Raw genomic sequence first — 136205 nt, forward strand, 5'->3', positions numbered from 1 at the left:
AATGGGACCTATTTCTATCCTCTGTCTTTGTCCCTTATCGTGTACTTCTTTTTGGAACTTCTCCGTATCGCCCTCCTTGGTTTGGGACCCTTGCCGCCTCGTCCCCCTCCCCTACGCCATGGAACACCGACTTGATAAAGATGCTCCTTAAGGGGCTGGTTTAGCTCAGTGGGCTAGACAGCTGGTTTGTGATGCAGAACAAGGCCAGCACTGCAGGTTCAATTCCTGTACCAGCTGAGAATTCTGAATTCTCCCTGTGTACCTGAACAGGCGCCAGAATGTGGCAACTAGGGGCTTTTCACAGTAACTTCATTGCGGTGTTAATGTAAGCCAACTTGTGACAATAAAGATTATTATTATATCAGCTCTGCCCATTTAGGCAGTTCTTCTTTTGTCCCTGTGTACAGGCAAGCAGGGCTATTCAATGTCCTGAAGAATGTAAAAAGGTAGTCCTGTGCACGTGTGGGATGTTTCCAGCCAGTGCATCCTGATCTCTGAACTTCAGATTAAGGTATATTCAGGTTTCATCATAAGGAGGTGGCAAGACCGTTTGAGATGGCACGGTCAAAGCAGTTGGTCCTGAATAACAGTTGGGAAGCCTGAGATTAAGGTGGAACAGTAGATTCAGAGGAGGGGAGAGTACGATGAACTGAGATGATGACTGAGACTTAAACCATATGACAAATCTTTTTCAAAGAGGCACGTCCAAAGAGGAAATTAAAATCCATCTAACACCAGAAAAATCTTATATAAAATCAAAATAGTTAATTTGCTTCCTCTCTGGATGTGATTTGTTCAACAAGACAGCACAGACTTTACTGATAAAGCAATAATGACAGGTGGAAAAATGTTTCTTACCTCGAGTGGTTAGGCTCTGGAAATGCACTGCCTCAGGTGGTCATAGTCAACGGGCTGGATTCTTCCGTCCCGCCCGCCGTAAAATCACCACGGATGGGACGCAGACCATGTAACGGTCCATTGACCTAAGACTATGCCTATCTGAGTTTTTACAGCACAGAAATCATAGAATCAGTACAGTGCAAAAATGTCTATTCAGCCCACCGGGTCTGACCCCCGTCAAAGAACACCCTACCCAGGCCCACAGCCCACCCTAGCCCCGCAGCCCAATTACCCCACCTAATCTTTCCAATACTAAGGGGTAATTTATCATGGCCAGTCCATCTAACCTGCACATCTCTGGAGGAGGAAACGGGAGGACCCGGAGGAAAACCATGCAGACACGGGGAGAAGAGACAAGCTCCACAGTGACCCAAGGCAAGAATTGAACCCGGGTCCCTGGTGCTGTGAGGAAGCAGTGCTAACCACTGTGCCACCGTTCCACCAAGAGTGGAACGTGGGTTTCCTCCGGGTGCTCCGGTTTCCTCCCACAGTCCAAAGATGTGCAGGTTAGGTGGATTGGCCATGATAAATGCCCTTGGTGTCCAAAATTGCCCTTAAGAGTTGGGTGGGGTTACTGGGTTATGGGGACAGGGTGGAGGTGTTGACCTTGGGTAGGGTGCTCTTTCCAAGAGCCGGTGCAGACTCGATGGGCCGAATGGCCTCCTTCTGCACTGTAAATTCTAGGATAAGATTTGACTTATCGTGTCCACACCGGCCATCAAGTACCTATGTTGATGGAGGCAGACTCAATCGTGGGCTGTCAAAAGGGAATTGGATAATTATCTGAAGAGAAAAACACTTGCAGGGCTGCTAGGAAAGTGGGGGTGGCTGAATGGTTTTTGCAGAGGGAGCTAGCCGGGATTAGGACGGGCTAAATGTGACCATCCACTGATATCCCGTCCTCTTTGACGTTGCTGAGTGCGCGCGCTTGAGACAGACGGGTTGTTTGGCCCCGTCCGGCGGGAGGAAGGGGGCGGGGCTTCGCTACGCACGCGTACATCGGTAGCCCGGCCCAGACTCTTCCCTTCCCCGGCTGGGGGTGGTGTTGGCGCTGGCGCGCATGCGTGGCTGAGGAGAGGGCGAGAGAGAGCGCCTGGGTGCTCGAGCGACCCCTGCGGGGCGGGGGGAATGCGCACGTCGATTCGAACGCGGTGACGTAAGGGGACGCCGCGCCGGGCACGTCGAGCCGGCTGGCGCTGGCTGCGGCGGGTTTGTTGTTTTTGTCCGTCTGTCGCCATGTTGGGACCGGGCGCTTTGTTATAAAGACGGAGCGGGGACAAGGGGGTGGGTGGGGTGGGAGGGGGGGGTTTAAAACTGAATAAAGGGGGTGGGGTGGGAAAGAAAGGGGGGGGGGTAGTTGAGACGTGAAGAAATTTGAATCGGAGGAGGGTGGGTTGAGGAAAACCCGATCAATACGCCACCGGGCGGGGGGGGAACATTTCCGTGAGAGCGCCTGATAATACAGCTCGGGGCGCAAGGATGAGAGTGAACTTCGGCGACCGTTAGGAAAGGGGGAGTGGAACGGAGCCGAGCCATGCCATAGTGAGTATCGTGTGCAGCGCCAGGGGGAAGAGGGAGGAAGCCCCAGAGGCCAGGGCATTGCGATAACCCAGCCCGCCGGCAGGCCCGCCGCCGCATTCAGGCCTCTTTAAAACAAAAAACCCAACCCCAAGTGGACTCGGTTTTAATTCCAATTTAATCTCGAGTTGGAGCGGGCTGCGCCACCAGAAATGGACTTGAGATTGTAATTTCTCCTTTACTTCTCCTCTACCGGCCTGTTTGGGGCGGGGGGGGGGATGAGATTACAATATTTTAAAATTAATTTGTTCGATGCCTAACGTGGTTTTCACCCCCCCCCCCCCCCCTTTCCAACAGGTTGTATTTTAATGACTTGACTTGGGTCACACTACTTTGTGACCGGTTGTTGGGTGGAATCTCCTCCAGGCACGGTTGCCGGTCTTAACCGGCCTGCTTTAAATGACCGCCTTCCAACTGCAATTCACAAAGCCAAATTGTCAAAATTGTGCCTGTTGAGATGCTATTTTCTCTCTCTCCCCGCCCGCCCGCCGTTCATTCTCATCGCACCCGCTTTTGCCTTGTGTTAAATTTGATAATTGGTGTTGGAGTGATCAAAATGGGGATCTCCACCTTCGGACATGTTAAAAGGATGACCTTGGTAAGCAACTTTTAATTCCGTACGGCAAGCAGTGCTATTTTGTGCCCTCCGGTTTTGCTCGGAAAACGCCCATTAGTAATCATTTTCAAAAGTGAGCTTGCTTCATTTGGGGAACATGGCGAAACTTGGCTTTTGGCAGGGGAACTTTGCCCACCTTCTAATACCAGTTACTATTTTGATTTCTTAACAGAAACTATATTCCAATATTTACTTTGTTTAGAAGGGAGTAAAGGACTGTATATGTGTGAGAGGGAGAGATGGCAGCTACATACACTTTTATGCTCTGTGAACGCTCTCTGGAAAGTCAATCTATAGTGATAATTTACCGACATATAGGAACAGGAGTAGGCCATTCATCTCTTCGAGCCTGTCCTGCCATTCAGTGAAATCATGGCTGATCTGTGGCCTAACCCCATATACCTTTGGCCTATACCCCTTAATATCTTTGCTTAACAAAAATCTGTTTGGCTCCGATTTAAAGATGTTATAGGGTGATTAGCCTACTGAAAGTAGCGTGAAGAACTTGAACAAATCTCTTTGATTAATTACATATTTAAAAAGAAACAAATGTACATTTTAAAACTTGCAAATGCTAGAACTGAAATGAAGAATAATACTGGGAATGCATGGCAGGTCAGTCAGTATCAGCAAAGGAAAAAGACGGGTTAACATTTTTGGTGCAAATATCTTGCTTCTAACAGAAATGAGGTGAAGTAGAAGGGGAAAGGCGGTAAGAAGGTAACAGATACCGATAATAGCTGCCTTGGCCAAATTGAAGGGACGGTGGCAGTATAGTTACAGAAGGAATTATACAGTGATGTTCTTCAAGGCTCGGTATTAAGGCCTTTTCTATATTAAATTATCTGGACTTGGGTATGCAAGGCTCAGTATTAAGGCCCTTTCTATATTAAATTATCTGGACTTGGGTATGCAGGGCATTTTTTCAACGTTTTTCAGATGCAGAAATGTAGTAAATGACAGGAGGCTCGTAACAGACTTCAGAAATGCATAGGCAGATGTGTGAAATGGACACTTGACAGATGAAATGTAACTCAGATTTGCTTTGGTAGGAAGAATGAGGATAGATGATGATGCAGTTTTAAAGGGTGTGCAGAAATAGTGACCTGCGTGTGAATATATTCAAATCTTTGCAGATGGAAATACAAGGCTATTAAACTAGCATTTGAGAGTCTTTCTTTTATTCATATAGGCACAAGAGTATAAAACCGTGGTTAGGCCTCAGCTGGAACACTGTGTCCAATTTTGGGCACTGCACTTTTTATGCTGCTTTAAAGTGGATGTAGAAGAGCTTTTACTGGAATGAAACCAAGGATGAAGCACTTCAGTTATATGGAGAGCCTGGACAGGTTATGCTTAGAGCAATAAAGGTTAGGAGATTTGATAGAGGTGTTCAAAATCATGAATGATTTTGCTGAGTAAATATAGAGGACAATATAGATTTAAGGTAATGGACAAGCAAATCAGAGGTGGAACAAGGACATTTTTTAAACATTGATTTGTGTAATCTGGAATTCATTGCCTCAAAGAATGATAAGAGGCAGAAGAAAATAAATTACAGGACAATGTGGAAAGAGTCCAGGAGTGGGGAGTAGTTAGATAGCTTTACCAAAATGACAGCAAATGGCCTGTTCTGTATGATTCTATTATCTTGTATTTTGTGTTTGAAAAATATTTTTATTGGTGTTTTGCGTTATACTGGAAAAAAAAGGAAGAGGAATCTGAGTTGTGCATGTAACAGGCGATGCAACAACAGTAATAATGAACAAGATTTGAGCCCCTCACTGTCACCGTGACTGGGGCTCCAATGTATTATCTTGTATAACAGGAACAGCCTTAATGAATGTGACTACTTTAAAATGCAGGATGTTTTGCACAGAATTTGTAAAAGAAAGCGGTGCTTTGATGAAACGTGGGGAGAGTATAATAAGCCAGAGTTGGAAGAACAAAACTCTTGGGAGTTTTGGATGGTTATTAAAGGTCACAGATAGGGTGGGGTGAGGTCATGAAGTAGAACATTTTTAAATTGGAGAGTCAGAAAATTTACAGTGCAGAAAGAGGCCAGATATGATGTCTGATGGGTGGGAATTGTAAGTTAGGATACAGACAGCAGATTTATTTTTAGATGGACTGAAGCTTATGGGAGTTGGAGATTTGTGTTGGGAATATAGAGTCCTCCATTTCGGCTTAAGTAAAATTCCTAGATTGTAAACAGTGAAGGGCGGCACGGTAGCACAGTGGTTAGCACTGTTGCTTCATAGCTCCAAGGGCCCGGGATTGATTCCCAGCTTGGGTCGCTGTCTGTGGAGTCTGCACGGTCCAAGAGATGTTCAAGAGACAAAGGAAATGGTTTATAGCAAGAAAGGATGCGGAGTTTATTCTTCCACTCAAGGATGATACTGAAGTTTGTGGAGTACTGGGTATTAAGGCCCAATAGTACTTGTGGTCCAGCCAGGTTGGCTAAGCTGATTCTGCGCCAGTTAGTGTCTTATCCCTTGGACTCTGAGCACAGATGAACCATACCAAGAGGCGCATGTATGATCAGTCTATTTTCTTGTAAAACAATTTTTCAAAATGTGAAACAACTCGTAGACACAAACCACTGATATATGCTGAAATAATGAATACAGACCTGGAGATCCACTGGATATAAATAAAAATAATAATTCAGAACTTTAATGAGGGTTAGAAAAATTTGGTGGACTGTCTTTAAATAAATGCAGCCAGAAAATGCAATTGAAGACTTGATAAATTTACCAAATACTGAAAACAGTCGAAAAATTAATATGTATAGATGTTTTTATTTGTTTTTTGGAATGAAAATATACCCCATTCACTGGTGTTTCCTAATTTTGTTTAATCTATTAATTTTTTTCTCAACATATTTCATAAGTGCATGGTATGGATTTGTGAAACCGAAAGTGAGATGTCCTATTGAGTAGTGTGTAGGGAAGGCAACTGTTTCAGAGGAAGCCAGGAGCACTCCATTGTTATTGCATGTGATTGTGTGCACTGATTATCTCCTGCATTATTGTTATACAAATAAGACTTGTAGTCATGTGTGAACATGATTCTGTGAATAATATTACCTATGTGAGCTCATTGTTTTCAAGTTTCAATCCAATTCGTACAGATTTAAGTGAATTTTGAACAGAACAAACAGCGAAGAAGGAAGCAAGTTTTTAAAAAAAATCTATTTATGGTTTTACATTAAGTTCTAATATTTGGAAACTCTTGAGAACTTTTGTCCATTAACATTAGCAATGGATGTCCTTCAAGAAGAGTACGGTTCAGCAAAAATGCTACTTATTCACTTAAAGCTTTACTTACTGAATTCTGCATGCACAGATTAGAAGCCTCAGTGGGAGGGTATAACGCTATTGAAAATACAATGAAAACTCCTTTGGTTTGGGTGATCCAACTCCTTAAGCAAATCAGCCATGATCTTATTGAATGGCAGAACAGGCTTGATGGGCCTAGTTCCCTACTCCTGTTCCTAATTTGTATGTTCGTATGGATTAAGGAGATGCCAGATTTGATTTCTGATCAAGGCTGAATGTTTATTTTCCCTAGGCTGGGGCTCAAAAGTTACAAGTAATCTCATCATGTCTAGCGTAGGTAAGGCAAAATCGCCCTGGATTTCTGTTCTTCAAGGCTATCCATTAGCCCCATTGGAGGTGAACTTGTTGATGGGATTAAACTTGGTTCTAATTTAGAAAGCCTCTATTATTGGATGCGGTTGGGTAAGAATTAGTTTTCAAGTTACACAATAATGAGCACTTAAGGCATGGAATGGTACAGACCAGAATCTCTGTGCAAGATATTCGTATCTTCCAAGAGCTGAGAAAATTGCAAGTGAAAAGCAGCAGTTTTTGTTGAAAACTTGACTCTTTATTGACATGAGTTTTTGCATGAAACCATGAAAGTTTAAAAATAAAAAATGCATCCTTCACAATTAATGAGGTTTATAAAATTATATATTTTTGACTTTAGCTTTAAAAGAACTGGATCATGTGGCCTGTTTTGAAGGCTGACTGACAGTAGCCTTGGTGCTTTGATTATTAGAGATCAAGATAACGAGACTTCCGGTTGCGGCTATGCCTAGGTAGGTCGCACGTTCGGCAGCTCCTGCCGGGAACGGACTTTTGGGCTCTGCAGAGGGGCCCCAACGGCAATTGTTCGACGGCTTCCAGTGTGGGAAGGTGACAGCAAGGTCCCCCCGACATTATATGGATTGGACCAGGAGTGGAGTGGTTAAAAAAGTGATCCTGGTGCAGTGAAAAGTGCGAGGGAGGAAAAGCAAGATGGCGGCGGATGGAGACCAAGCAGCGTGGTCGCAGGAGCAGCAGGAGTTTCTTAAACGCTGCTTTGAGGAGCTGAGGACAGAAATGCCAATGAAGGCGGCGATTGAGAAGCTTGTGGAGACCCAGAAGGCCCAAGGGGCGGCGATCCGGGAGGTGCGGCAAAAAGCTTTGGAGGACGAGGACGAGGTCTTGGGCCTGAAGGTGGAGGCGCACGAGGCGCTGCTCAAGAGGTGGGCGGAAAAATTCGAGGACCTGGAGAATCGGTTGAGGAGGAAGAATCTTCGGATTCTGGGCCTCCCTGAAGGAGTGGAGGGGCCCGATGCTGGGGCATGTATGAGCTGATGGGCGCGGGAGCTTTCCCGAGGCCCCTGGAGCTGGATGTGGCTCATCGGGTCCTGGCAAGGAGACCCAAAGCCAACGAGCCGCCAAGGGCTGTAGTGGTGAGGTTCCACCGCTTTATGGACAGAGAGTGTGTCCTGAGATGGGCCAAAAAAGAGCGGAGCAGCAGGTGGGAGAACACTGAGATCCGAATTTATCAGGACTGGAGTGCGCAGGTGGCTAAGAAGATGGCTGGTTTCAACCGGGCTACGGCGGTGCTCCATCAGAAGGGGGTGAAGTTCGGGATGCTGCAGCCAGTGCGATTGTGGGTCACGTTCCAAGGTCGGCACCACTGTTTTGAAACGCCTGATGAGGCATGGAACTTTATACAGACTGAAAAGTTGGACTCAAATTGAGGGTTTGTCGTGGGGAGATCTTTACTGTGTTTACCACGTTTGGGGAATGTTCTTTTTGTTTGAGTGCTGGGTTGGGATGGGTGAATGGATTTGATGTGGGGGCTGTGGGAGAGTGTGGGTGTCAGTGTTGGAGGGGCAGGGCCCCACGGAGGAAGGGGGGGGGGGGAGTTGGGGTAAGGCTGCAAAAGGGAGCTGCGCCAGAGGGTGCGGGGCCAGCTCAGGAAAGTGCGGGCATTTTCCCGCTTTAGGGAAGGGGGTGGGGGAGGAGAAAGGACGGTGCTGGACAGGAGTGCACACTGACTGCCAAGGGGGGGGGGGGGGGGGGGGGATTTTCACACTGGGGGTCGATGAAATGGCGGGAGAGGCCGGGGTCAGCAGGAGTCAGCTGACTTACGGGAGTGTCATGGGGGAGCAAAATGGCTAGATGAGGATCTGGTGGTGGGGGGGGGGGGGGGGCGGGGGGAAGAGAGGACTGGGTTGCTGCTGCATTGGCCAAAAGGGAGCTGGAAGTAGGAGAGGTAGTCTGGGCGGGGGTCCGCCGTCTGGGGGACTGGAAGGTGCGGGAGGCGCGGGCACGTGGCTGGCCTAGAAAAGGAGATGGCTAGTCGGCGGGGCGTGGGCGCGAGTAGCCCCCTGATCCGGCTGATAACTTGGAATGTGAGGGGCCTGAACGGGCCGGTCAAGAGGGCCCGGGTGTTCGCGCACTTAAAGGGACTGAAGGCAGACGTGGTTATGCTCCAGGAGACTCATCTGAAGGTGGCAGATCAGGTTAGGTTGAGAAAGAGATGGGTAGGGCAGGTCTTTCATTCAGGGCTGGATGCGAAGAACAGAGGGGTTGCAATACTGGTGGGGAAGCGGGTGCCGTTTGAGGCACTGAATATTGTAGTGGATAATGGAGGTTGATATGTGATGGTGAGCGATAGGTTGCAGGGGGTGCGGGTGGTACTGGTGAACTTATATGCCCCGGATTTATGAAACGCATGCTGGGTCGGGTTCCGGATCTGGAGGTAGGACGCTTGATAATGGGGGGGACTTCAAATCAGTGCTGGACCCAGCACTGGACCGTTCTAGGTCCAGGACGGGTAAGAGGCCAGCTGCGGGCAAGGTGCTCAGGGGGTTTATGGACCAGATGGGGGGAGTGAATCCATGGAGGTTTGCCAGGCCGCAGGCCGGGGAACTTTCCTCCTTTTCCCACGTCCATAGAGCCTACTCCCGGATAGATTTTTTTCATTTTGAGTAGGGCGCTAATCCCGAAAGTGGAGGGAACGGAATATTCGGCCATAGCCATCTCGGACCACGCCCCACATTGGGTGGAGTTGGGGGAGGAGAGGGACCAGGGCCCGCTGTGGCGCCTCAATGTGGGACTGTTGGCGGATGAGGGGGTGTGCCGGCGGGTGCAGGGGTCTATTGAAAGATATTTGGAGGCCAACGACAACAGGGAGGTGCAGGTGGGGGTAGTCTGGGAGGCGTTGAAGGCGGTGGTCAGCGAAGAGCTAATCTCCATTAGGGCCCACAGGGAGAAGGGAGAGGTTGGTGGGGGAGATTTTGAGGGTAGACAGGAGGCATGCAGAGACCACCGAGGAGGGGCTACTTGGGGAGCGACGGAACCTCCAGACGGAATTCGACCTGTTGACCACGGGGAAAGCAGAGGCACATGGAGGAAAGCGCAGGGGGCGACGTACGAGTATGGGGAGAAGGCGAGTCGGATGCTGGCACATCAGCTTCGTAAGAGGGAGGCAGCGAGGGAGATTGGAGGAGTTAGGGATAGAGGGGGGAGTGCGGTGAGAATATACAGTACAGTTCTGAGCCCCCAGCGGGGAGGAGGGGATGCGACGATTCCTAGATCAGCTGATTCCCGAGGAGGTGGATGGTTTGGGGGCACCGATTGGGCTGGAGGAGCTGGTTAAAGGATTGGGGAGCATGCAGGCGGGGAAGGCCCTGGGGCCAGATGGGTTCCCGGTTGAATTCTACAGGAAATACGTGGACCTGCTGGGCCCATTGCTAGTGAGGACTTTAAATAAGGCGAGGGAATCCGACAATGTCCAGGGTGCTGATTTCCTTGATCTTGAAGCGGGACAAGGATCCGTTGCAATGTGGGTCGTATAGACCGATCTCGCTCCTCAATGTTGACGCAAAGGTGCTGGCTACGAGAATTGAGGACTGTGTCCCGGGGGCGAGTCATGAGGACCAGACGGGATTTGTGAAGGGTAGGCAGCTAAACACAAATGTGTGGAGGCTCCTCAATGTGATTATGATACCCTCGGTGGACGGGGAAGCGGAGGTAGTGGCAGCTATGGACGCGGAGAAGGCCTTTGATCGGGTGGAGTGGGAGTATCTTTGGGAAGTGTTGCGGAGGTTCGGGGAGGGGTTCATCAGTTGGGTCGGACTTCTGTATAGAGCCCCAGTGGCGAGTGTGGCTACGAACCAGCGGAGGTCAGTACTTCCGGCTGTATCGGGGGAACGAGGCAGGGAATCCAGGAAATGGAGGAGACTGGTCCGGGGGTGGGGGGAGAGGAACACCGGGTGTCGTTGTATGCCGCCGACTTGTTGTATGTGGCGGATCCAGTGGAGGGGATGGCGGAGGTCATGAGGATCCTTAGGGAGTTTGGGGACTTTTCGGGGTATAAACTCAACGTAGGGAAGAGTGAGCTCTTTGTGGTGCATTCAGGGGACCAGGGAAGGGGGATAGACTAGCTACCGCTGAAGAAGGCGGAAAGGAGCTTTCGGTACCTGGGGATCCAAGTAGCTAGGAGTTGGGGGGCCCTGCACAAGCTTAATTTGACGCGGTTGGTGGAGCAGATGGAGGAGGATTTTAAAAGATGGGATATGCTGCCACTCTCACTAGTGGGTAGGGTGCAGTCGGTCAAAATGACAGTGCCTTACCATTATGATCCCCAAGACCTTTTTCAAACGGGTAAGCAGGAGCATCATGGGATTTGTGTGGGCGAATAAGACTCCGAGGGTGAAGAGTGTTTCTGGAGCATAGCAGTGACCGGGGGTGGGGGGGGGGGGGGGGTGCCGAATGTGTGTGGTTATCATTGGGCAGCCAATGTGGTGATGATCCATAAGTGGGTAATGGAGGGAGAGGGGGGTGGCGTGGAAGAGGCTAGAGATGGCGTCCTGTGTGGGCACGAGCCTGAGGGCAGCGGTGCCGTCACCAGCGCCGACAAGGTACACCACGAGTCCGATGGTGGCAGCGACGCTGAAGATCTGGGGGCAGTGGAGGGGACACGGGCGAGGTGGGAGCCTTGGTTTGGTCCCCGATTCGGGAGAATCATCGGTTAGTCCCAGGAAGGATGGATGGGGGGTTTTGGAGCTGGCATCGGGCAGGGATTAGAAGAATGGGGGACCTGTTCATCGATGGGGCGTTTGCGTGCCTGGGGGAGCTGGAGGAGAAGTATGGGCTACCCCCGGGAAACGCTTTCAGGTACATGCAAGTGAGGGCGTTTGTGAGGCGGCAGGTGAGGGAATTCCTGCTGCTTCCGGCACGTGGGATTCAGGATAGGATGATTTTGGGTGCATGGGTTGGAGAAGGCAAGGTTTTGGCGATTTTACCAGGAGCTGAAGGAAGAGGAGGAGGCCTCGGTGGAGGTGTGAAAAGGGCAAGTGAGAGGAGGAGCTTTGGGAGGAGATAGATGAGGGTCTGTGGGCTGATGCCCTGAGTAGGGTTAATTCTTCCTCCTCTTGTGCCAGGCTGAGCCTAATACAGTTCGAAGTAACTCACAGAGCGCATATGACAGGGGCGAAGTTGAGTAGGTTCTTTGGGGTGGAGGACAAATGTGGGAGGTGCTCGGAGCCCGGCAAATCACGTCCATATGTTCTGGTCGTGCCCGGCGCTGGATGGGTTTTGGAGGGGTTTTGCGAGGACTATGTCCAAGGTGGTGAACGCCCAGGTCAAGCCGAGCTGGGGATTGGCATTATTTGGGGTATCGCACTAGCCGGGAGTGCAGGAGGTGAAAGAGGCCGGTATTCTGGCCGTTGCGTCCCTGGTAGCCCGGCGGAGGATTTTGCTACTATGGAAAGATGCGAAGCCCCCTAGTGTGGAAGCTTCGCTCAATGACATGGCAGGGTTCATCAAGCTGGAGAGGATAAAGTTTGCCTTGCGAGGGTCTGTGCAAGGGTTCCTCAGGCAGTGGCAACCGTTCCTAGACTATCTCGCGGAGCGTTAGGAGGAGGTCAGCAGCAGCAGCCCAAGGGGGGGGGGTTCTGTTTGGGTGAAGGTGGTGGGGGGGGGGGGGGTTTCCCTATTTGTGTTTTTAAATGTTATATGGGGGAAATCCAATGTATAATTTCTGATTGTTCTTGTTTCATTTTGTTGGGGGGGGGGGGGGGGGGGGGGGCGGTTTGTTGAAAAATTCGAATAAATATATTTTTTAAAAAGATCAAAATAACGCTTCAGTCGACTTTACTGAGAGGAAGGTGTAAGGTATTTACGCTTGGAGACAATGGCACTAGTCTCTTGCTTACTCTTCAGTCTCCCAAAGTCCCAAAAGGGTGATGTAGGTATTGGGTTGTAAACAGTTGCACTGTTAAACTGTTCATTCTCTTTTAAGATGAACGAGTTGGTAGGAAGGATAGATAATTAGCATTTTCATCTGGCTGAAAGGTTAGTGTGTTTCATGTTACCATGGGGAAGAAGGAAGAGGAAGCCACTTTTGAGTTTACAGTCTTGCCTACAAATCGGTGAACAGAGACCGCAGTTTTGTATGGTCAGCAGAGAGGAAAATCTGAAAATAGAAAATGCTGGATAAACTCAATCGGTCTGGCAGTGTCCGTGGAACAAGAAACACGACTCTATATGACCCTTCTACAGAATTGAGACAAAAGGTTGCTTGACTTTGCTAGCTACCACATTCAGAAGCAGGAGTGAGATGGTCTCTAGTCGAAGAAACACTTCCTACAGCCGTCTACCGATTCTGGGAGATTTGTTTTGGCAAGGCCACTGTGAAAAAATCATTGGAACAGGCTTTACTGCTGGCGGTGGATTTAAGAAACTCTAAACTGGGGTACTGTTTGAGGCAAAGACCATAGTGGCGGATAGTGGGGGTAGATATGTGATGGTGAGTGGCAGATTGCAAGGGGAGGCGGTGGTTCTAGTGAACGTATATGCCCCGAACTGGGATGATGCCAATTCTATGAGGCGTATGTTGGGACGTATCCCGGACCTAGAGGCGGGAAAGTTGGTAATGGGGGGAGACTTCAATACGGGGCTGGACAGATAGAGGTCCAGGACCGGGAGGAGGCTGGCTGCAGCTAGGGTGCTCAAGGACTTTATGGAGCAGATGGGAGGAGTAGACCCCTGGAGATTTAGCAGGCCTAGGAGTAAGGAGTTCTCGTTTTTCTCCTATGTCCATAAAGTCTACTCGCGAATAGACTTTTTTGTTTTGGGAAGGGCGCTGATCCCGAAGGTGACAGGGACGGAGTACACAGCTATAGCTATCTCTGACCACGCTCCACATTGGGTCGACCTGGAGATAGGGGAGGTAAAAGAACCGCACCCGGCCTGGAGAATGGACATGGGATTATTGGCAGATATGGGGGGATTATTGGCAGATGAGGGGGTGTGTCTAAGGGTGAGGGGGTGTATTGAAAGGTACTTGGAGCTTAATGACAATGGGGAGGTTCAGGTGGAAGTGGTCTGGGAGGCGTTGAAGGCAGTGGTTAGAGGGGAGCTGATATCTATCAGGGCACATAAAGGAAAGCAGGAGGGTAGGGAAAGGGAGCGGTTGCTGCAAGAACTTCTGAGGGTGGACAGACAATATGCGGAGGCACCGGAGGAGGGACTGTACAGGGAAAGGCAAAGGCTACATGTAGAATTTGACTTGTTGACTACGGGTAATGCAGAGGCACAATGGAGGAAGGCACAAGGTGTACAGTATGAATATGGGGAGAAGGCGAGCCGGTTGCTGGCCCACCAACTGAGGAAGAGGGGAGCAGCGAGGGAGATGGGGGGGTGAGAGATGAGGAGGGAAAGATGGAGCGGGGAGCGGAGAGAGTGAATGGGGTGTTCAAGGCATTCTACGAAAGATTATTATAAAGCTCAGCCCCCGGAAGGGAAGGAATGTGCTTTCTGGATCAGCTGGAATTCCCTAAGGTGGAGGAGCAGGAGAGGGCGGGACTGGGAGCACAGATTGAGATGGAGGAGGTAGTGAAAGGGATTGGGAGCATGCAGGCGGGGAAGGCCCCGGGACCAGACTGATTCCCAGTGGAATTTTATAGGAAGTATATGGACTTGCTGGCCCCGCTTCTGACGAGAACCTTTAATGAGGCAAGGGAAAGGGGGCAGTTGCCCCCGACTATGTCAGAGGTAACGATATCGCTCCTAAAGAAGGAAAAAGACCCGCTGCAATGCGGGTCCTATAGGCCCATTTCTCTTTTAAATGTGGATGCTAAGATTCTGGCCAAGGTAATGACGATGAGGATAGAGGACTGTGTCCCGGGGGTGGTTCATGAGGACCAAACTGGGTTTGTGAAGGGGAGACAGCTGAACACGAACATACGGAGGTTGCTAGGGGTAATGATGATGCCCCCGCCAGAGGGGGAAGCGGAGATAGTGGTGGCGATGGATGCCGAGAAAGCATTTGATAGAGTGGAGTGGGATTATCTGTGGGAGGTGCTGAGGAGATTTGGCTTTGGAGATGGGTATATCGGATGGGTACAGTCGTTGTATAGGGCACCGATGGCGAGTGTGGTTACGAATGGATGGGGGTCTGATTATTTCCGGCTTTACAGAGGGACGAGGCAGGGGTGTCCCCTGTCTCCGTTATTGTTTGCACTGGCGATTGAGCCCCTGGCCATAGCATTGAGGGGTTCCAGGAAGTGGAGGGGAGTGTTTAGGGGAGGAGAAGAACACCGGGTATCTTTGTATGCGGATGATTTGTTGTTGTATGTGGCGGACCCGGGGAAGGGGATGCCAGAGACAATGCGGATACTTGGGGATTTTTCGGGGTATAAATTGAACATGGGGAAAAGTGCATCTGGGGGAGCAGAGCAGTGAAATAGAGGATTTACCGCTGAGGAAGGTAACAAGAGACTTCTGGTACTTGGGGATTCAAATAGCCAAGAATTGGGGAACCTTACACCGGCTTAATTTAACACGATTGGTGGAACAGATGGAGGAGGACTTCAAGAGATGGGACATGGTGTCCCTGTCGCTGGCAGGTCGGGTGCAGGCGGTTAAAATGGTGGTTCTCCCGAGATTCCTCTTTATGTTTCAGTGCCTCCCGGTGATGGTCACGAAGGCTTTTTTTAAGAGAATCGAGAAAAGCATTGAGTTTTGTGTGGGCCGGGAAGACCCCGAGAGTGAGGGGGTTCTTGCAGCGTAGTAGGGATAGGGGGGGGCTGGCACTACCGAGCCTAAATGATTATTACTGGGCCGCCAATATTTCAATGGTGTGTAAGTGGATGGGAGAAGGGGAGGGAGCGGCGTGGAAGAGTTTGGAGAGGGCGTCCTGCAAGGGGACCAGCTTACAAGCAATGGTGACGGCACCGTTGCCGTTCTCACCGAAGAAATACACTACAAGCCCGGTGGTGGTGGCAACATTAAAAATTTGGGGGCAGTGGAGACGGCATGGGGGAAGGACGGCAGCCTCGGTGCGGTCCCCGATAAGAAATAACCATAGGTTTGTTCCGGGGAGAATGGATGGGGGATTTGGAGCATGACAAAGAGCTGGGGTAGTACAATTGAGAGATCTGTTTGTAGATGGGACGTTTGCGAGTCTGGGAGTGCTGACGGAAAAATATGGGTTGCCCCAAGGGAATGCATTTCGGTATATGCAACTGAGGGCTTTTGCGAGGCAGCAGGTGAGGGAATTCCCGCAGCTCCCGATGCAGGAGGTGCAGGATAGAGTGATCTCGGAGACATGGGTGGGGGATGGTAGGGTGTCGGACATATACAGGGAAATGAGGGACGAGGGGGAGATCATGGTAGATGAGCTGAAAGGAAAATGGGAAGAAGAGCTGGGGGAGGAGATTGAGGAGGGGCTGTGGGCTGATGCCCTACGTAGGGTAAACTCGTCGTCCTCGTGTGCCAGGCTAAGCCTGATACAATTCAAGGTTCTACACGGCGCATATGACTGGAGCACGGCTCAGTAAATTTTTTGGGGTAGAGGATAGGTGTGGGAGATGCTCGAGAAGCCCAGCAAACCACACCCACATGTTTTGATCATGCCCGGCACTGCAGGGGTTCTGGGTGGGGGTGGCGAATGTGCTTTTGAAGGTGGTGGGGGTCCGGGTCGAGCCAAGCTGGGGGTTGGCTATATTTGGGGTTGCAGAAGAGCTGGGAGTGCAGGAGGCGAGAGAGGCTGATGTTTTGGCCTTTGCGTCCCTAGTAGCCCGGCGCAGGATATTGTTAATGTGGAAGGAAGCCAAACCCCCGGGCGTGGAGACCTGGATAAACGACATGGCAGGGTTTATAAAGTTAGAACGGATCAAGTTCGTATTAAGGGGTTCGGCTCAAGGGTTCACCAGGCGGTGGCAACCGTTCGTCGACTACCTCACAGAACGATAGAGGGAATGACAAAGAAAGACAACAGCAGCAACCCAGGGGGGAGGAGGGGGAGGATCCGGGCGGGCTCTTAGCGATGTCATTGTATATGTATAGACATTTGTTATAGGTAATGTATATTGGACTGTTGGATTGTATCTTTGGAGAGTAACTATTTTTGACAAGGCAGTTGCCATTTAGTTTTGTTTTTGTTTCTGTTTATATATTATTTATTTACTTGTTTAAAACTGGCCACTGTTATTTATATTGCTTTATTGTTGTTTAAAAGAAAAACTATGTACTGTTATGTTTGGCCAAAAAATCTTGAATAAAATATATTTTTTTAAAAAAGAAACTCTAAACTGAGGAAAGTGCTTGGAGACGGTCACTTGAAGTTACTACTTGGCAAAACAGTTGGAAGCTGGGAGTAACTGTGGACATTTTGCAAAAATGACTTGTGATTCCTTGAACAATAAGAACATAAGACCAGAACTGGCCCCTGCTCCGCCATTCCGTCAGGTCATGGCTGATCTTTTTGTGGACTCCGCTCACCGTAATCTTTTATTCCTTTGCTGTTCAAAAATCTATCTACCTTTGCCGTCAAAACATTTTAACAAGGTAGCCTCAACTGCTTCACACGGCAAGGAGTTCCACAGATTCACAACCTTTTGGGTGAAGTTCTTCCTCAACTCCGTCCTAAATCGAGACTTCCGGGTACGGCGATGACCAGCTAAGTCGCACGTTTCGGCAGCTCCCAGTGGAACGGACTTTTGTGCTCTTAATAAGAGCCCCAACGGCAATTTTAACGGCTAGAAGCACTGTGCGGTAAACCAGAAGGGAATCCCCCCTGGAAACGGATGGAAAAAGGAGAGGGAAGTGGCCAGATTGCAGTGGACCCTTTGGAGCAGCGGCAAGGAAGGCAAGCAAGAACCAAGATGGCGACGGAAGGTGGCAGTTTAACATGGGGCCCTGAACAACAAGAGTTCTTGAAATGCTGTGTGGAAGAGCTCAAAAAGGAAATGAAGAAAGAGCTGTTGGCCCCGATATTACAGGCGATCGAAGGGCTAAAGGATGAGCAAAAGACCCAGGAGCGGGAGCTTCGGGTCGTGAAGGCAAAGGCAGTCGAGAATGAGGACGATTTACAGGGCCTGGTGGTGAAGACGGAGATGCACGAGGCACACCATAAACGATGTGTGGAAAGACTGGAGGTGCTGGAGAATAACGCGAGGAGGAATAATTTAAGGATTCTTGGTCTTCCTGAAGGTGCGGAGGGAGCGGACGTCGGGGCATATGTGAGCACGATGCTGCACTCATTAATGGGAGCGGAGGCCCCGGCGGGTCCGTTGGAGGTGGAGGGAGCATACCGAGTGATGGCGCGAGGACCGACAGGAGAAATTCCTAGAGTCATAGTGGTGAGATTCCTCCGTTTTAAGGACAAAGAGAAGGTCCTTAGATGGGCAAAGAAAACTCGGAGCAGTAGGTGGGAGAACGCGGTGATCTGCGTATATCAAGACTGGAGTGCGGAGGTGGCGAGAAGGAGGGCGTGCTTTAATCGGGCCAAGGCGGTGCTTCACAAAAAGAAGATAAAATTTGTAATGCTGCAACCGCAAGACTGTGGGTCACATATCAAGGGAGGCACCACTACTTTGAGACGGCGGATGAGGCGTGGACTTTTATTGTGGAAGAAAAACAGGAATAAGCGGGTTATTAAAAAAGAATGTTTGAAACAAAGTGGTGGGGCGAGTATGGAGGGCGAAGAGGGAGGAAAAAGGGGGGGAAAGATGAGTTTTATGTTATTAATCCTGCGATGCGGTAATTTTTCTCTCTTCCACAGGTGGTGGTGGAGGGAGGAAGGGAGGTGGAGGAGATGGGGCGTTAGCCATGGGGGGCGGGGCCAAATGGGAAGCGCGGGCTTTGTTCCCGCGCTATGATAATCATGGCGGGAATAGGGAAGCAGGAAGGAGGGGGCGTCGCACGGTGCGAACCGAGGTCACGGGGGGGAAGCCGAGGTCGGCCAGAGTTTGCTGACTTCTGGGAGCAACATGGGGGGTGTAACTACGCTAGTGGGGGATCTAGCGGGGGGGTGGGAGGGGGGAGTTACTGGGTTGCTGCTGCTGGGGAGAGGGGGGAGCCGGGGTGGGGTGGGGTGGGCGGGGGGGCACCGCCTGGGGGGGACACAGCTGCGTGGGAACCGGGTGAGGAGCTGGAAAAAGGGGATGGCTAATGGACAAGGGGGGGGGGGGGGCGGGTAAAAAGCCCCCCAACCCGGTTGATCACGTGGAATGTGAGAGGGCTGAACGGGCCGATAAAGAGGGCACGAGTACTCGCACACCTTAACCACGTCTGCCTTAAGTTTCTTATGTTACAAGAGACGCACTTGAAACTTGTAGACCAGGTTAGACTACGCAAAGGATGGGTGGGGCAGGTATTTCATTCGGGGCTAGATGCGAAAAACAGGGGGGTGGCTATACTAGTGGGGAAGCGGGTTATGTTTGAGGCAAAGACCATAGTGGCGGATAGCGGGGGCAGATACGTGATGGTGAGTGGCAAATTACAGGGGGAGGCGGTGGTCTTGGTAAACGTTTTTGCCCCGAACTGGGATGATGCCAATTTTATGAGGCGCATGCTAGGACGCATCCCGGACCTAGAGGTGGGAAAGTTGGTAATGGGGGGAGATTTTAATACTGTGCTGGAGCCAGGGCTGGACAGGTCGAGATCCAGGACTGGAAGGAGGCCGGCTGCAGCCAAGGTGCTTAAAAGATTTTATGGAGCAGGTGGGATGAGTAGACCCGTGGAGATTTAGCAGACCTAGGAGTAAGGAGTTTTCGTTTTTCTCCTATGTCCATAAAGTCTACTCGCGAATAGAGTTTTTTGTTTTGGGAAGGGCGTTGATCCCGAAGGTGAGGGGGACGGAGTATACGGCTACAGCCATTTCGGATCACGCTCCACATTGGGTAGACTTGGAGATAGGGGAGGAAACAGAAGGGCGTCCACCCTGGAGAATGGACATGGGACTAATGGCAGATGAAGGGGTGTGTCTAAGGGTGAGGGGGTGCATCGAAAAATACTTGGAACTCAATGATAACGGGGAGGTCCAGGTGGGAGTGGTCTGGGAGGCGCTGAAGGCAGTGGTTAGAGGGGAGCTGATATCAATAAGGGCACATAAAGGAAAGCAGGAGAGTAAGGAACGGGAGCGGTTGCTGCAAGAACTTCTGAGGGTGGACAGGCAATATGCGGAGGCACCGGAGGAGGGACTGTACAGGGAAAGGCAAAGGTTACACGTAGAATTTGACTTGCTGACAACGGGTACTGCAGAAGCACAGTGGAGGAAGGCACAGAGTGTACAGTATGGGGAGAAGGCCAGCAGGTTGCTGGCCCATCAATTGAGGAAAAGGGGAGCAGCGAGGGAAATAGGGGGAGTGAGGGATGAGGAAGGAGAGATAGAGCGGGGAGCGGAGAGAGTGAATGGAGTGTTCAAGGCATTCTATAAAAGATTATACGAAGCTCGGCCCCCGGATGGGAAGGAGAGAATGATGTGCTTCCTGGACCGGCTGGAATTTCCTACGGTGAAGGAGCAGGAGAGGGTGGGACTGGGAGCACAGATCGAGATAGAGGAAGTAGTGAAAGGAATTAGGAGTATGCAGGCGGGGAAGGCTCCGGGACCGGATGGATTTCCAGTCGAATGTTATCGGAAATATGTGGACTTGCTTGCCCCGATACTGATGAGAACCTTTAATGAGGCGAAGGAAAGGGGACAGCTGCCCCCGACTATGTCAAAGGCAACGATATCGCTTCTCCTAAAGAAGGAAAAAGACCCGCTGCAATGCGGGTCCTATAGACCTATTTCCCTCCTAAATGTAGACGCTAAGATTCTGGCCAAGGTAATGGCAATGAGGATAGGGGATTGTGTCCCGGGGGTAGTCCATGAGGACCAAACTGGGTTTGTGAAGGGGAGACAGCTGAACACGAATATACGGAGGTTGTTAGGGGTAATGATGATGGCCCCACCAGAGGGAGAAACGGAGATAGTCGTGGCGATGGATGCCGAGAAAGCATTTGATAGAGTGGAGTGGGATTATTTGTGGGAGGTGTTGAGGAGATTTGGCTTTGGAGATGAGTATATTAGATGGGTACAGCTGCTGTATAGGGCCCCGATGGCGAGCGTGGTCACGAATGGACGGGGGTCTGCGTATTTTCGGCTCCATAGAGGGACGAGGCAGGGATGTCCTCTGTCCCCATTATTGTTTGCACTGGCGATTGAGCCCCTGGCAATAGCATTGAGGGGGTTCCAGGAAGTGGAGGGGAGTACTCAGGGGAGGAGAGGAACACCGGGTATCTCTTTACGCGGACGATTTATTGGTGTATGTGGCGGAACTGGCGGAGGGGATGCCAGAGATAATGCGGATATTTGGGGAGTTTGGAGAATTTTCAGGATATAAGCTGAACATGGGGAAAAGTGAGCTGTTTGTGGTGCATCCAGGGGAGCAGAGCAGAGAAATAGAGGACTTACCGCTGAGGAAGGTAACAAGGGACTTTCGCTACTTGGGGATCCAGATAGCCAAGAATTGGGGTACATTGCATAGGTTAAACTTAACGCGGTTGGTGGAACAGATGGAGGAGGACTTCAAGAGATGGGACATGGTATCCCTGTCACTGGCAGGGAGGGTACAAGCGGTTAAAATGGTGGTCCTCCCGAGATTCCTCTTTGTGTTTCAGTGCCTCCCGGTGGTGATCACGAAGGCTTTTTTTCAAAAGGATTGAAAAGAGCATCATGGGTTTTGTGTGGGCCGGGAAGACCCCGAGAGTGAGGAAGGGATTTTTGCAGCGTAGTAGGGATAGGGGGGGGGGGGCTGGCGCTACCGAGCCTGAGTGAGTACTACTGGGCCGCCAACATCTCAATGGTATGTAAGTGGATGGGAGAAGAGGAGGGAGCGGCGTGGAAGAGATTGGAGAAGGCGTCCTGTAGGGGGACTTGCCTACAAGCCACGGTGACGGCGCCGTTGCCGTTCTCACCGAAGAAATACACCACAAGCCCGGTGGTGGTGGCTACTCTGAAAATTTGGGGGCAATGGAGACGGCATAGGGGAAAGACTGGAGCCTCGTTGTGGTCCCCGATAAGAAATAATCATAGGTTTGCTCCGGGGAGAATGGATGGGGGATTTGGAACATGGCAAAGAGCAGGAGTAACACAATTGAGAGATCTGTTTGTAGATGGGACGTTTGCAAGTCTGGGAGCGCTGACCGAAAAATGGGTTGCCCCAAGGGAATGCATTCCGGTATATGCAACTGAGGGCTTTTACGAGGCAACAGGTGAGGGAATTCCCGCAGCTCCCGACGCAGGAGGTGCAGGACAGAGTGATCTCAAAGACATGGGTGGGGGATGGTAAGGTGTCAGACATATATAGGGAGATGAGAGACGAGGGGGAGATTATGGTAGACGAGCTGAAAGGGAAATGGGAAGAAGAGCTGGGGGAGGAGATTGAGGAGGGGCTGTGGGCTGATGCCCTAAGTAGGGTAAACTCATCATCCTCGTGTGCCAGGCTAAGCCTGATACAATTTAAGGTGTTACACAGGGCGCATATGACTGGAACACGGCTTAGCAAATTTTGTGGAGTAGAGGATAGGTGTGCGAGATGCTCAAAGCCCAGCGAATCACACCCACATGTTCTGGTCATGTCCGGCACTACAGGGGTTTTGGGTGGGGGTGACAAAGGTGCTTTCGAAGGTAGTGGGGGTCCGGGTCGAACCAAGCTGGGGGTTGGCTATATTTGGGGTTGCAGAAGAGCCGGGAGTGCAGGAGGCGAGAGAGGCTGATTTTTTGGCCTTTGCGTCCCTAGTAGCCCGGACGGCGCAGGATACTGTTGATGTGGAAGGAAGCCAAGCCCCCGGTGTGGAGACCTGGATAAATGACATGGCAAGGTTTATAAAGTTGGAACGGATTAAGTTCGTCCTAAGGGGATCGGCTCAAGGGTTCACCAGGCGGTGGCAACCGTTCGTCGAATACCTCACAGAAAGATAGAGGGAATGGAAAAGAAGAAGACAGCAGCAGCAGCCCAGGGGGGGCGGGGGGCAGGAACCAGAGGGATTCTCAGGGATGTTAATATATAAGTATAATATGTATAGGTTGTTGTTATAGATAATTGTATATTGGACTGTTAAAACATATTTTTGGAGAATATTTATCTGGGACAAGGCAGTTGCCATTTAGTTTTGTTTTTGTTTATATATTATTTATTTCTTGTTTATAAAACTGGCCATTGTTATTTATATTGTTATATTACTGTGTAAAGGATACACAATGTACTGTGATGGTTGGCCAAAAATTTTCAATAAAATCTTTTTTTTTAAAAACTCCGTCCTAAATCTGCTCTCCCATTTATTTTGAGGCTATGCCCCCTCGTTCTAGTTTCACCCACCAGTGGAGACACCTCCCTGCTTCTATCCTATCTATTCCCTTTATAATTTTAAATGTTTCTGTAATATGCCCCCCCCCCCCTTCTACATTACAATGAGTATAGTCCCACTCTACTTAGTCTCTCCCCATAAGCTAACCTTTCAACTCTGGAATCAGCCTAGTGAATCTCCTCTGCACACTCCAGTGCCAATACATCCTTTCTCAAGTAAGGAGGCCAAAACTGCACACAGTACTCCAGGTGTGGCCTCACCAGCATCCTATACAGCTGCAGCATAATCTCCCTGCTTTTAAACTCCATCCCTCTAGCAACGAAGGACAAAATTCCATTTGCCGCCTTAATTACTTGCTGCACCTGCAAACCAACCTTTTGCGATTCGTGCACAAGGACACCCAGGTCCCTTTGCACAGCAGCATGCTGCAATTTTTTACCATTTTTACCATTTAAATATTGGTTCATTGTGCTGTTATTTCTACCAAAATGGATGACCTCGCGTTTATCAACATTGAACTCCACCTGCCAGACCCTTGCCCACTCTGCGAACTTTGACACATTACCTGGGTCCCCAGATCACCTGGAGTTGACGGGCTGGTTTAGCACACTAAACAGCTGGCTTGTAATGCAGAACAATGCCAGCAGTGCGGGTTCAATTCCCGTACTGGCCTCCCCGAACAGGCGCCGGAATGTGGCAACTAGGGGCTTTTCACAGTAACTTCATTGAAGCCGACTTGTGACAATAAGCTATTATTATTGTGAACAATTGTGGAACCAACACTGATCCCTGAGGCACACCACTAGCCACTGATCGCCAACCAGAAAAACACCCATTTATCCACACTGTTACTTTCTGTCAGTTAACCAATCCTCTGTCCATGCTAATACATTACCCGTAACACCATGCGCCTTAATCTTGTGCAGCAGTAGGGCAGCACGGTGGCGCAGTGGTTAGCACTTCTGCCTCACGGCGCCGAGTTCCCAGGTTCGATCCTGGCTCTGGGTCACTGACCGTGTGGAGTTTGCACATTCTCCCCATGTCTGTGTGGGTTTTGGCCCCACAACCCAAAGATGTTGGTCACGTTAAATTGCCCCTTAACTAGAAAAAATGAATTTTGGTACTTAAATTTTAAAAAGAAAACCTTACGCAGCAGCCTTTTGTACGGCTACCATGCCTCCTGGAACTCCAGATACACCGGTTCCCCATTGTCCACTGCATTCGTAATTTTCTCAAAGAATTCCATTAAATTAGTCAAACATTACCTGCTTTTCATGAACCCATGCTGCGCCTGCCCAATGGGACAATTTCTATCCAGATGACTCACTATTTCTTCCTTAACGACAAATTCAAGCCTTTTCCCCACTACAGAAGTTAAACTAACCAGCCTATAGTTACCTGCCTTTTGTCCACCTTTTTTAAACAGTGGCGTCACATTTGCTGTTTTCCAATCTGCCAGAACCGTCCCAGAGTCCAGTGAATTTTGGTAAATTACCACGAGCGTTTTTATATTTTCCCCCGCCACCTCTTTTCGTACCGTGGAATGCATCCCATCAGGGCCAGGAGACCTGTCTACTTTTAGCCCCATTAGCTTGTCCAACATTACCTCCTTAGTGATTGTTTCTCGGTCCTCACCTGCTATAGCTTCCTTGCTTTCCTCGTTTCCTCCCACAAGTCCCGAAAGACGTGCTGTTAGTTAATTTAGACATTCTGAATTCTCCCTCCGTGTATCCGAACAGGCACCGGAATGTGGCGACTAAGGGCTCTTCACAGTAACTTCATTGCAGTGTTAATGTTTGCCTACTTGTGACAAAGATTATTATTCATAGATAGATAGAATTTACAGTGCAGAAGGAGGCCATTCGGCCCATCGAGCCTGCACCGGCTCTTTGAAAGAGCACCCTACCCAAGGTCAACACCTTCACCCTATCCCCATAACCCAGTAACCCCACCCAACACTAAGGGCAATTTAGCATGGCCAATCCACCTAACCTGCACGTCTTTGGACTGTGGGAGGAAACCGGAGCACCCAGAGGAAACCCACGCACACACTGGGAGGATGTGCAGACTCCGCACAGACAGCGACCCAAGCCGGAATCAAACCTGGGACCCTGGAGCTGTGAAGCAATTGTGCTATCCACAATGCTACCGTGCTACCCTCAAATGTGGGGTCTGCACATGTTCATAAATATTTTTTAGGAGTGCTCTTTTGAACATCAGATTTGTCATGTGAGGGTAGAGCCACGTGGGCTATTATTGAATTCACCTTCCCATGTGCTAACCTGTTGCTTTGCTTCCCGTTAACCATTTAGTTCCCGTAGTGTTTTCTCTCTTTCCCCCCCCCCCCACACTGGCTAGTTTAAAGACCCTGATGTGGAGATACGGTATTGGACTGTGGTAGCAGGTTTGTTTCAAATCACTAGCTTCCTCAGGAGGAAGGAGCAGTGCTCTGAAAGCTAGTAATTTGAAACAAACCTGTTGGACTTTAACCTGGTGCTGTAAGACGTCTTACTGTAAAGACCTTGAGACCACCCTATTTATGAAATGAGTAAACAAACTGGAATGTTGGTCTGTGGTTTAAACTGCCTGACAAATGTTTAGTCGGCGCTTTTGATCGTTTGTTACAAAAACATTTTAAAATTGTGAAATCTTGGCCTGTCATTCTTTGAATTAACAACTGGAAAGTCTAATTTCTTAAAGCATCGATCTCTTAAGGAGATCATAATACCCTCAAATGTGTGGTTTGCACATGTTCATAAATATTTTTTAGGAGTGCTCTTTTGAGCATCAGATTTGTCATGTGAGGATATAGCCACGTGGGAATGAGAATATTATGCATGACAAATGTTGGGCACAGCTTTTTTCAGTTAGTGATGCTCCATATGTACTCTTGTTGTAATAGTGACATGTGTTTCTAATTTCTGGCTCATCCCAATGGCAGGATTTATTGTACTTGAGAGGATATTATACTCTTGGGTTAAAAAGTAACATTGGGTTCATTTGCCCATGTTGATGCAAGCCATTCTGCATGATTACAATTACATGATCTCTGGTTTACCACGCTCAGTGACTGATGATCAAGCCTCGCGCTTTGCTGAGGCAAGTTTTATCTCAAAAGTTACATTTGAGGTTCTGTTGTACAGATTTATTCAGACTGACTCGGCCAGAGAAATTACTCCCTTTTCATAGAATTGAAGCTAACCAACCACCGTTTTGAAATTAAATATTAGCTAAGGTTAGAGACTCTTAACCATAAGTTTCACGCATTAAGATTCCTGGCTAAACTCTGGTCTGGCAGTATCTGTGGAGAGAGAAACAATTAATGTTTCGAATCTAGTATGATGAATGGGGAGTTGACCATCTGCTGAGTTTTGCCAGGAATCAAGGCATGTTAGGTTGGATTGGTGACGTTTTCAGGGAGGTGGTAAAAAATTGATGGAGTTGCTGTGTATTTTTGGCCTTTTCATTTAGATTTTCACCTTTAACTCTTTGTTCCTAATCTAGGATTATGTACTCAGTTTGAAATGAACAAGAAGAAATGGCACTGGAGTAACATTGTCAATCAAGTGGACAATTTTGGGGAAAAGTGGAGATATTGGAGCTAAATAAATGGGAGATTTCATTAGTGAAATTAGAAAATGATTTGAGTACCTATGTTAAAATAATAGTGTTTTTGATATATTTTTGACAGCAGCGAGTAACTATGCTGAATGTTCCATCAGGAAAATGAGTACTCTATATATTTGTGTGAAAGTCAACCCAAAGACTTTTGGGCTAAAAAGTAATTTTCCTTGGACTTCATGTAAATATCAGCCTCGGTTTTGTGGAGGGGGAATCAAACTCTGTTTCAATTATTAATTACTTTTCTCTCTGCCAGTTTTAGTGGCCATCTCCCAGTCAATCAACAAGACTAATTTGTACCACATAATCTGTCATGGCGCCTTTGAGAAAGAATAATAAGTACACAGCTCAATTTAAACTGGAGAAAAGTGGTAGAATAGGTTAATGAGCATTGGCAAACTTATCATATTATCACCAGCAGAGCAATCTGACTCCATGCCCTCAGAGAAGCAAAGAAAGATGATGATTCAGAATTTGCAGCTAGTAGTCGGTGGACCAGATGACACAATTTGGCATTTATCAGAAAATGTAAATTTCACAGCGTTTGCCACCACTTGATAAAATCATCAAATTTCACCGTTTGTCATCTGACCTAGAATATGTATGGATTGGCCTGCGTTGGGATTATGGCTGAAACATGAATTAACTTTGCCAGGCCAGCAAATGAGATTACTGCAAAAATCATCCTTGTAAAGACACTGGCCATAAGAAGATATGGTTCTATCTTGTATTGCGAATGGCACAAAATTCAAATGCAAAGTTCATGCCAGAAAAATTTCAGAAAAGCGTTGTCGCCCTACTCGTGAATGGCTGGATGGATGAAGGCAGTTGCAAAAACTGGATGGGAGAAGTGTGGAATTTGATACCAGGTGGACTACCAAATGAAGAAAGTTTATCACATGTTCAAATCCCACCTATTGACAACCCTAATATCCCGACAGAGCAGAGGGAAGCCGGTTTAGCTCACTTGGCTAGACAGCTGGTTCGTGAAGCAGAGCGAGGCCGGCAGAGTTGGTTCAATTCCTGTACTGGCTGAGGTTATTTATGAAGGCCCGCCTTTTCAATCTTGCCTCTCGCTTGAGATGTGATCCTCGGGTTAAATCACCTCTTCCCCAAACGCAGCCTATAGTCATCTGGGACTATGGAGACCCCTTTACCATGTGAAAGAGGGCCATTCGGTCCATTAAGCTGCACTAACCCTTCTAAAGAGCACCCATGCCCCCACCCTAACCTTTTAGATACTAAGGGGCAATTCAGCATAGCAAATCCACCTACCCTGCAGATACTGTGTGAATGTGCAAACCAACAACAACTTTGTCCTTATTTCCAACAGTCACATGTATCGTTCAGTCCTTGAATATATGTATCAATAAAACTCCTCAAGGTCAGCATCTGAAAGATGTGGAACAACAGATGTCGGAAGGCGAAAAAGCATACACAAAAGGTGGAAATATGCCAGCATCCTTAACATTATACCAATGGGCCATAGACCATGGAATGAACTTTGATCCCATTATTGTCAAAAATAATTTCTAAAATATGGAATAGTAATGTACTTAGGTGCTCGATGATCCTACGGATTATTTGTGAAATTATGCCAAAGGTTCTAGTCCACTGATGAAGATGAAGAAGATCCAAATGGTATGCGACCAGGCTATTGGGAATAATTGTTCAGTGATTCCGATAATGATCAGTGATTTTTAAGGATTCCAGTGTGAAGCATTGTTAATTTATTATGGTATATATTTATATTGTATTGGATGAAATGTATATTGGTTGTAATGTTACAAAATAAATGTTGGAGAATTAATACAAACTCATTAGTGTTGTTGGTTTTTTTCTTTCTTCCATTATGGCAGTGAGTTTTAAACCCATTCAAGCTTGCATGTCGTTCCTCAAATATTACTCGTGTAAATGTTGACCCCCTAACTTTTGCCCTCAATTTGACTTTTACACAAGTATGTATTCTTTTATTCATTCATGGGATGCGTACATTGCTGGCTAGACCTGCATTTGCTCATCTCTTATTGCACTCGAGAAGGCGCTAGTAAGCTGCCTTCTTGAACCATTGCATTCATGTTGTCTAGGTATACCAATGGTGCTGTTAGGGAGAGAGTTCCAGGATTTTGACCCAGCAACAGTGAAGGAATGCCAGTATGTTTCCAGGTCAGGATGGTGTGCAGCTTGGAGGGGAATTTGCAGGTGGTGGTGTTCCCATGCATCTGCTGACCTTGTTCTTCAGTCGTGGGTTTAGAAGGTGCTGTCGAAGGAGCCTTGCGTTCCTGCAGTGCACCTTGTAGATGATAAACATTGCTGTAACCTGCGTCGGTGGAAGAGGGAGTGCATGTTTGTGGGTGGGATACCAATCAAGCGGGTGGCTTTGTCCTGAATGCTGAACAACTTGAGAGTATTGTTGGAGCTGCAATCATCCAAGTAAATGGAGTGTATTCCATTACACTCCTGACTTATAAACATTGTAAAGTCTATCATCGTGCATGATTGGTTTTTCCTTTTCAGTTCTTGTTTAAAATAGAAAGCTAAAAACATGATACAAGAGCTAACGTGTAGCTGTGCTGCTGTTCTGTCTCTGAGGATCCTGTTTTATTCTGTTCCTGAGTTTCTTGACTGTCACGTAGATCCAAACTTGTTTTCCAAATGTTGCTGTGAAAATTACATATCCTGTTATGGCAATGCTTTGCAGCTAGCTGCAGCCAAAATCCTTTAAATTCATATATAAGCTTAAAATGTAATCATGTACAACATGGTTTTTATCAGATAATTACTTTTGACTTGCTAATAGGAATGCTGGCTGTTGCAAATATTCTTTGTGGTTGTGCATCAATTCCTTTGTTTTCCGTTGTGCTTGCACCTTCTGTTGTTATCCTGCCCTACCTTTCCAGCTGGTGTCAAGTTGACTCGCTTGGAGAGTATTTTGGGCAAATGCGTTCACCATCAGATAATGTAATTTCTTGATGTATGCTGGATGAGTAATTTTAATATAGACTGCTCTTGTGCATCCAATGTTGTCGGTTTCCTCTACTGGACATTGGAACAGTTTCACAAACAAATAGCAATGTGCATTATATCTCGCGTCAAGCCAGTTTTACAGGAATTTCTTAAATATGTTGAATTCCAAGGACCATCTTCCTGCTCAGGATGTTAGCGATATTAATTTTCAAATGTATTAGCTGTTTATTGCAAGCGTATGCTGCCATTCTATGTTGGATACAGTACTAATAATTTGCCATTATACATGTGCCATACACACCAGTTGCAAATGGAAGCAAAACTAGGGTGGGAAATCATTCTTGAAATTCCATCAAATGACAGCCTTGTCGACTTCAAAATGCCTAATCTTCATCAAACCTGTCATGTTCACTGATGGTGACTGGAAGTGGGAATTACTCCATAAATGTTAAATCTTGTGTCATTTAAGAGTTTAACCACTTCCCCATGATATTCAGTGACATTACCATTGCTGAATCTCACATTGGACCAGCCGCAAATACTGCGGATGCGTGAGCAGGTCATCAGCTGAGTGTTCTGTAGAGAATAGCTCACTTGACTCCCCAAAGACCCTTCATATCCAAGGCAGAAGTCAAAAATGTGACCGAGCACTCCCCACTTTCCTGGATAGGTGCAGTTCCAGCAACACTCAAGAAGCTCAGCACTATCCTGGACAAAGCAGCCTGCTTGACTGGCATTTCTTCCACAACCAGTGCACATTGGGAGCATGTGTATAATGTACCTTGCCAAGGCTTCTTCGACAGCACCTTCAAGGGCAACAGGCATATTGAGGGGCAGCACAGTGGTTAGCACTGTTGCCTCCATGTCAGGGACCCAGGTTCAATTCTGGCCTTGGGTCACTGCCTGTGTGGAGTTTGTATATTCTCCCGGTGTCTGTATGGGTTTCCTCTGGGTGCTCTGGTTTCTTCCCACAGTCCAAAGATGTGTGGGTTAGGTGAATCGGCCATGGCAAATTGTTGAGGGACGTACACGTTAGGTCAATCCTGGAGCTCTTCCTAACAACACTGACACAACCATTTCCGTACAGGCTTGGAGGGCCGAAAGGCCTGTTCCTATGCTGTGTTCTTTGTAACACTACATGGACTGCAGCAGTTCAGGAAAACATGTAACCACTATCTGCTCATAGGCAATTAGGAATGGGCAGTGATATCCATATCCCTTGAATAAAATAAGTGTCTCTGATGTCTTTGTTTCAGTTGGTGAACTTCCTTGTGAAACAATATTACTTGATGCTAAACATACTTAATTCTTTGAATGAGTTAAATAATTTTGATTTATTCAGAGACCATATAAATACAACTATTGCTGCTCCAAACTGAAATGTTGTCACAGGCAGTTAAGTATTCAGTTACTATATTGTTTGACATTTTTACTGTTTTGTTCCACAGCCCAGCTGCAAATCCAGGATCTCTGCAGCCCCAGACACACAAACATTATGGTATTACATCTCCAATTAGTTTGGCTTCACCAAAAGAAAATGATTATGTGCTTACTCAGAAACTCATTGAAGCATTGAAACCTTTTGGAGTCTTTGAAGAGGAAGAGGAGCTGCAGCACAGGTGAATCTTACAGGAAACAGCCATAATTGGGAAGATATTCAGCCTTCAGTAGTCTTTGTTTTCCCTCATTTTCAGTAAAGTTTTTATTTATTTATTCATTTGGCTAGTCTTTATTTTACATACAGCTCAGGGAAGAGTTGTGGCATCCTCCAGGAATAGATGCCCAGGACTCTACTCCATCTTCTGACCATTATAAATGTTTCCATCTCCACATACCAACACTTGTCTATGGGCGTGGGAATTTCTGTGAAGCATCTAGGATGTAATTCCTTTACAAATTGCCCACCTATGTGCATGTGACTGTTTCCAACTTGTCTGCATATAAGAACTTGCTCTGCTTACATCCTCCGTGCTGCTGATAAAAGAGAGGACTAATTGGCCATTGTTATGTGCGTCATTGTTCCAGAAAACACCTGATCTTAATTATTAGCTTGTGGATTTAGGAAATGAATATGCATAAAAATAGAGGGATAGGCCATTTTACTCTGACCATCTCTTTCGGACATCCACCTCTGAACCATATTACCAATCTTGTCCTAGAACAAACTGAGCACTCTGTAATATGTTGAAGCCATCACTAATGGTACGTTTTTCTAAAGTTAAATGAAAAGGTTCACCAGAATCCCTCCCAATATCAGGGCACTCTGGCTGCAGTGTAAGCTATCTGGGGATACATAGAAAAGAACTAGCTTTGACAAAAGAGTTATCCAGACGCAAAGTATTAGCTCCCTTCTCTCTCCAGAGATGCTGTCAGACCTGCTGAGATTGTCCAGTATTTACTGGTTTTGTAGGAAAGTAGGCAGGTTAGCCCCTGAAGCTTATTGCATCTTTGAATGAGATCATAGCTTATTTGTGACCTAATTCCATAATTTTGACTTTGTCCCACATGCCCTAACACTTTTCCTTAAATCCATCAATCTCAGTTTTAAAATTAGCAATTGATTTGGCATAAATTGTCATTGTGGAAAAGAGATCCAAATATCTTTCACCCTTTTGTATGGAAGCGTTTCCTAATTCTGAAAAGTTTGGTTCTAATCTTTGGAATATGTCCTGTACCCACAAGGACTGGAAATCGTTAACTGTTCTCTTCAATATCTTGAAAACGTAAATCAAAATTGACAGAAGCCAATTTGCCATTCTAAGCAGTAGAGATGGAAGCATAAAGTTTAAAAAATAGCAATAGATTAAATGAACGAGCAGAATGGTGGCAAATGAATTTCAGTGGGAAAATGTGAGGCTGTTCACGTTGAACCTGAAAAGGACACCACCGAGCACTTTCTAAATGGTGAAAACCTGAAACAGTGGAGCTCCAGGTGCACAAATCACATGTCACGCATAATTAAATGTCATGCGAATAATCAACGTCTATTGGAATGCTGGTCTTTACCCTCTAAATTCCAAGAGTTACAGCCCGAGTTTACATTTCTTCCTGCAATTTAACTCCAGGTATGTTTCTGAACGCCGGTTCAAGAAAACAGCTCAACATCGCCTTCTCGAGGGCAAGTAAGGAGTGATGACAAATGCTGGCCTTGCTAGCAATGCTCACATCAAATGGAAGAGTAAGAAAATTCTAGTAAATATACACTTTGTTTCCTGTTGGACCAGTGTATCTATCTAAAGGTGATGCCCAGAACTTTAAGGTGAACAGTTGAGGCTCCAACACACATTCTTGCAAGGCACCACTAAATCGCAGCCTACCAATTACAGTACCTCCCTACTTATCTCCTGCTGCGCAGCTCATTTCTGAGCCAGGTCAATAATCTGTCCTCCATTCCATGAAACGTGCCTAACTGTCTCTTTCAAGGGACTTTTATCAGATGCTTTCTGGAGGTCCATATAAATGACTTTTTCAATCACTGTCCTCATACTTAACCTAACACCTGTTGTTCAGAAATATGTTAACTGAGCTATAATTCTCTGGTACTTTTTGCTTTTATGTAGAAGAATGTATGCACATTTCAAATCTAAAGGAATGGCTTCTGAAGGGAGAGAACTTTGGAAGAGTGTTTCTCGGACATCTGCAATGTTCTCTACCTATTTCCTGTAAAACTTTGAGGTGGAAATTATCAGAGCCATTGTTTTCTTCATTACTGTGACTTTGCTTATGGTAAGGTTGGTGAGTCACTCCCTGATTCCATAGACTATTTACATGCTAATCTCTTTAGTGTAAATACTGATGCAAAGCAATTTTAACATTGGCCTCTTATTTTCATTGACAATCAATCAAAACATGATCAATTTTCAAAGAAACTCAACATTGCTCCTGACTCCAGATTATTTTATAAAGTATAGACTGGAGTAACTTATGGCACAGAAGGAGGCCAATTGACCCATCGAATCTATCTGAGCAGGAGGTTTCCAGCAACTGCACTTGCTGCATTTATTAAAAGTCCCTGCTCATATTCCTTTTAAATAACTTGTTAAAAAATTGTTTGGTTTTTTTTTAGTCTTTGTTTTTATTTATGAAACACATCTCTTTCCTCTGAAATAGATGTCCATGACATCCTTGGCTTGTAAGTCTGCCATAAATCCTCAACAACAACACCGCTGCGGCCTACAACCGTGCGAGGTTTAAAAATAGGTTGATTTATAATATCCCTTACCAGTTTAAATCTGATTATTACAAAATCTATTATGACAGTATTGGACCTCCGGCCTATTGTTTTAAAAAGATCCTGAGTAATTTTCTTTCAGACATGCTAGTCTGCTTGTCCCAACATGTATGGAGGTTAAAATCCCTCAAATTAGATCACTTTATTTTTATTTTTTAAATTTAGTACCCAATTCATTTTTTCCTAATTAAGGGGCAACTTCACATGGTCAATCCACCTACCTTGCACATCTTTTGGGTTGTGGGGGCAAAACCTGCGCAGACACTGGGAGAATGTGCAAACTCCACGCGGACAGTGACCCAGAGCCAGGATCGAACCTGGGACCTCGGCACCGTGAGGCTGCAGGGCTAACCCATTGCGCCACCGTGCTGCCCAATTACTTTATTTTTATTACATGCTTGTCTCTGCATTTATATAATGCAATCAGAGAATATGCAATTTAGGCACGGGGGAGCTGTGAGGGGAAATTTGCAAGAGTGTTGGGTGGAGGTCAGTTTTGTGAGAGTAAAGGGGGTGGGGGGGCACTGCCTTTTTGGAGCAGAAATCAGGCCTCAAAGATTGGTCGATTGGGGCACACCCTATTCAAAAAAAAAAAAATGAGTATTTAAAGAGGCCTCACTGCTGTTGGCATTCATTTGGAGCTCCATGGCCGTCATTGTCAGATTTTTAAAAAACTACAATTTAGATTTTCTAACAGGAAGGCAGAGTTGTAAATTCCTCCTTTAGTGCATTCTCTGTTCATGATTTAAGATGCCCAGTTAAATTGGGTTTGTACATAGGGTAGCAATGAGAAAATTTAAGGTTCAAATTGGCATGCTTTGGGAAAAATCTGCGTGTTCCAATTGGAAAATATTATTGTTTATGCCACAAGGTGGTTGCAGTGGTGAATCTATAGGGGGTTTGCACTATTAAAATTGACTGACATGGATCCTCTTTGCCTGTTACTTTTGAACTAATTTGGTACTTATCGCAATTTTACTCCCAGTTGATCTAATTAAACAGAGAAAATGAAAACTCACCAATGCTGAATGATACCAGCTTAAATGTTGCAAATACTAAAGAGGTCAGCCAACATGTAAAAGCAAAAGAAATTGACTACCATATTGATTGTAACCCTTGGTCAGCATTTCCAGTTTCCTGTTTTTATTTAAATTGGTTGGGCCACACAATAGGTTTACTTGTAATATGCTTTTAATAGTAACTAGAGGGAAATCATAAACTGAAGTAACCTCTTTATTTAAAAAAAAAAAAAAATCCTCTGTCGTGCTACATTCGATATTTTAACCACCTCTTTATCTTGCAGGATTGCAATTCTGGGAAAGCTAAATAGCTTGGTTAAGGAGTGGATCCGGGATACTAGTGAAATTAAGGTAAGGATGGTGCTTAATTAAAGCTCAGTTTGTTCTTTGCATGATGTATGCTGCCCCTCGCAACAAACATTTGGATAGATATGTTGGAGAATGAAGATCCATGTTGGAGAATGAAGATCACTTCTGAAAGAAACTGCCTGTTTTCAACATGGAAAGGGTATAACAAAGAACGATACAGCACAGGAACAGGCCCTTCAGCCCTCCAAGTCTGTACCGTTTGGCCAAAAATCTCAGCACTGGTGCCGTATCCCCCCCTACCCATCCTATCCATGTATTTATCAAGATGCCTTTTGAACACCCTTGATGTATCTGCTTCCACAACCTCCCTGGAAGCGCAGTGACCCTTCTTGAGAAATTGGTAATCATGCACTGGGGTTGAGCAAACTAAAGGGTGCTTTAATTTTGTTTTTGTAAGTAGATTCAAGAGCTTTTGAAGCATATTCTATGTTGAATATCTGAGTTGGTTTGGAGGTTCCCAGATAAGATTTGAATACGCAAAAGCAAAATACCGCACGCAGATTAAGCAATAGATTCACAAAGGAGCACAAGCTCTCTAAAACCTATAAAATATACTGAGATGTCATCAAGTGTAGGCTCAAATTTGGAATGCTGAATGCATCCACCTTTACTATTGATTGGGAAAACACAATGTATTTATGCACTCTTTATCATAAATTTTCTCAAATCGACAACAGATTCACTGTTTGCATCATCTAGTTGTTCGCATACCACTCTAGGACTTGAGCACACAATCTCAGCTGACGTTCCAATCTGCAACATTGTCAGATGAGACAAAATTTACACCCTGTCTTCCTGTTCAGGTGGACCTAAAATTTCCATAGCACTAATCTAGGAAGAACAGTGAGGTCTTCTGGCATTCTAACCCAAGGTTATTTCTTCAGCTTGCATCACCTAAAATCACTGTTCTTTGTTGCTATTCGTGGGAGCTACATTCACTTTGCTTCCAAGTTTGTGAAGTATTTTGAGATATCATGAGAGACCTATTAAGGAACTATGAATATGCAGATTTGTCTGTTTTTTTTTTTTTTTTTTTTTTACTCATTTTATTCATACTTGTATCAACGTAGGTTACAGAAATAAATACCCTGGGAAACATTCTTCCCAACAATCAACTATACAGTTTGTACAGAGTTTTCTCCTTTTTCACCCCCCTGCGATGAACAGCTCCTCAAACACGGTCTCAAATTCCATGCTGAGCCCCTTAACTCATCTTTATCTTCTCTAACCGCAGGAAGTCATACAGATCACCCAACCATGCTGCTACCCCTGGTGCCAGCAAAATTCGTCGCCGTGCAATCAAAGGCGAAGGTCAAGACATCAGCCTTCCTCTTCTCCCAGGAGCTCCGGCTTCTCTGAAACCCCAAATATTGCCACCAAAGGGTCCGGGTCCACTCCCTCACTATCCTGGCTAAGACCACGAACACTCCCGCCCAGAATCTTCTCAATTTTTCACAACCCCAAAATATGTGCGCATGATTCGCTGGCCCCCACCCACACCTCCCACACTCATCTGCTACCCCCGAAAGAACCCACTCATTCTCGCCTGGGTTATGTGCACCCTGTGCACCACCTTAAACTATATCAGGCTCACCCTTGCACACGAGGAGGTCCCGTTTACCCTTCGCAGTGCCTCACTCCAAACTCTCCAATTGATCTCCATTCCCAATTCCGCTTCCCATTTCTCCTTGATTTTCACCACCCGCTCTTCTCCCTGCTCCCCCAATCACTTTTATAAATCCCCAATTCTTCCCTCCCCTTCCACATCCGGAAGCAGCACTCGCTCCAGAAGGGTGTATCCTGGCAATCTAGAGAACCCCTTCCAGACCTTTCATGCAAAGTCCGTAACCTGTAGATACCTGAACTCCCTACCCCTTGTCAGCTCTACCCTCTCCCTTAGCTCCTCCAGACTGGTGAACTTTTCCTCCAAATACAAATCTCTCTCCTTGACCAGCCCCACCTCCTGTATACACTCTCCACCCCCCCCCCCCCCCCCCCCCCCCCCCGGCTCAAATCCATGATTCTCTCACAGTGGCGTTAGCGCCAACATCCCATCCACCCTAAAATGCCTCCTCAGCTGATGACATATCTTCACCGTGGACTGCACCACTGGGCTCCCTGAATACTTACTCGGAGCCATTGGCAATGCTGCCGTCACCATAGCCCTCAAACTAGACCCCTTACAAGATTCCTCCTCCATCCTAACCCACTCTACCCCTTCTCCTTCCCACCACCGCTGCACCTTGTCCACATTCACCGCCCAATAATAATGAAGCAAGTTTGGCAACGCCAACCCCCCCCCCCCCCCCCCCCCCCCCCCCCCCCCCCCCCCCCCCCCCCCCCCCCCCTGCTGCCTCTGTAGCAGAATCCTCCCCACCCTCGGCACCTTCCCTGCCCATACAAAGTCAGAGATGATTGTGCCCACTTTCCGAAAAAAGGCCTTTGGTATTGTAGCCATCTGGGATGGCCACTTCCAAGTAGGCACAGAGAAACTCGCAAAACCTGGCGGGTAAAATGGACAGGCCAAGACTCAGGCAGGCTCAGAGCCTGCAATGCATATTCATAAGCAAGAAATCCAGACGGTATCGAAACTCCATCCAATTAGCATCTCAATGGGGCCGATTAGCATTTGATGGCCCCCCTCCTCCAAAACAAAGGACTGGTACTCGAGCAACTGGGACAGTCCCAGACATTTCGGCGCCACTCCCTGTTCAAGGGAAACTCGAACAACAGGGTCAGTGTCCTCTTGGGACACGCCCAGCCATCCAGATCCCCGCCCACTTATTGGCTAAGGAATCGAACGGAGTGATCAGGGATCGCCCAAATCGAAAGACCGCCCAAAAGAGCGCGGGGAACCCCCCCCCCCCCCCCCCCCCCCACGAGTATAAGAAGAAGAGTTTGCCATATGTTCACTCTCTCTTAGCCTTGGTACCCTGGTCACGGCCATTGCCAATTGCAGCAACACCAGAAGCGAGTCCAAGTTCAACGCCCGCTACCAGACTGATGAGCCCTGTCAGCTACTCCTTCGAACCCGAGAGAACCAGAATTGAACAGCGGCCACTGTTTTCTGACCTAAGCCGGGTGCCCGAAGTTAAGTACAGGTTGTCTTAGCTGATAGGTGTAGTTAACTAGTAGTGTTTATGTTATGTGTCACAATTAGCATGACTAATTGTGTGTTAATTAAGTACCCTTGAACTAACTAACTGGTGTTTGGCTCTTTGATCGACAGCCGGTTGAAACTTGAATCATTCGATACCTGGCGACTCTAAGCATTAAGACATAGAAAGAAAGGCAAGCTCACTGATTGCCATAATTGGAACAGAGCCACAAAAAAGACAGAGTAAAAGAAAAGGCAACAGTTATTGGCGACATCTAACGGGACTCGACCCAGAAGTGACCGTGTCACTCCGAGAGAACCCACAAAAGTGTTTGAATTAGAATCCAAATTGGCAAAGTAAATGAAACCACAAGCGAAACCGGTATCGATCAAACCTCCAGAGTTCAGAAGTGTGTAATTTGCATTCGTACTAACCAAGGGATATAAGGTAAACTCAATAGATTTTTGTTGCGTGAAACGTTAGGGAGTTGCGTAAACCGGAAAGTAGCTTGAGCTGTACCCGTGTTGGCACCACCGCTTTATTCCCCCTTGTTCCAAATTTCTGGGTGTCAGAGGTATTTGTAGGGATGGCCATGAAGGCAATGGAACGCCTTATGCATCCACAAGAGCCCGAAGTCGCAGCGACCAATAGATCAGAACAGTGTCCCATATGGGAAGAAGAGATTAGGAGATACCTGAAGGTGAAAGGATGGCCCCTATGGTCTGAGTTTTGCGCGAATGAAGAGACGGGCCCTGGCAGCACAGGACAGACTTGGTGGGACCGCCTGACCGAGATCCATAAAAAGAGTTTGACTAAGGTTCGTAAGCCGATGGCAATTGTGGCCTGTCTGGCACAATTGCGAGGCACAGAGGAGGTTGTGAGGATGCTCTGCCAGCAGCTAGAGGAGAAGGAGAAAAGTAGAGGGAGATTTAAGTGACAGCGAGAGATTAAATGTACAGCTCCGGGAGCAGTTAGCAGCAAAGGACAAGGAAATGAATGATGTCAAGAGGGCACATCAATCCTGTCTCGCCCACCTTAGCAGCTTCCAAATCCAATACGATAAGGCCTACCAGGACACACACCGTGCTGTAATGGTAAGAGAAGAGACAGAGAATCACGTACAGCAGTTAAAGAAACAGTGCGATGATCTAAAAGCAGCCCTCCGAGCACTCCACAGTTCCACCACGGAACAGAGACAGAGTTCTGTGGATCATGCCAAATGCAGGCAGCAAATTGCAAGGTTGCAATCCCTGCTATCAGTTCAAAATGGGTTTAGAGACACCTTTGGCCCACAGCTAGACCAGGAAGACGCCCTGATTGGCAGGAACTCAGTGAAACAGCCTAACGGTACGTAAGCGAGACCGAGAATCAAAATCGAGCCCCCCAGGCCCCGAAAAGAAAAGCACCCGCACCACCGACTGCACAGGTAGCATCCAACTCAATGAACCCCATTACCACAGCGCAGGGTTACCATGGAAGATCAACCCGATTTTGTGTGCACCACCCCATTATCGATCACCCAGTTAGGAGATGCCCGCGAAAGATAGATACTTTCCACCCCACATCGGACCCACATCACTTTTTCGAGTTAGTGAAACAATAAACCCTCATGGTTTAGACAAGCCGGAACAGGTTAAGCTCATAGTTATGTGCTTAGACCCCTCAGTTAGTTCAGCCCTTCCCGACCACAATGTAGGAGGAGGTAGCCTCCAAGAAATAAAAAAACAGCCATTTTAGACGCCATAGGATATAACCGAGGAGATCCGGTAGACGGACTCAACTGGTGCAGGCAGAAAAAGGGAGAGCACCCAACAGCGTTTGCTGGACGCCTTTGGATCCATTTTACTGCTGTATTTGGTGAGTTGGCACGTGCCGATTTATCAGCAGTTAATATGGCCAAATGGACCCGTACGTTGGTATCCCATGCCACAGAGGCAGGACAGAAGGCATGTGCCAGTTACGACCCCTCAGACCCATCACACAATGAAGTGTGGGTTCTGAAACGATTGTCCAGAGCTTGGGAACAGTCTGTACAGAAAAAGACAGCGCATGAGAGAGTAGACGCCACATTGAATTCAGTAAGGGCTCACCAAGAACACGCATGGGCAAATGAAGGCAGAGGTACAGCGCAGCACCCCAAGACACAGGAATGCTATAATTGTGCACACAGAAGGACATTATGCCCGAGAATGCAATGCCATCCGAAGCAGCAAAGGAATCAGCACCCAAACCCGACCCATTGACAGCGTCAGCGCACAACCAGATCGTTTGGCCATGAGTGGCACCGATTGACGGTGCTCGGGCTCCCCAACGTGGGTCTGCGATACCCTTTGGGATAAGACTGGTCGTTGCAGGCACAGTCTGGGGACACACCATAGTGTTCCTTTGGGACACAGGAGGGTCTCGAACCACATTAAACTCCTCCACCATGTACCAGTAGGAGATCTGGCCCACTACGGATAACATTACCCTTAGTTGCTTTACAGGTCACCTCCAGCAGGGACACATTACAGCCCCTGTAGACGTACAACTCGGTAATATTAGGACAAAACATTCGGTTGTTTTAGTAGACTTGCCCCAGGCAGCAGAACACATCCTAGGCATCGATTTCAGGAGTGCACAAAACCTTTCAATCGACCCAGTCAACCGATGCATATGGAAAATGGCTAGAGCAGCGCGAGCCCCTGCCACGCTCACATTAGGAGATTATGCCCATAGAATCAGCTCAGTAGGAGAGTACTGGTTTGATCCACAAACCATTACCACAGACAAAGCGGTTAGAGATGCCTTGAAAAGACATAAAACAGCATTTACCCAGTACTAGCATGACTGCGGCAAAATCCCAGGTGTAGTAAACATTACAGGTCCCGATCCCAAGCCCCAGAAACAGTACGGCTTCCCCCAGCAAGCAGAGGGAGAGATAGCAAAGGTCATTCAAAGTTTATTGAATCAAGGCGTGATTCGACCCGTTGCATTGACAAATAATGCCCCGATTTGGCCAGTATGAAAACCCGATGGATCATGGCAACTGACCCATCGATTACAGAGAATTGAACAAGTGACTCCCCTAGCAGCCCCCACCGTTGCCACAAGTCCCGAGACCATGTTGAGACAGGGACTTCAGTCGAAATGTTTTTCAGTGTTAGATATCAGTAATGGCTTTTGGTCCATACCATTGGACAAAGCATGCCAGTATAAATTTGCGTTTACCTTCATGGGGCAGCAGTACACGTGGACGTGCCTCCCACAAGGCTTCCACAACTCCCCCTCCATTTTTCACAGACAATTGGCAAACGGATTATCTAAATTTTCCCGCCCTGAATGCCGTTCAGTATGTGGACGACTTGCTCTTACAGACAGACACCAAGGAAGAGCACTTCTCGCTTCTTTCTGAATTATTAGAACTCCTTACAACGATTGGATGCAAAATTAACCCCGAGAAAGCCCAAATCCTTCAGGAAAATGTCACATATTTAGGTACGGTCATCACGCATAAGAAACGTGAAATAGAAATCAAACGCATTGATTCCGTTGTAAATTTGTCCTTGCCCCAAAACGGTTACAGCACTCCGGTCATTTTTAGGACTGATTGGATATTGTCAGAACCATATAGATGGATTTGCCACAAAAGCAGCCCCACTTTACAAGCTACTAAAGAAACAGGCCCCATGGAAATGGCTTCCACAGCACACTGATGCTGTGGATGCATTGAAATGTGCCCTGAGCACAGCCCCCGCTTTGCAAGCTCCAGATCCCCACTCCCCATGCGTGATAGAGGTAGCGACCACAGACCGAACCCTTTCGGCCGTACTCCTGCAGGAAAGGCACGATTGTCTAGTACCTATGCCTCAAGTCTTGGATCCGGTGGAACAAGGATTTTCAGCCAGCGAAAGGCACCTGTTAGCAGTTTTCTGGGTGGTACAGTAGTTCTAGTACATAACCGGACTCAACGCAGTAACCATTTTGACCGAGCACACCCCGACACAGATTTTATTGGACGGCGCAGTAAGCCAAATTCGAGCAGCGCGATGGACCCTACTCCTACAGGGACGCGACATCACTGTAAAACGGACAAAAACGCGCACGTTTCTGGCCGATAATTTGCATTATGCAGGAACCCCACGAGTGCGAGAGCATAGCCCCAACGCACAGCAACCCATTGTTCCCAAGTCGGTACCAATAAAGACAGGTATCGGACCCCAACCCACAGACAAAGCACTGAGAATTTACGTAGATGGCTCCTCCACAGTCCTTGAGGGAATAAAGATAACAGGCTGTGGTATTTATGTAGTGGACGCGCTTTAGAAGAGATAGCTTTAAAGTTGCCTGGACATTTAGGTTCGCAGGCAGCTGAGTTAGCGGCCATTGCTTACATTGTCCAGCACCCCGATTCATTCCTGACCCCTGCAGACATATATTCGGACAGTTTGTACGTCTGCAACAGCCTAACCGAATTCCTACCCCTGTGGGAATCGAGAGGATTTATTTCTGTCGACGGAAAACCTCTACCATCAGCCCCACTGCTCAAACATATCCTTCAGACAGCTAAAGGCAGGAAATATGGCATCATCAAAGTAAGAAGTCACCATCGTTCCTCCCCACCAGGTAATGTGAAAGCTGACGCCCTAGCGAAGGCAGGCTCACGACATGGCCACTTTTGGCAACCCCCCGAGAGTGCCCCAGTACACGCAGTTCAGGTCTCACAGATCAACATCCAAGACCTAGCCCAGGCACAGAAAGAAGCCAAAGTGTTAAAAGACATTTTTTAAAAAATATATATATTTTATTAAAGATTTTTGATCAAAAAGAATTTTCCATTTTTACAACTTTGTAACAAAATGTACATTGACTGTTATTTAAAACAATATATTAAACTAACAACAAGTGCAGAAAAAGAACAAGAAAAAAGAAATAATAATACTGAAAAAATAAATATAAACAACTAGCCTGGAGAGAAAGAAAGAAGAAAAAAAAGAAAGAAAATCCCCAAACACCGAATACACCCTCCCCTCCCCCCTGGGTTGCTGCTGCTGTCTTTCCTGTTTTCCCTTATCGCTCTGCGAGATAGTCGAGGAACAGTTGCCACCGCCTGGTGAACCCTTGAGCCGAACCTCTTAGTGCGTATTTTATTTGCTCCAATTTTATAAACCCTGCCATGTCCTTTATCCAGGCCTCCGCCCGGGGGTTTGGCTTCTTTCCACATAAGTAGAATCCTTCGCCGGGCTACTAGGGGCGCAAAAGCCAAAACATTGGCCTCTCTCGCCTCCTGCACTCCCGGCTCTTCTGCAACCCCAAATATAGCTAACCCCCAGCTCGGTTCGACCCGGACCCCCACCACCTTTGAGATCACTCTTGCCACACCCACCCAGAACCCGTGCAATACCGGACATGACCAAAACATGTGGGTGTGGTTCGCCGGGCTTCCCGCGCACCTCCCGCACCTATCCTCCACTCCAAAAAATCTGCTCAGCCTTGCTCCCGTCATATGCGCCCTGTGTAGAACCTTGAATTGGATCAGGCTAAGCCTGGCACACGTTAAAAGACATTTTAAAAGGGAACTTCCCAGCTCCCTATGAAAAGTTTAGGAATTTTCTGACGGTCCATGAGGGAATCGTTTTAAAAGATAGAATTTATGTAGTCCCCACCCAGGACAGGAATGAGATAATTTGTAAGTTCCATGACGGACATGGACACCAAGGGATTGAATCCACCCTTGCACCGACCCATCTGCTGGTGGCCTGATTTGAAAACCGACGTGTCCCATTACGTCAAAAACTGTTTAACTTGTGCTCAAAACAACCCCAATAGGTATGCGAAAAAAGCCCAGCTACGCCACACCCGCCCTGTAAATGGCCCGTGGACAAACCTTCAATTGGATTATATTGGTCCCCTCCCCTGCCCCTGCAGAAATGGATACAAGTATGTGTTTGTGGTGATACACACATTTACGAAATGGGTCGAAGCATTTCCCTCGAACAAAGCCAAGTCCACGGCGAAGATCTTAACAGAGCAAATTTTTATGAGATGGGGATTCCCCGGCAGCATTGAGTCGGACCAAGGTTCCCACTTTACGGGATGGGTCATGAAAAATGTGTTGACGATATTTGTATCAGGCAAAAGTTCCACATTGCCCATTACCCGCAGTCCAGCGGCATTGTGGAGCGCATGAATTGGACACAAAAGGCCACACTTAGAAAAATGGTGCAGCAGCACAACACAACATTGGACACAGTGCTCCCATTCGCACTGATGTTTATTAGAAACACAGTTTCGAGCTCAACAGGACATACCCCTCATACCCTCATGACCGGACGATCCATGAAGGGTACCGAATACTTATTCGGACTTGATTTGGCCAGCCCCGCAGTCACCGCCCTGACCCATGAGAAAGCAGTCTAGCACATGGTAGAGAATATTAAAGCAGCACAGCTCGCGGCAGCTGTTCGACAAGGTGCTAAACGAAAGCAGAGTAAGGCCTGCTTTGATAAAACAGTACACCCGACAGAGTATGCTGTCAGACAGCAAGTATTGATCACCTTATACAACCCTAGCTCATTCCTCTCCCCTAAATTTGCAGGACCCTATTCAATCTCGGACAAAGTAAGCCCCTCAGTTTATAAAATCACGTATCCGAATGGAAAATCAGAATTGTTCCATGTAAACCAGCTTAAGGTTTATGGAACGCAGTGCAGTCACTCGCACCACACCTCATTGGCGATGGCAGACAATGAGGACCTGCCCACTGACAACCCGAGTTCCCCCTCCCCCAGCAGCACGTCCACAGACACAACCTTGTCCACGCCCCCAGAATCAAATTTCACCCTGACTCTTGATTCGACTGATAGCGACAGCGCTACTGAAGCCCCTGAGAGACCCGAACAAAGATCCCACGACCAGGCCCCAGACATTACAGGTCCAGAGACCCCGACCACGATATGCTCAGCCTCTTTGAAACTATTTATTTGCCCACACCGGAACCTGACCCGACGATAGCGACGGCCCCCTTGCAACCTCCCTACGGAACATGAAGCACTGGCACCGTGACAATTCCTGTCGCCTGACGAGGAATGATGAAATGGGCCCCACATCGGCACTCGCCGCGTTAGCACGCAAACTCCATGAGTTTGGCACCCGGGAGATGACGACAACTCCGAGTCTGACTCCCACCATAGCAACCCCTTTGCAAATCTTTTTGAAAGGGAATCTTGAGGTGTCCAGATGATGAGAGTCAGAAACCAATTGAGATTTACGGTGTCCTGTACTCTAATGGAACCTGCCCGCTTTTATGTTTAGTTTGTTTTAAATGTTGTACGTTCTCACTTGTACGATAGTGTGTCAGCCTCACAGACACTTTCTTGATATAGTTTATTCTTTCGGTCTCGCACCAAATTTCTTGATGCAGTCATAATTACTCTTCCGACGCCACATGGCAGTTAATGAAACAAGTTTGTCTAGAGCCCATATAGTTACAAGTTCTTACCACTCTTGGAAGGTCACTCAGGCAGTGGAGTAACGGCACTTATCCCCGCCCTGCCTGGGGACCCCCTCTCCATTTGGCCAGCCAAGCTCGGGTAGTGGAGCAACAGCACTAGTCACCGCCCTACCCGGGGATCCCACCCATTCTTGCCCTGCCGCGGATCATACGCACCACCCCATTCGGATACTTGTTTTCGAAACTCTTTTGCGGTTCTTTTCTAGTCCTGTGGTTTAAAGAATGCATTTTGCTACAACTTTTGCCCTTTCCGGCAACCCTTCAGTTGCTATCCCCCACATGCTATTTACATGTCAGAAACACTTATTTGGAAAAACAAGTTTGCAGAGGACGGAGAAATTGTCCGCCCACTCAGCCCGTCGACCACAGCCTGCGAGAGTGTTTGCACTGCGACACAGAATTTTTTCCTGGATGTCTTGTCTCCGCAAATGGATGTTTTTTAAAAAAAAAAAAAAAAAATGAGGGTGTCTCATGGTGACAATTATAATGGGAAATTGACATTAAGGAGAAACAGACAGATATATGAGATGTTAAACAACACTATTATAACAGATACTATGCTTGCTCCCCTAGGAGGATACAAAGGCACTCTACAGCGAAGGAAAGCATGAATAAGATGAAGACGACCCTGATGATCGGCATCATGATCGTCGCTGGAACAGTTCAGTTGCGCGCGTTACCCACCTCTACCCCCCTCTCCACACAGGCCCCGAACACAACTACCCAACACAACATCCCCAGCCCAGACACTACACCACACACACACCCAGCCACCGGTATACCCCCACATGGTGTGAGAACCTCGTCAAGTGGTATCCACTGTCCTACACAGTGGAAACCTTACTAGTGATAGCCATATTGTACAGTGTCATTCAGACAATTAGATTGCGAAAATGGAGACTGAGAGCCTCCAGTATACACATTTAGAGCCCCCCTTCCTCGGATTCCAGCAAACCCCACACTCTTTCTGAACCTTCCTCCTCAATAAATTCTGCGGGTGTTGTTTTGTTAATAAAGTTACTTCTCTATATGTGAATGCCAGTGATAGGAAGAAATGTGATGCTGCTATCGGTTTTGTATTGTAAGATAAAGTTCTTTGATTGTTAAATAGCAGCATGTGTAGTCTAGTTAGAGACAGAGATTCCCCTTTTACTGAATGTTAAATGGCCCCCTCGAAATTCTTAGATATGTATTGTTTCGGGAAAATTAGGTAAATGTTTTGGACCCATAGGACAGAGTAGAGTAGAACCTGTCCTTGGTTAAGGGTACCCGGCATTTCCGAGAACAAAGAAGACCCAGTATTGTGATCCTTCACACTTCGCGTTGAGGATCAAGAGGACGGAGTGTAAGCCATCTGGGATGGCCACTTCCAACTAGGTACAGAGAAACTCGCAAAGCCTGGCGGGTAAAATGGACAAGCCAAGACTCCGGCAGGCTCCGAGCCTGAAATGCATATTCGTAAGCAAGAAATCCAGACGGTATCGAAACGCCATTCAGTTAACATCTTAATGGGGCTGATTAGCATTTGATGGCCCACCTTCCCCAAAACAAAGGACTGGTACTCAAGCAACCGGGACAGTCCCAGACATTTCGGCGCCACTCCCTGTTCAAGGGAAACTCGAACAACAGGGTCAGTGTCCTCTTGGGACATGCCCAGCCATCCAGATCCCCGCCCACTTATTGGCTAAGGAATCGAACGGAGTGATCAGGGATCGCCCAAATTGAAGGACCATCCAAAAGAGCACACCCCCCCCCCCCCCCCCCCGATTATAAGAAAAAGAGTTCGCCATATGTTCACTCTCTCTTGGCGCCCACTTGGACTTGGTACCCCGCTCACGGCCATCGCCAATTGCAACAACACCAGAAACGAGTCCAAGTTCACCGCCCGCAAGACTGATTAGCCCAGCTGAGCAGCAGTTACACCTGAGATCCAGAATTGAACAGCGGCCACTGTTTTCAGACCTAAGCCGGGTTCCCGAAGTTAAGTACAGGTTGTCTTAGCTGATAGGTGTAGTTAACTAGTAGTGTTTATGTTGCATGACTGTGTGTAAATAAAGTACCATTGACCTTGAACTAACTAACTGGTGCTTGGCTCTTTGATTGATAGCCGGTTGAAACTTGTGGTATCATTCGATACCTGGCGACTCTGAGCATTAAGACATAGATATCATAGAAAGAAAGGCAAGTTCACTGATTGCCATAATTGGAACAGAGCCACAGAAAAGACAGAGTAAAAGAAAAGGCAACAGTATAAAGATCGGGCAAGCCTGAAAGATGAATAAGAACCTCGGCAGAATATTCATTTTCACCACTTGGACCCTCCCCACCAACGTTAAGTGCAGTGTATCCCACCTCTTAAGATCCTCCCTGGCCTCCTCCACCAGGTTCGTTAAGTTCCACTTACGGAGCCCCATCCATTTCCTCGCTACCTGAATCCCCAAGTACCTAAACCTATCCCTCCTACTGTAAATGGCACCCCCCCCTAAATTAGCCCGCTGTGCCAGCTCATTAACCGGGAATGCGTCGCTTTTCCCTACATTCAGCTTGTATCCCAAGAACCCTCCAAACCTCCCCAACAGGCCCATAATCCTTCCCATACTCTCCAACGGATCCAAAACATACAGCAAGAAGTCATCGGCATAGAGCGACACCCGATGCTCCCTCTGTCACCTCCTAATCCCCTGCCACTCTGCCGACCCCCTGAGAGACATCGCCAATGGCTCTATGGCCAGCACAAACAGCAGCGGCGACAGCGGGCATCCCTGCCTCGTACCCCTGTGTAAGTCAAAGCTTTGTGAGCTCATACCATTCGTCCTCGCTCTTGGCGCCACATACAGCAACTGCACCCATGCCATAAATCTCTGCCCAAACCCAAAACTTCGATCAAGTACCACCACTCCACCCAATCAAATGCTTTCTCCGCGTCCATGGACACCATCACCTCCGGTACCAGAGCTATCGACAGATTCATCACCACATTCAACAGCCGTCTTATATTAGGATTTGTCTTTCATAGAACATGTAAATTGCTGATTTTCTTTTCACAGAACCTTCCACCTTCAGTAATAGAGAATGTCGGTGGGAAAATTTTTACATTTGGCTCGTACAGATTAGGAGTGCATACAAAAGGTAAGTTGCAGATGTTAATGTATTTGGATATCATCGTTCTGTTATGTGCATATCTGCCAATACATCTATTGCCAAATGGGGCAGCACAGGAGCACAGTTGCTTCACAGCTCCAGGGTTCCAGGTTCGATTCCCGGCTTGGGTCACTGTCTGTGCGGAGTCTGCACATTCTCCCTGTGTCTGGTGGGTTTCCTCCCACAGTCCAAAGATGTGCAGGTTAGGTAGATTGACTAAGCTAAAATTGCCCCTAGTGTCCAGAAAAGGTTATGTGGGGATGGGGTGGAGGTATGGGCTTGGGTAGGGTGGTCTTTACTAGGGCCGATGCAGACCCGATGGGCCAAATGGCCTCCTGCACTGTAAATTCTATGATGGAAGATGGAATTTCTTAAGCTGCTGGCCCCTATGCTTACAGCAATGCTAATGTTATGGGGGAACTTTGGGCACTGAATCCACTAGTCCTAGCTAAAGCTCCAGCCTTTTAATAACTTCAACGTCCACAATAGTTTCTCTGGCACTTCAGTTCGGTACTGTTTGAATGGTGGGGGCTGGCAAGAGAGGGGACAAGAGTATAGTTTTAGATTTATTGGAAAACTTAATTTAAAATAATGGTATTTCATACCCAACCTTGGTCCGACTTTGTGATTAATATTGGAAATTGTCATTAAGTTTTAGTTTCTGTTTTTGCAGCAATATTATTTAAACCTTGGTTAGAATGCATACAGACAGTAATATGTATGCTAAAGCTGTGATTAAAAGTGAGGTAATCAGCAGTGATTTTTGGAGGGCTAATAAATATTAAAAGCCATTTTACCTGTTTGCCGATAGAAAGAGCTAATGTAACGTTGTAACAGTTTGAACCTAGCTAAACAAATCAAGGCACATCTTGTAAAAAGAGAGAAAAGAATGTTGTGTGCTGAGTGCAGGTGGGGAGAGTCCTGTCTGTCTAGACAAAGGAGTTCGGTATGATGAGCAGAAGGTACAACTTGGTCCTTAAAAAGGTTTCTCTCAAGAGAAAGCATGTAAAACCTGGTTTACAACTTTATACCTAAATGGCATTTGAAATATGTGGGTGGCTTAATTTGAATGTAGAGGCAGGTTTCGGGAAACAAGTTACGACTTTATACCTTTTTTAACTGTAAAGCTATTTCTTTGTTGCTGCTGTGCTTAATTTTGTATTCAAATTAAAGTTTATTTTCATAAAGAAGCTATCAATTGGTCAGTTTTGTCACTCCTTTGGTGCAATAACATTTCCTCACCATTTTACCAAATGCAAATAGTTGGGTTCCAATTCTGTATGTTCAGCAAAATTGAGTTTCTGGTCCGGCCCCATAATTTTAGCAAGTGGGTTCCTTTTTTAAAATAAATTTAGAGTACCCAATTCAATTTTTCCAATTAAGAGGCAATTTAGCGAGGCCAATCCATCTACCCTGCACATCTGCAAATCTCCCGCAAACACTGGGAGAATGTGCAAACTCCACACGGACATTGACCCAGAGCTGGGATCGAACCTGGGACCTCGGTGCCGTGAGGCAGCTGTGTTAACAACTGCACCATCGTGCTGTCCTTGCATGTGGGTTCTTTCTAAAAAAAACCTGCAATTCCAATTATGTGCTGAGTATACAGATTCCCCAAGTGTTGAGGATTGAATTTGTTTATTTGTACGTGTACCGAGGTATAGTGAAAAGTATTGTTCTGCACACAGTTCAGACAGATCATTCCGTACATGTAAAAAAATATAGGGCAAACATAAATACACAATGTAAATATATAGGCACAGGCATTGGGTGAAGCATAGAGGAGTATATAGTACTACTCAGTAGAGAAGATGTGTGAAGAGATCAGATCAATCCACAAGAGGGCCGATCAGGAGTCTGGTAACAGCGGGGAAGAAGCTGTTTTTGTATCTGTTGGTACAATTTCTCAGACTTTTGTATCTCTTGCCTGATTGAAGAAGTTGGAAGAGTGAATAAACCTGGTGGGAGGGGTCTTTGATTATGCTGCCTGCTTTCCCAGCTCAGTGGGAGGTGTAGACAGACAATGGATGGGAGGCGAGTTTGTGTGATGGACTGGCTGTGTTCACGACTCTCTGTAGTTTCTTATGCAGCCAGATAGGATGCTTTCTATGAAGCATCTGTAAGCAGCTTCCAGTCTTGGTAAATGTCAAGGGCTCAAAGTAAGTCAATTGAAAGATAGCAAAACGAGTAACAAGTAGACAAACTAAATTGGAATACTGGATGCTGGAAATCTGAAAGAAAATTCTGGAAATAATTGGCAGGTTAGGCAGTTTCTGTGGAGCAGGAGAGAGAGGTAGAGTTAATGTTTCAGATTGATGACCTTTCATGAGAACTATAAAGTTTGCAGATGTAATAAATTGTAAGCAAGTGTGGATGCAGAGGGTGGATAAGAAAGGACAAAATGGAAATTCTGTGGTAGAATGGAAGGCAAGAGTAATCAAATGACAAAATAGCAAACTGACCCTGTGTAAAATAGTTGTAGGCCGTGAAGAGGTATTTAAGATGCACAGTTTTTGGATTGCTGCATCACACTTCCAATGAATTGCAGTCCTCTTGGAAGCAGTCCGCAATTGCTCTTGGCTTGCAATGGGTTCCTCGGCCCTCGTTTCACTGAGTAGTAAATTGTGGCCGTCTCCAGGGACTTTCCTCTGTTTTTGCCGAGTCTCTTAAATACATCACCAGCAGAAAAGTCTGTTCCTGTGATTTGAGGTTTTTTTTCTCCCTGGCCAAGCAGGAACCAACCTTGGAATCCTTAGATGGCTATAGGATGTACCTGTTCAGCTGAAGTCCATTTCTTTCCACATTTGACTTTGGTTACTTGCAAAGATAAACAACCTTTTCTCTCTGAACACACAAGCTATGCTGTTTGTGATATTTATTGATTTGTAGGGAACCCTGTAACCTGATGGTTTCCTCTGCCCACTTTCCCATGGCAACATGAAACTCTTGCATCCAGGTAAAAATGTTAATTAGTTGCTCTTCCCTTTTAGAAGTAAATGGGCAGATTATAGCAAACTATTTACAACCTGGTACCTTCAACACCGTTTTTGGATTTTGGGATGAATCCACAGTCTTGAGATTACAATGAGGAAACTTTGCCATTGATGCAAGCATAGAAACTTTGCACCTTCTCAATAAAAGAATCTGAGCCTTCCTTTGATTTCTAACAATCAGACCACCCAGGCTTACTTGTCAAGCAGAATTCAGAACTGCTCATGTGATCTCATTCATTTATCCACAATTGCGCAACAGTCTCAAAATACAATAATTTTATAAAATTTACAATTGTAACAATGTTTATTTGATAATGGGGTGCACATCAAGTGGGTTGCTTGAATATTGTTGAGTGTTTTTGGCATTGTTGGATCCTCACTAATCCAGGCAAGTGGAGAGTTTAATTACACTCCTGACTTTGCCTTGCAGATTATGGGCAGACTTTGGAGTTTAGGAGGTGAGGTACTTGCCTCAGAATCCCTAGCCTCTGGCCCTAATTTCTGTTCCTAATGACTTTGCACTGAACCTTGGTAGAAGTTTGTTGTCATTAGGACTGGATCCAACTGTGATGTCTCTGGGATTGATTAATCTGTTGAACACTTGCAGGTGGGCTTCATGTGGTGGCACCATATAGCAGCAAAATACCACCTTCAGAGATTTGTAGAGAAAGGGTGACTTTAGTAAAGGAACCAATGAATTGGAAACATCCCAGTTTTAGGTCGATGTTGGATAATGAGCAGGCTAAGTATGCACGCCAATACAAAATTCTTATTCTTTTAGGTGCTGATATTGATGCTCTATGTGTAGCACCGCGCCACATTGAAAGAATTGACTTCTTCACATCCTTCTGTGAAAAGTTGAAACTGCAAGATGAAGTGAGGAATTTACGGGTAGGTATGGAGAATGTTGTGCTAAAGTGTGTGTGTGGTGTTCATTGCATTTATGTGCTGCATTGACTGCGATCTATTTGTTTTTCAGGCTGTTGAAGAAGCTTTTGTGCCAGTAATTAAACTATCCTTTGACGGTATAGAGGTACTTGAATATTAACTGGTTTGCATCATTTACAACATAGTATTTACAAATGTAAATTTTGCATGGTGAAATTAATAGTCACTAATAGCTAGTGTAATTCTACATTTAGTATTTCAAGCTTGTAAATGCAAAATCATGGAATGTGGATGTCAGTTCACTCCACATACTTATAAACGTTTGCAAGTCTGAGGGTGAATTCTACTAAAATGAAATGTTGGACTCTTAATTCATATGTGCACTCTAGGAAAGTAGCTATATAAATCTAAATTAATATAAGAGTTTTAGATGGTATATTGGAAACGAAAGGGGGCAAACTTTCTACTATTTGAATCACAATGTGTATTATCTTTTAGGAAAATAACAATGTGATTGGTTCAGAATGTCAAATCTTCTGTTTTAGATTGATATTTTATTTGCAAGATTGGCACTTCAGACAATCCCTGAAGATTTGGATCTCCGAGATGATGTGCTGCTTAAAAACTTGGACTTGAGATGCATTAGAAGTCTTAATGGTAAGTGACTATTAATTGTAAATGCATATTGAATAACTTGGGTGTGAGAAATTGAGAAAAATGTTCATTTTTGCCTTGGGTTATGGGTCAATGAGAAGGAAGGCGGAGTTATGCATGATGAGTGGAATACAAAAGTGAGTGTAATCTGTTTATACTTTAATATTTTATTGAGGAGATGAGGAGACTTGCGGTTTAAGGAAAATGGGCGTTGGATGTAAAATTCAAGTCCAGTGTTTTAAAAACTTTTCATTCTCTCTACTTTTTCCTGCAAACGCCCCCCCCCCCCCCCCCCCCCCCCCCCCCAAATAGTTTAAAAGGCATTGTGTTTCACAAAGTTGTGCAACAGCTGCAGATGGCTGAGATGCAGTGCCTAAAATCCTTAAGTCGTTCACCCACCAAATGTAAATCAGTCAGTGCTGGTGATAAAGCAGTAAAGTTTTTCAAAACTAGGATTTTTTTTAAAATTACACTTTCGACACCTCTTGGATTGTTAAACTGATGTGTTTCCTCCCGTTCAACAGGTTGCAGAGTCACCGATGAAATATTACATTTGGTACCAAACATTGAAAACTTTAGGCTGACGTTGAGAGCAATTAAATTATGGGCAAAACGTAAGTTTCTACACATTTTGTGTACAATAGAGTTGTTTGTAATGTTAGAATTTGAGTTTTCAGTCATTTAATCCTTGTATCTTGTTCAGCATAAGTATGACTTTACATACTAATGTCTGAGCTTTTGCATCAAGTCACAACAACATCATCATTGACCCCCTGGTTAGAACTGTGATCTCTACATAATTACTCCCGGGTCATGCTCCAAGTATTGTTGTCAGACAATGTAAGATAGCCAGGTCATGCTCCCAGGTATTTGCGTCACACAATGCAATATGTAATGCCCCTACAGTTTCTGTGCTGGAGGAAACCCTTCTTGTACTTCAGCAAAGCCCACAGAGGCCAATTTAACCCGATCTTTACCTTGCTGTTATTTGAGTGGCCCAGTTACAAAAGATGTCTTTTAACCATTTGCCCACTCAAGCGAGGTCAAATCCTCTATCTCTGGCTTCCCACAACTGGGTATCTGAAGTCCTTCTACAGTGTTTATCTTGTCGTTCCCATGCTGCAGGTTACCTTTTTACAATTTGGTCCCTTTTTAAAAGCACTTGATCAATGAAGGCCCAAACCACAATTCCTCATGAAGTCACCTTTTACCCAGAGCGCATTACAAGCAGGATTAAAAACAAAGGGCGGGATTCCCCCACCCCCACATTTGTGGCAGCAGAGGTATTGTGCCATGGGCCTACCATTGAGAACAAGAGTTTTCTGTTTGCACCCTCTGCTGCCAGGGTGCACCCTCTGCCACCAGGGTTGCCATCAGCGGGACTGGGTGATCCTGCCAGTGGGAATTGCTTCAAAATCCTGCCCATAGTTCAGTATATGATTCAATATATCCGTATAACAATGAACATCCACAGGGGCCGCACAGTGGCGCAGTGGTTAGCACTGCTGCCTCACTGTGCTGAGCCCAGCTTCGATCCTGGTCCCGGGTCACTCTCCGTGTGGAGTTTGCGCATTCTCTGTGTCTGAGTGGGTCTAAATTGGCCATGTTAAATTGCCCCTTAATGAAAAAAAAGAATTGGTTACTCTAAATTTATTTTTAACAAAATGAACAGTTAAGAAGGGTACAGTCAATCATTGTGTTTAATCTCATTAATTAGCAAGACTGGTTTCCAGGATTCTTACTGTAAATATCATTCTGACCTGATGGTGTCCAGCTTTGAATGTTATTGTGGCTGTATCCATCCAGGAGAGTGATGGATATTCTACTTTGCTGTGAACCCTCCAGAGACTATGGAGAGGATTTGAAGGGAAATTCTCTGTAGTTAATTTACACAATACATGTGTATGCATCAATTTCTTAAGTCTGCTTGAAAGGCCTTGATGTGGTAATGTAATGTGATCAGGCTCAGACATATTAAGGATAAATTGCTACCACCAGAACCATTTGGCACAGAACTGCTGCTGCACTGCTCCCTGGATCAGTTAATACGTTAAACCGAAGTAAGGAACACTTTTATGATGTACAGTTTAGGGGTAGTGGCTCAGTTTATTCTGCTCTATGTTGAACTGAGCTACAGATCAGGTTAAATCACTGATTCATGTTAAATTAACTTTGTTTATCTGGGGCAGTGGTCGATTTGCTGCAGCTCTCCTCTTCGGTCCTTGAATAAGTAATTGCCAAAATTCCTGCCTCTGATACCTGAAAATACATGTTTTTGGATGCACATTTATGAACAATTGTATTTGGTCGTAGTGCCCTCCAGTTCTATGGCCTACTGACACTACATGTAGGTTCTGATATGATGAATATCCACTTGAGTGAAAAGTAGCATTCCAGTTATGTTCTGGAATAGTTCGCATTGCTGGGGCCAGGCTGTTGGATTCTTCGGTCATGCAAAAGCATTTTCAGCAGGCAGTGTTTTCAGCCAAGCACTGAGCAGTGTTTGACATGGAATTGTTGCCTTTGAGATTTTGGAACCACTGGGATTCACATCTCTTTAAATTCTGGGTTGTGCACTCTGTCTGTGCTGCCTAACCAACTGATAATAGCATCTATAGATGATTTTTAGCACTCGCTTTGGCGTTGTTCATGAGGCTTGCCCAGCACTCCTCCATGTTTGACCTGGATAACAAAAGAAAAAGGGAGTGACTTTTGCCCATAATCATCTGGAGCCTTCTGAGGAAACTGGTCCTTATATCAACCGAGAGAGAGACTTAACAACAATGCTGTCCATTGTTCAAGTCAAAGAACAAACAGTGGAACGCAGAACCAGGTCTTGTATAACAATTGGCACAAGTAAATTTCAGCTATCTTCCAAGTTAAATTGCAGGATGTTTTGGAGGCAATGTTTGTGATATCTCTCCAGGGGTTTGAGGGGTCTGCTGTACATCGTCCATGTTTTTGACGCACACAGGAAGACTGGGACCACGGCTGCTCTGTAGACCATGAGCTTGGTTCTGGGTTGAGGTTTCGGTCTTTGAACACACTTCTCTATTCTACACGTGTAGAATAATGGCTATATAAATATAACATATATGTGCTGTGATATGTATAAAGTGATTTTTTTTTTCCAGAGTGGGGAAGACAACCCACCGCCGGTGGTAATCAATATTTTGTCACTAATCAATATTTTTCATTTAACTCTTCCTGGAACTCTTAAATGTCAGCCCACTAGTTTCTTTCATTCCCCAGCTTGAACCAATTTTATGAAGGTGTGATTGATGTAATATTTGTTGGCAATTGGGAGTATGATCCTTGGTTGGTAGTTCTCATATATTTTGCTTTGACTGACATAGCCTTGCAGACAATCAGCTCGATCCTAGTAAATGTTTTAAAAATAGCTACAGGACTTGCCATCTTTGTTCCTGCTTTTACCTGCCTCTCCTCCCTTCTATTTATCTTCCACTGTTTCCCGCCCACCTACCCTGTCCATTTTCCGCTATCATATGGAAGCGCCCATTCAAAAGTCAGACTATTTGCGTATTAAGACATAACCTTTACTTGAGTGTCATTAAGTTAAAGAATGCAATAATGGCTGAGAAATTAATTGTAATATGTGAAACATGTTGATCACTCCATGCTGTGAAAGGAATCTTTTTTTTTGAACAGGCCACAACATTTACTCTAACATTCTAGGCTTTCTGGGTGGTGTGTCATGGGCCATGCTGGTGGCAAGAACATGCCAACTGTACCCCAATGCTGTTGCATCCACCTTAGTACACAAGTTCTTTTTGGTATTTTCAAAATGGTGAGTATTGCTGTCCATGAATTTTATTGATAAATAATTTGGCAGTGTGGACTTAGGAACACTTGTTACACTTCTGCGTAGGCTTTTGCCTCCAGGTTGTATAAGTATTTATTTTTGACGGTTGATCAAACCAAAGTGTTTAAAAATGAGGATTTAATACAATTTTCAGTGAGAAACTGTTTCCTCTAATGGGGACCCAGAATAAAATGGTATCATAAAATTAGAGCGAGACAGTTTCGGCATGAAATCAGGAAACATTGTATCATACAAAGTGTGATCTCCACCGCTATTCCTCTCCACCCCAGACCACCAGAAAAAGCCTCTGGATGGTGGGTTAATTGTTAAATTTTTGTCAGGTAAAGGGAAGGAGGCCTTTGGAGCAATGGCTGATAAATTGAGGAACAGGGAGGCCTCTATCAGTTCCAGCCTGTCCAGTCTTTCCAGATGTAACCTTATCATTCTGATAAATCCTTTTTTGGTTTGCATTTTCATCGCTGCTGCATCCTTTTAACGGTATTGAGACTAGAACTGTTCACCGTACTCCTCCAGTAAGGTCTAACTAATATTTTATACCAGTTTAACACAATTCCTCTGCCTTTCTAATCTATCCTCCTTGAAAAGTATCCCAGTTCTTTAGTTAGGCAATAAAAGACCAAACAACCTGCATTGCTAGTTCTAATAATTTGTGCATCTATATTTCCAGATCGCTCTGTTCCGCTACTCAATTTGTGCATTTATTTCCAAGGAGTATGTGGCATCCTTATTTTTTCGTACCAAAATCTTATCACCGCCTGTTTATATTGAAGTTTTTTTTTTAGCCACTTTGATTTGGAAGCAGTGCACACATCAATTTACTAAGTGGAGCTCATTTAACACCTTAACTTTTTGAGTTCAATGAAAATCATGCTTTGATCTTTGCATGGAGTTGTGACCAGTGTTCACTTTGTGCTGGTAAGATTAATAGAGGTTTTAAAAAGCTACAAAAATAGAATGCAGATTTTTTAAAAATACATGCAAGTTATTTTCATTTTTAATTGTTAGGCTAGTTTTATTTACACTTAATTAGCTCATTTTTCAGACAGAATGAACATGTCCACATATTTCACATTTTCCACCTAAGCAAAAGCTTGGCGGACAGTCATTCCCATGTCCATTTCCTGAGGCAATGCTTTGGCCAATCAGAGTTGGTCTGCCTGGTTTGAATTTAAGCAAACACTTGGCAGTTAACTGCTCCTTGCTGCATTCTCCATGGCAATGACTCTATCAGTGAGTCCACTTGCCAACCAGTCAGCACTCTTCTCATGCAGTGTTGCTCCCATTACATTTATATTGTTACGCAACTGTCCTGATGAGTGCAAGATTAAAAGCTTTGACAGGATGTCTTTTTTTTATCAGCAATACTCCTTTTTTTAAAGATTTTTATTCTCCTTTTTCACATTTTCTCCCAAATTTACACCCTCCAACAATAAATGTTAAGCCATAATGAATATCATGCCAATCCCCATATCAACAACAACGATCCCATCTTCCCACCAACCCCCAAACAACTGCCCGCATGTTAACATAAATAACAAAAAGGAATCACCCATAGTCACCATTAACACATACAGTCCCCCGTTCTCTCTTCTCTCTCTCTCTCTTCCCCCCCCACCCCCCAAACTAATGTTCGATGTCATCCAATTCTTCAAAGTGCATAATGAATAACGCCCATGAATTGTAGAACCGTTCCATCCTTCTCCTCCGTTCAAACTTAACCTTCTCAAGAGTCCAGAATTGCAACAGGTCCCCCCGCCACACCAAGGCACAGGGTGGAGAGGTTGCTCCCCATCCCAACAGGATCCGCCTTCTGACGATCAACGAGGCGAAGGCTACAACATCTGCCTCCACACCCGGTTCCAACCCCGTCTGGTCCGACACCCCAAATATGGCCTCCCCCGAGGGCCCGGATCCAGTTTCGCGTGCACCACTTTAGAGATTGCCCTAAAAACCTCCTTCCAGTAAACCTCCAGCTTTGGACAGGACCAAAACATATGAACGTGATTTCTGGTTGTTTCTCCCCCTCTTCTCTCTCCCCCCCCCCAAATCGCAACATTCACACACTCCTTCTATCCCCTCAAAGAACCGGCTCATCCTTGCCCTTGTGAGGTGTGTTCTATATACCACTTACAGCTGTATCAGCCCCAACCTCCTGCACGAGGCGGAGGCGTTCACTCTCTGGTGCACCTCATAGCAGAACTCCCCCTCCATTCCCTCTTCCAATTCTTCCTCCCACTTTGCTTTGATCCCTTCCAGTGGTGCCTTCTCCTCTTCCAAAATAGCCCCGTAAACCGCTGACACTACCCCCTTCTTCAGTCCCCCTGTTGTCAGCACCGCCTCCAGCAATGTGGAGGCCGGCTCCACCGGGAAGGAAGCTCTGTATCTCCTTCCTGACAAAATCTTGAACCTGCATGTATCTAAACATTTCCCCCTGCTCCAGCCCATACTTTGCTCCCAGCTCCTTCAATCCTGCAAACCGACCCCCAAGAAACAAATCTTTTAGTGTCTTAATCCCCTTCTCCTCCCATTTCCGAAAATTTCCATCCCACCTCCCTGGCTCATATCTGTGGTTCCCCCGAATCGGCATTTCCCTTGACCCTGCCCCCAACCTGAAGTGTTGGCGAAACTGCCTCCAAATTCTCAATGAAGCTATTATTACCGGACTCCCTGAGTATTTCCCCAGAGCTATCGGGAGCGGCGCTGTTGCTAGCGCCTTCAATCCCGACCCCTACACAAAATCTTCTCCTCCATTCTGACGCACTGGGAATCGGCCCCTCTGACCCAGATCCGCGCCTTCTCCACATTCACTGCCCAGTATTGATACAATACTCCTCCTTTCTTAAAGCACAATTCAATTTGCTATTTTAATTTTAAATGCCATATGGGGACAATAGCAAACCACATTTGGAACTTGGGTCTGCCCTAGAAGAATTTAGATGGCTCTGTGAAAACTGTTAAGATTAGTGTCTTGACTGGGCTCTTGAGTTCTAACTGTATTTTCTTTGACAAACATTCAATTTAAACTTTAGCAAGACTTTTATTAAATAAATGCTGCTTCGAGTTATAACAAAAACATCTCATTTGTGAATCTTATAGTAATTACTAAACTCAACTGTATGCTTCTCTTTCTTTGGGACACGAAGTCAATTAAAGGAGGAGATAAGCAATTAGTAACCCGTTGAAGGTTATGGAGAATGGGCAGGAAAGTGGAGTTGAGGCCGATAGGAGATCAGCCATGATCGTATTGAATGGTGGAGCGGGCACGAGGGCTGAATTGCCCACTCCTGCTCATAGTACTTGTGTTCTTATGTTTACATTAAATAACTTCAGTGGGTTGGTGGCTGACTCACTACATGCTCTGCTGGAGAGCACTGCATGTTCACACACATTTGAGTTGTGTAGCTGAAATTGTTAGATCACTACCTGAGAAAATTGACAGCAATACCAGGTTTGCATTAGCTGGACTGGAGTTTTGGTTGCTATCAGCACAACTTATGTTAGATAGTCTGAATAATTAAATTACCTATACAAGTTCAACTGTATAATATAATTTGAAGCAGCATTGAAATGTTACATATGCTCATAAAATATCCTTCACTAGCTGTAAACCGTTGTAAATAAATAATCCAGAAGTAAAACAAATCCACCTGAATTGGGTTTCAAGATTGTTTCTGCTTGGCACCTGTTTTGTCTGAGAAAAAGGATCTTTCAACCACCAACTGGGCCAGCCTCCTCCAACTGGCTAAATCAGTTAAGGATTAGTTAGTAAAACCGTATTAAAACAATTACTGGAAACACTGCTGTGAGGTAGCATGCAGGCTACTCCGACAATACCTCTATCAAAAGTATGCTTTTGCAGTCCAGCATATTTGTTTCCGGGGATTCTGAAATATCAACACTTGTTGCTTTTTCTTGACAGGGAATGGCCTAATCCTGTCTTGTTAAAGCAACCCGAGGACTGCAATCTGAATCTACCAGTGTGGGATCCCCGGGTAGGTTTATTGTGCCAGCTTTGAATGAGGCTGTGTTCAGGTTCTTGAAGGTAGATGTGCTATCATTTTTTTTTTTTTTACTGTTGGCCCTAATGAAAGAAATGCATTCTGGTGAAGATGCATCAAATATGTAGAAGCTTACCAGAAAATATAAGAAATTTGAACTATGAAGATTGGATAAATTATATTTTATATATGCAATACCAACGTTTCCGATCTTTTTCTTGTGTAATATAGCTCTGCTTAATCAGCTATATGCCGAGTGTGCATATTTAGTTTTTGCAATAATTAAAGCATGGAATGGATGTATTTAAGTACGATATTATGCCATAGATTCATTTAAGGGAAAGCTAGTACCCACATGAGGGAGAAAGAAATAGGATGTGGTAGCACAATCTGATATGGTAGCACAATCTGGGAGGAGACTCATGTGCATGTTAGACCTGTGGGACTACATTCCCTGTCTCTAATATGTCATGGCATGCAAGAATTTGTTCAGTTACCGCTGAGATTCTAAAACTTCATCATCTAAAATCAAGACGTTGCTTCAGGGATTTTACAATCCAAATATAGTTTTGACTTTTAATTTTGCATAATCAGAAGCTGTAACAACTGTGGGTTATTATCTTGTGTATAGGTTAACCCAAGTGACCGATACCATCTCATGCCAATTATCACACCAGCCTACCCACAACAAAACTCTACTTACAACGTCTCTGCATCTACACGTGCAGTGATGATGGAGGAGTTTAAGCAAGGTGAGTAATCTTATTAATAAAAGTAGAAAATGCTGGAAATACTCAATTTCAGGCAGCATCTGTGGAGAGAGAGAAAGTTAAAGTTTCAGATCAATGAACATTCATTGATTTTATGGCTTTGTTTTGGAAGGTATGATATTGTATTTTTCAAATCAAACTTTTTCTAAGACTCCAGCCATGCCTTTCAAGCCTTCTAATGTGTTGCATCTAAATAGAGGTGAAGAATCCATTTTGTTTCCTCATAGGTCTTTCGATCACAGATGAAATTTTAATGGGTAAAATGGAGTGGTCCAAACTCTTTGAAGCTCCAAACTTCTTTCAGAAGTACAAGTATGTATTCCATTACTTATGAGTGGGACAAAGATTGTGAGGGCTAGCTTATGTTTCCCTTGCAGTTCTATACCCGGAGGCAACTTCCCTTGCTCTACCCCCAAGAAAAAAGGATGTAAATTGCACAAACATTTCTGATTTGATTGCAACTCAACGCTTTGAGCATCTAAGTTGTAACATCTCAGCCTGATTAAAGCAACGTTTTGATTGGACTAAAATTTCCAACCAAATAATTATTGATCTACAGTAATTAACTGATTATTTAACTAGAACGCCAATTTTGTAGTATGACCTCATGCAAACTTGATGGGCAATTTAATTCATTAATACTTAAACTTGTTCTGTTCTGAATTAATTTAATATTATGAAATGCCTTTCCACTTGAAACGACTTGAATCCTTCGCCCGTTTTCATATAATATTAAGATGCATTTCTTTCAGAAGAATATTTTAAGTAAGATTCTTGATGTTTAGGATCCAAGTGCTTATTTTCCAAAATTATTTGGTACACCCTTATGATAAGATAGACTAAGCATAATATTATCAAACTCATCATAACTTTGTATCCATTTTTCTAATAAAACACTTTTTCTTAGCAAAATGGTGAAATGTCTGTTTGTTCATAGCTGTCCAAAAAGCCAAAATGTCAGTAGTAGATGAAACATATTTGGAATTTAAGGAATTTGTAACATTGGAAACTTGGGTTTTACTCTCTCCTAGGTGTATTAATGTAACTTTAAACGCTTGATTCCCAATCCTTAATGAATCAGTAGATAACTTTTGATCAAAAAAGTTACGGTTCCACTCATGGTCCATGTTGCAATAAATAATCTTGGGGCAACATTCTAAATGGACACCTTTGCTGCAGATCAGAAGACAAAATCAACTGCTCTCCCAGACCCTATTGGTATCTACTGACCATCCAGTGGAAATGCATGTGTTTTGACAGGCATGAAGGCAGCATTGTGGCTAGACAGTGATAATCCAATTAAGACACAAATCGATATTAACCGTGTGTAATTGGTGGTTAAAATATGCTTGCATTGTCCATGTGGCGTTAGCACAATCTCCCCATGTCTGCTTGAGTCTCATCCCCACAACTGAAAAGCTGTGCAGGGTAGGTGGATTGGTCATGCTAAATTGCCCCTTACAAAAATATGCTTTGTATAATTAACTAGTTTGAGTGGACCTGTATTTTAGGATCAACAACACAGCAGCATCATTCAAGGGAGTTTGAGTTGTTTGGGTATTAGTGATATTTAGAAATCCAAAGGGAGAAGTGGCACCGTATAGTGATGTGGGTAAAGATAGACCATGAGACAGGAAGGGACACCAAGTTTAACATTAATTGTGCTTCAGCAAATTAGATCAGTGTTGAGAACAGTAGTAAAAAAAAAAAAATTAATTAAAATTCTCCATCTGAATGCATGATGATGTATATGCAATAAAATAGAGTTTGTGATTTAGATCTAATCCCTATTACAGAGACATGATTATAAGGAAAGAAATATTCCAGGGTTCACTATATTTTGGAAAGACAAACAGAATGGCAAAGGGAGTGGGATAGCCCAATTAGTAAAGGATAACATAAGGACATTAGGAGAGAGGATCTGGCCTCGGAACATAGTGAAATAGAATCAGTATGGGTGAAAACTAGGAATAACGAGCGACCAAAAATTGCTGGCAGGAGTAGTTTACAGGTCCTCTAACAGTAGTTAGACTTTTGGAGAGAGCATTAAACAAGAAATTATTGAAAATTGTAAGAGAGACAGTGTAATAATTTTAGAGGTTTTAATTTTCATATAGATTGAAACAGTCAAATTGACAAGGATGCTCTAGAGGTTCCTGTCGAATCAGCCATAATAAATGGTAGAAGCAAATTACTGCGGATGCTGGAATCTGAAATGAAAGAGAAAATGCTGTAAAATCTCAGCAAGTCTGGCAGCTTCTGTAGGGAGAGAAAAGAGCTAATGTTTCGAGTCCGATGACAATGCTGCTCCTTGTTCATAAGATGAGTTTATAGAATATTTTTATGACAGTTTCCTGTTTTAGTGGAACAAGTCAGGGACAAAGTTATCTTGGATTTAGTGTTATATAATGAAGTAGAATTCATTGGTCACGTTCATAGTAGAAATCCACTGGAAAATAGTGATCATAATACCATTGAATTCCATATAAGTTTTAAAGTGACATGTGTCAGTCACATAAAATAAACTTAAAGCCAGTTAGGTGCGAAAGTAGATCTGGCTATGAATAAATTGGTAAATAGAATTATGGTAGATAAACAATGGGAAACATTGAAATAAATGTTCATCAAAAATACATTCCACTGAAAAACAAAATCTCAAGAAGGACCCAGATGTGGCTCACTCAAAGTTTTACGGATAGTAATAGATTAAAAGAAGAGGTTTAAAATGTTGCAAAGAAGTCCATATTGGGGTATTTTGGAACCAGCAAAGGACCACCAAAAGGTTTATAAAGAGGGAAGAGAAAGTGAATGGGAGTAAACTAGAAGCAAAAACAGAAGAAATTATCAAGGAAATGAAGAAATGGCAAAGTAATTGAACAAATATTTTGTCTTCCCAGTAGAAGACACGAGTTTAATACCAAAAATAGACGGTAGCCTGGGGGTGCTAAAAAGAGTGGGCAAATGAAAGTAATTAATATTGGCAGAGAAAAAGTATTGGAGAAACTTAAGGGACTAAAATATGACATCCCTGGGACTGACAGGCTATACGCTAGGGTTCTAACGGAGGTAGTGGATGTGCAGGCTGCGATTTAATTGTTTAGATTTAGGAATGGTCCCATCAGATTGAGGTAAATGTAGCATCTCTTTTCAAGAAAGGGGGAAGAAAGAAAACAGAACATAGCCAATCATTTGTCATTGGGGAGTCCAATGTCAGTCTTTGGGAAAATCCTGGACTCTATTGTTAAGAAAGTCTTAATGTTCGGAAAGTATATGATTAGAACAAGACAACATGATCTTACTAAAGGAAGATCCTGTTTTGGCAACTTTATTTTAATTGCATTACATTACATTTGAGGATTTAATTAGCAGGGTAAATAAAGGTAAGTCAGTGGATGTAAAATACATGGATTTCCAAGAGGCATTCAATAAGTGCTGCGCAAAAGGTCATTAGATAAGGTAAGGGCTCATGGTGTTGGGTGTAATATTTTAGTATGGATTGAGAATTGGTTAATGGAGAGGAGGCAGCAAGTGGGCATAAATGGTCTTTTTAAAGTTGGTAGGCATTGACTAGTGGGGTGTCAGGATCAGTGCTGGGTGCTCAGCTATTTAAAATATATATTAATGACTTTAATGAAGGGACAGCGAGTAATGTGTCCCAAGTTTGATGATACATAGGTGGTGGAATGATAAGCTGTGGGAAGGACACATGCTGCAAAGAGATAAAGACAGGTCAAATGGGTGGCAAAGGATGACAGATGGAATATAACGTAGGGAAGACTGAAATTCATGTTCATCATAGAAATAGAAAAGCACAATTTATTTTTAAAAGATGTGAAACTTGTAAATATTGTTCAGAGAATCTTGGGTGCCTTTGTCAGGCAACACTGTGCCGATCAATTAGGACTGCGGTGAGGAGAAATTACTTCACTTAAAGTCGTGAACCTTTGGAATTCTCTACCCCCAGAAGGTTTTGGATGATTTAATGTTGAATACATTTAAGGCTTGGGATAGACCGATTTTCTGTGTCTCTAGGGACCGAGAGATATGGGAAGTGAGCAGGAAAATGGAGTTGAAGCTCAAGTCTTGTTGAATGGTCGAGATCGTATTGATCGGAGTTGAGGCTCATTGGGTGGTTTGGTCTGCTCCTTGTATTTTATTAATTCCATTTATTCCATAGGAAAAAAAGCTAACCTGTAATGAGAACCTAGTCACAAAAACAGAAAATACTGGACAATCTCAGCAGGTCTGACAGCATCTGTGGAGAGAAAAGGGAGTTAATGTAACAAGTCTGGATGATTCTTTATCAAAGCTGAGACCTTAGTATCTGATGTTTTTTGTTCGCACGTTTTATGGCTGTTTGTGGAACTGAATATGTAGGCTGACACAGGAGCAAAGACTGGGGGAAATCAGATTTAGGTGCCAAAGAACACATTTTCCTCAGTATTAAACATTTCAGGAAATTGGTAGAATCTATACCTTCTAGTTGACAGCATCCTGTTATGGCAGCAGACATAAAATTGCATGCAATTTGGAGAATTCCGTCCAGTACCAAATGTTAGAATAACAAACTCTTCAGCTTCCATCAGGATACAGGAAAAAGCTTGTCTGAAGTCATCCTTATTAACAACTCTAAATTTGTCTCACACTGCATCAGTACATATTCTGTCTAGACGTGTCACACACTGTCTAAATATTACTGTAGTCAGTGTTCTAAATTTTCACAATTCATCTGAGCTCCAATATGCTGTCGTCTCTACCATCCCCACTGTTTTGAAATCGCAACTCTTAGAACATAAAACACGCAGTGCAGAAGGAGGCCATTTGGCCCATCAAGTCTGCACCGACCAACTTAAGCCCCCACTTCACCCCATCCCTGCAACCCAATAACCCCATCTCTAACCTTTTTGGTCACTAAAGGCAATTTAGCATAGCCAATCCACCTAACCTGCATGTCTTTGGACTGTGGGAGGAAACCGGAGCACCCAGAGGAAACCCATGCAGACAGAGGGAGAACGTGCAGACTCCGCACAGACAGTGACCCTGGGAATCGAACCTGGTACCCTGGCACGGTGAAGCCACAGTGCTATCCACTTGTACTACCATACTCTTATATGGTAGAGCAGGTTGTGTGCCTGGAGGTGGCTTATGAAGATTGAGACTGTCCAAAGCGGACACATCTGCAGCAGATTTCTCTGACTCAGTTATTGAGCTGGAGTGTGAGTTGGAGGACTTCTGACACATAACCGGAGGAAAATGAGTATTTGAACAACTTGCTCCAGACTTTGGTCACATCTTGTAGACGGATAAAGGATCAGAACAAAGTTGATGTGACAAAAAGGGTACTTAGTAAGAGAAGTCCAGAGCAAGGATCCATTGGAGCGGAGGGAGGGTGGGGTCTATCTCAACAGACCCTGCCACTAGTACTGGGACAGCTGCACCTGAATCGATTGGGACCAGGCAGGGTCCAAGCAACAAAGGTGAAACCTGTATGAGGGGTGAGCTCGGGTGAGAGTTAGTTTAAAGAACTATTCTAAAACAAAGTGAGTAATAGTGGAATTGTGTATTTAAGCACAACGCTAAAAGAAAAGCAAAAGCTGTAAAGAGAAATATGAGACAAATATTAGAACAGAAGGACAGTGGGGTGTGTATCCCAAATGAGCATTCTATATGAAAATTCACAAACAAATCTAATGAATTGCAGGCTGGTGAGTTAGAAGCAATGAAGATCCAAAGAGACTTTGATCTATTTACGTATATCATTAAAATGTCATGAACAGATACAAAATAATTCAAAGGCTTTTGGAATGCAGGCCGTTAGAGTACAAGTGCATACAGTGTCAGAAGTTATGCTATTCTATAAAACCCTAATAGACCACACCTGAAATACTATGTTTAGTTGTAGGCTTCACACCAAATTAAACATGTATTCACCTTTTGAGGGAGTGCAATATAAATTTAATAGAATGGCACCTGGTGTGATTACAAAAGGAAATTCCTACGAGGAGAGATAGAGGCGGGTCTATGGGTGGATGCCCTAGGCAGGGTTAATACCGCCTCATCGTGTGCCAGGCTTAGCCTGATACAATTTAAGGTAGACCACCGGGCACACATGACAGCGGCTAGGATGAGCAGGTTTTTCGGGGTAGAAGATAGGTGTGCGAGGTGCGTGGGAAGCCCAGCAAATCATGTCCACATGTTTTGGGCATGCCCGAAGCTTGGAGTTTTGGCAGGGTTTTGCTCAGGCAACGTCCACGGTGCTAAAAACACGGGTGATGCCGAGTCCGGAGGTAGCGTTCTTGAGTGTCAGAAGAGCCGGGAGTTCAGCGGGCGAAAGAGGCCGACGTCTTGGCCTTTGCCTCTCTGGTAGCCCGGAGACGGATCTTGTTAATGTGGAGGGACTCGAAGCCCCCGAGTGTAGATACCTGGGTTAGTGACATGGCTGGGTTTCTCAGTCTCGAGAAAATAAAGTTTGCCGTAAGATGCTCTAAGATGCTCAATAATGTTAGGGTTCACCCAGAGGTGCAGCCGTCGTTCTTTCTCAGGAAAATTAAAATGTCAGCAGATGCAGTATTCCAAAGGGAGGGGGGGGTTTGATCAGAAATAAACTGGGAATCTAGGACGAAGGAACAATGCATAGAAATTAGAGTCACCTTGCAGGAGTAAAGTTAGAAAACATTTCATAGAATCATTTGAATACCTCCAGTGCAGAAGAAGGCCATTTGGCGCATCGAGTCTGCACGGACCCTCTGAAAGAGCACCCCGCCCAGGCCTAGTCCCCTGCCCTATCCCATAACCTCATGTAACCTTTGGACACTGGGCAATTTAGCATGGCTAATCCACCTAACCTGCACGTCTTTGGACTGTGGGAGGAAACCGGAGCACCCGGAGGAAACCCACACCGATATGGGGGAATGTGCAGACTCCACAAGGTCAGAATCGAACCTGGGTCCCTGGTGCTGAGACCACAGTGCTAACCCCATGCTGCCCTTACAAACAAATGGTGGCAGCATGTTCTGTAAGCAGCAGATGGTAGGTGCATTATTAATTTTACACCGGAGACTGATCTCTGTTGTCCAAAGTCAGTTACGCATTTAAAAAAAAAAAAAAAGAAATTGCTGTAAATACTCAGGTCAGGCAGCATTTGTAATAAGAAAAACAGTTGGCATTTTAAATCAATCTTTCAGGTGTCAGTAATTCAACCTCCATATGCGGATAAGGATTGTTGTCATCCTGTGGGGAGGAGAAACTACTTAGCATTACTGCTCCTTTAGAACTTTGCCATGTACAGTCATCATGACTTGATATTTCTGCTCCCTTTTCCCCATCACATTTTAATAGGCTACTCACTGGAAGGATCTGAGATCACTTATTAATGGCTCTGAATCCCATAGTCTTACTATTGTCAATGATTTCTCTTTTCTAGGTTTGTACAGTCTAGAAACACTTTTTTAATAATAATAATCGCTTATTGTCACAAGTAAGCTTCAATGAAGTTACTGTGAAATGCCCCTAGTCGCCACATTCCGGCTCCTGTTCAGGGAGGCCGGTACGAGGATTGAACCTGTGCTGCTGGTCTTGTCCTGCATTACAAGACAGCTGTTTAGCCCACTTTTAGAAGGTTTCTTAGAATTTTACCTTCATTTGTTTATGTTCTCACACTTGAATTGGTTTAAATCATCATTTCATCAACCTCTGGTTCCAGAGCCTGTTGTCATAAATCCTTTCTAGGAATCAATATACATCTTATTTAATGTTGCACAGCTTTCAAGCTTCTGGAGCGTTCAAGGTGGTGTACCACTCAACGTGTTAGTTGCCTTGGTGCCTGGAGTAGTTCAGAGTGAGTGACTATAATACAGGTTTATGATTTAATTTTTGTTCCCAATGCACATGTTTTGTCCAAAGCAGCACTTTGAGCTCCGCATTGGTGCTGATTTGGGATGGTCGAGATCTAGAAGATATTCTGGAACTCCATTGCATCTTATTGTGCAGCTTAATCATATGGATTTATTTCACAGCCATGATCTCATTAAATTGCAGAATCAACATGAGGGACTACTGCCAACACCGTGTTCTAATGTTTAAAAACAGAAGGTTTCTGCTATTGTCAGATACAGCTGAGGTGACCCCAAAAAGACAATGCAATTAAATAACAGGTTCTGAGCCCTCCTATCAGGTTTTGGTTCCTTTATTCCTGAAGTAGTGCATTCATTACTCTTCCAAATAGTTTGGAGGAAGCCGGGGTCTTAGTTTCTCTTGGACGGAGTGGGGATCTTTGTTTCTCTCGGAGGGAGCGGGGATCTTTGTTTCTCTTGGAGGGTGCAAGGGTCTTAGTTTCTCTTGGAGCGAGCAGGGGTTCTTGGTCTCCCTTGGAGGGAGCGGGGGTTCTTGGTCTCCATTGGGGGGGACCGGGGTTCTTGGTCACCCTTGCGGGGACCGGGGTTCTTGGTCTCCCTGGGGGGGGGGTTCTTGGTCTCCCTTGGGGAAGGGGGTGGGGAGACGGGGGATTCTTCGTCTCCCTGGGGTGGGGGGGAGACGGGGGGTTCTTGGTCTCCTTGGGGTGGGGGCGAGATGGGGGGTTCTTGGTCTCCCTGGGGGGCGGGGGACAGGGGATTCTTGGTCTCCCTTGGCCGGGGGGGGGCGTTTCTTGGTCTCCCTTGGGGGGAGGGGGGGTTCTTGGTCTCCCTTAGGGGGAGGGGGGGGTTCTTGGTCTCCCTTAGGGGGAGGGGGTGGTTCTTGGTCTCCCTTGGGGGGGGGGGGTTCTTGGTCTCCCTTGGGGTGGGGGTGGGGGGTTCTTGGTCTCCCTTGGGGGGGGGGGTGTTCTTGGTCTCCCTTGGGGGGGGGGGTTCTTGGTCTCCCTTGGGGGGGGGTTCTTGGTCTCCCTTGGGGTGGGGGTGGGGGGTTCTTGGTCTCCCTTGGGGGGGGGGGTGTTCTTGGTCTCCCTTGGGGGGGGGGGGTGTTCTTGGTCTCCCTTGGGGGGGGGGGGTTCTTGGTCTCCCTTGGGGGGGGGGGGTTCTTGGTCTCCCTTGGGGGGGGGGGTTCTTGGTCTCCCTTGGGGGGGGGTTCTTGGTCTCCCTGGGGGGGGGCTTCTTGGTCTCCCTTGGGGGAGGGGGTTCTTGGTCTCCCTGGGGGGGGGTTCTTGGTCTCCCTGGGGGGGGGGGAGGTGGTTCTTGGTCTCCCTGGAGGGGGGGGGGGGGTTCTTGGTCTCCCTGGGGGGGGAGACGGGGGATTCTTGGCCTCCCTGGGGAGGGGTGATACAGGGGGTTTCTTGGTCTCCCTGGGGGGGGGGTGATACGGGGGGTTTCTTGGTCTCCCGGGGGGGGGGTTCTTGGACTCCCTTGGAGGGGTGGGGGGTTCTTGGTCTCCCTTGGAGGGGTGGGGGGTTCTTGGTCTCCCTTGGGGGGGGGGGGGGCGAGAACAGGGGGTTCTTGGTCTCCCGGGGGGAGGGGGGTCTCCCTTTGGGGGGGGGGGGGGGGGGGACTTTGTTTGTTTTTTTGTATCTCTTGGGGGGGGGGGGAGGGGTTAGTAGCGGGGTTCTTGGTCTTTGACTTCCTATTCTGGACCACAATCAATAATTGTCTGAGGACTAAATCCGTCATTAAAATCAAAAAGGTAGAGGCAGTTAGCGGTACAGGCACATTTGTGGAGAAATAAACTAATTTGTGCCGATTAACTTTTTCAATTCCCACCATTTCCTGGTTTTTTTTTTCCTATTTCCAACTTCGAGCTATTTTGTTTTGTCAAGGATCAATAGGACATCAGTTCATGGAGTAAACTGGTGAAGAATCCATTTGTGAAAGGCAAGACAATGAATATGGAGATACAAAGTTGAAAGAGAATTGATGAGCGAGGCATCTGTAGAGATACAAATATACAGGACAAAACAGTTGGGCCATAATTACAGCATGGTATGCAGTTTTGGTGCAGCATCATTATGGAAGGGACATTAAAACATTGTGTAGATTCACTCGGATGATGCGAGAGATGGGTGCTATTTCCACTGGGATGGAGAAGGTCATGAGTGGTTTTAATAGAGCGTTTTAAAATTATGGCATGAACAAGAAAGGTTGTTTTATTTGATTGGTGAGGTATCCTTTTAAAATTGTCTTTGAAGAGATGATTGGGGGGTATATTGGGACATGGGACATCATTGCATATTTTTAAGGAAATTGAATAACTATTTCAAGCTGTTGCTTTGTCCTGACACTGGAAATGGGAATGGTGTTAGAATTAGTTTTAGATTGCTGTCAATCACGTTCCATAATCGGTGGGGCACTATTAATTTTGGTGTTTAAGCAGTTCCTAAAAATTGGTTCGGGCATATTGCCAACCCTTAATTGACAATATGAACAAAGTTCTGTAACTTTATTGATAATTTAGTAACCAAATCTTAAAAAATCAACTTCACAAACTGTAAGTTCTAACCAAACACATTTTCTAAGTTGGTTGAAAATGAAAAAATGATAACCACAGGGAGGCAGAGTCCAAATTGCTTGTGACTGTTGACACTGAAATTTCTAATGATATGTAATAATCTTTATTCGTGTCACAAGTAGGCTTACATTAACAATGCAATGAAGTTACTGTGAAAATCCACTCTGGTAGATATTTTCGCATCAGAAATTGAAACTATATTTATTAAAAATGACCACATTTGTGCACCGTGTTAGTCAGGCTTTCTCATTTTAAATTCATGTGTCCACATTTTTCAGGAAGCTTGTGCTCTAACCGATCGCCTCTTGCTAATGGGAGTACGACATTGCCACCACTGGCAGATGAGTGCATTTACAGTATAGATTGTTTATATGGGCAATGACCTTTGTAAATGTAAATTTAATAATTTATAATGGAAAAGAAAAATAAGGACAATGCATGGCTTCAAAGTGAGAACTGAAGTACATTTCCAAGCCCTCGTCTGGTGTCCCTCAACCTTTTCTGTTTCATTGAAGACTGCACTTGGTCTTGACTATCCTTGTGAAGATAATTACAATTTTTGCTATGTAGGGGGAAGCTATGCTCCATTTTAATATATGTGTATCGAGGGTTTTGTGAAATACTTTGGAAGTTCATTTTTATTAAACTGTCTTTACCTACATTACATAACTTGTTATGATGTTGCTAGTGTATAGTGATTTATATTTTTTTCCTTCCCATCCTTTAAGATTATGTTGTTCCCCATCTAAGATGGGGAGAGATCCCCTTGCTTTCTATCAATGTTGAACCATTTAAAACTCAACCTTTAATTTAAATAGGTGGTTTTCCTTTTGTAACAGAGAGCTGAGAACATACATGGTAACAGTATTGTGCAGAGGTTCACTGTTTTTGTTTTGGTTTTTTCCAAGGTCTTTCTTCGACCATTAATTCCAGTGGCTTTGTCATGCTGACTTCCATTGTATGTCAACATTGCAGCAGAAAAAACACTAATTTGTATAACCTCCAGGCAATTGGATAAGTACCTAAAGAGAAGTGGTTTGCAGGGCTACTGGAAAAGGGAGGAAGAAGTGAGATTGAGTTCTTGCAGAGAGAGTTGGCATAGACTTCAACCAAATGGCTGCCACTTGTGCTGCAACTAGTCTCGGATTCTGACTTTCTTAATCCCTCTTCCTCCATTGCTGGTTTGAAGTTGAAGACTGATGGGGCTAGCCTGTAACATTTCTCTCTTCTGTAGTTTTGATTATTTTTCCTCCACCTTAATAGCAATGCTCATGGTAACTGGTGATGTCACTCAAGCTTATCCCATTTCCTCTACATGTAGCATGTCAGTGAAAGTACTCTGTAGGCAGAACAAATGTTGTCCTTCGATATTAAAGCGTCTTATATTGGGCCCATGTTCAATGCGTTGGTTTGGTCACAAATCATATGTGACATGATTAGAATCCTGGTCTACCTGATTTCATATTTTGATGAATAAAATGAGTAATAGCCATTAACATGGAGTATGGATGTGTACGTTTTGTGCGTTTGGTAAATGGAGCGTTGCAAAGCAGCGTTTTGTGTTATTTCATTGTGTGTGCTTTACTTCCTTCGTTACTGCTTATTGATTTATCTGGTGAAATAGTGTGCAACACGGGGGAAAACATCAAATTTCAGAACCACGAAAACACCAGCAACACTATGGAGGGGGGAAGCTGTCATCATGGTCAGCTTGACCAATCTGAATAACCACAGACAGCAACCCCAACCAATAACGAGCAATTTCAGCAGGGCACATCATGGTGCAAGACAAGGTGCATCCAGCCGTAATCTGGATGGAGAGCAAGGGCCCGTCTCATACGAGTCAACATTCTCCACAAGCCCTTTGAAGTCAAAGTACTGTTCGCTAGCTCTGGACATAAATTCCGAAGCTCTGCAGTATGATTAAATTCGTGACAGAATTTCAAAATTCCAAACTGAATTGTGGTAGATATTAAAATATACACTTGAAGAAGTGTTTACCTGTATTGTATGCAAGATGTTTTCTGCTAAAATTAGTGCACATGGCTAAAATGGTGTCGCTGTAGCCATGACTGTAGCCAGTTACTAACTTCTGTTGGACAACACTGTTTTAGATCAGATATCTCTGCCATTGTTGCAGGAGGTAGGAATTAGCAGACACTAGGTTGTTAAGTGATGTGCAAGTTAGGAGAAGGAAGGGAGCTCACAGGCATGTGGGTCCCTAATTTTAATCCATTGGATTTTATTACCCGAATTTCCTGGGTTATTGATCAGTGTTAATGATTGTAAATGTATTTGGACTATATTTTGAAAATAAACACTTTTTCTAATTGTTCGATGTGACTCATTCTGTTTGCTGATGCTGCTTGTAAGTAATGGGCACATGACAAAAGCCCATTGACTAGGTTACTGGTTAGAAGCCAGTTTCTGTAACAATTGGATTAGTAATGAGATCAAGTGGATGCATGCATGACAGCATGTAGGGCCAGTTGTGGTAAACAAAGTAGGATTAGGATCCATTATCTCATTATTGCAGTAGAAGGAGTTGCCCTGATGGATGCAGTGCTTTGTAGAGGTGATGGAAACCATGATGAGATTAGAAGTCACCCATAACCTTCGTCTTCTCTGGCACTGGGTGAAAATGCTGTTCACATTCCATTAAAGTGTACCATGGAGTATTGTAGAATCATTCAATATGATTGCTTCGACATTTCCATTGAGGCATTTTCTGGTGTAGCAAGGTCCCTTTTGTAATATATTTGTTGGATGTAAACTACATTATATTGGGATATTTCATTAGGCTACACCTGTTTGGACTTGATCATTTTCGAGCCACATTTTTGAAATAAAAATCATAAAATTATGACATTTCCAGTGGAACTATGTTTCTGCATAACCCAGAAACTATACTTGATGTATAACTGAGTCGTGAGTAAATAGGTGCGTTTCAGCTCTAATCTTGAAGGAAATTCGCCGAAGCTTAAAGACGAGATTAATTTTCGAGTACATTCAAACAAAGTGAAAATTGGCAAGTATTTCACAAGACTGAAGTATTGAATTTGTTATTTAAATACACAAAGTAATTTATCTCCTCCCTTTCAAAGGCATTACATTGTGCTGCTGGCAAGTGCCCCAACGGAAAAACAGCATTTAGAATGGTAAGTTCTGGAGATTGTTGTAATTAGCATTTAAAATTGGTCACTGAGTTGTTATTGTCATGAGAGCTGAAAGACCCCTAGTTAATATGAAAAGGGCTGTTAATGTTATAATTTGACAATTTTCTCATTAGAAGTTTGGGTATACAAATGTCATGTAATAGCCTTCTATCATCTCTCGGCTCCAACAGTTGAGTAGCCTATTGGCATATGCTTGGTCACGGTTAACGTTTTCATATGGAATGGACACTTGTATGAGATATGGAATGGTTATTGGCATCCCATGAACCATACACCATTAAGCCAGGGGAGTAGTGAAAGGTTAAGCATAATACACAGAATAACTTGTGGAATGCATTTGCTTGTGTTCCTTGGCAAGCATGCCTTTTGTTTTTAAAGCAAGACAAGCCAGCATGGTCTGTGCTGAGAGTATGGTGCATTTAAAACTTTAGCAGCTGTCAAAGGGTAGCTGTTCTTATTTTTTAAAGAAGGAAATGTTGATTTACCACATGAACTATCCTTCTGTACCTTGTATTTATTAGAGGCAAAGGGCTACGTTGGAGTAGCTCAGTAAATGTTTGGGGCTAATGTATTGAGGGAGAGCTGTGCTGTTGGAAGTGCTGTCTTTTGGATGAGACAGCAAACCGACATCCCACCCATATTTTCAGACCTATACAGTACTATTCCCAGAAGAGCAAGGAGTTCTTCACATGTTCCAGCAAACTTGCCACTCCCGACCATTGACATCAAAAGCAGGTTAATTGATTAACCGCATCATTTTGGTATCTTTTTGTATATAACAATCGCCTCATTTGTCAACAGAAATGGCTGCATTCCAAAGTATCTGATTTGATCTTCGCTAAATTGCTTGAGTCCTGATAAACCATTATATAAATGCAAGTTTATTTGCTCTAATATCACTTAATTGTATTTGCTTACTTCCTTGGATGTATAGCTCTCCCCAGGTGCATTTTTGAAACCAATCCGATAGAAGCTGGCTGGGCGGCATGGTGGCAGAGTGGTTAGAACATACAGTGCAGAAGGAAGCCATTTGGCCCATTGAGTCTGTACCGACCCACTTAAGCCCTGACTTCCACCATATCCCCCTAACCCAATAACCCCTCCTAACCTTTTTTGGACACTAAGGACAATTTTAGCGTGGCCAATCCACCTAACCTGCACATCTTTGGACTGTGGGAGGAAACCCATGCAGACATATGGAGAACGTGCAGACTCTGCACAGACAGTGACCCAGCAGGGAATCGAACCTGGGACCCTGGTGCCGTGAGGCCACGGTGCTAACCACTATGCTATTGTGATGCCCCAGCAGTGGTTAGCACTGCTGCACAACTGGGCTAATGACCCGGGTTCGATCCTGCCCCTGAGTCACTGTCCATGTGGAGTTGGCACATTGTCCCCGAGTCTCATACCTCCCAACCCAAAGATATGCACGGTCGGTTTTTTTAAATTTGATTTATTATTGTCACATGTATTAGTATACAGTGAAAAGTGGATTGGCCATGTTAAAATTGCCCCTAAAAAAAGGATAGAAACTAGCTGTAGTTATGTTAAGCCTTGACAAAGTGCAGTGCCATATGTAGTTTGCTGGAGCTCTTCATCTCCATTCAGTAATTATTTTTTTGTGTTTAGGGTGGGTTTGGTGGAATCCAAAATCCGAATCCTGATTAGCAGCTTAGAAAAGAATGAGTTCATTACTCTGGCTCACGTTAATCCACAATCATTCCCAGCTCCCAAAGACAATCCTGAGAAGTAAGTAATTTTGTCATGTTTGTGACCATTTTAAGGATTATAATTTGCTTTATTTTAAATGGTTGCTGAACAGGAGGATAAAAATGCAAGATGAATGACCAGCAGTATTCAAGGATAGAAGGTGATTTGACCGGAGAGAAGAAACATTTGTTATGCTTTGCAACATACTTTTATACAGTATTTCAAGTTGAGGTCTCTCACATGGTGCTTTTCTATTTCAGGGATGAGTTCAGCACAATGTGGGTTATTGGGATAGTCTTTAAGAAAGTGGAAAACACTGAGAACTTGAGTGTCGACCTGACTTATGACATTCAATCATTCACAGATACTGGTAAGAGGCACTTCTGGTTTTGTGAATGCTGCAACTGTTAATATACAGGGAATTCAACTTTTTTTTTTCCGATCTTGTTTGACGGGCCAGCCAGTACGTTATTTTTTTCGTCCCAGAATCTCATGCAAATTATTGCTGAAAAAAATGTACTGTTGTATAACAACTTTGGTTACTGATATTCTGGGTAGAATTTGGCACACCCCCTGATTGGGGGGGTGGGGGAGGGGGAGGGACACCAAAGAACCCTAGAAACCAGTTCTGTGGGTGCATCAGTTAATCCACCCTTGCTTTCAGCCCAGATAAAAATTTATTGTCCAACTACCAACTAAATTTAACAAGTTCTCTTAAGTGTCTTGTGGTGAGGTCAGCAATTGTGCTGCTGTACAGGTTTTGAATATGGCCACGCTTGCTCAAAACTGACCCCCAGCCCTATGCACATTTCAGTTATCTGAACCATACCTTCTTATTTGTCTGGTATCTCTAAATCCAGATGTCACTTAATTCAGTTTTAATACAAATCCTTCATGGTTTGGGTACTTGATTTGTGGCTCCTAAACTTTCAGTCCCAGACAAATGTGCCATCTAAACCGTGCAGTGACCCAAACATTACTGCCTCAAGTCAGCCTCTTTACTGTGCACCTATACAATAAAAGCTTCAAAGATACATGTACTTAAATGAATCGGCAATCCACTATAGAAAATAGAGGACACATTAGTTCCAACCATGCTTAAATAGAATAATCAAATTTCCAGTGCAGAAGGAGGCCATTCAGCCCATTGAGTCTGCACCAGTCCTTGGAAAGAGCACCTTACTTAAGCCCAAGCCTCCCCCTATCCATATAACCCAGTATCATACCTAACCTTTTGGGCACTTATGGGACAATTTATCATGGATAATCCACCTTGCCTGAACATCTTTGGACAATGGGAGGCAACCAGAGCACCGGGAGGCGGCCCACACAGACCAGGGGAGAAAGTGAAAACTCCACACACACTGACCCAAAGACAGAATTGAACCTAGGTCCCTGTAGCAGTGCTAACCAATGTGCCAACGTGCCGCCCAACTGCATACTCCCAACTGAAACTTAAATTACATTTTCTGTGGTGGCAGGTTCTTTTTCCTGTCCTATTTGAAGGGGGGAAATTCCTGCGCTTGGCATCTTTTGCATATTCAGGAATGTTGGATGAAGACGGACCCTTGATGGTGTTAATTGTAAAATAAGCCAGTCACAGACAACTAATTTCACCTACCCTTGCAGTTTATAGACAAGCAATGAACAGCAAAATGTTTGAAGCAGATATGAGGATTGCAGCAATGCATGTGAAGAGAAAGCAACTTCATCTACTTCTACCCAGTTATATTCAACAAAAAAAGAAAAAGGTAACTTGTATAACCTATTATTTAAATTTAGATATTCTGTAATTTGAGTAATTGTCTCCCGTGTGGCTGTGCTACACAGGTGAACACGGCACAAGAACAAGAGATAGGAGCAGCAGTAGACCACACGGCCCATCGAATCGTCTCCGCCTTTCAGTATGATCATGGCTGGTCTTCAGCTTCAAGTCTAGTTTCCCACCTGCTCCCCATGTCCCTTAATTCCCCGAGACACCAAAAATCCATCTATCTCTGCCTTTAAATGTATTCGAAGATGGAGCATTCTCCACCCTCTAAGGTAGAGAATTCGGAAGATTCACAACTCTTTTGAGTGAAGCAATTCTTCTCACCTTCGTCCTAAATGATCGGTTCCTTATCCTGAGACTGTGTCCGTGTGTCTTAGACTGCTCAACCAGCGGAAGCAGTCCCTCTGTTTCTACCCTATTAAGCCCCTTCAGAATTTTGTAGGTGTCAATGAGACCACATCTCATTCTTCTCAATTCCAGAGAATATAAATCCAATTTATTTATTCTCTGGACATCCACGCTTGCTAGTTTCACACCTTTTAAAAAGTATTCTGTTTGTCTATTCTTATAATCAAAAGTACACCTATTATAAAGAGCTAGTAAGTAAACGAGGACAATTGAAAATTTTGGTCTGGGTTGCATATTATCAGATCTCATTTATTTCCCTATCATTTGTAAATAAAATATTTTTGTTGGACCACAGAAATAATTGGATTTTTTCAGTCTGCCAAAATGCTGCAAATTATTGCTATACTCAGACAGATTCCATTATAATTGATCTTTGGGCAATTATCCAACAGATATTGATATTTTTTTATTTCCATGCAGTCTGTCAGGCCACTTATCAATGGGGACAGATTTCCTTTTAGGGGTAACTGGTTGTAACTGCACCCGAGGTTCAAATTGATTAAAATTGTAGCAGTCGGAAGAGCATGTTAAATTCCTTGCAGTCATGGAACGGTGGGATGCAAGTTAGAGTGCTGAATTGCCAAGCTCCACTGGATAGTGTGATCGGAGAGGGGTGGAGTGAAAGGTGAGAGGGTGAGGGATAGAAAAGCCTGGTAGTTTCTAACCTGAAAGTATCAAAGTATTTGATGCCCAACAAAATTAAATTCCTGGAAGAAGTGTTGCAGTAACATTTGCAATACTGAATATGAAGTGAAACTACCACATCCCATCTCTTATTACGATTCATTAAATGTGTTTCGGAATAAGACCAATCACATTCTTGGCTAAGTTTGTAGTACCAGTCTTCGGATGAAACCTATTTAAACCACATCTTGGCATTGAAAAAAAAACCTGATTTCTTGTGTACTTATTTCATGGTTCATTTTCTTCACCTACCTCCCAAGGTATATAATTACTCTATGACCTTTGAAGGGGAATGTTGATCACCATTTGTTGGCCGAGGCAAGTCCAGTCAAACCCAATTATCTTTTTGTGTTCCCATTGTGTTTTACAAACAGCTGGTACTCAATTTGTCAGGACAATGCAGGTTCTGAATTCAGTATCTAATCTTTTGAAACTTCTTTTTTGCTTTAGCATTCATTGGAGGGGAACAAAGCCAACTGTGAAGATGAAAATAGCATGGAGGCCTCTCTGGACAGTGACCACAGCCTGCTAGTGCCTTCTAGTCCATTACAGAATGCCAACAGCCCACAGAGGTAATATGGGTGTAACTCCCTTCATTTTCTGTTTTTAAACAGGGTTTTGTTGAAGACACATCCAGAATAATTCAAAATATTCCCACTGTTTTGCACAGCACATTAATTAACTGGAGATTGTGGTGGGACAAACTCTAGTAGGGCTGACTCTATCTAAAATATCACAAGCTCTCATTGGTAGTGGTCTTCCATCCAGTCAACAGATGGTTTGTGCCATGAGTTACTCGTGAATAGAAGGTTGCGTACCACACTCCCATACTTGGCAAAGGAGGAGAATGCAGTGATACTGCAGGAAGTGCAAAACATTAAAGAAAAACAAAAGCAGGTGTATGAGTGTCTAGAACTTTACCACCTGAGTAGTGACGGCATTGAGAGAGTAGAAGATTCGGGCAATTGGTTGAAAAAAGCCATTGTACTTCAACAAGTAGCACCTCGTTCCTACAATGTACAGACGGGGGATGGATTGGTTTTAAGAAGAAATCATCACGCACTCTTGAAAATCAGAGAAGACTTTAACAACGTGATGGATGACAAATCTACATCCGAATCATCGCAATCTGCAGTGTCAGATAGTTCAGCATTTCCTGAGCCTGAGAATGTCATGGAGGACATTGAATGTACAAGTCCTGAGCAGCAAGATTAACTTTTGAGAGGATCAACCAGAGTCAGAAGAAAACCTGATTGTCTTAATTTGTAGATTTGGACTACGGTCACAAGTACCATAACATTTAATGCTTGAACCATTATAATCTGAGATATTTTGTGATTTCTTCTAATCGGCTGAATTTTTAGATTTTTAAAAAATCAGTCATGCTGATTAAATTGGCTTTGGAACCACTGTCTAACTTCATTTGGACCATTGTACCGTTTACTTGAAGTGGTAGCAGCCATTTGTCCTCATCAACCGTATTTATTTTAAATGGAGAATCAGTTTGCACTTTGCTGGAGCATTTTTTGATGTCTCCAATTATTCTTCTCTGTTATTACCCAAACAAATAATGATGTTTCATCACTGTAGACTGTCGTCCACTGTGCTGACTGGTCTAGGAAAATAACAATTCTGAGCAAAGTGATTTTTTCCTTTGCATCTGGAATAAAACTTGCTAAACGCTGGACATTGCCTTAATTTGTGCCTTTGACTACATCTTTTACAGATAAATACTTTGTCCTGATCTTTAACCTGCTTGTTGGTGTGCGTGAAGCTGCAGGAACTTTCCTGCCATTTTTAAAAAAGTTTCCCACCTTTTTGGAAAAAGGGTGGCAACCGGAGTTTACTCCTTCAAGAAGACGCCGCCATTACTGAGAAATATTTCGGAATGCTGTGCTGCTAGCTAATGAGCCTGACAAACCTTTTTTGTTTTTTAAATTTTAGAGTACCCAATTCATATTTTCCAATTAAAGGGCAATTTAGCGTGGCCAATCCACCTAGCTTGCACATTTTTGGGTTGTGGGGGCGAAACCCACACAAACACGGGGAGAATGTGCAAACTCCACACGGACAGTGACCCAGAGCCGGGATCGAACCTGGGACCTCAGCGCCGTGAGTCCTGACAAATCGTAACTGTTTGTTCCAAAGACAGCTCCGATTCCCTCAGCAACTGTTCCCTCAGCTTATTTTCATTCACACCAATCTGGTCCCGAATCATGGAAGATTGCAGAAAAATTACAGGTTTTAGCTTTTAACTTTCAATCACTGATGAACTGATCTATGTACTCTCCTGTCATCTGTAAATGTGATCTAAACACAGTGTTCACCAATTTCATTCCTTCTAGGCTGCAATGGGCATCAAATCTTCAAATTCGTTAAAATTTTTACTATCTTAGTTTGCAAATTTAAACGTATTAAACACAGCAATTGCTTCTGGCCCTGCCGCTGTGAGAAACATTGCTCATTACATGAATTTGATTGATCATCTAAATTTACTGCAATAGGAAACAGATTAAATTGTTGCCTAAACACTTGCCAGTTGCTGTCCAAATCACCATGAAAGCTGAGACTCTTTGGTGGCTTCAACGACTTTATGCTGTTTATACTGCAGTCTGGGAAATCTTCAAATCTCTGTGGCAGGCTGATAGGTTTTTTTTCTCAGTGTTTACTACTTTCCCGCTCTGGTATCATGTAATGTTCTTATTGTGTGGCTTGACTTATTACAAGAACAGTTGTTAAAGTTATAAACAGTTTATAAATATTAACTGTGGGTAAACTATATACAAGACAACAGATGAACAACAGCCAAATCATGCACATGCAACGCTCTCTTGCCTCCAGCCAGTGTGAGGGGTCACCTGACTTTACATTCACTTACATACTAGTGCACCTCCTAGTGGTCTGTCAGTGAATTACAACACAAACCATGATATCACTACACTGTTCAGTGTCACATCCAGTGATATCCGTTCCAACTGTTGCCAATGGCCTGATCTTGATGTCTTCAGGATATCATAGTGACATGGTTTGTTCCAAAAGATGTTCATTTTACACAGCTTGAATAGTCCCTGTTCGTCCTCATTTATCTTTCCTAGGTCATGATCTCTGTTCGTCCTCATTTATTTTTCCTAGGTCATGATCTCTGAGGGAGTGCTGCCATGCCTCATAGCCCATGCCCAATCTTCTGTTGAAATCCCTCTGGATATTGATGTTCTGACTTACGGATTCTGCTGATAGCAGTGTTAAGCTCCCCATAGAACTTCTCTTTCGCCTCTGTATTAGAGCACCATGTTGAGAGCATAGATACTCGTGAGATAAACTTGCCCTGCTTTGAGTTATGAGGTGGGTGAGAGAACATGTGCTGAACATTTGAGGGTAATCTTATCATCCAGAGTGGTGAGTTCCTTACAATGAAGAATGCACTTTGCTCCCCTGCCAGATTAGCATGTAATGTTCTTTCCGTGATCAGCTCTCAATGAGCCTGGTCTCTTGTAGGAATGCCATATGTGTTCAACCAATAAAGCTCTAAGTCAATCTCGTCTGCCTTATGCTCACTATTGTGCAAGTCATCTGCCAATCCTATGCATGAAATTCTGATGTTCCATTTTACCAGTTGGCGTCTTTTTGTGTTTTTGCCTGACTGGATGGATTCTTGTCCACTTGTTGAGCAGAAACTCAAAGCTCCTAGCGATTGGACTGTGGCTGGTCAGCACCTTACCTGACTTGGTTGCCCAGCATAGATGGGTGGTGGCTGACCAGTGGGACATGACGGTGTCACCTGCAATTGTGTCAGTGATCTGCAGCAAAACTCAAGTGTTGTCTCCAGGATGCAAACCTGAGCAAAATATATGGACAGGCTGGAATGTTCAAACATAGGGTCCCCCTCTTAACCTCTCGGTGATTCCAAAGGAATGTAAAGCACTACATTGGTACCACCTTGGTTGCAGAAGTTGCCAGTAAAATGGCATATTTAGACATCCGTCTACCTTATGCACCGCTCCCTTAGCCTTCACCGCAACAGTATTCTTCAGAGCAGTGGAGCTATTCGGCCATAGCTGGAAGATTGGTTCAGGAGTGCCAAGGCTTGTCATCATGCCAATAGACCTGCACACTGCATGTCTGGACCTCCTCAGAGTTCCTCTGAAACTTTAGTTGGGTCTGTGAAGAATCCAGTATGTCGCAACGAGGGGGCACATCTGAGAACTTGCCAATGCAAAGGTTGTGTACTGACGGACAGTGTTACATGTTTGGCTCTTTCGCGTTGCTGCTGGCCACAAGTGTAGATTGGAAATGAGAAACTAACGAGTACATGTTGATCTGGCGATGGCATGCCCACGTGATCTAATGGGATGGAATTCTTGGTACTAACATATAGTGACATAATTGAGGATTTGTTTCACAAATAGCTTAAACCGTGACAGACTTTCTCGTTTCCCCATCGTGTAACTGGCGCTCAGGTTATTTTTCTTAAATTACCCAGATGTATTTTTGAAGGTGACGCTCGAGGTAAGGGCTACCATTTTCCATTCCTGTACCTGATGAAACTCTTTTGATCAATTGCAGGTGAATAAGTTGAGAGCTATGCAATATTGAAAGAATGAAAGTGATGTTGTTTTTAAAATCCTGTGCATGACCCTTTATGGATTATTCTTGTATTTTCATGGTCATTAGTCATACATGAGTGCTGTTCAGTAAATTTTCTTCTCGTTTGTTATAGTCCTGTTACTGCTGCATTGACAACGGATGCAATCGGTGTTCAGAATTCAGAAACCCAGGTGGAATCAGAGACTAGTCCTTCCAAAAGAAATTCCATTCCCAGCTCGGGGGGTAAGAATCAACCCTTTCTAGATGAGTAGAGGTTGAATGAAGGAGTGTGTGGGTGAAGGGTGAGCTACTCTAAACCTTTTCACAAGGTACATGTCATAGTCCTATTGAGCTGTATGATTTTGCTTCTCCTGAATTCTTGCTTTACCTGGGCTTAGTGAGATCAGGCAGTAGATTTGAACCTGGTCATAAAAATCACTTGACTTGCAGGTGAATAAGTTGAGATATATGGAATCTTGGAAGATACAAATATCTTGCTATCTTTTTCCCCCACCCTCAAAATAAAAAAATTAATTGTTTGTGCTTTGCGGTTATGGATTGTACAAAGGATATTGTATTTTCTGCTAATTTTGTGGTTTATGGAATAGCTGATCTATGGCATTGTCTATTTGCCTATTTTGCGGTTTACATTATATACAATCTTTTTGAAAGAAGTTTCGCTAAAACGTGCAAAGCTCTGTCCCAACCAATTTTCCTTTTTAGTTTATTTTACTGTGCAAGGTTGGCTTGTTGCACTGCATGTCCCTTGATATTGATGCACGTGCTTATCTCGAAGGCACTGTTGCTTTTGCATGGCGGTGCATCCGCACAGTTTCTACCCTATGCTTCTCATCTGATGAGTATGAATTATAGCTCCTGTACTGTATTGTTATGCTGGCAGCAGTAACTGCTAACAGTTGCAGGCAAAAATCTGCACCTCAGACCAGGCCTTGTGTGCGAAGAAGGATGTATTCCTTGATCACGTACAGTTGATTTCATAAAGGCACACCTTTTTTCCCCCTTATCGAAGGACAGCATTATCCTAATTATATGTGGAGGTAGAAATGGTTTCTAAGAATAAGAAAGATCACAATGACAGTCAAGAGATTTGGCGTTTGAACAGACTTGGATGAGAACAATACCTGGATTGCATAAAAAACACGGTGCTTCAGTCTCCTGTATCTGCGGGATAGAGAGAGAGAAAAATTCCAAGTCCATTCATGTGAATAGTCAAATAACTTGCATGGATTTATTTCCTCTCTTTCCCAGGCTCATCTTCGTCATCCAGTGAACACATTCCTCAGGCCTCTCCCATATCTACTACTGCACAGCCAAAATCAGCAAGCACCTGGGTTTTGTCTACGTGTGTCAGCAATCAATCTCCAAGTGCAGCCACAAAGACATCCACTCCTGTTGCCTCTGGGAGAAAAAGACCGGCGTCACCACTTACGAATGAACCCACAAAGAAGGAGGTTTGTAAGCTTATTTTTGTGCTGATTTTCTGTATTTCCCACAGTTGAGGACCTTAAGAGGCGCTTTGTCAAATATTCTAACTTATAAATTTGTTTCTGCTTAGTTTTTGCCTTTTTGCTGTTTAGCATGAAGAAAGTTTAATTGATGTCTTTTTTTGGAATGTGGAGGAACACAAAGAATGCGAGTGAAGCTCAGCTTGCGAGCAAAATTGATGCCGGAGTCAGGCAGATATGCAATGTTCAGGGACACTGTTGATGATTTGGGTAATGAATGACCACTAATCTGGCTCCATAATAGAACCCCCGAGGTAGAGTATCGTCGGAGGGATAGGACTCTTCCCATTTGTGTCCAGGACGGCACATTAGCACAGTGGTTAGCACTGGTGATTCACAGCGCTAGGGTACTTAGTTCGATTCCCGCTTGGGTCACTGTCTGTGCGGAGTCTACACGTTCTTCCCGTGTCTGCGTCTGTTTTCTTCCACAAATCCCGAAAGACATGCTGCTGGGTGAATTGGACATTCTGAATTCTCCCTCCGTGTCCCCGAATCTGCGCCGGAGTGTGGCGACCAGGGGATTTTCACAGTAAATTCATTGCCTAACCCTGAAAGTTAACAGATGGGATTGTTATGAAGTGGGCAAATGGTGAGAAATTAGCTGGTGCTCATATTGATAACCTTTGATTGAACCAGACGATCAGTTAATGAACGCAAACTGTTAATTAGTTAGCTGAGAGAAAGCACTAGTGTCGAATGGAGTTTGAGAGATTGGAGAGGAGCTGATTTTTAAAAAACTTATTAAACAGTTTTAACTTCTACTCTGTGTATCTCACACTGTCATTTTGTACCACCTGTCAAATTATGTTTCCAACTGAATTGTTTCATCTTTTACGCTGCATTTGTTGAAATGTACAACTCTTTGTAATCATACTTGTCAGTTGACTAGCTAAAAATAGGTGACACTTGTTGTACCCTGGAGCTGGCAAACTTGACTGATTTTCTTTTGAAAAAAATTTGTCTACCCAATTCATTTTTTCCAATTAAGGGGCAATTTAGCGTGACCAATCCAGCTACCCTGCACATCTTTGGGTTGTGGGGGTGAAACCCACGCAAACATGGGGAGAATGTGCAAACTCCCATGGACAGTGACCCAGAACCTGAGACCTCGGTGCTGTGAGAAAGCAGTGCTAACCACTGAGCCACCGTGCTGCCCTAAGAGAGCAGGATTTTAAATGTGGAATTGTTTTGTATGTTTAGGGAAGTGGCGTTGAGGCAGAAGATCAGCCATGATCATATTGAATGATGCAGTAGGATTGAAGGGCCAGATGGTCTATTCCTGCTCTTACTACTTGTTCTGTCCCAGTGTACAGATGCATGCGCAATTAATTGTAGTGCAACAATATATAGTTTTGTGTTATCAGATATAGATTTTTCTTATTGTGGCACTTGTTTGTTCTGTTCAACAAATGGTAAATCTCAAAGGGATAGCAATCAAAAGGCAGCTCCCCTCTGTTTTCTTGTAATTGTTTAGAAGCCTGCAACGAATGGTGTAACAATGGATCAAAATTCATCGCAAAGTTTGAAGAGAACATCTGCACAGACATCTGAAGTTTCACCAAAGAGAAAGAAACTGGATGTAAGTAGTTGATTTGTCATTTAATTTATGCAAACATAAGGGCAGTACGGTGGCGCAGTGGTTAGCACTGCTGCCTCACGGTGCCGAGCTCTCAGGTTTGATCCCGGCTCTGGGTCTCTGTCCGTATGGAGTGTGTACATTCTCCTCGTGTTTGCATGTATTTCACCCCCACAACCCAAAGATATGCAGGGTAGGTGGATTGGCCACGCTAAAATTGCCCCTTGGAAAAAATTAATTGGGTACTCAATTTATATTAAAAAAATTAGGCAAACATTTTCTGAATTTTGTCATTCCCAGATTTATCTGACAAGGCAAGCATTTTTTAAAGTAATATTGTATTGAAGGTTTCATAATTAACAAACACGAACTGAACTTCACAACTGCAAAATTTGTTCAAGCATGGTACAATTGTCACATTAACAACATAAGAAATCAGAGATATAGAAAAATACACAACAAAATCTATCTCCAAATCTCTTTTCCTGCCCCCCCCCCCCCCCAAACAGCTGATGGTAATTAACTCTTTGAAGTATGCTGCCACCTCAGGAAGAATCCTCTACCGATTCCTGACGGTGTACTTGACCTTTTCCACCCAATCAGGCCGAGGCACTAGGCAGAACGGACGCTCTCCATCCCAGGAGAACTCTCCTTTGGGACAAAGGTGAGTGCATCTGCCCGCAGCCTTGGAGAGTCCCAACTCCCTGAAAATGGCCACCAACCGATAAGGCTAAGATTCTAGCAATGCTAAGAACCGCTGACGTGTTAAAGAAAGAGAACCAATCACCATCTTTGGGCAAGACCAGAACATGTGGGCATGGTTGGCAACCCCACGATAGCACCGCTTGCACCTGTCCTCCACCCGCTCAATTCTACTTTTGGTTTGATGAGGTCCATGAACCACCTTGAATTGAATGAGGCTGAGGCGCACGCAAGATGAGGTGGAATTTACCCTACAGAAGGTCTCCTTCCGCACATCCCCATCTAAAATAGGCACCAACTCCTCCCATTTTGCAGTCACCCGATCAAGCGACAAAGATTCCAATGAGATGATCCGCTTATAGATGTTTAAGTTTCTCCGCCCAGTCCTTGCCAACTATACGATTTCCTCCCATCAGGATTGGCTGTGGCGCTTCAGGAAACGCAGGGCAAACAAACCCTACGGACTAAGTTGCGCAATTGAAAATATCAAAATCGGACTTCCGGGTGCGGCGATGACCAGCTGAGTCGCACGTTTCGGCAGCTCCCGGTGAAACGGACTTTTGGGCTCTTGATGGGAGCCCCAACGGCAATTTTGACGGCTAAAAACACTTTGCGGTAAACCAGAAGGGAATCCCCCCTGGATACGGATGAAAAAAGGAGGAGAAAGTGGCCGGATTGCAGTGGATCCTTTAGAACGGCGGCAAGGAAGGCAAGCAAAAACCAAGATGGCGTCGGAAGGTGGCAGTTTAACATGGGGCCCTGAACAACAAGAGTTCTTGAAATGCTGTGTGGAAGAGCTCAAAAAGGAAATGAAGAAAGAGCTGTTGGCCCCGATACTACAGGCGATCGAAGGGCTAAAGGAGGAACAAAAGACCCAGGAGCGGGAGCTTCGGGTCGTGAAGGCAAAGGCAGCCGAGAATGAGGACGACATACAGGGCCTGGTGGTGAAGACGGAGACGCATGAGTCACATCAGAAACGATGTGTGGAAAGGTTGGAGGCACTGGAGAACAACGCAAGGAGGAACAACCTGAGGATTCTTGGTCTTCCTGAAGGTGCGGAGGGAGCGGACGTCGGGGCATATGTGAGCACGATGCTGCACTCGTTAATGGGAGCGGAGGCCCCGGCGGGTCCGTTGGAGGTGGAGGGAGCATACCGAGTGATGGCGCGAGGACCGAGAGCAGGAGAAATTCCCAGAGCCATAGTGGTGAAATTCCTCCGGTTTAAGGATAGAGAAATGGTCCTTAGATGGGCAAAGAAAACTCGGAGCAGTAAATGGGAGAACGCGGTGATCCGCGTTTATCAAGACTGGAGTGCGGAGGTGGCGAGAAGGAGGGCGAGCTTTAATCGGGCCAAGGCGGTGCTTCGTAAAAAGAAGATAAAATTTGGAATGCTGTAACCGGCAAGACTGTGGGTCACATATCGAGGGAGGCACCACTACTTTGAGACAGCGGATGAAGCGTGGACTTTTATTGTGGAAGAAAAACTGGAATGAGCGGGTTATTAAAAGGAACGTTTGAACAATGTGGTGGGGCGAATGTGTGGGGCGAAGAGGGGGGTTAAAAAGGGGGGAAAGAGGAGTTTTATGTACTAATCCTGCGATGTGGTAACTTTTCTCTCTTCCACAGGTGGTGATTGGGGGGGGGGGGGGGGGGGGGGGGGGAGGAGATGGGGCGTTGGCCATTGGGGGCGGGGCCAAGGGAGAAGCACGGGCTTGGTTCTCGCGCTATGATAATCATGGCGGGAATAGAGAAGCAGGAAGGAGGGGGCGTCGCACGGTGCGAGCCGAGGTCGGCCAGAGTTTGCTGACTTCTGGGAGCAACATGGGGGGAGTAATTACGCTAGCGGGGGGGTGGGAGGGGGGAATTACTGGGTTGCTGCTGCTGGGGAGAGGGGGGAGCTGGTATGGGAGGGGCTGGGCGGGGGGGGCACCGCCTGGGGGAGATACAGCTGCGTGGGAACCGGGTGAGGAGCTGGAAAAAGGGGATGGCTAATCGACAAGGGGGGGGGTAGGAAGCCCCCCAACCCGGCTGATCACGTGGAACGTGAGAGGGCTGAACGGGCCGATAAAGAGGGCACGGGTACTCGCACACCTTAAGAAACTTAAGGCAGATGTGGTTATGTTACAGGAAACGCACCTGAAACTGATAGACCAGGTTAGGCTACGCAAAGGATGGGTGGGGCAGGTGTTCCATTCGGGGCTAGATGCGAAAAACAGGGGGGTGGCTATATTAGTGGGGAAGCAGGTAATGTTCGAGGCAAAGACTATAGTGGCGGATAACGGGGGCAATACGTGATGGTGAGTGGCAAACTACAGGGGGAAACGGTGGTTTTGGTAAACGTATATGCCCCGAACTGGGGTGATGGCAATTTTATGAGGCGGATGCTAGGACGCATTCCGGACCTAGAGATGGGAAAGCTGATAATGGGGGGAGATTTTAATACGGTGTTGGAACCAGGGCTGGATAGGTCGAAGTCCAGGACTGGAAGGAGGCCGGCAGCAGCCAAGGTACTTAAAGATTTTATGGAGCAGATGAGAGGTGTAGACCCGTGGAGATTTAGCAGACCGAGGAGTAAGGAGTTCTCGTTTTTCTCCTATGTCCATAAAGTCTACTCGCGAATAGACTTTTTTGTGCTGGGAAGGGCGTTGATCCCGAAGGTGAGGGGAACGGAGTGTACGGCTATAGCCATTTCGGATCACGCTCCACACTGGGTAGACTTGGAGATGGGGGAGGAAACAGGAGGGCGCCCACCCTGGAGAATGGACATGGGACTAATGGCAGATGAGGGTGTGTGTCTAAGGGTGAGGGGGTGCATTGAAAAGTACTTGGAACTCAATGATAATGGGGAGGTCCAGGTGGGAGTGGTCTGGGAGGTGTTGAAGGCGGTGGTTAGAGGGGAGCTGAAATCAATAAGGGCACATAAAGGGAAGCAGGAGAGTAAGGAACGGGAGCGGTTGCTGCAAGAACTTTTGAGGGTGGACAGACAATATGCGGAAGTACCGGAGGAGGGACTGTACAGGGAAAGGCAAAGGCTACATGTAGAATTTGACTTGCTGACTACGGGCACTGCAGAGGCACAATGGAGGAAGGCACAGGGTGTACAGTACGAATATGGGGAGAAGGCGAGCAGGTTGCTGGCACACCAATTGAGGAAAAGGGGAGCAGCGAGGGAAATGGGGGAGTGAGGGATGAGGAAGGAGAGATGGAGCGGGGAGCGGAGAGAGTGAATGGAGTGTTCAAGACATTTTATAAAAAATTATATGAAGCTCAACCCCTGGATGGGAGGGAGAGAATGATGGGCTTCTTGGATCGGCTGGAATTTCCCAAGGTGGAAGAGCAGGAAAGGGTGGGACTGGGAGCACAGATCGAAGTGGTGAAAGGAATTAGGAGCATGCAGGCGGGAAAGGCCCCGGGACCGGATGGATTCCCAGTCGAATTCTATAGAAAATATGTGGACTTGCTCGCCCCGGTATTGACGAAGACCTTTAATGAGGAAAGGAAAGGGGACAACTGCCCCCGACTATGTCTGAAGCAACGATATCGCTTCTCTTAAAGAAGGAAAAGGACCCGCTACAATGCGGGTCCTATAGACCTATTTCCCTCCTAAATGTAGATGCCAAGATCCTGGCCACGGTAATGGCAATGAGAATAGAGGAATGTGTCCCGGGGGTGGTCCACGAGGACCAAACTGGGTTTGTGAAGGGGAGACAGCTGAACACTAATATACGGAGGCTGTTAGGGGTAATGATGATGGCCCCACCAGAGGGGGAAACGGAGATAGTAGTGGCGATGGATGCCGAGAAAGCATTTGATAGAGTGGAGTGGGATTATTTGTGGGAGGTGTTGAGGAGATTTGGTTTTGGAGAGGGGTATGTTAGATGGGTGCAGCTGTTGTATAGGGCCCCGATGGCGAGCGTGGTCACGAATGGACGGGGATCTGCATATTTTCGGCTCCATAGAGGGACAAGGCAGGGATGCCCTCTGTCCCCATTATTGTTTGCACTGGCGATTGAGCCCCTGGCGATAGCATTGAGGGGTTCCAAGAAGTGGAGGGGAGTACTTAGAGGAGGAGAAGAACACCGGGTATCTTTGTATGCGGACGATTTGCTACTATACGTGGCAGACCCGGCGGAGGGGATGCCAGAAATAATGCGGATACTTGGGGAGTTTGGGGATTTTTCAGGGCATAAATTGAACATGGGGAAAAGTGAGTTGTTTGTGGTGCATCCAGGGGAGCAGAGTAGAGAAATAGAGGACCTACCGTTGAGGAAGGTAACAAGGGACTTTCGTTACCTGGGGATCCAGATAGCCAAGAATTGGGGCACATTGCATAGGTTAAATTTAACGCGGTTGGTGGAACAAATGGAGGAGGATTTCAAGAGATGGGATATGGTATCCCTGTCACTGGCAGGGAGGGTGCAGGCGGTTAAGATGGTGGTCCTCCTGAGATTCCTCTTTGTGTTTCAGTGCCTCCCGGTGGTGATCACGAAGGCTTTTTTAAAAAGGATTGAAAAGAGCATCATGGGTTTTGTGTGGGCCGGGAAGACCCCGAGAGTGAGGAAGGGATTCTTACAGCGTAGCAGGGATAGGGGGGGGCTGGCACTACCGAGCCTAAGTGAGTATTATTGGGCTGCTAATATTTCAATGGTGAGTAAGTGGATGGGAGAGGAGGAGGGAGCGGCGTGGAAGAGATTAGAGAGGGCGTCCTGTAGGGGGACTAGCCTACAGGCTATGGTGACAGCCCCATTGCCGTTCTCACCGAGGAACTACACCACAAGCCCGGTGGTGGTGGCTACACTGAAGATTTGGGGACAGTGGAGACGGCATCGGGGAAAGACTGGAGCCTTGGGGGGGGGGGGGGGGGGGGGGTCCCGATAAGAAACAACCATAGGTTTGCCCCGGGGGAATGGATGGGGGATATGGAATGTGGCAAAGAGCAGGAATAACGCAACTTAAAGATCTGTTTGTGGATGGGAAGTTCGTGAGTCTGGGAGCGCTGACCGAGAAATATGGGTTGCCCCAAGGGAATGCATTCAGGTATATGCAACTGAGGGCTTTTGCGAGGCAACAGGTGAGGGAATTCCCGCAGCTCCCGACACAGGAGGTGCAGGACAGAGTGATCGCAAAGACATGGGTGGGGGATGGTAAGGTGTCAGATATGTATAGGGAAATGAGGGACGAAGGGGAGACTATGGTAGATGAACTAAAAGGGAAATGGGAAGAAGAGCTGGGGGAGGAGATCGAGGAGGGGCTGTGGGCAGATGCCCTAAGCAGGGTAAACTCGTCGTCCTCGTGTGCCAGGCTAAGCCTGATTCAGTTTAAGGTATTACACAGGGCGCATATGACTGGAGCACGGCTCAGTAAATTTTTTGGGGTGGAGGATAGGTGTGCGAGGTGCTCGAGAAGCCCAGCGAATCATACCCATATGTTTTGGTTATGCCCGGCACTACAGGGGTTTTGGATGGGGGTGACAAAGGTGCTTTCAAAGTAGTGGGGGGTCCGGGTCGAACCAAGCTGGGGGTTGGCTATATTTGGGGTTGCACAAGAGCCGGGAGTGCAGGAGGCGAGAGAGGCCGATGTCTTGGCCTTTGCGTCCCTAGTAGCCCGGCACAGGATATTGTTAATGTGGAAAGAAGCCAAGCCCCCGGGGGTGGAGACCTGGATAAATGACATGGCGGGGTTTATAAAGCTAGAGCGGATTAAGTTCGTCCTAAGGGGGTCGGCTCAAGGGTTCACCAGGCGGTGGCAACCGTTCGTCGAATACCTCGCAGAAAGATAGATGGAATGGAAAAATAGAAGGCAACAGCAGCAGCCTAGGATCGGGGGGGGGGGGGGGGGGGGTTGGGTGGGAGCGGGGAGGGGGGGGGGGGGGTTGGGTGGGAGCGGGGAGGGGGGGGGGGGTTGGGTGGGAGGGGGGAGGGGGGGGTTGGGTGGGGGGGGGGGGGGGGGTTGGGTGGGGGAGGGGGGGGGGGTTGGGTGGGAGGGGGGAGGGGGGGGGGTTGGGTGGGGGGGGGGAGGGGGGGGGGGGGGAGGAACCAGAAGGACTCTCAGGGTTGTTAATATATACTGTATAATATGTATAGGTCGTTGCTACAGATAATTATATATTGGACTGTTAAATTACATTTTTGGAGAGTGTTACTTGTGATAAGGCAGTTGCCAATTAGGGTTAGTTTTCATTTTTGTTATTTATTATTTATTCATTTTTCTTTTTGTTTGTTTATAAAATAGGTCATTGTTATTTGTGTTGTTATAATATTGTGTAAAGGATGCACAATGTACTGTGTTGGTTGACCAAAAATTTTCAATAAAATATTTATATATAAAAAAAAAGAAAATATCAAAATAGATGTGACCCTGATAGTTGGAATTTTGCTGAGAATTCCTCCCACCCGGCGAACCATCCATCTATAAACTGGTCTCTAAAGCACTCTGGCCCCTTGCCTTCCCACGCCTTCAAAGTTGAATCCAAACTCAATGGCAAAAACAAGTGGCTACCATTTATAGGAGCCAGTAATGACATGGCACTCGGCTTGTAATGTTGTCTGAGCTGCCTCCATATCTTCAAGGTGAAGATCACCACTGGGTTTGAGGTATATCTTGTTGGAGAGAGTGGGAATGGTGCAGTTACCAGAGCTCAAGAGGCTTGACCCTTTACACAATCTTGCCTTCATTCTCTCGCCTATATGGTCTCCGATTCTCTGTACCACCCAACACCTTCTCCATGTTGGCCACCCAGTAATACATGAGGAATTGGGTAGTGCTGGACCCCGCAACTTGGCCCCTCTGGAGGTACAGCCTGCAATTCCTCGGCGCCCTACCCGCCCATATAAAGAAATTCACTAACTGGTTCACTCTAGCAAAGAACGATTTAGTGAGAAAAATAGGAAGGCATTGGAATAAAAATGGAAACTTTGGCAGAATGTTCATTTTGATGATTTGAACTCTGCCCACCAGGGACAACAGAAATCTACTCCATCTCTGCAAATCGAGTCTCACCTTATCTAACAAACTTTAACTTCGAAGCCTTTGCCAATCATTTGTCACTTGAATGGCCAGATATTACAAGTTACCCCTTGCCCGGCTAAACGGTAATACCCCAGATTGGCTCCTCTTCCCGGGGGACTAACCGGAAAGTACTCACCAGACGTCCTCCATGCCATTGCCAGGTTCTATCGCCAAAACAAAAAGGAGTGATGACAATGGGTACCCCTGACTTGTACCCCTGCTCAGAGGAAATGCCCGGGCAGCACGGTAGCATAGTGGGTAGCACAATTGATTCGCCGCTCCAGGGTCCCAGGTTCGATTCCCGGCTTGGGTCACTGTCTGTGCGGAGTCTGCACTTTCTCCCCGTGTGTGCGTGGGTTTCCTCCGGGTGCTCCGGTTTCCCCCCAAAGATGTGCAGGTTAGGTGGATTGGCCATGTTAAATTGCCCTTGGTGTCCAAAAATTGCCCTTAGTGTTGGGTGGAATACTGGGTTCTGAGGATAGGCCGGAGGTGTGGGCTTGGATAGGGTGCTCTTTCCAAGAGCCGGTGCAGACTCGATGGGCCCCCTGCACTGTAAATTCTATGAAAGTATCCTGACGCTAGCCATGGGGTTCATGTACTGCAGCTGCACCCCTGAAATACATTTCTGCCCAAACCTCCCAAGTAGATCAATGAAGTGCTTCCACTCCACTCTATTGAATGCTTTCTCTGCATCCATAGCTATAATCGCCTCTGGCTCGGGGGCTGATGAAGGAAAAAGGACATCATTTCGAACCTGCCGTATATTGGAGGACTGCTGCCTACCTTTCAGAAATCCTGTCTGCTCTTCTACCACTATATCTGGCACACATGGCTCGAACTGCAAAGCCAGTACCTTGGCATCCACATGAAGCAGCAAACACTCTGTGGGGTCCTTAACTTTCTTTAAAATAAGGAAGATGGAGGCCTGTGTGAGGTGGAAGCCTGTAAGTGCAGCAGGCAGGTAACCTCAAGCTAAGCGTCTGAGAAGTAGTGAGTGATACTAAACAGTGCAGTCATCAATGAAAATTCCCACTTCTGACCTTGTGCTGGAAAGAAGGTCATTGATGGAATAGCCAAGGATGGTTGGACCAGGACATTGCCCTGAGAAACTCCTACATGGATGTCTTGGGGCTGAAATAATTAGGCCATCAACCTCGACCATCTTTCTTTATGCTGGATGTGATGACCATCTTTCTTTATGCTGGATGTGACTTCCAACTGGTGGAGAGTATTGGTAGGGGCTGGTTTAGCACAGTGGGCTAAACAGCTGTCTTGTAATGCAGATCAAGGCCAGCAGCGCGGGTTCAATTCCCGTACCGGCCAACCCAGACAGGCGCCGGAATGTGGCGACTCGGGACTTTTCACAGTAACTTCATTGAAGCCTACTTGTGACAGTAAGTTATTATTATTTCTGATATCCATTGACTTCAATTGTGCTACGGCCCTTGATGCTTTCTCTGTCAAATCTGCCTTGATGTCAAGGGCAGCTCCTCTCTCCAGACTTCTGGATTCCGTTCTTTTGTCCATGTTTGGACCAAGACTGTAATGAGATCTGGAGTCTATGTTGTCAGGACCCATAGCATTTGTTGTATCCAGTGCCTTTGACCAATTCTTTAAGTCACTAGAAGGGAATTGAATGGTCCATAATGCTGAGGAGCTCAGGAGGTGACTGAGAGGATCATCCCTTACTGCAGATGGTTGCATATGCTCCAGATTTATTGTTTGCACTGCGTGCTTGACGCCGGCTCCACAGGAATAGGGATGTTTGTGGAACCATTTCCCCCAGTTAGTTATTTAATTATCCTCCGCCATTTATGACTGGATGTGACAAGATTGCAAAGCTATGATTTGATCCGTTGCTTATGAGATCGCAGCTGCTTATGTTATTCAGCCTGCACGTAGACTATGTTGTAGCTTCACCAGGTTGGCACCTTTTAGGTATGTCTGGTACTGTTGTTGTTCAATACATTTCTGCTGATGCTAATTGCCCACTGCACCTTATGGGTGCTCAGCTTTGAGCTGCTAGTGCTGTTCTGTACCTATCCCATGTAGGTGACCGGTAAATTGGTATGGGCAGGGTCAACTAGGATTCTCTCTCGTTGGGTCTGTCACCACCTGCTGCAAGGGCAGTCTGCGAGGTATATCCTTCATTACTCGGCCACCTCAGTCATTCATGATGCTACCAAGTCGCTGTTGGGGATGAGCATTGAAGTTTCCCACCCAGAGTACATTCTGTGCTCTTGCATACCCTCAATTCTTCTTCCAAGTGGTATTTAACATGGAGGAGTTCTTATCCGTTGAAGAGGGCTAGAGGTGGAAATCAGACTATAACCTTGCTCATGTTTGACCGAAAGCCATGGGACTTTATGGGGAAAGGTGTCAATGTTGAAGCCTCCCAGGGCCGGTCCGTTCCAACTATATACCACTGTGATGCCACTTCTGGTGACCTACCCTGCCAGTAGGAGAGGATATACCCAGGATGGTAATGGAGGAGTCTGCGATGTTAGTTGTACAGTATCATTCGGTCAATATGACAGTCTTTAGGACAATTCTTCCAATTTTGGCACAAGTATCCAAATGTTAGTGAGGAGGGCTATGCAGTGTGAACATAGAACATACAGTGCAGAAGGAGGCTATTCGGCCCATCGAGACTGCACCAACCCACTTAAGCCCTCGCTTCCACCCTATTCCCGTAACCCAATAACCCCCCCTTTTTTTGACACTAAGGGCAATTTAGCTTGGCCAATCCACCTAACCTGCACGTCTTTGGACTGTGGGAGGAAACCGGAGCACCTGGAGGAAACGCACGCAGACACTGGGAGAACGTGCAGACTCCGCACAGACAATGACCCAGCGGGGAATCGAACCTGGGACCCTGGCGCTGTGAAGCCACAGTACTAGCCTTTTGTGCTACCGTGCTGCCCTAAGGACCATTATCATTACCTATCCTGATGCCGCGTGGTCTGTTCAGTTTTATTCTTTAACTTTTCTGTCACGGTTTAATACTGGCTTGCTAGGCCATTTCCGAAGGCAGCCATGTTGCTGTGAGTCTGGAGTCACGTATAGGACAGGCAGGGTCAGGACAACAGATTTTTGTTCCCTGAAAGAGAATTGTCAATTCAGTAGTTTCATCATCAAAAATGAAACTAACTTTCTAAAAATGAATTTAGAGTACCCAATTATATATTTTCCCAATTAAGGATCAATTTAGCATGGCCAATCCACCTAGCTTGCACATCTTTGGGTTGTGGGGGTGAGATCTATGCAAACACTGGGAGAATGTGCAAACTTCACACGGACAGTGACCCAGAGCCGGGATCGGACCTGGGTCCTCAGTGCCGTGAGGCAGCAGTGCTAACAATTGTTCCACCAAACCTAACTCTTTATTCTAGATTTATAAATTAATTGCATTTGAATTCCCCTAGTTGCTTGGTGGGATTTGAGCAACCATTCCCAGAGCACTGGTCCAGGTATTTAGATCATTAATCCAGAAGCATTACAACTGCACTACTGTCACCTGAATGCATTGCCTCCCATTTGATCCTCCACATTATCTTTTGACAATTCCTTCAGTCAATACTCCAGTGATGAACAACCTGCGGCCCACAAGATATTTGTTGCCCATTGCCCACACACAGTTGCCACATTATGACCTGAAGTGATACGCATGTAAAATAAAGGCACATGAAGTGAGGTGCATGCACACCGCATTGACTGTGAGAGCTGTACGCTCCTTCTGCTTCCAAAGTGTAAATATTTATTTTGTTTTTACCATTTGAAGTTGATAATTTGTAATGTATAAATAATTAAGCATTTCCTATAACTCTTTATGAAATATTCAATGTGTATTAAATGTATTTAATCACTAACCATGACCCCATAAACCCCCCCCCCCCCCCCAAAAAGAGACTGGGAAAGGTCGGTACAATAATATTCAATTCCACTTGTGTTATATTTTTAGTAGTCTAAATATTGCATCTGAAATTTAGGGGAAACCAATTAAATAATCAGTGCAACTAGAACATGTTTTTTACTTGCTTAGGGATCTGTCCCTGTGAAGGAACAGGGTGACTGTTCAACAAGTCCAGTCAGTGAAACAAAATTGGATGAAAATCTTAAGGTAAGATTACATCAACTTTGAAATTCTAAACCGAGGTGTGTGGAAAACAAAAGTTCTCTAAATTTCAATTTACAAAAATACTTCTCTCAACTTTGAAAATGATGAAGGAGGAATAAAATTAGTACTCGTGGCCTAATTCTATAACTTGGGTAAATGCTATTCTATATTTGACGCTCCTTTTTTCTGCAGGAAGTCGAGTCTGAAGAAAAGCTGTTGCCAATCCCATCCAAGGCTTCTGCCTCACAGGTAAATATTTGTGCTGTGTAGTGGAGTTTTAATTATTGCAAACAGATGGGACCTACTTTAATTATTCTCTCTCCACTCTTGAAAGTACTGATTCCTGTTGGGAGTTCACAATGGGGCAGCATGGCAGTGCAGTGGTTAGAACTGCTGCCTCATGCAGGAACCCGGGTTCAATTCTGGCCTTGGGTGACTGTATGGAGTTTGCACATACCCCCCATGTCTGCGTGGGTTTGCTCCAGTTTCCTCCCACAGTCAGTTCAAAGATATGCCGGTTAGGTGGATTGGCCATGCTAAATTGCCCCTTGGTATCTAAAGATGTGCAGGTTAGGTGGATTTGCCATGCTAAATTGCTCCTTCATATCCAAAGCTGTGCACCTTAGGTGGGGGAGTGGTGGGGTATTCTTTCGGATTGTTGATGCAGACTCAGTGGGCCAAATGGCCTCCTTCTGCACTGTAGGGATTCTATACAAATACTGTCTACCCACCAGTCTCTCGTAAGTGGGCATTCTTCATTTATGTATATTTGCAGTGGGTGTTCACAGACTTTGTAACAATGAGAAATGTGATATGTGAGCAAGTTCTCACTTGTGTACTACCGAATCAGGATAATAGGAGCGTTTATTCACCTTAACCTCTTGGGAAATCAATTGTTGTGCCCTTTTCCCCTGCCTTAACTGAGATTGTACCAAGAATCAAACCCAGGGCCGCTGTGTTCTGTATTGCACAATGTCAGGCTAGTTGTTATTCAGATGAACCATGCAAAGATACAACTTCTAAGATATTTTGTTTTCCTCCCTTTCCACTGTGAACCAGCAACTGCCAAATAGCAGGTCACTTGTTGCTAGATATCGAAACATAGAATATAGGGGGAGGCCATTCAGCCCATCGAGCCTCCTCCACCATTCATTATGAACATGGCTGATCATCCAACTCAATAGCTCGATCCCATCTTCCCCTGCCCCCATATCATTTTATTCCCTTCGCCCCAAGTGCTATATCTAACTTTTAAAAATATAAATGTTTTACAGTCAGTTTTTTATGTTCCCCGCAAGTTTACTCTTGTGCTTTATTTTCCCCTTAATCAATCCCTTGACCCCCTTTTAATTCTAAACTGCTCCTGATCCTCAGCTCTGTTATTTTCTTGATCAATTTGTATGCTTCTTCCTTGGATCTAATACCATCACTAATTTCCCTTGTAAGCCATGATTTGGCCACCTTTCCTGTTTTACTTTTGCGTCACACAGGAATAAACAATGATTGCAGTTCAGCTCTGTTCCTTGAATGTTTGCCATTGCCTATCTACCATCACTCCTCTGAGTAACGTTTCCCAATCCATCATAGTCAACTCGTGCCTCATATCATCATGGTTCCCTTTATTTAGATTCAGGACCATAATTTCAGAATCAACTACAGTTGCTTAGAGCCCTTGCAACTGGCAAAATAGTGATCTGGAGCCTTGTCTTTTCACTTCCGTTGTGAGTGCATGGGCTCCACTTAACACCTGCACCTGAGATCTGAGGAAGGTAATTGCCAAGTAAGAAATGGTGGCAGTAAATGTTTGGGCTGTCAGTGGGTGGGAACACCCATTTTCAGTCTCGTATGATCAGAAAAGCTGACTTACCCAAATTGTTTTAATGTACTTGATTAACTCAATTTAAGGTATGAAATCTACTGATGACTGAGGAGGAATGAATTAAGCCAAGAAGTTACAATTTGATGGTGCCAAACTTGGGTTTCTAAAACCATTACCATTATTGTTTAACATTAACAAGTTGATGGACGATGAGAGGTCTCTGTGTGAACACCTGGCTGATTACCAGCCTTTTTTTTATTAAGTGTGTGAGAGTGATATGGGAAGTATATTTTTGGACACGAGGGGTGTGCTCACTGTATTGAGATCACCAACTGGCAGCATCGAGTTGCTAATACAGAAGTCAACCTTTGTTGGCTGTAAGTTGATCTTGCAGTAATGCACTCTATGATGCACAAGAGCCCATTTGGGATTTTTCCAGTGTCCTCCACCATTAATGGTTCACTAGTGTTGACTTTTTTTCTCGACTTTCCTTTCATTCTGTCCCCTTTGGTCACTTTTATAGATTAAATGAAGGGTTTGATCAACAATCCTGATAAATTGTGGAAACATAAATTACTAAGTCAAATCAGGAGAGGACAAATGACAAGTAATTTAGATTTAATTGTTCTACATGGATGGTGAATGTGTGGAGTCAAAGGAAACTGGAATTGTAGATATCGGTAATGTTTAGTCCTGTACATCCTTAAGTTTTTGTATTCATTAGCTGTATTGAGGCTTTTTAATATTTGGTTGCAAGTATTTACACTTGGTAGCAACATCATTATCTGCTATCTCTCTGTTGAACTGATGTATGAATTATTCTTTCTTTTACACAGGAACCAACGAGCACAGAACTTTCTGATGTCTCTTCGCTTCCTGTAAACCCTGTTCCAGTAGTTAAGAATTCGATAAAGCTGAGGCTGAATCGGTAGATCGACCACTCTCGGGGCCATAGAACACAAAAATAACCAGGACACAAACACACACACACAAACACATACACACAGACAGACGTGAAAACAAAACACCTACCGGAAGAGTCATCTGATCGCTGGCTACAGCTTCCTCTGTGGAAACATTTTAACAAGTTCTTTGAACACAGGTGATCGTGGTATATGGTGAAGTTGGACGATAAAGGCTGTAGATTTTTTTTTAAAAACATGTCCTATAAGACTTGATCATTGTTGAATCTGGAGTCTGGTAGAACTCGACCAGTGATGACGATGCACTGCGGACTGACTGGTCATGCAGGGAGTGCATCTTGGCGGAGTACTGCTGATGTGTTGGCAACAGTTATGTTAGTTGAAACAGTTTTTTCCCAGAACTTTTCTTTTTCCTGTTATCTTTGCTCTTAAACTGCCTTGCAATTGTGAAAAGATTTTAAAAATTTTTGTTGACCAATTGTTCAGTCATAACGGGCATTATTGTAAATTTAGGTTAGTGATGGTATTGAGAGAGAGATTTAATATTGAAGGACTCTTGTACCATACTATGCCATTATTGATTTCAGGGCACTTAATCTATGTGATCCAGCTGTTTATTTTCTTCCTAATACCAACTAAAAATTCAGAGCTTTGTTTCTGGGGCATACTATGACCTGGAAAGGGGGCAGTAGCTTCTGAGAGTTTATTTCCCAGTTGCTTCCATTATTTTTGTGCTGCCTTTTGATCATTAGATATTAATTTGACAATCTACTTCTAATTTATGCCACTATCAGGGACTGTTCGGGACTTATTTTGCTTCAGGATGGTGGATGTCATGTTAGGACACTGGACATTTCCTTTTCGAGCTGGTTTCAAATCAAGCCTTAGTGGGTGGGATTTAATATCTGCTACCACTAGGATGAGTCGCTGCTTTGAAATGTTAAATCAGTTCCTTGTCGATTTGAAATTCACGGTGTAAAACTCATCCATATTCAACATTTATTGAACGCATCTATACTTGCATTGATCAAAACTCCTAGGTGATTTGCTCCTGCTTGGTAAAAGCAAGACTGTGTGCTTTGCATGGCTTATGGGTTTGCAAACTGCATGGCCATTATGCATCCGTGAAGCATGGCAATGTGGGTTTAGAACTCCCCTCTCGTTTAGTTGGAAATCTGGCATATGTCTTGTGCCGTTGTCTACATTGACCCAATTTGACCCGGAAATGAGTGTTACCATTGGGCTAACGAGTTTTTTTTTTTTCTAGCATTTGCAATTCCAATTAAGTATCCTCAATGTACGAGCAAATAACCTCCTTTCCCAAGAGCTACCAATAGAAATCCAGTTTTTAAAAAAAAAAAGAAAAGTAAAACCACTTTTGGATCAATACAAAAGGCGGCATTTCTTTGCTGGTTCTCCAATATATGTTACTCTTAAATCCCTCTAGAATGGATGTGTGGGATGGATACTCTCCAGGTATGTGATAAGCAAATGGAAATTTATTTCTATAACCAATGTCCAGTTTTAATCGTGTCGCAAAACTATGTGAAGGAAAATCTTTTTGGTGCTTTTACGCTTTGGAATGTGTTATGATAACATGAGATATGCATGGCAACATGTTCAAAAACAGACTCTTCCCTAAAATTAATGCATTCAGATGGGTCAGAAATTATCTTAACCCTAAGTTTTACGTAACTTTTTGCTAAGAGCTGCTTACTGCACCGGGCAAGCAGGTTCTGAGAATCCGCCATGTGCAGCTTTTTAAAAGAAATGTTTGAAAAAAAGAACCTACGGTTCAAATTTTGCCATGCTGGAATATGAACCAATTAATTATGGCTGTTATTGGCTCAGTTCATAACCATTTCACTCAAGTCAATCTTTACTATGAGCACATCATTTGCTGGCGGGTAGGGATCCGAATCCTAAGGTTCTCCATGGTCTAATTTCTGTGCTTGAGTTTTTAATGAGATGGTGGAGGATTTCCTCTGAGAATTTAATTTTTGTGCCTATATGGACTTGAATAATTCCTGGAGATATTTTTCATCAGTTTATCACTTAAAACAAAAGAGTTTGAGATTAAAAATTTATATTTTTGGCTATGGGATTGCGCTTTTGGAAGTACAAATAGTATTTTACTGTTTTAATTTATTAAATTTAAATAGTTTAAATGCGCCTCCTGACTGTGTGCCCCCCCCCCCCCCCAAAAAAAAACAACAACAGAGTTTCAAATCCAAGTGTGGGTAATTCGATCTCTCTGTGACCAGCTGGAATTGGGAAAAGAGTGGAGAGCTGCATTTGAAATAGTAACGTTGTGTTAAATATACATGCATGCATTTCTCTCTTGGTTCATGTTTTTTTCTTGTCCTAGAAAACATTTCTAATTTTGAAATGATTGACTCTCTGCCAGAGCGGAACTATGTATCCTTGCAAAACGCTTAAACTAAATTGTCTGTACTCTTAAGTTTATTAATTTTTCAGGAGTTCCAGGTATTTTCAAGTCTCTCTAACTTTGGGCATACTGTAAATGGTTACGGTCTGTTTAGCAAATCATCCATATAATAATTTACTAGGAGGATCTCCCAGAAACTGACAGGCTTTTGTTTTGAAATATACCTCTGTTTACCCACTTTTTGATATGCATGGTGATACTGCAAAGATTTGACATTTTAGTGGTGGGCAGGGGGAGCGTCTTTTGACAATTAAAAAGCCATTACAACATGGTCATCAACAATGCCGGCTCTGCAGAAAATGGAGATTTGCTTATAATTTCCCTGCCTCGTAATACCACTTTGGATATAAAAATGATAGTTATGGCTACTGATTAATCCCTTTGACTTCAGCTATATAAATTATTTTGCTTAAATGGAAGCAGTTCTAATAATTTAATTTGTTTCCTTTTCAACACCTCTGTTGCAAGAAGGAATTCAGGAGGCTCTATAATTGAGGTAAAAAGAATTGCAATTTCCCCTTCTAATGGACCTGCCAGTGAACTAGTGTTCTTTGACACTCTTTACATTTGCTTTTTTGTAGTGTTGTACTGGGAACTACAGTTCACTGTGGCAGGCTAGGCAGTTTCGAAATTGATTTTTAGTGAGGAACAGTTACAGGGTGAGTTCTCAGTATGAAAACCTGTTTTGGCCATTGTAGAAAAATGTACTTTTCTTTTAAATAGGTTTCCTGCGGTAGAGAATAAATGCAGCTGATTCTTGCTTCAGAGCATTGAAAAGAAAAATAATCCTGGCCTTTCCCACCCAAGGAACTACCCCAACTAGTTGCATGTCTATAGTAAGGAGAAAGTTATCCCAATTAATTTTACATAGAAATGAGATGTATACTGACTAACCATGAAAGTGCTTGCGTAGTAGATTGTAGTACATATTGTGATTTCTGATTTGACTTTCATTTTGCCGTGCATTTATGTGAAACCAATTTCTTTGAGTCTTTGGGGAGACATTGATAACACAGATATCACAGAAATTGTCATGTTTTTATTGCCAATATTTTAAGAAATTGGGTCGAGAAGGAAAACCTTGAACACAAGATGTGTGATTTATAGCAGGGAGTAACTTTTTGCCATATAACTGGTACAATACACTTCTACTGCCAGTGTTGTCTCATTTGAGTTAAATTATGAAATGCCCTTTTAACATAAGCGTGCATTTGCATCACAGGGTCCAGGAACGCTCGGGTTCATACTTGCTAGTTTGTATGATATTGATGTACATAAGGCTGATTTGCCCTTCCCATTAATTAATGGTATCCTCTTGGGTATATTCGAAATATAGTAGAATGGTACTCTTTCTATTCTCCCCCATCCCCAGCCAAATAACTTTAGCTTTTATTCCAAACATTCCTATTCATAAAATATTGCAAGTTATATCTGCCCATCCTGGTTGACCGGAACATTTATTTTTTGTGCTAACGGCATTAACCCATTTTTAGGTTTGCAGTAGGTGACCAGGTGGGAAATTGGCCCGTTGAACTCCATAACACTGGGTCCTTTTAATATGGCAGCAACAGGTTATATGAAAGCTGCTCAATGGTGCTAGTTACAATATCTGCCTGGGACTTTCATGAGTGCTCTGTTTCAATGTGTTTAAGCCAACTATGTTTAATGAAACCTTTGACTGTGTTGCTTCTGTTTTGAATGCTTTTGTCCACTGATGATTCCATTGCCACACTGCATGAATAATGGTTATAAAACAGTTCCCAGCGAGCGGGTTTTTTTACATTTTCATGTGAATGAATTGATGCTGGGCTGACCTGTTCCCATTTAACAGGATGATCATTAATTGGCATTTACTGAATCAAAAGTTTTTAAAACCATCAAAGATTTCACAATTGTCACTCTTCAGGAATCAAAATGTTTGTTTACCTGCCTGAATGTGAAATCAAGCTGTCACAGATTGTGGGTGGGTTATTTGTGGACAAGCAAGAATTGAAAAAGCTTCAATGTGAATGCACCTATTGTTCTGCCAAGATGCGTGCTAAACTATTTTATTTTTCATTGTTGGTGAACTTGTCATAGTTTTCCCTTCCTCACAGTTTAACTGTTGCTTTCGCAAGCTGTACTCTGCGGCTCACAGATGGAGTTCTGTTTTTTTTTCATAGTGTCTGTACACTAGTAATTTTCAGAAGCTATTTTGTATAGAGATGTATTTCTTCATTTAAAATAAAAAAATAAAAATGCAGCACACAATTGAGTGATATAACGGTTCTTTTGTGTTTCGATTCAGCCTTGGCTGATGTCTGGTATGGGTCAGTTGGGAGTCAAGAGGTTCTGGGTTTAATTCCCATTCCAGACACTTGAGCATAAAATCTGGGTTGGCAGTAAAGACCTGTTCTGTAAAGGAATGCTCCTCCGTTAAGAGATGCTATCTTTCCGATTAGGCAATAAACCAATGTTTGTGGGACATTGCTTATATGCAGTTGTTTTCTGTATTTTTATTTGTTTATGGGATGTGGGCATCACTGGCTAAGCCAGTATTTATTTGTCCATCCGAAGTTGTCCTTGAGGGACAGTGACTATAATTCAGATATCATTGGTCTTAAAGTATGTTGGCTTGGTGCCCATTGATTGATTGTGTTGTGAGAACTGGAAGATATGTCTCGTTTGTCCAACTGCACTCAATTAGGACAATTTTCCATCTTTTCACAATTGTGGGTGTTTAGGGTCAATATTAAGCTGAATCATTACCCTCACCAGCCTGGGTGTTCTGAACTGGATCCATCATGCAGTTTTGAACCCTGTGCTCATCTCTTATGAGTGTAGCAGGTATATCCCAGGCACCACAAAGCTGCTTAGTCTCATACAGCACAGGAGGCCATACCTACCTGCGCTAACTCTTTCAAAGTCCCATGTCCCTGCTCTTTCCCTGAGGGCATTTCTCATATCCATCAATTTGCCTTTTTATGAGTTACTAATCACTTTTGCAATGCGGCATCGTATGACAGATTTAACTCCCCATGCAGATATTAACTCATCTTCCTGAGTTTTCTTTCAGATCTGTGTCCTCTGGCTACCAACTTTTGTGACAGTGAAAACAATTTATCTTTATTCATGCTGTCAAGCCCCTCTTAAACACCTTGGTTACATCTCCCCTTCTCCTCTGTCGCTCTGAGGAGAAAAATCCCTTGCCTAGTGGCTGTCCTGCTGTCTTGGAATTGAGGCGCTTGAGTCCTAAAGTTGTATCAATTTTCTGTTCATATTAAGAGAAGAGCCCTGCTGCAGTGTCCATATTGAGTCGGGGAGTAACCAAGATGTTTCTGCAGATGAGTGAACCATGTCCTATACTAGTTTAGTATTAAAACTGGATTTCTGCATGATGGCCTGCTTTTTTATTTTGAAGGCAAACCTATGACTTGTGCATAAAAACATACATAAACAATAGAAGCAGGAGGAGACTATTCGAGCCTGCTCCACTATTATGATAATGGCTGATCATCAAGTTCAATACCCTGTTCCCGCCTTACCCCTTTTAACACCAAGAGCTTTATATAATTCCTTCTTGAAATTACACTGTTTTAGTCCCAATTACTTTTGTGGTAGTGGATTCCCCGTCACCACTGTGAAGAAATTTCTCCTCTCCCAATCCCTTATCCTTAAATTATGACCTCTAGGTCTGCACTCCTCTCTCTCTCTCTCTCTCTCTCGCCTCGCGCGCACCCCCCCCCCCCCCCCCCCCCCCAAAAACCATCGGGAACATTCTTTCTGAATCTATCCTGTTCAAATTTTATACGTTTCTGAGATGCTCCCCCCCACCTTTTACTCTTCCAAACCAAACTCCAATGAATATAATCCTAACCGATCTTAGTCCCTCCTCATATGACTGCCCCGCCATCCCAGGAATCAGCCAGGTAAACCTCTGCTGCACTCCCTCCATAGCAAGAACATCCTTCCTCCGCTAAGGACACAAACTGTGGTGTCACAAGAACACAATATACCAGGTGTGGCCTCACCAATTCCCTATACAATTGTGTAAAACATCCCTATACGCAAATCCTCTCTCTGAAGGCAAACATAACATTTGCTGCCTGCTGTACCTGTGCGCTTACTTTCAGCAACTGATGCACAAGGACACTAAGTTCTCGCTGAGTAGCTACCTCTCTCAACTTACACCCATTCAAATACTTTGCCTTCCTATTTTTGCTACCAAAGTAGATAACCTATTTATCCATGTTACACTGGATCTGCCATGCATATGCCCACTCAGCATGTCCAAATCCCGCTGAAGTATCTGCATCCTCCTCACGGTTCACCCTCCCACTCAACTTTGTATCATCTGCAAATTTGGACATTTAGTTCCCATGTCCACATCATTAATATATAATGTGAACAGTTGGGGTCCTAGCACAGATCCCTGCAGTACATCACTAGTCACTGCCTGCCATTCGGAAAAAGACCCAATTATTCCAACTTTTTGCTTCCTGTGTGCTAACCCGCTTTCCATCCATCTCCAGACACTACCCGCAATCCCATGCGCTTTAACTTTACATAGTAATCTATTATGTGAGGTCTTGTCAAAAACCTTTTGAAGATCTAAATAAACCACACGCACCGGCTCTTCCTGGTCAATTCTACTAGTTACGTCTTTAAAGAATTCCAGTAGATTTGTCCAACATGATTTCCCTTTCAAAAAGCCATGCTGACTTTGTCGGATTATACCAAAGCTTTCCAAATTCTTGATAATGGAACCCAGCACTTCCCTACTACTGACATTTGGCTCACTGGTCTATAGTTCCCTGTTTTCACTCTATCTCCCTTTTTGAGTAACTACCCTCCAATCTGTAGGAACTATTCCAGTGTCTGAAGAATTTTGGAAAATGTCCCCCAATGGATCTATAATTTCTAGGGCTGCTTTCTTACGTACGCGGAGATGAAGATTATCAGGCGTTGGAAGTTTACCCACCTTCCAATACTAATTTCCTTCAACTCCTCACTCAAACTTACATTGCTCAGAATTTCTGGTACGTTATTCATGTCGTCCGGTACATTATTCATGTCTTCCTTTTGTGAAGATAGAAGCAAAGTCCGAATTTAGTTCCTTGTCACAAGTCGGCTTACATTACACTGCAATGAAGTTACTGTGAAAACCCGTAGTCGGCACACTCTGGCATCTATTCGGATACACTGAGGGAGAATTCAGAATGTCCAATTCGCCTGAGGGAGAATTCGGAATGTCCAATTCACCTAACAAACACATCTTTCGGGACTTGTGGGAGGACACGGGCAGACACCGCACAGTGACCCACGTCGGGAATCGACCCTGGTGCTGTGAAGCAACATTGCTAACTACTGTGCTGCCCCATTATGTTCCACATTATGAATTTCCCTGTTTCAGATTAAGGGGCTTACAATTGTTTTATCAATCTTTTCTCTTTACATATAGAAACCTTTACAGTCAGTTTTTATGTTCTCCACTAGCTTACAGTGACACAGTGGTTAGTACTGCTGCCTCAGCTCCCGGGTTCAATTCCAGCCTCACGTGACTGAGTAGAGTTTGAACTTTGTCCCCGTGTCTGCGAGGGTTTCCTCCCACAATCCAAGGATGTGCAGGTTAGATGGATTGGCCATGCTAAATTGCCCTTCATGTCCAAAAAGGTTAGGTGGTGTTACGAGGGTAGGATGGAGGTGTGGACTTTAGGAGGGTGCTCTTTCCAAGGGCCGGTGCAAACTCAAATGGGCCGAATTGCCTCCTTCTGCACTGTAAATTCTATACTGTCTTTTCCCCTTCGTCTGCCTTGCTGAATTTTAAACTGTTCCTAATCCTTGGGTCTATTGCCTTTTCTTGCTAACTTATATGCCTCTTTCAATCTAATACTAATAATTTCCCTTGTAAGCCATCTTTTGCCCAAGGTTCCCCTTCCACTCTTGTGCCAAATAAGAATAAACAACTTTTGGAGTTCACCCATTCATTCCTTGAATGCCTGCCATTGCCTTTCCACTGTCCTTCCTTTCAATAATGTTTCCCAGTCCATCATCGCCAACTCGTGCCTCATAAGATCTTTTGCAAGTGAGTAGAAGTACCTCAAATTAATAGTTTCTCAGCTCCTTTACACTGCCGGAATAAGTATTTTTTTAAATAAAAAGATACAAACTGGTATGTACTTTTTCTCCCAGATACCCATGGAACAAATACCAGACCGGCCATGAGCATGATTATGGTGTGGAGCAGGCTCGAGGGGCCGAATGGCCCACTCCTTTGTATATGTATAAAGTGGTTTGAGTGAATCATAATTGTTTGAAAGTTAGGTTTTGAAGTCGGAGCGCAAGTATTTTTTCAATGTGAAACACCTACAAGTACATCTTCAGATCACTTGATAAGTAATGCTCTTTCTTCATTGGGATCTGCTTTCAATCAAGCCAGGCTGACCGATTCAAGTCTCTTTTTCTCTTGACTGAAAGGGCATGATACCAGGCTGTAAGCTTTAAAATAAATTCCCTTGATGATATCCATCCATGAACTTTAAGCAGGTGAAAGTTAATATTAAGTGACCTGAAGATTAATCCAAGGAAGAAAGTTCACTACCTGCCGAGGGAAACATAATTGCAATTCTGTCTTCGGTGACTTCATTTTTATTTGGTGGCCCCAGCTCTCGATTCTTATGTCTTCACAACTTACTTTCCTACCTATCTGTGTTATCAACAAATTGAGCAACCATTCCTTTGGTCAGAATTCAAGTCATTTACACAAACTTAACAAATTGAGGCCCCAGTCCCGGTTCCTGTGTAACTACTCGTTACGTCTTGCCAATCAGAAAAGGACCCATGTATGCCCATTCTGGCTGGCTGACAGGAAACAATCTTCAATCCATGCCAATATGTATCCCCTGCTTCATGCGCTGTTATTTTCCACCATAACCTTTGATTCAGCACCTCAAATGCCTTTTGCAATCCGAAGATCATTATCTTTAAGTACCTAGCTCCTCATACTGACTGATCAGAACCTTATTCCTACTTGTTCCTAGTAATAACTGCGACGACTGGGTCCTCCCCTTCCCATTGCCAGTTCCGTACACAGTCCTGAGCAGACGTCCTGAACCCTGGCACCGTTGGACAACACCTTTCTGGATTTTTACTCTTTTCTGTAGAGAATGGTGTCAATTCCCCTCATACTGTCCCCTTACAGACCCTTTGTTTTTGTTTACCCCCCCCCCCCCCCCCCCCCACAATTCCTCAATGGCTTTCCATACCAGGCTGCCATGGTCAGTCAGCTCATCCATCCACAGCCCTCACTCATCCATAGTGCAGTGGTTAGCAATGTTGCCTCACAGCACCAGGGTCCCAGGTTCAATTCCTGGCTTGGGTCACTGTCTGTACAGAGTCTGCGCGTTCCCACAAGTCCCAAAAGACATGCTTATTGGGTAAATTGGGCATTCTGAATTTTCCCTCTGTACCCGAACAGGTGCCGGAATGTGGTGACTAGGGGCTTTTCACAGTAACTTGATTGCAGTGTTAATGTAAGCCTACTTGTGACAATAATAAAGATTATTATTATGTAATGAGTTGAAAGACGAGGGTATCTTTGGAAAGAGTAGAATCAATTTGCGGGCAATAAAGTAACTTGTGTATGGAGGCTGAATCCATGCATCGTTCTTAATGAATACTTTGCATCATTTTGACAGAAGCAGATGTCATAGTGTGAGATGTTGGATGGGGTAAACCCCATGAGAGAGCAACACTGATGTGTTTCCATCTTTGGAAGCAGACAACTCACCCAGCCGAAATGAAATTTAGCCGGCAGCCCAGCGTGTCTCCGTATTAATTCCATCTTATTACAAGGCTATATTCCCTTGTTTGTATCCCTTCCATCTGTTCGACTGTCCAGTGGCGCACTTGATTAGATTGAAAACCTTTTCTTTAAAGAATGGAAGCTTTTGACCCATGACCTGCAATTGGTGATTATTTACATCTGTCCTTTGATTCACCTGTGCAACTTATGACCACTTCCATTGAAAGCTGTGGGGCTAAAACATTCTTTTATTCTCCGTTTGAGATGGTGGTGGTGAGAGCAGCCGCCATCTTGAACTGCTACAGTCCCTGTGGTGAAGGTACTCCTGCAATGCTGTTTGGAAGTGTTCCAGGATTTTGATCCAGCAACGAGGAAGGAAGAAATGGTGGTAGATGTCCACGTCCGGTGGGTGTGTGACTTGGACGTAGTGGTGTTCCCTTTTGGAAAGCTAGAAGTTAAATGCTACAACCATGATTCAATGACAGTGCCTCTCTGTCCATGCTCTTACCATGCCCATGCCTTATTTTATGAAGATTTGCTATTTAGCGCACCCTCCAAGAAAAATTCTGTTTTAAAGCTGTGAACATCAGCCTCACATAACCTGATCAAGCACACAGTGAGTCGCTGAATCCTCACCTTCCTTGCTGCACCTGAGGTACTTTCCAGAGGGGAGATGAGTAGCACCCTTGTATTGCAGGAGTTGTCTCTCGTGCATCAATATGGTGGACCTCCACCCATTGCAATGTGGAGGTACTGCTCCATACACTGAAGGAAGCCCCAGGCATGCCAAAGAGGACACCGACCAGGTCCAACAGTTCTCCATCCTTCCTCCATCAAACTCTTCCTCCCTCTAGTTCCAGGGTAGAAGGTGCCCACAGGCACCGAAGGAAGGAATGGAATGGGCTGGGGTTTGTAAATGGTGCAATTTCAGTTGGATTTTAGCACCGTGCAAGTTCAATTATTTAATTTGGTTTTCTCTCCCACAATTTATTGCCCCAGTTCTTTCCTGGAGCCTCCTGCCATTTATATGGAGTATAAAAGTATTGGGAGTCTTGCTACAGCTATACAGGGCATTGGTGAAACCGCACCTGTAATATCATGGAGAGTTTTGATCTCTACTTAAGGAGGGATATGCTTGCATTGGGAGCAGTTAAGAGGAAAATACGCTGGGTTGATTCCTGGGATGAAAGGGTTGTCTTCTGAGGAAAGGTTCAGCAGGTCGGGCCTATACTCATTGGAGTTTCACAGAATGAGAAGTGATCTTATTGAAACACTTAAGATTCTGAGGGAGCTTGACGGGGGAGATGCTGGGACAATGTGAAGTATTGCAGAGAGAGACCATGGGTGTGATTTAATGGTCACGTGGCGCTTGAGGGAGTGCATGAAGCAGCTGTTAGAGCGCGGGAGAGGCCAAAGTCTAGAGCCGCGCTGGGTGCCGATGAGTTTGCTCCTGTTGGTGAAATCCAGAACCCGCTGTGGCATAGCAAGAAACCAATAATTACCACTGTAGGTCAATCTCCGTACAATTAACAGGCGCAACCCCCTATCCAAAGGCCTCCCCTGATCTAAGCGCCTCCTCAGCAAGTGGTCATGCGGGTGCCGATTGGTACACCTTTTCAAAAACATGAAGATGGCGGAATGGCTGCTGTGGGGATCCAAGGAGGTGAGTAGCCATCTTTGCTCCCAGGTAATGGGGCTGTGGGAGTGGGAGTGGGGGGGGGGGGGGGGGGGGGGGGAAGGAAGCCTCGAAGAAGTCGAAAAGCTGCCAGTCCAAGCGAACTCCTCCATGCGAATTTAATTTTCTTGAGCCTGAGAAACCCCGCCATGCCGCTAACCCAAACCTCCAACTTCGGGGGCTCCGAGTCCCTCCATCCCAGTAAACTCCGTCTCCGGGCCACCAGGGAAGCAAAGGCCAAAACGTCGGCCTCTCTTCTTCCACCCCGCCCCCCCCCACACCCCCACCCTCCGGGCTCCCAGGTTGTTCTGACACTCCAGAAGATCGCCACTTCTGGGCAATCATAGTTAAGTGAGCACTTCAAAGCTCCCAAGTCGATTCCCATGGGGAGGCAGGCCATGTAGCATGTGGGGGTTATTGCCTAGCATCTCAATCAGACCGTGACGCCCGGACACTGTGCCTGAACACTGCAGGAAGCAACACCACGGATGCAGCGCCGACATCCAAACACCCAGGGGCTGGGAACATATCCGAGACCAGAGGGTAGGTGTGTGCACTGGGGAGGGCCCCAGTGCCCAGTCCAGGTATCATTGCCTGTGGGTGTCTAGGGTACAGGATGTGGGGTCTGGTGAGCAGGGGCACCCACGGAGGCCAGGGGTGCTTAGCCAGGGTGTTTCCGATGGCAGCGTATGGGGGGGATCAATGCGGGAATGGAGGGTCCCGGGGTGGAAGGCACTGCTGGTTGTCAATCTTGCACCCTCTCCAATTCCTTAGATATTACATGGGATGGATGATATATTGGATCCCACGGAAGCTGCCCTTGCGGTGCTGTTGGCAAACCCGGCCGGCGGCAGAGACAAGTGGCAGCCCATGTGCAGGGCTCCGCCCCATACCGTAAGGACTGGTCACCCCTCAGGCCAGGGAGGGACCCCGGGGGGGGGGGGGGGCGGGTGGAAGGGAGGAAGAGAGGGGAGGGAGGTGAAGACCTTGCAGGTCAAGCGTTGGGGAGCCTGTGACAGTTTCCACTTGCTACCGCACTTAGAAACATTTCCATTCAATCACACCCCGTGTCCTTCAATGAGTGGAAACACAAGGAAAGCATATAAACATGCAAATGAGGAGGAGGAGTAGGCCACTCAGCCCCTCGAGCCGGCTATGCTAGCCAATAAGATGATGGCTGATCCAACTGTAACCGCAACCCCACGTTCCTGCCCACGTTTCGGAAAAAACATTCTGGGATAGAGAGTGTCGCTTTCACCCTACCCCATCGAAAGCTGTACAGATCAGCAAAATAAATGAGTGTTTAAAGGGGCCTGGCAGATGTCAGAAACCAGTCAGAAACAGCAGCCATTGCTGTCCTGGAACTTGTCACCCAAGAGCTGCGCTCTTTACATCAGAAACTGCTGTTCCTGCTGTAACCATTTTGCACCTCCTCTCTGTCCATCTTTTCTTTCCTTGCCCCGATGCTACCTGTTATGTTCTCTATTCTACTTTACCTGGATGGTTCAGATGTGGATTGTTGAATAAAGAACACAAAGCTTTGTTAACGAACAAAACTATAAATTACTAACTAAAATTCGATCACATGACTAAAGTAGAAGGTTATATAAAACTCTACCTTGCAGAACTCTCGGGTGTACAACTGCTCACCGGGGCGGCATGTGGTGCAATGGTTAGCACTGGGACTGCTGAGGACCCGGGTTCAAATCCCGGCCCTGAATCACTGTCCGTGTGGAGTTTGCACATTCTCCCCGTGTCTGCATGGGTCTCACCCCCACAGGCCAAAGATGTGCAGGTTATGTGGATTGGCCACACTAAATTGCCCCTTAATTGGGAAAAAAAATAATTGGGTACTCTAAAAAAAAATTTTTAAAGTGTACAACTGCTCTCTATGCCTGACCCTCTTCTAGCTCTCTCCTTACTCTCAACTCAAAATCATCTAATCCCAGAATCCCCAAAGTCACATGAGATATATATATATGACAGTTCTGTGGTTCCACCTAGTGGTAAAAAGCAATATCATTAGCTTGTCAACTCTTTATATCCCAGTCAATATACATATCATTACATCCCCCTTTCATTTTCAAAGATGTTTGGAGACGTGGTTGCTGCTGTACAACATATTCTAAATCACGCCAAGTTCTCTTCCCCCTTCCCCCATCGCCCATTCGCTCGCTGACCTTCATTGGCTCCCAGTCCCACCAATGCATTGATTTTGAAATTCTGATCCTTACGATCAAACCCTGAGGCCTTGTCCTTCCTAATCTCTGCAAACCCCTTCAGTCCTGCAACCATCTGAGAGCTCTGCATTGCCTCAACTCTGGCCTCTTGCTTTTCATCACTCCACCAATAGTGCAGCCTTCAGCTGCTTCAACCCTAAATGTTGGAATTCGCTCCCTTAATCCCCTCACCTCTCCACCTTCATTGCAATGCAGCAGAAAACCCACCTCTTTGACCAAGCAATTAGTCAACTAATGCTTTATTCTTCGAATGCTTTATTCTTCGTGTCGGTGTCGTTTGTTGTGTGATTACGCTCCTCTGAAGCATCTTGGGATGTTTGACTATGTTGAAGAGACTGTATAAATAAATACTATTACAAGGGATCATCCAATATGTTAGTTTTCTGCTGGGAGAGTATCTGATCTTGCTGACTAAGGAGAGGCTGGATGTTGTGTTATTAATTTGGTATAATTTACTGTACAAGAGACAAGGCACCAATCACTCATAAGGGATTGGGTAATCATGCTGTGGACACATTAAAGGAAACTCATGAGAACAGTTATACATAAATATAAAGCTCGAAAAGATCACCGTGGTGTACTTTTATTTATTAATTTTTCTTTGTCAACAAATTGAGGGATAAATTAAAATGCGCTCCTTAAAGGAATACGGCATCAACGTAAACAGAATCTCAAAGGAAACTAAAAACATCAAAAATAAATATGTTTGAAGGGATTGATAAACAGCCCTGTCCCGACAAGGCCTAGCGGAAAGGGAAGGCCTCGAAAGTGCTGGCAGACACTGCGTGCTCCAATTCCAGGGGCACCTGGCAGCGAACATAGTCCCGAAAGAGGGGCAGTCGGGAAAGACAACCCCCTTGGCCACCCACTGCCTGGACCTATTAATAGCCGGCTTGGCTAGGCCCATGAGGAGGTACCCCTTTCTCTCCACCCCAATCTGCACTGGGTGCCATCAGAGCTGTGTGTGTGTGGTGAATTGGCTGTGCTAAATTGCCCTTAATTGGAAAAGAAAGATTTGGATACTGTAAACTTTGTTTTAAAAGATGTTGAAATTGAGAAGTGGCAAGCAACATCTGTGCCACACCGTAGTGGGTTAGACCTGATGCCTCACGGCGTCGAGGTCCCAGGTTCGATCCCGGCTCTGGGTCACTCTCCGTGTGGAGTTTGCACATTCTCCCTGTGTCTGCGTGGGTTTCACCCCCACAACCCAAAGATGTGCAGGATAGGTGGATTGGCCACGCTAAATTGCCCCTTAATTGGAAAAAAATGAATTGGGTACTCTAAATTTATTTTTTAAAACATCTGTGCCACACCAGTGCCAGGCAGTGACCATCTCTAACAAGAGGTGATTCTAACCATCTCCCTTTGGCATTCAATGGCATTCCCATTGCTGAATCCCTCACTATCAACATAATGGGTGTTACCAGTGACCTGAAACTGAACTGGACCCAGCCATATAAATATTGTGGTTACAGGCACAGATCAAAGGCTGTGAATTCTGTAGTGAGTAACTTACCTCCTGACTACCCAAATCCTGTCCTGTCCACCACCACCACAAGTCAGGAGTGTGCTGGAATATTCTCCACTTGCCTGCAGCTCCAACAACACTGAAGATGCTCCATACTGTCATAATATACATCAGTACATTATAGTGCAATCACATACACACACTGATGGACATGCAGTAGGACCAACCAGCATACATAACACCACAGCCAATCACCAGTGAGAGCACAAGCACTATAAAGACCGGGGACAGGAGAGTTCCTGCTCATTCTAGCAGCAGCCAGCTCAGAGCACAGAGCTCACAGCCTGCATCACAGACATTCACCATGTGCTGAGTGCCTCACCATAGCTAGTGATAGGAAAGGGTCCACAGTTAAGCTGGTATTTCTTATACCCACGTTTACAGTATGTTAGCATAGTTGAACAGTTAGTAAAACAGCGTTACACCACTTCCAGCGTTTTGGCTTGTTTGTGAACCAGAACACCCAAGATGACACATACTATCCCAGAAAAAGCAGCCCGCTTGATTGGCACGTCAGCCACCACCTTAAACATCCACTCCCTCCACCACCGACGCTCAGTGGCAGCCATGTGTATCATCTACAAGATGCAATACAGCAACTCGGCAAGGATCCTGAGGCAGCAATTTCCAAACTCGGGCCCTCTATCATCTAGATGCACAAGGGCAGCAGGTAATGGGAACACCACTACCTGGAAGATCCCCTCCAAGTCACTCACCATCCCGAATTTGAAATATATCGCCGTTCCTTCACTGTCGCCGGGTCAGAATACCGGAGCCTCCCTACCAGCACAGTGGGTGTACCTACACCACAGGGACTGCAGGGGTTCAATAAAGCAGCTCACCACCACCAAGGGCAACGAGGTGTGGGCATGGTATGGTCACAGACCCAACACCCGCGAAGGAATAATAAGAATTCTTGATCACGATGACATTACATTGAAAGTAAAATGTCTTCCTGAATAGCGATTGCATCACCTGTCCTTCTGGACTGGTTTAGATCTTCTGAGGGGCTCATAGAGGAATTTTCCAGAGTACCCGTTCTCTTATTTGCCTTTGGGATTTATTTTTGCTTCTCCCAGGAGGTTACTGGGCTGCTGGTACAGTAGGATACAGAGGGAGGTGACGTTTCTATGCAAGATTCCTTTGGGAATTCCTTTATTCCTTTGGGTGGCAAGATGGTACAGTGGTTAGCACTGCTGCCTCACAGCGCTAGGGACCCAGGTTCAATTCCGGCCTTGGGCGAATGTCTGTGTGGAGTTTGAATGTTCTCCCCGTGTCTGCGTGGGTTTCCTCCGGGTGCTCCGGTTTCCTCCCACAGTCCAAAAGATGTGCAGGATAGATGGAATGGCCACACTAAATTGCCCCTTCGTGTCCAAAGGTTAGGTGTGTGGTTACAGGGATAGGGTGGGGGAGTGGGCCTAGGTAGCGTGCTCTTTTGGAGGGTCAGTGCAGACTAGATGGATCGAGTGGCCTCTTCTGCACTGTTGGGATTCTATAATTCTATTCTATGATCCTCCAAGATGCTCTGGCCATCATAAGTGAAATTTTGATGGACCAGTTGATCTTTTTCTGCCTATAAATGTATTTTTTGTAATGATGTTTAAGAAAGAATTAGATAAACCTTTTGAAGACGAAAAAAAGGGAAGGTGAGGAAATTGCAACTAGAGCGCATAACACGAGTAAGGGTGAAAGGCAATAAAGTGGTGTTTCTATCGTTATCCATTGTCATTTTGTTCTGCAGATAAATTAGCAATCGACTAAAAAACAGAGCTTTCTTAATTATCCACCTCTTACCAGCCCAGGCTCCTGGGTAAAATGTCAATCACTGTTTGTGTGCGTGTCTAACTGGATTCAACGTGACCGGAGCAATGTTCTTCAAAGACTTTCTTTCTAACATGTGTCATCGATCTTGCGCTCTGAGATGTTAGAATTAATTAACTTCAGCCTTCTATCACTCCTCTACATTCTGTATTGGAAACAGATGCTTTATTATCAGGGCAGCTGCTAGATTAAATTACCCACTCGGAATTCCACCCCCGCCCCCCATATTAAATAGTGAAATACAGTCAGAGCTGCTTTTCTAGGTTGTACAGATGAAGTTGGTCCTTAGGGGGACACAATGGTGAGGGGAAAACAACTCGAGGGAAGCAATGAAAATAAATTGAAAGAAACAAAAATGGATGAAGGTGGAGGAGAGAGTTCACAGAATCCCTACAGTGCAGATGGAGGCCATTCAGCCCATCGAGTCTGCACCAAACCTCCGAAACGATACTCTAAGCCCACTCACCTGCCCTATCCCCATGCCTCTGATGCGACCACCAATTCACTCGAGACAAGAGTAGAAGTAAACCGTGGCTTTAATCAACTTAGAACAGTGCCTGCCTGCGGCTGATCCAATACTGAGAACCGCCTACAGGTCGACTGTTCTTTATACCTCCCTTCAAGGGGAGGAGCCATGGGCGGAGCCCCTACAGGCCCCAACATGTTCCCCTATGGATAATGCCATACAATGGCCCATAGGAGGAGCCCACAAGGGCAACAGCAGAGCACCGATACAGATACAAAGGCAACAGCACAGATACAAATACAATGGTGGATTATTGGCATAATACATTCACCACATTCACCCCCTGTTAAAAAAATGAAGTCCGGCGGGGGTGACGGGTTCATAGGATCAGCCGGTTCGGCGCACGGATTGTGCGCTGTGATCGCCGAAGCTCTGGCATTGTTGCTGGCTCGGGTGTCGAGCTCGTCCGTGCTGGCATCGGAGGTGAGGGCGCCGGTGCGGGTACAGACGTGGACTCCGGGAGCGTCTCTTCTGGAGCTTCATTCCTGTGGACCGGTGAAGGGGGGTTGGCGGGAGGGAGCGCGGGTGCCATATAGGGGCGGGGGCGATGCTCATGGTAGGTTGGGCAAGATATGGTGGAGGGGCAGTGGTGGTGGTGGAACCGGCGGGCGCCAGGTCCCGGAGGGAGACCGTATCCTGTCGGCTATCGGGTTGTTCGATATAAGCGAACTGGGGGTTGGAGTGTAGGAGCTGGACCCTCTACCAGAGGATCGGCCTTATGGCTCCAGACGTGTTTTCTGAGTAGGACTGGCCCCGGTGTCTTCAACCAGGACAGAAGCGAGGCCCCTGAGGTGGATCTCCTAGGGAAAACAAATAGGCGGTCATGAGGGGTCTCGTTTGTGGCCGTGCAAAGTAGGGACCTAATAGAGTGGAGCGCATCGGGGAGGACCTCCTGCCAGTGAGAAACTGGGAGATTCCTGGACCGCAGGGTCAGTAGGACGGTCTTCCAGACTGTCGCGTTCTCCCTCTCCACCTGCCCGTTTCTCCTGGGGTTATAACTGGTAGTCCTGCTCGAGGCGATGCCCTTACTGAGCAGGTACTGACGCAGTTCGTCGCTCATGAATGACGAACCACGGTCACTGTGGACATAATTGGGGAAACCAAACAGGGTGAAGACACTATGTAGGGCTTAAATGACGGTGGACGTGGCCATGTCGGGGCAAGGGCTTGCAAAGGGGAAGCGGGAGAACTCATCAATAATGTTGAGGAAATATGTATTGCGGTTATTGGATGGATGGGGCCCTTTGAAATCGATAATGAGGCGCTCAAAGGGCCGGGATGCCTTTAACACGTGGGCCTTATCCGATCGATAGAAGTGCGGTTTACATCCCGCACAGATCTGGCAGTCCCTGGTCATAGCTCTGACCTCCTCGGTGGAGTAGGGCAGGTTGCGGGCCTTGATATAGTGGATAAGCCGCGTGACCCCCGGGTGGCAGAGGTCATCGTGGATAGCCCGGAGTCGTCCAGCTTGCGCGCTGGCGCATGTGCCGCGGGACAGGGCACCTGGGGGCTCGTTGAGCTTCCCAGGACGATATACTATATCGTAATTATAAGTGGAGAGTTCGATCCTCCATCTCAAGATCTAATCATTCTTGATTTTGCCCTGCTGCGTATTATCGAACATGAAGGCTACCGATCGTTGGTCGGTGATGAGGGTAAACCTCCTACCAGCGAGGTAGTGCCTCCAGTGCCGCACGGCTTCCACGATGGTTTGGGCCTCTTTTTCGACTGAGGAGTGCCAAATTTCGGAGGTGGTGAGGGTGTGCGAAAAGAACGCTACCGGTCTGCCTGCTTGATTGAGGGTAGCGGCGAGAGCGACCTCTGATGCGTTGCTCTCCACCTGGAAGGGGACGGACTCATCCACCGCACGCATCGCGGCTTTGGCGATGTCCGCCTTGATGCAGCTGAAGGCCTGGTGGGCCTTAGTCGCCAGTGGGAAGATGGTGGCCTTGATCAGTGGGCTGGCTTTGTCCGCATAGTTGGGGGCCCACTGGGCATAATATGAAAAGAACCCGAGGCACCTCTTCAGGGCCTTGGGGCAGTGGGGGAGGGGGAGTTGCAGGAGGGGGCGCATACGGTCAGGGTCGGGTCCTAGAACCCCGTTTTCCACGACGTAGCCGAGGATGGCTAGTCTGGTTGTGCGGAAAATGCATTTCTCCTTGTTGTACGTGAGGTTTAGGGTTTGGACGGTTTGGAGAAATCTGTGGAGGTTGGCATCGTGGTACTGGTCCACCGTTCGGTCCATTGTTCTTTGGAACACCGAAACCCCGTTCATGACTCCAAAGGGGACCCGGAGCAAGTGGAAAAGGCGGCCATCTGTCTCAAAAGCCGTGTAGTGGCGGTCCTCCAGGCGGATTGGGAGCTGGTGGTAAGCAGACTTCAGATCCACCGTGGAGAACACCCGGTAGTGCGCGATCTGGTTTACCATGTCTGCAATCTGGGGAAGGGGGTACGCATCGAGTTGCATATACCGGTTTATGGTTTGGCTAATCTACAACCATCCGGTTCTTTTCCCCGGTCTTGACGACCACCACTGAGCTCTCCAGGGATTATTGCTGGCCTCGATGGCTCCCTCCTGCGAGAGTTGCTGGACCGCGGACCTGGTAAAAGTCCTGTCCTGCATGCTATACCGCCTGCTTCTGGTGGCGATTGGTTTGCAGTCGGCGGTGAGGTTTGCGAAGAGCGGGGGAGGGTCGACTTTTAGGGTCGCGAGGCTGCATATGGTGAGTGGGGGGAAGGGGCCCCCCGAACAGGGTTAAGCTCCTGAGGTTGCACTGGAAATATAGTCACAATAGGAGAGGAGCGCAGAGGTCTGGGAGCAGAGGTCTGGGAGCACTTATAATTTAAAATTGGCGTACTCGGTGCCCTGTAATGCTAGGGTTGTGGTAGTGCACCCTCGGATTTGCACCGAGTGCGACCCAGAGGCGAGGGAGATGGTTTGGTGCGCCGGGAAAATTGGAAGCGAGCAGCGTCTTACTGAGTGAAGCTCTCTGTGCTCCCGGAGTCGAAAAGGCAAGGCGTCTCACGCCCGTTTATCCGGACGGTCATCATGGAGCTCCGGAGGTGCTTGGGTCGCGACTGGCCCAGGGTGACCGCGCTGAGTTGCGGGTAGCCGGTGTGGTTGGAGGTGCTGGGGCGGTTCTGCGATGGCTGCCCTTGTTGGTCGCACGTGTTGAGCGGCGTAGCAGATGGCGGCCAAGATGGCGGCGGCGTGAGAGCAGCTGGTTAGTCAATTTCAGCGGGAGCATTGCGGAAGGAGGTTGCTGGGAGGTAAGTCAACCTTTAAAAGCACTTCTCTTTGCAGGGGCAGGCCAGTCGATTTCGGCGGCGTGAGAGCAGCTGGTTAGTCAATTTCAGCGGGAGCATTGCGGAAGGAGGTTGCTGGGAGGTAAGTCAACCTTTAAAAGCACTTCTCTTTGCAGGGGCAGGCCAGTCGATTTCGGCGGCGTGAGAGCAGCTGGTTAGTCAGTTTCAGCGGGAGCATTGCGGAAGGAGGTTGCTGGGAGGTAAGTCAACCTTTAAAAGCACTTCTCTTTGCAGGGGCAGGCCAGTCGATTTCGGCGGCGTGAGAGCAGCTGGTTAGTCAATTTCAGCGGGAGCATTGCGGAAGGAGGTTGCTGGGAGGTAAGTCAACCTTTAAAAGCACTTCTCTTTGCAGGGGCAGGCCAGTCGATTTCGGCGGGAGAACAGCTGGTGAGTGGTGAGTCAGTTTCAGCAGGAGCTGAGAATTTTTCTTTTTTTTTTTAAATTAGTTTTTTAGGCGGGATCAGGAAGTCGACCCGCGGACGTCTGGGAAGACCCTCACCAATAAATTCTGGTGGAGAGGAAACCCGAGACACTACACGTGTAGTGTCTCCCACCCGCCCTCCTCCTCTAACCTAATAATAAAACCCATTGGTCTGAGGTAAGTACCATATTTTTATTTTTTATTATTATTTTTTATAAAAATTTAATTTAGTTGTTAGCCAGATCTTGGTAGAAAGTTAGAGGAATGGCAGGGAAGGGAGTGCAATGTTCCTCCTGCAGGATGTTTGAGGTGAGGGATGCAGTTAGTGTCCCTGCTGATTTTACCTGAAGGAAGTGCTGCCATCTCCAGCTCCTCCAAGACCGAGTTAGGGAACTGGAGCTGGAGTTGGAAGAACTTCGGATCATTCGGGAGGCAGAAGGGGTCATAGATAGCAGCTTCAGGGAATTAGTTACACCAAAGATTGGAGATAGGTGGGTAACTGTAAGAGGGACTGGGAAAAAACAGTCAGTGCAGGGATCCCCTGCGGTCGTTCCCCTGAGAAACAAGTATACCGCTTTGGATACTTGTGGGGGGGACGACTTACCAGGGGTAAGCCATGGGGTACGGGCCTCTGGCACGGAGTCTGTCCCTGTTGCTCAGAAGGGAAGGGGGGAGAGGAGCAGAGCATTAGTAATTGGGGACTCTATAGTCAGGGGCACAGATAGGAGATTTTGTGGGAGCGTGAGAGACTCACGTTTGGTATGTTGCCTCCCAGGTGCAAGGGTACGTGATGTCTCGGATCGTGTTTTCCGGGTCCTTAGGGGGAGGGGGAGCAGCCCCAAGTCGTGGTCCACATTGGCACCAACGACATAGGTAGGAAAGGGGACAAGGATGTCAGGCAGGCTTTCAGGGAGCTAGGATGGAAGCTCAGAACTAGAACAAACAGAGTTGTTATCTCTGGGTTGTTGCCCGTGCCACGTGATAGTGAGATGAGGAATAGGGAGAGAGAGCATTTAAACACGTGGCTACAGGGATGGTGCAGGCGGGAGGGTTTCAGATTTTTGGATAACTGGGGCTCTTTCTGGGGAAGGTGGGACCTCTACAGACAGGATGGTCTACATCTGAACCTGAGGGGCACAAATATCCTGGGGGGAGATTTGTTAGTGCTCTTTGGGGGGGTTTAAACTAATGCAGCAGGGGCATGGGAACCTGGATTGTAGTTTTAGGGTAAGGGAGAATGAGAGTATAGAGGTCAGGAGCACAGATTTGACGTCGCAGGAGGGGGCCAGCATTCAGGTAGGTGGTTTGAAGTGTGTCTACTTCAATGCCAGGAGTATACGAAACAAGGTAGGGGAACTGGCAGCGTGGGTTGGTACATGGGACTTCGATGTTGTGGCCATTTCGGAGACATGGATAGAGCAGGGACAGGAATGGATGTTGCAGGTTCCGGGGTTTAGGTGTTTTAGTAAGCTCAGAGAAGGAGGCAAAAGAGGGGGAGGTGTGGCGCTGCTAGTCAAGAGCAGTATTACGGTGGCGGAGAGGATGCTAGATGGGGACTCTTCTTCCGAGGTAGTATTGGCTGAAGTTAGAAACAGGAAAGGAGAGGTCACCCTGTTGGGAGTTTTTTATAGGCCTCCTAATAGTTCTAGGGATGTAGAGGAAAGGATGGCGAAGATGATTCTGGATATGAGCGAAAGTAACAGGGTAGTTATTATGGGAGACTTTAACTTTCCAAATATTGACTGGAAAATATATAGTTCGAGTACAATAGATGGGTCGTTTTTTGTACAGTGTGTGCAGGAGGGTTTCCTGAAACAATATGTTGACAGGCCAACAAGAGGCGAGGCCACGTTGGATTTGGTTTTGGGTAATGAACCAGGCCAGGTGTTGGATTTGGAGGTAGGAGAGCACTTTGGGGACAGTGACCACAATTCGGTGACGTTTACGTTAATGATGGAAAGGGATAAGTATACACCGCAGGGCAAGAGTTATAGCTGGGGGAAGGGCAATTATGATGCCATTAGACGTGACTTGGGGGGGATAAGGTGGAGAAGTAGGCTGCAAGTGTTGGGCACACTGGATAAGTGGGGCTTGTTCAAGGATCAGCTACTGCGTGTTCTTGATAAGTATGTACCGGTCAGACAGGGAGGAAGGCGTCGAGCGAGGGAACCGTGGTTTACCAGGGAAGTGGAATCTCTTGTTAAGAGGAAGAAGAAGGCCTATGTGAAGATGAAGTGTGAAGTTTCGGTTGGGGCGATGGATAGTTACAAGGTAGCGAGGAAGGATCTAAAGAGAGAGCTAAGACGAGCAAGGAGGGGACATGAGAAGTATTTGGCAGGAAGGATCAAGGAAAACCCAAAAGCTTTCTATAGGTATGTCAGGAATAAGCGAATGACTAGGGAAAGAGTAGGACCAGTCAAGGACAGGGATGGGAAATTGTGTGTGGAGTCTGAAGAGATAGGCGAGATACTAAATGAATATTTTTCGTCAGTATTCACTCAGGAAAAAGATAATGTTGTGGAGGAGAATGCTGAGCCCCAGGCTAATAGAATAGATGGCATTGAGGTACGTAGGGAAGAGGTGTTGGCAATTCTGGACAGGCTGAAAATAGATAAGTCCCCGGGACCTGATGGGATTTATCCTAGGATTCTATGGGAGGCCAGGGAAGAGATTGCTGGACCTTTGGCTTTGATTTTTATGTCATCATTGGCTACAGGAATAGTGCCAGAGGACTGGAGGACAGCAAATGTGGTCCCTTTGTTCAAAAAGGGGAGCAGAGACAACCCCGGCAACTATAGACCGGTGAGCCTCACGTCTGTAGTGGGTAAAGTCTTGGAGGGGATTATAAGGGACAAGATTTATAATCATCTAGATAGGAATAATATGATCAGGGATAGTCAGCATGGCTTTGTGAAGGGTAGGTCATGCCTCACAAACCTTATTGAGTTCTTTGAGAAGGTGACTGAACAGGTAGACGAGGGTAGAGCAGTTGATGTGGTGTATATGGATTTCAGCAAAGCGTTTGATAAGGTTCCCCACGGTAGGCTATTGCAAAAAATACGGAGGCTGGGGATTGAGGGTGATTTAGAGATGTGGATCAGAAATTGGCTAGCTGAAAGAAGACAGAGGGTGGTGGTTGATGGGAAATGTTCAGAATGGAGTACAGTCACAAGTGGAGTACCACAAGGATCTGTTCTGGGGCCGTTGCTGTTTGTCATTTTTATCAATGACCTAGAGGAAGGCGCAGAAGGGTGGGTGAGTAAATTTGCAGATGATACTAAAGTCGGTGGTGTTGTCGATAGTGTGGAAGGATGTAGCAGGTTACAGAGGGATATAGATAAGCTGCAGAGCTGGGCTGAGAGGTGGCAAATGGAGTTTAATGTAGAGAAGTGTGAGGTGATTCACTTTGGAAGGAATAACAGGAATGCGGAATATTTGGCTAATGGTAAAGTTCTTGAAAGTGTGGCTGAGCAGCGGGATCTAGGTGTCCATGTACATAGATCCCTGAAAGTTGCCACCCAGGTTGATAGGGTTGTGAAGAAGGCCTATGGAGTGTTGGCCTTTATTGGTAGAGGGATTGAGTTCCGGAGTCGGGAGGTCATGTTGCAGCTGTACAGAACTCTGGTCCGGCCGCATTTGGAGTATTGCGTACAGTTCTGGTCACCGCATTATAGGAAGGACGTGGAGGCTTTGGAGCGGGTGCAGAGGAGATTTACCAGGATGTTGCCTGGTATGGAGGGAAAATCTTATGAGGAAAGGCTGACGGACTTGAGGTTGTTTTCGTTGGAGAGAAGAAGGTTAAGAGGAGACTTAATAGAGGCATACAAAATGATCAGGGGGTTGGATAGGGTGGACAGTGAGAGCCTTCTCCCGCGGATGGATATGGCTGGCACGAGGGGACATAACTTTAAACTGAGGGGTAATAGATATAGGACAGAGGTCAGAGGTAGGTTCTTTACGCAAAGAGTAGTGAGGCCGTGGAATGCCCTACCTGCTACAGTAGTGAACTCGCCAACATTGAGGGCATTTAAAAGTTTATTGGATAAACATATGGATGATAATGGCATAGTGTAGGTTAGATGGCTTTTGTTTCGGTGCAACATCGTGGGCCGAAGGGCCTGTACTGCGCTGTATTGTTCTATGTTCTATGGCGGCCCCCGTTGGTCGAGCGTGGCGGGCGGTGCGGAAGATGGCGTCCAAGATGGCGGCCCCCATGGATCGCACGTGACCGGCCGCGTGGGGGAGGATGGCCAACATGGTGGCCCCCCGTGAGTCGCACGTGCTGTGTGGGCTGGAAGATGGCTGCCCCCATGGATAGCACAAGGCTGACGACGCGCCTACAGGGGGCAGAGTCGGCAGACACGCTGCCACGCTGCAGGGTCTGCGGGCCTGAGAGTCTGAGGATCGGGCCTGCGGTTTAGAGTTCTTGGACCTGGCCAGGCAAACTTTGGCGAAATGTCCTTTTCTCCCGCAGCTGCTGCAGTTCGCGTTACGGGCCGGGCAGCGCTGCCGGGGGTGTTGGGACTGGCCGCAGAAATAGCAGGGTAGCCCCCCATGGTGGGCGGGCAGCCGCGCGGCACAGGCCTGTGGTAGTCTTTGGTCGGGGTCCATGAGGGGGTCGCGTGGTCAGCCGGGAACGTGTTAAGGCTCTGGAACACTACCTCCAGAGAGGAGGCTAACTTTACCGTCTGATCCAGGTCCAGGGCCCCCTTTTCGAGTAGGCGCTGACTCCCGCCATGTACACCTTGTTCACGGGCCGTACATAGAGGCGTTCGAGCATCACGAGGGTGCCTGCGTAGGAGGAGGCCTCGTCGAGTTGAACAGAGATTCAATGGCTCACCCGTGCGTGGAGGGGGCTCAGCTTCTGTTCGCCGGTGACGGAAGGCGTGGAGGAGGCTGCGAGATAGGCCTTGAAGCAGCGGAGCCAGTGCGAAAAAATTTATTTCGCCTCCGCGGCCTGCGGATCGAGTTCCAGTCGGTCAGGTTTGAGGGCCGATTTCATAGTTGCGTTTAAGTTGATTAAATTGATGCAACCATCAATTCACTCGAGGCAAGAGTAAAAGTAAACCGTGGCTTTAATCAACTTAGATCAGTGCCTGCCTGCGACTGATCCAATACTGAGAACCGCCTACAGGTCGACTGTTCTTTATACCTCCCTTCAAGGGGAGGAGCCATGGGCAGAGCCCATACAAGCCCCAACATGTTCCCCTATGGATAATGCCATACAATGGCCCATAGGAGGAGCCCACAAGGGCAACAGCATAGCATAGATACAAATACAAGGGCAACAGCACAGATACAAATACAATGGTGGATTATTGGCATAATACATTCACCACAACCTCCACCTCACCTTTGGGCGCACTAAGGGCAATTTATCATGGCCAATCCACCTAACCTGCACATCTTTTGGATTGTGGGAGGAAACCGGAGCACCCGGAGGAAACCCACGCAGATACGAGGAGAAAGTGCAAACTCCACACAGACAGTCACCCCAGGCTGGAATTGAACCCGGGTCCCTGGCGCTGTGAGGCAGCAGTGCTAACCACTGTGCCACCGTGTTGCCCACTTTTTTTCAAAAGCCATCAACAATTTGATTGATGGTAGCAACAATCTGTAAATAAAGACGGATACTTTTGAGATGTTGTCCCCTAATCTGAGGGCAATGGAGGCCATCGCACTACCCTTCAGAATGACTGAAGTTGCTGAACTCAATGTTAAATCCGGAAGGCTGTAACGTGCCTAATCGGAAGATGAGGTGCTGTTCCTCTGGCTCACTGCGAACCTTTGTTCTGCCATTAATACATTCTGATCTCTTAATGTGCCACTATCAGCACCCGTCTTAGCCTTGATCACCCCTATTTAATTCCCTTTGTCTTTCGGTCCATGACATCTTTGTCAATCTCCACCTATTGCTGGCCTTCCATCCAGCCCCACTGCTCCCCATCCCCCCCGCACCACATCAAATTTGACCCGACTTCCAGTTCTCTCCAACTCTGACAAAGAGTCACCCAGACTCGAAACGTTAGCTTCCTTCTCTCTCCACAGATCCTGTCAGACCTGCTGAGATTGTCCACCCTTTTCATAAGAACTAGGAGCAGAGGTGGGTAAGTCAGCCCTCGAACCCGCTCTGCCGTTCAATGCGATCAAGGCTGATCTCCTCACGGCCTCAACTCCACTTTCCTGCCCCTTCTCCATAACCCTTCAACCCATTACTAATTTAAAATCTGTCCATCTCCTTAAATGTACTCATTGTCCCAGTGTCCACCGGCTCCACGTCTACTTTGTCAATAATTTTCTGTTCTTGTTTCAGATTCCAGCATCCGCAGTTTGAGCCTCTTGGTTCAGATCAGCTAATTCAGCGAGACCGATGATTGGAGCTGGGGTCTACCTGCACCGCATTGAGGGAAGCTATATACTTTCTCTCCGATAATTGGTGCTTGAACACTCGAAGGAGGTTAGTCCCTCATAAATCCTATAAGGAGTTTAGGAGGGACTTCCAAAGAGTGGACAGAACACAGTCACAAAGAGTCACAAGGGTTACAAAGGCAGCACGGCAGCATTGTGGATAGCACAATTGCTTCACAGCTCCAGGGTCCCAGGTTCGATTCCCGGCTTGGGACACTGTCTGTGCGGAGTCTGCACATCCTCCCCGTGTGTGCGTGGGTTTCCTCCGGGTGCTCCGGTTTCCTCCCACAGTCCAAAGATGTGCAGGTTAGGTGGATTGGCCATGATAAATTGCCCTTAGTGTCCAAAATTGCCCTTAGTGTTGGGTGGGGTTGCTGGGTTATGGGGATAGGGTGGAAGTGTTGACCTTGGGTAGGGTGCTCTTTCCAAGAGCCGGTGCAGACTCGATGGGCCGAATGGCCTCCTTCTGCACTGTAAATTCTATGATAAAGTGCTATGATAAGTTGTCGAGGTGAATAGCAGAGATACATTGAAGCAGAAACTGGCTCAGTATGTGAGGGAGAGCAGGATTTGATGATAGGGTAATATGGAGCAAGGTGAGAGGAAGCTTGTGTCGAGTATAGATCAGTTGGGTGAATGGCCAGTTGCTGTGCTGTATGTTCTATGCAAAGTTATACACAGTGTGATGAATTTGTAACAAGGAACCGACTGTCACTGAAAGCTTGTAATCCGTTTGTTAAACTTTGCCAGTAAGAGGAGTCTAGCAGATCATCCGAGCATTAGGCCGGGTCCCAGTTTGACCAGGCTCTCACTTCCCTTTAGGGAGACCTGATAGAGGCGCAGAGCATCCATCCACCCTGAACCCTATTTGACAGAGTAATGTCGGGCTGAGTCAACTTCCAGGTCAGGGGTTTCCACGGCAGCAGGCTAGGATGCCCTGGGCAACAGCACTCCTGACAAGAGGAGATAAGCTGGTAGAAATGGGGGGTGGGGGGAGGGGGCACGTCCTGAAGTCTGGGAAACAAAGGCTGGCATTACTGAGGAATCGACCCTCTTACCAATCCCAAGGATGTAACGAATCATTAAATAGGAACGGAAGTGAGTAGGGATTGGGTGGATCTTGTGGAATGACCAATAAACTAGGAGGAAATAATGTCTGAGCAACATCAAACTAGAGGACAAAAGACTTTTTAACCACGAAAGGAAGGTTAGAGAGAAGACCGAATAAAATCAGCCAACAATTTATCACGGAACATCTTCAAATGTAGGAACCAAATTTTTAACTGTGAAATGAAAGGTGTTGGGAGGTGGAGGTCATCGATACAAAAATACTCCAGAGAACAGAATGATTTCCTGTGTTGCTAAAACAAGGAAATTCATTACTGAGCGTTTAAATAGCATGTTTAATGTAGACGACAGTCCAAAGTGCTTCACACAGGTGTAAATATCAGAAAAACACTGATGCTGAGATTGACAAAGTGCTTGCTCAAAGCGTTCAGAGTCGAGGGAAATTAAGAGTAAACAAATGCAATTGGGATAAAATAAAACAGGCAGTTGATGAGGGCGACTGAAGAGATTTTGAGATGCGAATTAGCACATCAATGAGAAAACAGGTGTTTACCTATGTGACCAGAGGGAAACAATGGGGTAAATTCAAAGTGGGGAGATAAGGACATTTTTTTATTTATTTTTTTAAATTTAAAGTACCCAATTCATTTTTTCCAATCAAGGGGCAATTTAGCATGTTCAATCCACCTACCTTGCACATCTTTGGGTTGTGGGGGCGAAATCCATGCAAACATGGGGAGAATGTGCAAACTCCACACGGACAATGACCCAGAGCCGGGATCGAACCTGGGACCTCGTCGCCGTGAGACTGCAGTGCTAACCACGGCACCACTGTGCTGCCCTGGAGATAGGGAAATTGACACTTAGATGCTAAATCACGAGTCCACAGAGTGGATAATATCAAATTAAAGAATGATATATCCTTGCACAATGACTGGGGAAAGAGACTCGGCTACCATCACAACCATACCCGGCTGCAGAAACAGTCTCCTGAAAAAAAGTAGCAGATTTTGCCTTTGCTGAAACTGAAAACGGTTTTCCCAAACGTGGACAAATAACCTGTGCGTGGTAACTATTCGCTGGATTTATCTCAAAAAGTTATATAATCTTATATGTTGTTTGGGAACAAAAGGGCGTCTGAGTTCAGGGAACTTAGGGGTAACTTAATGTAATACGGTGTGTGTATAGCCATTGGGGTATAATTAAGTATTGCACTGTATTATAGTCATTCTTGTGTGGGGGGTTTTCCAAGTTAATAAATATTCTTTATTAATTATTCACACAATGACTGGACTATTCCTCTCTGGTTCACATTTTTCTCACAGTATACCAAATTGAAAATATCCACCACTAAGGACCTCTGTTCCAAGTTACCCTTCTGGGTATTGGGATACCTTCACATTTAACAGCAGCTTAGCTCTTAACAAAAGAGATTGTTTTTAAAAGATTGTTAAAGGAGGAGAATGCCATGGGGATGCAGAGGTGTTCAGAGACGGATGATGAATCATAGAATCTCTACAGTGCAGAAGGAGGACATTTGGTCCAACGGGTCTGCACCAACCTTATGAAAGAGCACCCTACCTAGGCCTACTCCTCTGCTCTATCCCCATAACCCCACCTAACCGTTAGACACTAAGGGGCAATTGATCACGGCCAATCCACCTAACCTGCACATCTTTGGACTGTGGGAGGAAACCGGAGCACCCGGAGGAAACGCACGCAGACACGGGGAGAGCGTGCAGACTCCACACAGACAGTCACCTGAGGTCGGAGTTGAACCCCGGGTCCCTAGCTCTAGGAGGCAGCAATGGGAACCACTGTGCCACTGTGCCGCCCAGCAGTGGTGGCCAGTAGGTGTACTGCCAATGTTGGGAACAGGGGTGGGTGGGGGGGTGGGGGGGTGCACATGAGGTCAGGGTTGGAGGATGAGGTACAAGGTGGGATAACGGAGTGGGATTGGGTAATTGGGATGGGCAGGCCAGCTAAGCAATCAGGATTGAGCAATGGGAAAGGGCGGACTGGATAATGAATTGAACAATGGGGATATGGAGATGAGATGAGACGGGCAGTTAGATGTTTGGGGATTAATTGCGGGTGGTCTGAAAAAGGACCAAGGTTGATCCCGTGAAGGTGTTTCCAGCTCCTGCCTTCAGATGCTGTTGACGGACTCTTAACGCCTTTCAAATGAAGAGTGTTGAATTATATTCCTGAGTTAGTTTATGCTTTATTAATTCAGCTCCATCGTCCTCAAAGAGTTACGGCCAGTCTGGCTGCCTGGAACAGATTGAAAGAATTAGTTCAGGTTTTGCTAATTCTGCAGGTGGTTGCTGCCCCAAGCAGCAGGGGCTGCAATCCTGCCTTCTCTCACTCCAGCCCTCCTTCACATCAAATCAAGCCATGACAATGCACCTCTGTTTGTACAGAACACTAAGTACAGTTTAGACCTTGCTCCTGCTATGAAGCCTGCCGTGTTTATTTATGATCTCCCAAGAGGGGGTTCAGTTAAAAATATTTGACGAATGGCTCTCCCAGGGGTGGGGCGGGGTGGATTCTGTCCACACCTCTCGCTGCCTTGGGAAGGCAGACAGCATTATCAGAGACCCCTCCCACCCAGGCATTTCCTTCTTCCAGACCCTTCCATCAGGCAGAAGCCTGAAGATCTGCACATCCAGACACAGGAACACCTTCTTCCCCACAGCTACAAGACTCCTCAACAACCCCCCCTCGGACTGATCTGTTCCCTGTAAGAACACTATTCACGACTCCCTATGCTGCTCTTGCTCATCTATTTGCTTTGTTTGGCCCCTTGTTCCGCACTGTAACCAATCACAGTTTGTCGATGTACCATTTGTCAATGGTCTCTGTTGATTATTCTTTTTGTCTACTATGTACGTACTGTGTACGTTCCTCGGCCGCAGAAAAATACTTTTCACTGTACTTCGGTACATGTGACAATAAATCAAATCAAATCAAATCAAAATGTTCTGACTGAGCTGGGCCTCTACCCACTCCAGGAAATTATTGATGAACCACCGTGGCCCAACAATGGGAGCTGCAGGGGTATTGTGGCTCTGTGGATATCTCTGATGAGTAGGGTGACTGTAGCCGGGTTAGAAACGGAAAGCTTATCAATACTCATAAAGAGAATTGGAGATGAGGGAGGTCGCATTGATCTGAGAAGCTCACCTTCCACAGGAAGCTGATTCTGCCGAATCGAACGGAGTCCGGGCTGTGGGATTGGGAGACCAGCAGGAGTCAGGACTGCAAGGAGCGGGAGAGGAGAAATTATTGGCGGCTGGACCTGTGGGCCCTCACTGTCGCATGGCAGAGGATAATGGGCCTGGTTGTGGGGTGGGAGAGCCCAGGCGGAGGTTGGCATGGGTTTAACCAATTGAGCCCCTGATGAATTGCAATTCCCTATGGCATGTGAGTCACCCCTGCCCCCCACACCACACCTACCTTCGGTCTCACCATGCGTCTTGTCTTTTGTCTTGCAGGATAACCTTGCGATGGGGAAGGCACTTCCGGGGTCCTTCGCCCCCAGCCGCAATCCCTCAACACCCCGAGCACCGGTCCTGGAACGACACCGACCTCTCTTCACTGCTGTCACCGGCATCCTCCACCACCCCAGAGACCCTCACCTCATTGGGAAAGGGCGGTCCCATCAATGCTGGAGGTGCAGGCGCATGAAGGGGACTACAGGAGGGGGTGTCAGCAACCATCCAGTGCCCGCAGGTTGCAATTGGAGGCGTTCACCCGCTTGCAGGAGCAGGAGACACTGCCGACAATACTTGCCACCCAGGCCAACACCGCACGGGTGTCATCTGTGGTGGAAGCCTTGGGTCAGGATGGTTATAGCCATGGGTCAGGATGTCTAGGGCACTCTGTGCGGGCGGTGGCTGAGGCCCAGGACAGGGCAGCCATGTCACAGGCAGCCATACCAGAGCCACATGGCCATTGCTGCTGTGCTCCAGAGTGTGGCCCAGTCACAGCGGGCCATGGCTGCAGGCGTTGAGGGGATTGGCCAGGTACTGGCTGACCTGAGCCAGTCCCAGAGGGACGTGGCCCAGTCTCTGTGCTCCATGGCCACAAACATAGAGACCCTGGCAGAGACGAGAGCGGGCCTCCAGGACTGGCAGTGCCAGGTGATGGCATAGCCCCCAGAGCTTGCTCCCGTCCCAAGGAGAAGGCAGGGCCAAAGGGCACCTCGAGGGAGGAGGAAGTGATGGGGCTGTTCCAGTGACTCCCGCAGGGAAGGTGCTGGAGTGCCTCTGAACCACCCCCCCCCAACCTGGCACTGGCACATCCAATGTACAGCGGGCAGAGCAGGGTGGTACTTCACCATCTGCAACACCCGATAGTTTCAGAGAACGGACTCCAAAGGGGACCCAGGTCACAGGGCGGGAATCACAGCAAGCTGCCGCCACATCTGATGTAG

General features: G+C 45.8%; 1 protein-coding gene across 3 annotated transcripts; it reads left to right on the plus strand.

The window, feature by feature from the left end:
- The first annotated feature begins 2267 nt into the window (after positions 1-2267).
- On the plus strand, positions 2268-107241 carry papola (poly(A) polymerase alpha). Of its 3 annotated transcripts, XM_072493580.1 has the most exons (23): positions 2268-2442; positions 31059-31229; positions 35145-35211; positions 48867-48948; positions 52735-52844; positions 52933-52986; positions 53387-53498; positions 54020-54109; positions 57165-57303; positions 61259-61331; positions 61969-62089; positions 62335-62419; positions 75643-75696; positions 77344-77463; positions 77685-77794; positions 79054-79175; positions 80738-80859; positions 85005-85114; positions 86141-86343; positions 87872-87976; positions 99726-99803; positions 99993-100049; positions 102456-107241. In XM_072493580.1, the coding sequence occupies exons 1-23, from the start codon at positions 2435-2437 to the stop codon at positions 102549-102551; spliced, it is 2289 nt and encodes a 762-aa protein (XP_072349681.1). In that variant the 5' UTR covers positions 2268-2434; the 3' UTR covers positions 102552-107241. The 3 variants fall into 3 exon arrangements, with proteins under 3 accessions (XP_072349681.1, XP_072349682.1, XP_072349683.1); XM_072493581.1 differs by lacking the exon at positions 87872-87976; XM_072493582.1 differs by lacking the exons at positions 2268-2442; positions 31059-31229 and adding an exon at positions 32685-32788.
- Positions 107242-136205: the final 28964 nt, after the last annotated feature.

This window comes from Scyliorhinus torazame, chromosome 2, assembly GCF_047496885.1.
Source record: "Scyliorhinus torazame isolate Kashiwa2021f chromosome 2, sScyTor2.1, whole genome shotgun sequence".
Taxonomy (NCBI): Eukaryota; Metazoa; Chordata; class Chondrichthyes; order Carcharhiniformes; family Scyliorhinidae; genus Scyliorhinus; species Scyliorhinus torazame.

What these genes read in the sequence shown, in the direction of transcription:
- papola (XM_072493580.1), top strand. An exon ending in ATTAGGAGTGCATACAAAAG is followed by an intron (nt 48,949 to 52,734) that starts GTAAGTTGCAGA and finishes TTATTCTTTTAG; the next exon opens with GTGCTGATATTGATGCTCTA. An exon ending in AATGCCAACAGCCCACAGAG is followed by an intron (nt 80,860 to 85,004) that starts GTAATATGGGTG and finishes CGTTTGTTATAG; the next exon opens with TCCTGTTACTGCTGCATTGA.